General features: G+C 41.5%; 3 protein-coding genes across 14 annotated transcripts; all 3 read left to right on the top strand.

Moving 5' to 3' along the window:
* The first annotated feature begins 7,096 nt into the window (after positions 1-7,096).
* Gprasp1 (G protein-coupled receptor associated sorting protein 1) lies at positions 7,097-11,775 on the top strand. The gene has a single exon (XM_041636743.1). It carries the CDS (start codon positions 7,382-7,384, stop codon positions 11,399-11,401), a length of 4,020 nt encoding a protein of 1,339 aa, XP_041492677.1. The 5' UTR covers positions 7,097-7,381; the 3' UTR covers positions 11,402-11,775.
* Positions 11,776-53,316: 41,541 nt separating this feature from the next.
* Positions 53,317-102,818, top strand: LOC121436696 (G-protein coupled receptor-associated sorting protein 2-like). 12 transcript variants are annotated; one of them, XR_005972731.1, is made up of 10 exons: positions 53,317-53,407; positions 53,921-53,993; positions 54,155-54,226; positions 54,387-54,458; positions 54,619-54,690; positions 55,017-55,094; positions 55,366-55,424; positions 59,689-59,768; positions 60,269-60,354; positions 102,672-102,818. XR_005972731.1 is itself a non-coding variant. In XM_041636697.1 (8 exons), exon 8 carries the CDS (start codon positions 55,687-55,689, stop codon positions 58,189-58,191), a length of 2,505 nt encoding a protein of 834 aa, XP_041492631.1. In that variant the 5' UTR covers positions 53,317-53,407; positions 53,921-53,993; positions 54,155-54,226; positions 54,387-54,458; positions 54,619-54,690; positions 55,017-55,094; positions 55,366-55,424; positions 55,522-55,686; the 3' UTR covers positions 58,192-59,633. The 12 variants fall into 12 exon arrangements, 7 of the variants coding, with proteins under 7 accessions (XP_041492631.1, XP_041492629.1, XP_041492627.1 ...); XR_005972729.1 differs by having other exon boundaries at positions 55,366-55,647; XR_005972732.1 differs by lacking the exon at positions 60,269-60,354.
* Positions 102,819-106,357: 3,539 nt separating this feature from the next.
* LOC121436674 (protein BHLHb9-like) lies at positions 106,358-110,166 on the top strand. The gene is made up of 3 exons (XM_041636675.1): positions 106,358-106,458; positions 107,468-107,546; positions 107,864-110,166. Exon 3 carries the CDS (start codon positions 108,147-108,149, stop codon positions 109,749-109,751), a length of 1,605 nt encoding a protein of 534 aa, XP_041492609.1. The 5' UTR covers positions 106,358-106,458; positions 107,468-107,546; positions 107,864-108,146; the 3' UTR covers positions 109,752-110,166.
* Positions 110,167-144,179: the final 34,013 nt, after the last annotated feature.

The raw sequence follows: 144,179 nt of genomic DNA, 5'->3' as shown, positions 1-144,179 counted from the left end.
GGAGAGAGTATGTGTGGAGGACAAGAAACTAGAAGGGTGAACATGAGAAAAATGAAAGGCTTAGGGAGAACTGAAAAGAGGGAAATATGATATATGTGACATGAAGTTGGGAAGGGTAGTACTAGGAAAGTGGGTGGAAATGGTGTGAGCATTTCCTAAGCAAGGATTTAAGAAAGAGAATTACTTCTATCTTTCTGCCTTTCCCCATTTTTCTGGACTAATGGAGGTCATGATGAGGTCTTGATGAGGTTAGGTAATAAGAAACACCCACCCCTCCCCCCTGGAAAAAAAAAACACAAAAACAAAACAGGAATATGGACTGATTTCTCACACTTTATATTTTGAGACGCAAAGTTTGGCATTCCATTCATTTATATTACTTTCTTTAAATGTGTGCATTTACAATTTCTTGTCCACACAAAGCTGGTTAACTCCCCTCCTCAGCTCCTATAATTGTAAACGTTTCAAGGAGTATTTCCCATGTTCAGAATTTCAGTGATTTTTGCCTTGGTTCTTGCAGCTGCTGCTGCCATTCTTAGCTTTATATTACCAGGCGCTTAAGTGTCTCCATCTGTTCCCTTGCATTTCCCCAAACAACACCCTATACAGAATCTAGATGGTGTCAAAACTAAGTAATAGCCAAAACTTTAAGCCATGTTGGATAATAGGATGTTTTCCTTTGTGTAGGACACACTCTGTCCTTATGTCAGTAACACAGTGATGTGCTTTAGAGTTTATTTGGAAATAATTGCTTCTGAAATCACTTAGAAACATGCCTTTGTTATGACAAATGTATAGTGGAGGACATGTGCTGAACACAGGACAAAGAAAATTCCTAATTACAGTGTTGCCATTAGAGCAGCTGTACTTCCTGAAGATAAACCATGGCCTAAGGACATTGTTCCTAGCTCTGTTTTCCCAATTCACACCATTTTTCTTCTTATTCTCCTTCTCTGTCTTTCTGTTATTTTAAGATAAAAAATCGTACTATGTAACCTTGGCTGGTCAGACTGGTCTTGAACATTGAACTTGTGGTGATTCTACTGACTCTGCCCTCTTCCCCAAGTTCTGGGGTTATAGGTATGTATATAACCTGATTTGATATAACCTGAAAATATTCTTAGATGTGGCCTCTCCCAATTCTGTAAATGTACCATCTCAAGTAGTAGAAACAGTCCAAGATACTGCCCAGAGCATCTCTTTCCCACATTAGAAGTACATATTTTGGGGGTATTTCACCCAATTTTATTTACTTTGCCTTGACTGGAGAGATTCAATTTCCTGCGTACAATAGATTAGCTGTTCATCAGTATAAGAAAGTGCCTATGGTAATCAACTTATAAAGAGAAAAGGGATTTTGGCTCACATTTTTTTTGGGGGGGGGGGTTAGTCCATGATCCAGTGACTGCAGCAAGATCATGGCACACACACACACACACACACACACACACACACACACACACAGCAGAACAAAACTTCTCAGTGCCCACCTATCAAGATAAATGAAAAGGGATACACAGACTTTTGGGGAATATCCATAATTCTAACTGTAGCATGAAGCTTCTGGAGTCCAGGTAAAGAAAAATCCATTTTAACAACACACAGAACTTGGCCCAATCTAATCTGAAAGAAAGTTTGTTAAAGAAGGCTTAACTGAGGGACATGGAGGTCAGTAGAGCAGCAAGTTGACCTCAGTCTTTAGAAGCAGTTCCTTGAGAGGTCCAAGAGGAGATACTGTGAGCCATAATGGCAGTAAATATGCCACTGTGCAAGTTCATGAGCAAATACGAGAGGCAAAGGAGACGAGGAAGAGAAAAGTGAGTGAGGTGCTGGAAGGGAGCACAGCTGCCTCTTTGTCCCAGGGTTAATGCTTGTAACTTGTTTCTGAATTTTATATTTCAGAGACAAGTCCAGGTTGCACAGAAAATAAAGATGCTGGATGGTAGAACAATAGTCATTGTTGGACGTTGGACTTGAATGCATTTTTGAAGGAAGTAAATCATGTCTAGCACTCATAATATAGGTCAGCATCTTAGTTCAAGATGATATTGAATCAATAGATCAATACATAAAAGGCTTTCCATAGGGCCCTTTTAAGATCAATAATTGTTAGCCATTCAATGGCTTTAGTTTGTAAATGAATTGACAGGAGATTATCCAACAGATTTTTCAACTATTGCTAGAACCAATCCTATCAGTAAGTAAAAAGATACTGGTACTTGGGGTTAGGGGCATGGTTGCTCACACATATAATCCCCTCTGACATCTGAAACAGAATTGTAAGTCTGAGGACAGCTTGGGCTGCATGGTAAACCTAAGGTCAGCCTGGGCAACTTGCTGAGACCCATTTCCCAGTACAATGTTTAAGCAGTGCTATGGATAGAACTCACTGGCAGATTGCTTGTCTAGCATGCTCAAGAACTTGAGTTCAATTCTCAGGAGCACCACAGCAACAAGAAAGAACAATAAACCTCCACCTATGTGAGCCAATTTTGTACTGGGGTTATTTTAGTTATATTTGTGAAACAGGATTGGTGTTAATGCCCGTGAAAAGTCAGACACAATGTGAATTCTTCCAGGACATTGATGTGCAGTAAAGGCAGTTAAGGGGAGGGGGGTGTTGGACATTATGAATAAGGATGGCGTATATATTTTGTTCCTGCTATCACAATCACTATAAATTTAGTGGCTTAAAATGAGACAGACAATATTATATAGCCTTGGATGCAGAAAGGGCCTTACTATACTAAATCAAACAGCTCCTTTCTTTCAGGGATGTCTATGGAAGAATATCTTTTATAGCTTCTGCGGACAACCTGCATTCCATGGGTTCTGGCTTCTTTCCCTCTTCAAAGGCAACAATAGTTTTGCTTTGCTTTACCAGTGCTGCTTTCCTGAGACATAAACTCTTAGGCCTTTGCCCGTCATACCTAAGTACCCTTGCAGTTACAATAGCTACAATGATCTAGCATAATTTTTTGCTAAATTCCACTGTTAACAACCTTAGTTCTACCTGAACCTCAATTCTCCTTGGCCAAATAACATGTTTACGTATCCTGGGTATGGACTTCGGGTTGTTGCTCTGTGAAACACTGGGTAGCTGCTTAAATGAATTTCTAAATGGACAAGTCCAACAGCTTCAGTGTGTGCTTAATGCAACTGCGTTTTCCCCACAAAGGTAGAATGGAAAGCACACTTTAACAGGCACATGCGCCACCCCCCCCCCCGCACACCCCACACACACACCACACCCCCCCACACCACCACACACACAAATACACCACACACACACACACACACTGCGACAGAAAGAATTATCTGTTGGTGCAAACCGGTGGTCGATTTAGGAGGCCAGGCATACTGTGGTCTTCCCTTTAGAATGGGGTAGTTGAGGAGGGGGAGATGTAACAGAAGTCCCCACTTCAGATCCCTTAGAGACAGAAGAGCCCCCCTCCTCTTCATGGCTGCATGAACCAGTGAGAAAAAACATGGGAGAACCAACAGGAACAACCTACTGGCTGTCTGTTGCTAGGTCACCTGTCCCCTCTCAGGCTGCAGTACTGAGTCCCCCCCCCCCCCTTCCACTGGCGTCATATGAGTGGGTGGAGGGGGGAAGCAGGGAGGGGAAGGCAATGTCCAGCCTCGTTTTGAAGTGCTGATGTACCTAGGGGCCCACTCAGTATCCCTCCGCTGCCTCCTGCTCCCCAACTCCAGACACCCTCCTTCATGTAGTCCCCTCTCCCCAAAGCCCTCATAGACCCTAGCTCTCAGGCATCCCCCACCCTGGAGTGGCACCAGAAAAGTGGTGGTGGTCTCTGGTTAGGGTGAGCAGGGGGCTGCAGGAGCTCACTGTGCGACCCACCCCCTCCCCAGGGGAGCTGGGCTGCGTGCAGCCCCGCCCTCTCGGAGTCGGAACTACGGTGGGCCCAGGCGGGGGCGTCGAGCCTGTGTGCCGTATCCCTCCGCCCCCTTCCCGACACCCTCGAGGCGAGCTGTGCCTGCCGCATCCTGCGCAACAGCCCCTGCCCGTTTGCTGCAGAGGCGTGGGGGCGGGACGCGTCTCTGCCATTCCACTCGCGCGCAAAGCGCCGAGAGCCCAGAGAGAGAGGAGCTGCGGAGGACGGAGCACAGCCCAGAGCAGAGGAGCAGACGGGGGACGCGGGGAAGCCCGCAGACCTGGGCCGTGCGCCTGGCCAGGCAAGTGGGGGTGTGTCGAGTGCTCGGGGCGGCCGTGCTCTGCGGACCACCGCCCGGCCCTGACAGTGCAGTGGGGGCGAGCGGGTCGCGGGGGCTCCCCGGAGTGGTGCGCGGTTCCCGGAGATCCTAGGCGGGAGGAGGAAGCGGGAATCCCGCTCGGGCTGAGGACCAAGGGGGCAGCTGGAGCGGCTGGCTGTGAGGGTCTGGAGGCTGGCAGGGTAGGCAGCCTAGCATTTGGCTTCCCAGCGCTCGTGCCCCGCCCTCCACGGTGTCTGGACCCTGCAAAGATTAAGGAATAGGCAGGTGCGGGAAAAATAACGGTGCGATATTGGGGTAGGGGATCGCCCCATAGCCCACCGGTTCTGGGGAGGCTGCTGCGGGAGTTGGGGGGGTCGGGAGCCCGCGGGTGTGGGGGCGGGAGCCCGCGGGTGTGGGTGCGGGGCGGGTGTCCATCTCTGGGGCCAGCTCAGCTGGTGGGGGTGGTGAGTTGCCTAGGCTACCAGGGCGCTCATCAGTTTCCGGAGAGGGACCCTTGTACCCTGCGCCCTGGGTGCCATCCCTTCTCACAGGCTCCTGCTTGATGGCAAAGTATCCTGTCTGCGCGGTAGGTCTGGCGTGTTCTGACAGGCCACAGTGAGCATCTGTAGACCAGAGGCTTGAGGAAAGAGGAACAAGAAAATGGCGTGGATTTCTGGAGGTGTGTGGCAATGGGAGTGGGCACCAGACTGTGAGTGGAGATGCGAAAATGGTGGGGGTGACAGATCAGACAGGTGGGATATCCATTAGTGTCTCCTAATCTCATTTCTCACAGCCTTTCAGGTACTTTCCCCAATGCCCTTCCCCTCCCTTTCAAATTTGGGGTGTGAAAAGATGGTTTGGGGATGATGACGGAGTCATAAATCCAAGGACCACTTCAGAACCTGCTTTCTAGAATGTGCTGCGCCCTTCCCCCATTTTTTGCTGCGCAAGAAAAGGAAATGTGGCCACCTAGTGGTGGATCTTGAGAATGGCAGGACTAATGATTATGACATCAGGAAGTGGGTGTTACCCTCAGGAACCCTGCAGCCAGGCAAAATAAAACTAGAATGTTCCAGCAGTAGGACCCTGAATGATGAAAGACACACAGTCTTCTCCTTTGTGGTGTTCTTCTCAAGAAGATCAACTGCTGCCATCATTTCCCGATTGCCTAGCGTTTTCATCTCTTTGTCCACAGGCCTGCTTTAAGTCTGATCAGTTCTGCGAGGAAGCGAGGAGACTGTCTCAAGATCTCTGGAGGTTGGTGAGAATCGTGGGCAGTAGAGGACCCAGGTACTGAGGAGGCAGATGCAGACTGCTGTACCCCAAGAGGATGCATGATGTCTTTCCTGTCCCCTAAATCTGCCCACAGCTTCTCCCATCATCTCCTGATTGTCTTACATTTTCCTCTTTGTCCACAGACCTGCTTAAAGTCTGGTCAGCTCTGTTAGAAAGAGAACAGTCATCGAGGAGTCTGTCTCGGATCTCTGGAGGTTGGTAAGAATCTGGGTAGTGAAAGACCTAGGTACTGAGGAGGCAGGTGCAGACTGCTGTAACCTAAGAGGGAGCATGATGTCTTTCCTGTCCCCCAAATTTGCCCACAGCTGCTACCATCATCTCCTGATTGTCTTACATTTTCCTCTTTGTCCACAGATCTGCTTAAAGTCCGGTCAGCTCTGCAAGAAAGAGAAAAGCATTGAAGAGAGCGTCTCAAGATCTCTGGAGGTTGGTAAGAATCTGGGCAGTGAAAGACCTAGGTACTGAGGAGGCAGATGCAGACTGCTGTACCCCAAGAGGATGCATGATGTCTTTCCTGTCCCCCAAATTTGCCCACAGGTGCTACCATCATCTCCTGATTGTCTTACATTTTCCTCTTTGTCCACAGACCTGCTTAAAGTCTTGTCAGCTCTGTTAGAAAGAGAACAGTCATCAAGGAGACTGTCTCGGATCTCTGGAGGTTGGTGAGAAGGGGGGCAGTAGAGGACCCAGGAACTAATAAGGAGGCAGATGCAGACTGCTGTAACCTAAGAGGGAGCATGATGTCTTTCCTGTCCCCTAAATTTGCCCACAGCTGCTACCATCATCTCCTGATTGTCTTACATTTTCCTCTTTGTCCACAGACCTGCTTAAAGTCTGGTCAGCTCTGTTAGAAAGAAAACAGTCATCGAGGAGACTGTCTCGGATCTCTGGAGGTTGGTGAGAAGGGGGGGCAGTGGAGGACCCAGGAGGCAGATGCAGACTGCTGTAGCCTAAGAGGATGCATGATGTCTTTGCTGGACCCTAAATTTGCTCACTGCCACAGCATCCTTTATTTCCTTTCAGAGCTACTAGGAATGTTGAGGTAGACGTGAATTAGACTATGATCCACAGGACAAGACATAAGAGCTGGGACCAGGGAACAGAAACTTTAGGCAGAAAGCAGGCATGGTTTTGTTGTTGGATTGGGCTCAGAGATGTGTGCCCACGTAGCAGGCACCGAGCCTCCATTTTCTTTTATGCATTTGTAGGACTCCTTGCCGTCAGCTGTTGATCTTAACACCACCTGGACATCGAAGAGAGGAGGGAATTGCACCACATCGGTGAAGGTGGGTATGGGAGAGGGTTCACGTTTAGATGAGGGCAGTAGAGATCGACAAGACTGGCTACTGAGAGATTGGGGCTCCCCTCTGTCTTCATTTCTAGCGTGTGCACTGTCTCCTCAACCCTGCACCTGTGTTCCAGCAGGCAAGAGGAACATAGAGGTTTTCTCCTAGCTGAGCTGTTCCTCTCACCATCATTCACCAGTGTCTCTGTGTAAGTTTCTCCAGGAGGCAAGCGAACTGTATAGGACTGACTTGCTCTTTTTTCTCTTCCTAGATCACCTACAGTGGCTGCTTGGCGATTCTGTGCTTGCTGCTGACCAGTGCAGTCAACAGGTCTGCGCCCACCTAGGACCTGTCCATCTTCCTCCGGCTTGGTTTCGCTTCTTCTGCACTGTATCTGTGTTATTGACTGAGACTGCTTGGGTAGGAGCCTCCTTGAGTGCTGGATTGTTATTCCAGTCTGGTTCTTTCCAATCTCGTAGCCTAAGTTACCAAAGAGTGTTGTGAAGATCAATCCTGTAACAGATCTCTAGTGAAGGGTTACTGTTGTTGATTGGTATACATCAGAGCTTTACCGAACATATACCATGACTAGGGCAGAGATTGAGTCTGGTGCCCAGGCAAAGGCTGAAAGGAAGCCTGGGGATGAGAATGCCAATGCCAACAATAACAGTGTTGCTGGGGTAGAGAATGAAGTCCCGTTGGTTGTCAGACCCAAAGTTAGAACACAGATAATGCCTGGAGCACGGCCTAAAGTGAAGCCTAAGAATACTCCTGGAGCAAGACCTAGGAGTGAAGTCAGTTCACCAGGCGGGGCATACGCTAAATGCAAACCCAAGGCAATCCCTATTTCACGGTCGAAGAATGATGCTCAAGTATGGGCCCCAAGTAAGTTTCGGGCAGAGCCCATGTCAAGGATGGGCAAACAATGTCAGATCAGTAGTGCAGACTCTCCACTGGTCAGTACTGATTCTGGGGCTGTTGCTCAAGCTAAGTGCCTGTCTGTAGATAGAGAACTTGGTAATATGGACACTGAGAGTTTTCCCAAAAAGGCTCATCCTCAAGCAGGATTCCAGCCTTCCTATGGCTCAGAAGAGGGAACCAGTATGGGATCCTGGTACCGTACCAGGCCTATCCCCAAAGGAGAGGCTTATGAGAATTCTGAATTCAGATGGGCAGATAAACCTTCAGGAATTTCCTCCTACTGGAACAGAGATGAAACTAGTGCAAGATTTCGTCCTAGGAAAAACATGAAGGCCAATAATAACAGGTTCAGGCACATGGCCAAACAAGAGGCAAATACTATGCCTAAACAGAAAAGCAAACAAGAGCTCTATAATATTTCTAGCTCTGAATCTGAGGATGAGTCTGCTAAGACTCCCTGGTTCTGGGCCAAAGAAAAGCCTAAAGTCTGGTCTAGGCCCAAAGAAGAGCCCAACAATAGGTCCTGGTTTAGGCCTAAGAAAGAAATTCGTGTTGAATCCACCTCTGGATCTGAATGTGAAAATCATGCAAAATCTTTGCTATGGTCTGGAGAAGAGGCCAAATCTCGATCCAAACCCAGAGCCAGGAAAGGGGTCAATATGAGGGCCAGGCACCAGGCCAAGCGAGAAGCTTGCAGTGATGTCCTGTCTGGATCTGTAGATACAAATAAAAAAGAGTCCTGGTTCATGCCTGAAGAGAAGGCTAGTGACTTTTCAAAGTCTAAGACAAAGAAGGAGCCCAAAACCAGAACAGTGCCAAAGGAAGAAGTGAAAACCAAGGCCAAAGCAAATCCCAAACAAGAAGCCAGACCAGAGGAGGAAGTCCTCATTGGGGCTTGGTTCTGGGATACCCAGGAGTCCAGGAAGGTAGAGAGGGTGAGCACTAAGGCCAGCCTGTATGTGGAGGAGGAGCCCTTTGTTGGAGATTGGTTCTGGAGTGAAGAAGAAGCCAGTGTGGACTCTGAGACCTGTCTTAAATCCAGACCAAGGGATAAGGAGGAACAAGTTAATAGTTTCTCTCTGGGTTCTGAGAAGAAAAGCAGTATGGAAAATGGACCTAAGGGTACCTCTAAGCCTATGCCAGTAGCTAATGAGGAGGATAACATTGTTGGGTCCTGGTTCTGGGCTGATGATGAAGATGTCAACTTACAGGCTGACGATGAGTCCATTTTTGGATCTTGGTTCTGGGGCGTTGGTGAGAACAGCTTGAGATCTGTTGGAGTCAGTTGTGAGAAGATGCCAAAGCCTGAGGAAAAAGAAGGTACCGATTCCTGGTTCTGGGCTGGAGAAGTCAATACAGAGGCTAAGGTTGAAGAACAGGCCAGGCCAGCAGCTACAAAAGGGACAATCTTTGTGCCTTGGTTTTGGTCTGAAAAGCAGGGACATGTGGATTTAGGGACTGAACCTTGTTCTGACATCATGGCAGGAGCTGAGGAGGAGCCCATCATTGGGCCCTGGTTCTGGGCTAAAGTAGACAATAGTGTGGAGGCTGAAGTTAATAGTAAGTCTAGCCTGGAGGATGAGGAAGAGCCCATTGTATCACCTTGGTTTGGGGCCAGAGAACAAGCCAATATGAAGTACGCAGCTGATAGCAGATACAAGCCTGTGGCAGAAGCTAAGGACAGTAATAAAAGGTCTTGCTTCTGGGCAAAAGAGCCCAGTTTGTGTCCTACCAATAGAGAAAGCTTGAAGTCTACTCTGAGAGAACAAGAGGACACTGTTGATTCATGGCTCTGGTCCAATAATTATCCAAAGACGGAGGCCGTTGCAGGGTCCTGGTTATGGGCTGCAGAAGAGGGAAATATAGATGATGAGACTGGAGAACAGATCAAGCTACCAACTGTAGAGGACAACACATTCAATTCTTGGTTCTGGAAGGAAAATGAAGAAACCATTGTAGAGGCTACTACCAGAGAGGAAGCCAAGCCAGAAGCTGAAGAGCAAGACATCATTGGCTCTTGGTTTTGGGCTGGGGATGAGGACAAATTTCAGCCAGCTCCTGAGATTAATGAAGAGAGCAAGGTAGCATCCGAAGAGGAAGAAGAAACAATTGGATCCTGGTTCTGGGGCAAGGAAGAGGCCAGTCTAGATGCAAAGAGGAGGGGTGCTTTTGAGTCCACTCCTGGAATTAAGGAGGAGAAAATTACTGGGTCATGGTTCTGGGCTCAAGCCAAAATAGGGGCTGGGTCGCAGACAGTCGAAACTGGGTCAGAAACTGAAGAGGAGGCAATTTTTGAGTCTCTGATGTGGGCTGCAAAAAATGGCAATACAAGAGCAGGTGTAAACCGTGTCTCCAAGCCAGAGGGTGAGGACAGAATGATTGTTGGGTCCCGTTTCTGGTCTAGTGACAAGGGCACTGGAGAATCTGAAACTGCGATCAGTGGGTCCAATCCAGAAAATGAACAAGGGCCAAAAGATGAGGTGATTAACAAGGTTGACAGTGGAGATAACTGTGGATTTAATACAGAAGCTGAAACCATGGTGGGATCCTGGTTCTGGGAAGGGGATGAAACTAGTTTTGAATCAAATCCTACCCCTGTGTTCAAGGTCATTTGCGAGCCTAAGTCTTCAGCTGAGAAGGAACCTGATCCTTCCCGCAGACCCCAGAGCTGGGACGAGGTCACTGTTCAGTTTAAGCCTGGTCCATGGGGAAAGGCTGGCTTCCCATCCATAAGCCCCTTCAGATTCCCCAAAGAAGCAGCATCTCTGTTTGCTGAAATGTTTGGGGGAAAACCTAAGACAGAAGGAGAGCAGGAATCTCCAGATGAGCCTGTATCTGAGTTCCCATTTCAGTATGATCCCAATTACCGATCAGTCCAGGAGATTCGCGAGCACCTTAAGGTCAAGGAGAGTGTGCAGCCTGAGAGCTGGTCTTGTAGCTGCATACAGTGTGATCTTAGAATTGGCTCTGAGGAGTTTGAGGAACTTCTTTTATTAATGGACAGAAACCGAGACCCTTTTATCCATGAAATCTCTAAGATTGCAATGGGCATGAGAAGCGCTTCTCAGTTTACTCGTGATTTCATTAGAAACTCGGGCGTTATCTCACTGATTGAAGCCTTACTTAACTATCCATCTACCCGTGTCAGGACAAAGTTTTTGGAAAATATGGTTAGCATGGCTCCACCATATCCAGATTTAAACATGATTCAGACATACGTGTGTCATGTTTGTGAGGATACCTTTGATTATGAGTTAAATTCCTCTGACCAGTTGTCTGGGCTGACAATGATTACACACCTCACTGCTACTTCTGACTATCACAAAGTGGTTGCCAATTATTTGTCTGGGTTTTTCTACTTACTGAATTCAGGCGATACCAAAACAAGGCTTCAGGTTCTGAAACTGCTCCTGAATTTGTCTGAAAGCATTCTCATGACAAAACGCTTACTGTCTACTGAGTCCATGTCAGAATTTATGACCCTCTTTAGTAGGGAGGACTCAAGTGAGAACATTCAACTGGTTCTTGCGATATTTGACAATATTAGCAAAAATATAGAAAAAGAAGAACTATTTGATGATGATGATGATGATGATGTGGTGGTGAATCTTGACCCACTTATTTCTTCATTCCAAGAGATTGAAATTTATGCTAGGACCCTGAAGCGCAAACCTGACAATTAAAAATCACCCTGAAGCAGAGCAAGAGAAATTAATATGCTTAACCATTTGCTTATGTTCCTGAGTGTTCCTTGTGTTCCTGAGTCAAATGCTCCCAAAATAATGCTTTTGCTTCAAAGCTGATTCTGTGTTTCAGTGTACCTCTTTAATGGTGGTGATAAATTTACCCAACTCTGTGTAACTGTATCACTTTTCTGATGCCAAATGAATATACAACTGAAAACACACTTGTTGATGATACTTGTTTCTTGATTGTGATGTTCAATATGTGAGTTTAAAGTGGACTGAGCCATTGTAAATAAGAAGCCCTTCTAATTGTTGTTCTTGTGTATATCTATTTGAGTCTTGTGCTTCAATAAAGTTCTATGTTAAAGCTAGCAGAATTTTCGCCTTCACTGTAAGGTACAGATGCACAGATGAACATGCGCATGCACACAGATAATGTTTGAGTAATGTGTTTGTTACAGAAGCTTTTTCTCAGCATTAACTCTCAAAGATTGGAATGGACTGCACCTCGGAGCTTACTTTGGAAAGGACTCACTTTAAGTTATGCTCTAATACAGCTTATGATGAGGAGAAAAGCATGGAGTAGGGAAAAGTTTCTATACACATCCAATTTCCTGGATTAGGTGGGAGGAGTATGAGTTGAAAAAGTATATTGAAAATGAGGTAAATTTTGAAGAGCAAGTAGGCCTTTGCCGTTCAAAATACTATGTTCAGAATTTAATCTCTCATTTCAAAGGATAGCTTAGCCGGACTAGTTTTTATTTTCTGATGAGCCAGTGAGTTTAATTAAGGTTATTTATGGGAGCTTGGGCAACTTTGCCGTAGTTACAACATGGATAAGAATGCTTCTCGTGGCCCCAGTGACTATTAACTGCCTATATAACCCCATACAGAGCTGGGGGCTTGTTCTTCCCCACAAGCAACCGTTAATTTCCTAAATCCTCAAGGAAGGGCAAGGCCTTAACAGGAATACCCCTTTAGAATAAAATGTCGAAGGCCCAATCTTGTGCAAGTGACCACAGCTTCTGAGAGTTCCTGAGTGCTATAGTTCTATCCTGCCCAGAAGATAGCATTTCACAACACCCCCTCCTCCAGCTCTTACATTCTTCTTGTCCCCTTTTATATGGGATTTTCTAAGCTTTGGATGGGGTGTTAGAGATGTCCCATTTAGGGACAGACAGTGACATTCTCAGCACTATAATCAGTTATGAATCTCCGCAGGAACTGCTGCTATTCAAATCAAAGCTGATGTGCTTGCTGTGTCTGCAAGTCTCCGGGGACTTGACTGGAGTGGCGAGGATGTGAAGAAAGGACAAACGTGAGTACAGGAAAAACCTGGAATCGGGCGCATCATGCTTGCTCTGATGGAGTAGCTCCAGCACCCCAGAAGCTTGGTGTGTTTGTTACAGTTGAATAGGAAGGAGGATTACTGACTACAGGTGAATAAGGAGGTGAAATTACTACATAACAAGAGTCGGGATTATTCTATCTAACTGAACAAAGTTTAGCCAGTCTTGGAAGGAGCAGTCTCTGTAAGGGAGACCTTTCTCTGTCATAAAGACTGCATTAAGTTCTGTTAAACGCAAAAGAAGAGGTGAGAACAGAGCACCCAGGTGCTTATAAAGGCAAGAAAAGAATGCCAATAAAGGGTTTTGGGCAATGTATGGTGTTTTTCATGCCATATATACACTCCACAGCATACCATAGTTTCACTAAGAAGAAACGTAATAAAAGGCTCTGCTTTCAGAACAGGGTGGGAACAAAGGAGTAGATAGTATGCTTAATGGAAGCTGCCTAAGGGACTATTTTCTCCTTCACCTGACTTGAAGCTCTCTGACTTTATGAGTAGACAGGCAGGAGACAAAATCCCGTAGCTGCTGAAAACTACCACTGCATCCGAGAGATACAGTACTACAGGTAGACACTAGAGGGAGCCAAAGAACAGAGATGGTCCTGGAACATCTACTCAGGTTGATAGGTAAAGCCTCTTTATTTGCACATAGTTAGGACACAAAGACAGAGCTTTGATTGCTTTTTTAAATTTCAAATGAATGTCCAAATCCAAGTAACATAGCCCAAATCAAAGGGAAAAGACATAAAACGTTTGGGATACATATTCATGGAAAAACCATTTTTCTGTGGTTTTACAGCCACTGGCATAGGCTGGAGCTAACCTGACTGGAGTCACCACCCTAAGGGCTACATTTTCCTTTCTTCTCTCCTGTTGGACTTTCCCTGAACCCCCTCTTGGGCTGCTGCCAAACTAGGTAGCTGCCTTGAAATCCAGTCCAGCTTTTATTGCTGTTCTGTGCAGCAGCAATAAGCCCCCACATTGGACACCAATGTGTAGCACAAGTTCTAATAGGTCTTAATAATAAAAGTTCAGAGTCAGATATAGGGGGAAATGCTGAGAAATCAGAGAGACGAAGGAACCAAACTACGGGCCATCTTACCTCTCCACTTCCCAGCCAAAAAGAGACTGAGTTCCTGTTTGCTCTTGCCTTATCACCTCCTCTCTCTGCCCAGCCATATTACTTCCTGTCTGTCAGTACAGACCTCCAGACCTCTATGGTTAGCTATTGGTTAACTCCACCCTCTGATCTTCAGGAAAGCTTTATTTAAAGAAATAAGATACTAATGGGAGATCACTGACTCCAGACTGACAAATGGGGAACCTGCATAGGACCAAACTAGGCCCCTTGAATACAGGTGACAATGGTGTGGCTTGGGCAGTGTGTAGGGCCACTGGCCGTGGGAGCAGGTTCTAACTCTAATTCATGAAGTGACTTTGTGGAGCCCATTGTCTATGGAGAGACACCTTGTCAGCCTAGGCATGGGGGGAGGGAGGGCCTTGATCCTGCTTCAAGGAGGTAATGGGACAGACTTAGTTGACTTCCCAAGGGAGGCCTTACCCTGTCTAAGGAGCAGATGGGGATGGGGTGGGGAGAATGGTGGATCAGGAAGAGAAGAGAGAAGGGAAACTGAGATTGTTATGGAAAATATAAAAATATAAAAAAACAAAATTTAAAAAACTACAAAAGCAACCATAAAATATCTGATTATCTGGCAAATAAACATGAATACAATGTGAATTTAATCAGGAAAGTGATGAATGGATGAAAAATGTGAATATCAGCAAAGAAATAAAAACTGTAGTAAAGAACTGAGACGAAATTATGGAGCCAATAAATACTATTCATGAACTGAAAGTTCTCAAGAGGAATTCAGTAGGAAACTTAAGCAGGCAGAAGAGAGAAATCTACAAACTTGAAGATAGGTCATTGGAAATCATAATGTCAGAGAGGCGAAAAGAAAGGAAATAGATATAAGCACTATCAATTTCTGACAAAGAAAGGAAATAGATATATGCACTATCAAAGTCTAACAAAGAAAAAGAAGGGAGACTAATCATTTGCTTAATAAAATAATGAAGAAAAAGTTTCTAAATCCTAGGTAAGAAATTGGCATGTAAATTCAATAATCCAAAATTCCAACTATATAAATCAAATGAAAGCAACAGGAAACTTTTGTCTAAACTCAAAGACAAAGAATGGAAAACCACAAAAGACAAATGACTGGTCATACATATACCATAGCGCTTCCATAAGATTATGAATGGGCTTCTCAACAGGAGCTATGTTGGTCAGGAAATAGAAGACATATTCAAGTGGCTGAAAGAAAAATTTAGCAATTTAGAAATTTGCCTATCAAAACAGTCTTTGGGGCCAGGTGTCTGTGGCTCAGATCTTTAATCTCAGCACTGCTTGGAAGGCAGGGGCAGGCAGATCTCTGTGCATTCAAGGTCAACCTCATCTACAGAGTGAGTTCCAGGACAGTCAGAGCTACATAGAGACACCCTGTCTCAAACAAACAAGCACCAGTCTTTGGAAAGATGAAGGAGAGAGTGGATTTTCCCAGACAAATCTACAGCAGTTTATTTCCACTGAATCTTCTCACAAGAAATGAAAGGACCATAGGCAGCAACACCAAGATACCTAAGAATGGAATTTTCTGTAGTGCAAACTTTATAAAAAGTCTCCAGTAAAGTTCATAGACAGATACAGTTATCTGTGTTAGTGTGACTTTGGAACTGTAATTTAAGTAACAGAGAATTTATCTGTTTAGTGACTGTGCAACAGGTAATATAAAAAAACAAAGGGAAGAGAGCTGTGAGGAAGTAGCACTTTTAGATGAAAATGAAGGTAAGTTTTCGTTGCAATGATACATTGTTAATTTCAGTATTAATTAGCAAGGACACATCTGAAAGGAAACAAGAAGGAACACTAAAGCCTGTGAAGAAAATGCAGAGAACAGTAAGAAAAAGGAAACTATCTTTTTCTATTCTTAATAAAGTAGACTAAACTATTCATCAAAGCACATAGATTGGCTAGACAGATTTTTAAATGGAGTCTAATAATGGTTCATATACAAGAAAATTCAATCAAGAAAAACAAAGATTAAAAGTGAAAGGATGGTGATGATATAGAACATAATGTTTGTACTAACATCAGACAAGCATTAACTCATGAGCAATGAAATAAAGAAGGACATTATATATAATAATAGAATTAAATCAAAATTAACAAACATTAAATATGTTCTATTAACAGCTCTTATGTGGTACAATTTTTTTCATTGCATAATAGCACTGGTACACTTCGGCAGCAAACTTTCAACTCATGAATAAAGGTATAAAAATCAGAAAAGTAAAGGAATTGGAGCATGATATAAAACACTAAACATGACAGGCATGCATGTCACATGAACCTCAACAGTAGCACAATATACGTTTTCAGCATATACTAGGAATAAAGTCTACAAATTCAAGAAAATTGAAATCATACAAAGTATCTTTTCTGATTATACTATAATGAAACTGCAAACAGAAACTGAAAATTTCACTAACCTACTAAAATTAACACACTCTAAAAACAACAAAAAACAAAGAAATCTCATAGTTAATTAAAGAATGCCTTACAAGAATCAAAACAATAAAAATACACCAAATGTTATGGGATGGAGCAAAACCATTTTTAACCTGTAAATTCTTATGCCAAAAAAGAAAAATCACTAATCAACAACTTAACTTTATATCTAAAGAAATTAGAAAAACTTAAACCCCATAGAAAAATAATAAATTATATCACAGATAACTGGATTATAGAAAAAAACTAATAGAAGACAAAGGAAAGAAGACTTTTAGAAAACATCAACAAAACTGTCAAATAAAACAAAGATTCAAGTAACTAAAAGAAGAAATTAAGAAAATGTTAATTCCATCATGTAAGAATTAAGAACCATTATCATATTTTTTTAGCCTAATTTAAAGTTAGTTTTAATTAAGTACTGTCCAGGATAATGGGCCCTGGCCAGGTCCATTCCAGGGTTCCCAGAAAATGGCAATGAGATACATTTTGCCAAGGCTTATAAAGGCAAACCCACAAGGATAAGTATTTCCTTCCAGGTCCAATCAGAGGCAAGCATGTGTCTGATGTACTTCATGCCTCCATACCTCCTGTCTACATCCAATCAGGGGCAAGCATATATCCTGATGTACTTCCTGCCTATGTATCTTTCACACACACATGATCAAGCACTTCCTGTGCAGTAGGGTCAAACAAATTTGCTTAGGGGAGCAAAAACATGAGGCTTGTTACCTTACATAAATAACCTTCAACAATTCAGAAAGTATCTGTCCTTGGGCCAGAGGCTTATACAGATATATTTTATTTTATGGTTTTCTCAGGCATGGTAATTAAAAGTTAACATAACTTTTGTTCTCACAAAACATTGCAACCAACAACATAGAGAAAGGGTTTTTTCAACCCTACTATGAAGAGTTATGCTCCAAAAGAGTAGATAGGCTTTGAAGAACTGACAAATTAGAAGAAATACAATCAAAACTGAAAAAGAAATAGAGGGGCTGGACAGATGGTTAGTGGTTTAAGTGAAACATGTCCTCTATAGGCTAAGATATTTATTTGAACACTTGATTCCCAGTTGGTGGCCCTGGTTGGGGAGGTCGTGGACTGTTTGGAACTTGGAGCTTTGCTGGACAAAGGACAGCACTGGCGACAGGCTTTGAGAATTTATACTCTCACACCAATCAGTTCACTATATTTATTGCTTGTAGTTGAAGGTGTGATGTCTTAGCTTTATGCTCTGGCTAGCTGCTGCCATGCCTTCCCCAACATTATGAACTCTCCCTCTGGTACCACTAATCCAATAAGCTCTTTTTTCCATAAGTTGCTTTTGGTCCTGGTATTTTGTAATAGTCACAGAAACTAATCTAGAAGTTGTTGGTACCATAAAGTAGGGTATTGATGTAAATAATTTAATTGTGTTGTTTTTTTGGGAGACTTTGGAACTTCAGACTAGAAAAGCAGTTGAACACTGTAAACAAAGTATAAAGGGCTGTTAAGAAAAACTTGAATGTGGAAGTGATGAATTTGGGATGGTGGAGACCTCAGAATAGTGGAATAGTCAACTGAAGAAAGCTGCATGCCCAGTGGAGAGAGATAGACTATGCATGGTACAGGCACAGTGGAGAGAGATAGACTATGTATGGTACAGGCAGAATAACTACAGCAGTAGGATTAGCCAAGGCTATTGGAGCTCAAATAATGTTACTGATGTCTCCAAATGCTACAAATCAGTCTGTAGGCTGCATGAGGCCTGGTTCAAGAGGCTTCATAGGGGAACAAGGTCTCCATTAGCAACAGGACTTAAACCATTTATGTGAAATTTTGGTAAAGAATCTGGCTGACTTCTGCCCAGGATCTAAAAACTTTCCTGATGTCAGGAAACATATGGAAATGCTAGAGTCACTGGGAGAAGAAGGCCTGCTTTAAGGGGTCAGGAGACAGTGAGATGCTGCTATATGAAACTGAAAAAAGTGAAAAGACTTCCGTAGAAATTGGGATTCTAAGACACGGGGGATGACAGAGCTATGAGGCATCCACTAAGGAGAGCCTCATATAAGGAATGGAAGCAACCCAAAAGAGAGATGTATGCTGCAGGCTGCAAGACCTTTGACACCAGATATGGAGCTATGGGGATCTGGTGTTTTCCGTGTTGGGTTTCTGTCTTAATTTGGTCTAGTATTTCCTCTTTATGTCTCATTTCTCCCCTTTAGAATTAAAATGTATACCCTGTGTCAACACATGCTGGAAATGTGTAAATGGGTTTAGAGGTAGTCAGAGTTAGGTTACTTTTAATCTCAGTAGGACTTTGGATATGTAAACAGTGTTGAGACTATAGGGACTTTAATAGAAATTTGACTAAATGCTTTTGCACTATAATATGGCCATGAGCCTATGGGGACCAGGTACTGGAATGTGGCAGTTTGAATTGAAAATGTTGCATATAGGCTCAAGCAACTGGCCCTTATAAACACTTTAGAAAGTACTTGCTATTTTTAGCCATCAGAGAAACACATATTAAAACCACTTTGAGATTTCACCTTAGACCCATTAAAATAGCAAAGATCAATAAAACAAAAGACAACCCCTGTTGGCAAGGATGTGGGGTAAGGGGAATGCTCATTCTTTGCTGGTGGGAGTACAGTCACTACAGAAAACAGTGTGGAAGTTTCTCAAAAAGCTTAAAATAGATTTACCACAAGATCCAGTTATGTTACTCTTGTGTATATATGCCCAAAGGATTCAGCATTTTACTACCTAGATATTTGCTCATCCATATTCATTGCTGCTCTATTTCACAGAAAGTGGCAACAACCTAGATGTCCATCAACTGATGAATGGATAATGAAAAAGTGGTCCATTTACAGAATGAAATATTATTCAACTGTTAAGAAAAATGAAGTTGTGAAATTTTCAAGTCAATGGATGAAGCTAGAAATAATCATCCTGAGTGAGGTCAAGGTAACCCAGACCCTAAAGACAAACAGTGTATGTTTTCTTTTATGTGTGGGTGTTAGCATTTAAGCTTTAGGTAGGTGTGCTTGATTTAGGATAACCACGTTTGGTAGCAAGCGAATGACCAGGAGGGAGAGGAAGGGAAAATAGAATATATTAATATCCCTATTATGTATCTATCATATGCTACCAAGTATAAGTTCCATTACCAGAAATGGGTTATACATTTTGATTCATTGGCCAAAGAGGCCCCATAGACCCCCACAAAACATTATAGGCAATTGCCAATGCTATTGGTTACCCTCTACAACTTGGTGGTAAGACCTTATTTTGAAGGTACCACACACATACTTATGCCATAGGCATGGAGAAATCTAGCTGATATTCAGCTGGAAGCTTTATCTCTACTGGCTACTGTTTATGGTTACAGAAGGTGCTATTAAAAGAGAAAAGTCATTATCAGTCTCACCCAACTATAAACCCTGCAGTCTACAAAAATGGTCTTTCTGCAAGGTATGCCCACTGGTACAACAGTGGTATGAATTTTGAGGGAGTAACCAACCACTCTTGATTAGATTTAAGCCCTACTTCATGAGATGGAACCCATATCTGCCATCACTGAAGCAGCCAAGAACCTGAGCCTAGATAGGTCATGGATCCTAGCAGAAAAGTTAACACTATTATTCTACTAAATGAATGTAGCAATAAAACAACTCCTAATGACATATTCCTATACCCACAGATCATCAGTACATTGCTTAGCCCTCATCAGAGAAGCTTCTTTTTGCAGTATATGATAATGAATATTATCCAGAGACCCACAACTGGATAGTGTACAGGGAGTAAGAGACTTTGGAGTACTCAGCCCTAATGGCATCACACTCCTGCCAGCCAGGCTCAGAGTTAAATGTGGAAGAGAACACAGAAAGATTGTAACAACAGAGGTGGTACATGGCTTCAAAGAAAACATTTTCCAGACACAACTGGAAATCACAGAAGCCGTGACACCATGGCCAAGACTTGCACAAGGTGGACTCAGGCCAAGTCCCAGCATGGAGGAGGGCCAGTGAACACAAAATTCCACCCCAGTCAAGAAGCTTTTCTCAACTGATAGCTTCTGGGGGAGAGAAAATCCATTTTCTTCAGTTGTGTGTCTCTGCATATATCAACCACTCTCCAGGGCAGGTGCCATGCTCTGCAGTAGTTGACCAATACAAATCCAAGTCCATGTTTTTGCTCGTTTGTCTGATTGGTGTGTGTATTGTGTGTAAGAGAGAGAAAACACAGTTAGGTGGGTAGGGAGGTAGAGGAGGATCTGGATGAAGTTAGAGGAGGGCAAAGAATACAATCAAAATATACTGTATGAAATTGTCACAGAGACTAAAGCAGCAGGCACAGGGCTTGCATGGGTCTACATTGGGTCCTTTGTGGATTTGTTATGGCTTCTAGTTTAGTGTTTTTATGGGATTCATGAGTGCAAACAAGTTAATCTATGTTTCTTTTTTCCTTTATTATTTATTTTTCCATTCAAAAAATTTACACTTCCTCCCCTCCTCCCATTCCTCTCCTACTCCCCCACTCACCCTCCTCCTTCCCCCTCCCTCCTTAAGAGAGGGCAGGGAGCCCTGCCCTATGGGAAGTCCACCCCCCCTCCACATCCAGTCCTAGGAAGCTTTGCATCCAAATAGACAAATAGACTAGGGTCCCAAAAAGCCAGGACATGCAGTAGAAACAAGTCCCAGTGCCTTTATCAATGGTTTCTCAGTCAGCCCCCATTTACAGGGACTCCGGTTTGATTGCATGCTCATTCAGTCCTGGTCCAGCTGGATTTGGTGAGCTCCCATTAGGGAGGATGGAGTTGGAGGAAGGACAGATATAGGAGCAGGGAAGAAGATATCTACATTAAGGGAGCCATTTTAGGATTGGCAAGAGACTTGGCTCTAGAGGGGATCCCAGGTGTCCATGGGTATGTCCCCAGCTAGGTCCTTGGGCAGGAGAGAGTGCCTGAACTGGCCTTGCTCCACTATCACACTGATGATTATCTCGAATATCACCATAGAGTCTTCGTCCAGCGACTGATGGAGATAGAGACAGAGACCCTCATCAGAGCAACGGGCTGAGCTCCCAAGGTCCAGTTGAAGAGCAGAAGGAGGGAGAAGATGAGCAAGGAAGTCAGGACCACGAGGGGTTGGTCCACCCACTGAGACAGTGTGCCTGATCTAATGGGAGCTCATCAAATCCAGGTGAATCTATGTTTCTTGGGCCTTCTCTTGAGTTCTGGTTTGCCATGTCCAACTTTGATATGATGGTTTTTGTTTTATCTTATTATATTTTATTTTGATGTGTTTTGTTGTTATCTCTTAGAAGTCTGTTTTTTTTTTCTAATGAGAGACAGACAGAGAGTGGAACCAGATAGGAGAGGAGGTGGGTGTAAACTGGGAGGAATAGAGGGAGGGGAAGCTGTAATCAGGATATATTGAATGAGAGAAGAATCTATTTTCAATAAAAAGGGAAAATGTCACAATTTACCTAAAGTGATATTCTTAATTCAATATGAGTGATACTAAATATACAAAAATAACAAAAAAATGTTGCAAGATAAACTTTTTGTTTTAAAAAAATTCAGGATAATTAAAATTTATCATTATGGTATAAACGCATTGCTGTTCTTATTTGCTAATTTTCACTGGCTGTTATATCACTAAACACAAAGTTCATAAGAATAATTATTTAGTAATATTTTATTTCTGTTGATTTATACCTTAGTTATCAAACAATAGACAGAAACAAGAGTTGCCGATAAAAATACACCCATCTAAGATATAAAGCAAAGCATTACTTTCCATATTTCATTTTCATATTTTTTGTTTTAAGTTATACCAGACATATCAAAATGATTTGGGAAATGTTATCCACACCATTGCCAAAAGGAATAAAAATTAGTTTAATTTCTTAGAAAATCTGGTCAGAAAAGGATGTTTTTAAGTATTTTGTTTATAGCTTTAAGTAATTATGTAGTTAATATTACCAGAGATGGAGTAAGCAGAAATTTTACAATATAATGATATGCCCATTATAATTTCAAGAATGTATCGAGCATACAATTTGTAGAAGACAATTCAACACAGATATTGAAGTCATTTGCTCTACTCAGTTCAATATATTGATTGCAAATAGCCAGTGCATCATTTTGCTCTGTAAAGATCAACAAAGGTGGACATTGGATGTGTAATAAAAGTAAATTAAACTAATGCAACTCTGATTTTATGTATAAAAAATTACTTGTTGGAGCTAAAGGTCTTAGGTGCCTTATGTTCTTTATCTTCACAGAAATGTATATCTATGATTTGAATTACTGGGGCATATGGTGAGGATTTTATAAGAGCCCTGGTGTAGATCAGTTGCCCCTTATATATGCCCTCTTATCGTTACAGAAGTGTATATATGAGAACTGCTTTATTACAGAAGTGTATATATGAAAATTACTGTACAACTAGAATCAAGGACACAAGGACATGGTACCAACAGTAACCTCATGCTACAGCAGCAACCTCATGCTACAATAGTAACCTCATGCTATAGGCAGAATAGAACAAGAAAATCAAATCCAATATTTGGAACTAGTGTTTCCATGTCTCAGTTGGTTATTTTTCTTTCTTTCCTTCCCAATGTCTTCCAACAGTTATAGAAAAGCTTGACTTCACTATTTCTAAGTCCAGTGAACAGACAAGATTGATTTAAGAATATCAGAAAAGTAGGGGGGGGGGTTCACAAAAGGATGAGTGAGGTCAGGATTTCACTTTTCAAGTTCAAGACATGAAGAACTGGCTGAAGAGCTACTTACATAAGAAAGAATATCCTCCTGCAGGTTTTTATATTGTTATATGGCTTTCTGTTGTTTTGTATTTATGTTATTAGTTAAATGTGTTAGACAATTTGTATTTCTATTCATATTAAAATTAGTTCTTTATAAATTAACTTACATTTCCAAGAATATTTTACTTTTAAGTTATAATGGTGGTAGTTTGTATTAAAACATTCTCATGAAAAACTCTACGTAATACTGTATACAAATGTTCATTATGTGAACTTCATGTCCTCTTGCTGCATTAGAGACATCCAAAGATTATATTCTGAACTTGAAGCATTTTTCTAATGTTACAAAGAAAGAAATAAGGCAATTCTAAGTAGTATTAAAATATTATTATGATAATAAAGGGACTGAATATCTTTTGATTTTTATTAGCCTATTATGAAGCAATGCATATTATATTTGTATATTTACCTATTACAAATTCCAATATCATTATATTGTAAATTAGGAAGAAAATATAAAATTAAGTGAAAACTATTGTAAGCAAATCTTCATAAATACAACACATTAGAAACTATGTAGATCAGATACCATGGACCATGACTCTTCGTGCATTTAACCTTGCTGTACTATGTACCAGGGGTACCCTTCTTCAGGTTGATTTCACTCCATTGGCCAATCAAAAGATGTAACCATGAAAGCAATATCATAATTAATTTTCTTGGCCAGTTCTATCTCATCGTGTTTCTTAAAAGGCACTCTAAATTATATCATCATTGAGCTGTACATCCAATACACCTGTCTTATCTAAATGTGAAATCTATGAATCACAGCTTATTATTGGTGGATCCATATGGACCCCCAGAAGCATGCACACTCTTTTCTAAAAGTGATCACAAATATTCACTTTAATAAGGTGACACACTTCCATACTAGTTCACTTTTCCTGTTTCTAGAATCTCAGGTCTTTCTTCCTTTTGCTTACACATTTCACACCTGCACTGGAGAGATGATTCCAAGGATAAAGGATAAAGGCACTTGCCCTAAGCTGAGGACCTGTGTTGGATTCCTGGAACCCTCATGGTAGAAAGAGATAACAAACTTATGTAAGTCCTACTCTGTTCTTCACACATCATGTCATGTGTACACACACACACACACACACAGAGAGAGAGAGAGAGAGAGAGAGAGAGAGAGAGAGAGAGAGAGAGAGAGAGAGAGAGAGAGGGAGAGGGAGAGGGAGAGGGAGAGGGAGAGAGAGAGAGAGAGAGAGAAGGGGTGCTTTTAAAGTTCACATTATCAACTTTTTTCTTTTTTCCAAATAATCTGCAACATTGTAGAATTACTTTGTGCTCTTAAATGGTTTGTTTAATGATCTCTTGACTTCAACATTCATTTTTTTTCTTAAAGAGACAGAGCTTTTTAAAAAAAAAATTGTAGGATTTTTCTGAGAGAATAGATAAAACCAAACAGGAGTTCAGGGTTTCCGTGGTTTTTTTTTTCTGTTTTTTTTTCCTCTTTAGCCCACATTTCTTTAACCCCATCTTTGATTATTGAATTATTGAATTACTGTCCTTCCATGGGTGTTCAACTGTAAACAGGAATTCTATCTATGACAATCAATTTATTTATAAATAATATAAGCACAAGTTTGCACCCATTTAAGTTATAGATTTTGATAATTCTTGTGAGTTGCATTAGTCATAACCCTCACCCTTTCCAGAATTCTTGATCAAAAGCTTTTCAGCATTATTTCTCTATTCCATTGTTGTAGGAGCACATTTCGCTCTTTCAGCCAATAGCCTTTAAGATACCAGCCCATTTGGGAATGGTCTCTTATACTATTTATGCCAACGTAAAGCATGCCTCTGTCCTCTTCCGGCTCCAGGATTTGGTTCCTGTTCCCCATTCCAGCAAAGCATTGTGATTTGTGAGTCTACCCCTAAATAAATAACCTATTATTCTCAGTTCTGAGCTAGTGTGGGACTTCTTTTAAGTGTCCATCTTCATTCCATATAAAACTTTATAAAATAAAGACAAAGGACCAGACTATCTCTTCACTAAGCAAGTCTAACATTTGCTGGGTTTAGTATTTTAAGTGTCAAAAACCTTTTTACAAATTCTCAGTACAGTCTTTTGGCCAAACTTGTGTGTGTAGGCCTTGCATCACTTCATTTTTTTGTTTGTAGGTTTGGTGTAAATTGCATTAAGTATAAAACCAGGCTCTCTCAGAATGGGAAAATTGGTAGTTCTTGGTATGTACATGTCTTTTCCAGCTTCAATTTTGGAATTTCACTTTTGGAGTTGCTCTTAACATTTATAAATGCAACAAGTAATATAAATATGATTCCTATAGCTTCATTTTGAATTTCATATTTGTCTTGAAGTAATAGATGGCCTCATCCAGAATACCTATACTTTTTGTCTTTCAAGTGGTAGATCATTTGAAATTACTTCTTTTTTCTTTTTTTATTGATTTTATAGAGCTCTACATTTTTCTCTCCTCCCCTCCCTGCCTCTCCTCCCCCCTTCATCCTCTCCTAATGTCCCCATGCTCCCAATTTACTCAGGAGATCTTGTCTTTTACTACTTCCCATGTAGATTAGATCCATGTATGTCCCTCTTATGGTCCTCATTGTTTTCTAGGTTCTCTGGGATTGTGAATTGTAGGCTGGTTTTTCTTGCTTTATGTTTAAAAACCACATATGAGTTAGGACATGTGATAACTGTCTTTCTGGGTCTGGGTAACCTCACTCAAAATGATGTTTTCTAGCTCCATCCATTTGCCTGTAAATTTCAAGATGTCGTTATTTTTTTCTGCTGTGTAGTAATCCGTTGTGTAAATGTACCACATTTTCCTCATCCATTCTTTGGTTGAGGGACATTTAGGTTGTTTCCAAGTTCTGGCTATGACAAACAATGCTGCTTTGAACATAGTTGACAACATGTCCTTGTGGTATGATTGAGCATCTTTTGGGTAGTATATACCCCAAAATGGAATTGTTGGGTATTGCGGAAGGTTGTTTCCTAATTTGCTGAGATATTGCCATACTGATATCCAAAGGAGCTATACCAGCTTGCACTCCCACCAGCAATGCAGGAGTGTTCCCTTTACACAAAATCCTCTCCAGCATAAGCTGTCATCAGTGTTTTTGATCTTGGCCATTCTTACAGGTATAAGACAGAATCTCAGAGTTCTTTTGAGTTGCATTTCTCTGATGGATAAGGTTGTTTAACAGTTCTTTTAACAGTCAAAAAATAGGTTTTTGTGTGTCTCAGAGTGTTTATGCCTGTATTATCTATTCTATTTCAATGGTCTTGATGTCTGTTTTCATGTAAGTTCAATGAACTTTTTTTATTCTTTGACAAATCCATACAAATATATAATTTGAATTTTTACCCCCTATTGCCTTCTTTTGTCACCCCTCACTTGTGCTATACATTTTCTTTTCAGCAAGTTCTCAATTCTACTTTCAAGTATTTTATTATTGTTATTTGGGGGTTTGTTGTTTCTTTGTTTGTGACCTAGTAAATATAATTAATATTGCTTGCATGAGCATAGTTGGGAGACTATGAACCATACTATGGACAAGTTAGCAATGGCTATAATATAAAAAATAATGGCTCCTCATCCCCCAGAAACTAGTCACCACCATGAATTTCTCAGATGCCTTGGCACTACATATTCCTCTAACTACTCATCATGAAATGTTTATTGGTCTCATCTTGTGCCATTTTTTCTTCAGTTTGAAAATACAGCTACCGTGGATTCATAGGTGGAACAGCCTTATCACTTCCAGAAGATAGAGAGCGTTTTCCATATTTATCCTACACCCAGCTTCTATTTTCTACTGTGGGTCCATAGGTAGAACAGCCGTATCACTTCCAGAAGATAGACAGCGTTTCACAGCATGTATCCTACACCCAGACTTTATTTTCTTTCTACCCCAGGTTTTGCAATGATCCCTGAACCTTGGAATGGAACTGGAGATGTTCCATTTGGAGACGAGCAATCAACAGACAGTTATTCTCAGTTCATTGACCAGTTAAAAATCTACACATCTTTTCATTGTCATCCACTGCAAACAGAAGCTTTCTTCTGTTCTTTATTTATTTATCTATCTATTTATCTGTTTGTTTGCTTGTTTATTAGAGACAGGGTCTCTCTCTGTGTATCTCTGGCTGACTTGGAACTCGCTCTGTAGACCAGGTTGGCCTTGAACTCTCAGAGATCTGCCTGTCTCTGCCTCCTGAGTACTTGGACTAAAGGTGTGCACCACCACTGCCCGGCTGAACAGAAGGATGAGAGGAGCACTATTGTATGGATAGAAATGGAAATATTTAGGGCAGATGTGGTTGGTTTATGCCTTTAATTCCAGCAGTCTGGAGGCAGAGGCGGGCACAGGTCTTTGAGTTTGCTGCCAGGCCTAGTCTACATATCAAGTTCCAGGCTAAATCAAACCAAACCAATTACAATCCATATATATTTATAAATCAGCTTGATCATGTTTATTCAGCAAGACAGCAGCAGAAATTTCCACCTTGCACACATGACTTTCCTAACCACGGAGTATTGGCCAGTATTATACTACCAGCCATGGATTCCTTCCTGTGAAACAGGCTTCAAATACAACCAAGGTAGTTCTTGCCCCCCAAGTAACTGTCATTATGCTATTGCAACATCAGGTGAATATTTCCTTACATGCCAATAATGTAGATTACAGGGCTCACAGCTGCATAAAACCATCGATAACTTTTCTTTCTCCAGTAGAATGAATCACTCCCTTTGGCATTAGGACAGGTGGCTAGCATTTAGGAAGCTTTCAGCTCACTGCCAGCTTGATTCCTTGAGGTCTGGGACCAAATATCAAAGTATTGAATGTCTTTAGCAGTAGTACCTTAATTTCTAATTCTGGTGCATAATTGAGAACAATAGCAATTGGGTGTATTTTTCGGAAAATCAATGGGGCTTCTTAGATCAACAATTCATAGTGAGGTACCTGATATCTGGCACTAAGGTGTGTGTGAGTGTGGTGTGTGTGTGTGTACAAACGAGTGCAGATACCTGTTGAGGACAGAGGCATCAGATTCCTCTGGAGCTGGAGTTGCAGGCATTTGCGAGCTTCCTAAGGCAGCTGCTGGGAAGTGAACTGAGGTCTTCTACAAGAGATGTCTTATCCATTTTCCAGCTCCTGGAGCTTTTGTTTAATAGCTCATGACTTCAAGAAATAGCATTATTTGTATATATGCAGAATATCTCTGTTCAAATACTTTCAAAAACTTGATTTTTAATTAGCTTATAAAATAGTAGTTTTCAATGTGGCTTTTTTTTGAGAAAAGAAAAAAAAACAAGTTTCTGCCTCCTCCCAGACTCCCATTTCCCTCCCCCTCCTCCCACCCTTCTCCCCCTCCCCCTACTCCTCTCCCCCTCCCTCTCCAGTCCAAAGAGCAGTCAGGGTTCCCTGACCTGTGGAAAGTCCAAGGTCCTACCCCCTCTGTCCATATCTAGGAAGGTGAACATCCAAACTGGCTAGGCTCCCACAAAGCCAGCACATTGCATAGGATCAAAACCCCGTGCCATTGTCCTTGGCTTCTCATCATCCCTCATTGTTCGCCATGTTCAGAGAGTCCGGTTTTTTTTGTTTTGTTTTGTTTTGTTTTGTTTTTTTTTGGTTTTTCGAGACAGGGTTTCTCTGTGGTTTTGGAGCCATCCCATGCTTTTTCAGTCATAGTCCAGCTGGCCTTGGTGAGCTCCCAATAGATTAGCTCCACTGTCTCAGTGGGTGGGTGCACCCCTCGTGGTCCCAACTTCTTTGCTCATGTTCTCCCTCCCTCTGCTCCTCATTGGGACCTTGGGAGCTCAGTCCAGTGCTCCAGTGTGGGTCTCTGTCTCTATCTCCATCCCATCACCAGATGAAGGTTCTATGGTGATATGCAAGATATTCGTCAGTATTGCTATAGGATAGGGTCATTTCAGGTTCCCTATCCTCAGCTGCCCAAGGAACTAACTGGGGACATCGCCCTGGGCTCCTGGGAGCCACTCTAGGTTCAAGTCTCTTGCCAACCCTAAAGTGGCTCCCTTAACTAAGAATTGTGCTTCCGTGCTCCCCTATCCAACCTTCGTTTATCCCAATCATCCTTTTCCCCCAAGTTCCCCCCATCTTCCCCTTCTCCATTTTCTCTCCCCATTTCCTCTTACCCCCATCCCACCCCACCCCCAAGATCCCAATTTTCTCCCCAGCAATTTTGTCTACTTCCCATAGCCAAGAGGAAAACTATATGTTTTTCCTTGGGTTCACCTTCTTAGCTTCTTTAGGTTCACCACTTGTAGGCTCCGTGACCCTTATTTATGGCTAGAAACCAATTATGAGTGAGTACATCCCATGTTCATCTTTTTGGGTTTGGGTTACCTCACTCAGAATAGTGTTTTCTATTTCCATCCATTTGCATGCAAAATTCGAGAAGTCATTGTTTTTTACTGCAGCATAGTACTCTAATGTGTAGATATTCCATACTTTCTTCATCCATTCTTCCATTGAAGGGCATCTAGGTTGTTTCCAGGTTCTAGCTACTACAAATAATACTGCTATGAACATAGTTGAACAAATGCTCTTGTCATATGATAGGGCATCTCTTGGGTATATTCCCAGGAGTGGTATTGCTGGGTCCAGAGGTAGGTTGATCCCGAATTTCCTGAGAAACCGAAACACTGACTTCCACAGTGGTTGCACAAGATTGCATTCCCACCAGCAATGGATGAGGGTACCCCTTCCTCCACAGCCTCTCCAGCAAAGGCTATCATTGGAGTTATTGATTTTAGCCATTCTGACAGGTGTATGATGATATCTCAAAGTTGTTTTGATTTGCATTTCCCTGGTCGCTAAGACCTTAAGCATGTCCTTAAGTGATTTTTAGCCATTTGAACTTCTTCTGTTGAAAATTCTCTGCTCAGTTCAGTGCCCCATTTTTTAATTGGGTTAATTAGCATTTTAAAGTCTAGTTTCCTGAGTTCTCTATATATTTTGGAGATCAGTCCTTTGTCTGTTGCGGGGTTGGTGAAGATCTTCTCCCAGTCAGTTGGTTGCCTTTTTGTCTTAGTGACAGTGTCCTTTGCTTTACAAAAGCTTCTCAGTTTTAGTAGGTCCCATTTATTCAATGTAGCCCTTAATGTCTGTGCTGCTGGGGTTATACATAGGAAGCGATCTCCTGTGCCCATCTGTTGTAGGGTACGTCCCACTTTCTCTTCTATCAGGTTCAATGTGTTCTGACTGGTATTGAGGTCTTTAACCAATTTGGACTTGAATTTTGTGCACGGTGATAGATATGGGTCTATTTTCATTCTTCTACAGGTTGACATCCAGTTATGCCAGCACAATTTGTTGAAGATGCTTTCTTTCTTTCATTGTATACTTTTAGCTCCTTTATCGAAAATGAGATGTTCATAGGTTTGTGGGTTAAAATTCGGGTCTTCTATACGATTCCATTGGTCGACTTCTCTGTTTTTATGCCAGTACCACACTGTTTTCATCACTGTAGCTTTGTAATAGAGTTTGAAGTCAGGGATGGTAATGCCTCCAGAAGATCCTTTATTGTATAGGATTGTTTTGGCTATCCTGGGATTTTTGTTTTTCCATATAAAGTTGATTATTGTCCTCTCAAGATCTATGAAGAATTTTGATGGGACCTTGATGGGGATTGCATTGAATCTATAAATTGCCTTTGGTAGAATTGCCATTTTTATTATGTTGATCCTCCCAATCCAAGAGCAAGGGAGGTCCTTCCATTTTCTGGTATCCTCCTCAATTTCTTTCTTCAGTACCTTAAAGTTCTTGTCAAATAGATCTTTCACTTCCTTGGTTAGAGTTACCCCTAGATATTTTATGCTGTTTGTGGCTATCGTGAAAGGTGAAGCTTCTCTGATTTCCCTCTCTGCTTCCATATCCTTTGTGTATAAGAGGGCGACTGATTTTTTTGGAGTTGATCTTGTATCCTGCCACATTACTAAAGCTGTTTATCAGCTGTAAAAGTTCTTTGTTGGAGTTTTGGGGGTCGCTTATGTACACTATCATATCATCTGCAAATAACGAAAGTTTAACTTCTTCCTTTCCAATTCGAATCCCCTTGATCCCATTATGTTGTCTTATTGCTATTGCTAGAACTTCAAGCACTATATTGAAGAGATATGGCGAGAGTGGACAGCCTTGTCGTGTTCCTGATTTTAGTGGGATGGCTTTGAGTTTCTCTCCGTTTAATTTGATGTTAGCTGTCGGCTTGCTGTATATAGCTTTTATTATATTTTGGAATGACCCTTGTATCCCTAATCTCTCCAATACTTTTATCATAAAGGGATGTTGAATTTTGTCAAATGCTTTTTCATCATCTAATGAAATGATCATATGGTTTTTTTCTTTCAGTTTATTTATATGCTGGATTACATTGATAGATTTTTGTATGTTGAACCAGCCCTGCATCTCTGTGATGAAGCCTACTTGATCATAATGGATAATTTTTCTAATGTGTTCTTGGAATCGGTTTGCCAGTATTTTGTTGAGGATTTTTGCGTCGATGTTCATGAGTGAGATTGGCCTATAATTCTCTTTCTTGGTTGAGTCTTTGTTCGGTTTTGGTATTTGAGTAACTGTAGCTTCATAAAAGGAATTTGGCAATGCCTCTTCTGTTTCTATATTGTGAAATACATTAAGGAGTATAGGTATTCGGTCTTCTTGGAAGTTCTGGTAGAATTCCACATTGAAACCATCTGGTCCTGGGCTTTTTTTGGTAGGGAGGTTTTTGATAACCGCTTCTAATTCTTCGTGACTAACAGGTCTTTTTAGATTGTTCACCTGGTCCTGGTTTAACTTTGGTATATGGTATTTATCTAAAAACGTGTGTATTGACGTAAATAAATGCAATGCAGATACTAAGGAATATTCACACTTTAATGATAAACTTACAGAACCAAAGTTCCCGCGTGGCACAGGAGGTAGGAAGGAAAAAGGGCCGTGCCGCCTCTCCGCACGCCCATTTATTGGCAGGCATTCGCCCGAGGCAAACCCCGCCCCCTACAGGGGCTGTCTTAACCCTAGATCTCCCCCTTTTGTCTAAATAAGACAGAACTAAACCAAATATAACCATAAACAATAATAACAAATGATAAATATAACAAACAATATTGAGAACAAAAGTTTTGCTAGAGAGTAACTACAATTAAATAATCTTCAACTCCATCAACGATCTGAGAAGGGAGTAAATATTACTTAACAAATGAGAGATATCCAAAATGTACAACAAATGACAGAGACAACTAACTACCTGGGCAATCACCCAAAATCTCGATTGCAATGTTGAGTCAACCAACTTTGGCTAAGGCCTAACATAACTGACATACCATTATCAAATGTAAGGAACTTTCTTAGAATTATCCTACCCTGTCTTGGCAAGATAAGACAATTCTGTTTCATATTTTAGTCAGTAGTTGAAGTATGGGCTTTTCTTAACCCAAAGGCCAGTTCTGCCAAGAAGACAAGCTCCCAGTGGAGTGACTTTGGTGCTCAACGTTCTCTTGGGAGTAGAGTGGTTTTGCCAGGAGTAATTGTGTCTCGTTGGCACAGAATTCTAGGTTACATTAAAGGCCATTTTCTACAGCTCTTCAAAGAGGCTGAAGATTATACTATCTATACTAAAAAGAATCTCTATGTATTTAAAAGACCTGATAAACCTAAAAATAATATGACAAACATATAATTCTCAATACCTATCTAATTTGAAAACTAAGAGAATAAACAACTGTGCAATATATGAAGACAATGATCTTCACCTGTAAACAATGTCATTACTTATCAAATGTAAACAATGTTATTACATAAATAGTACCAGAGGTAGAAATGTACATTGTAATATGATAGATGTATCCATACAATATAAGCATACTCTTGTACAAAAATAGAGGTAGGAACACTCACATTCAATGTTCAATATATCAATATACAAGGAACAGTACCAATATAATTTTCTAAAAACAGTAAGTCACAAATACCAATCATCCCATCAAATCAGTTAATCCCCCTCTTTTTTTGAATATACCCCTAATTCCATACAATATCTCCCCATCCCCTCAACCCTAAACCAACCACTAAAAGATGTCCCGAACCCTGTGGGCAAACTCTGTTGGGAGAGGGGACGTCGTCCTCTTAGATTGCTTCTAGCTGACATGGGGGCGACGTTCTTCTTAGGGGCCCCTGTGAAAGCAAATGATGGTAAAATTCCCAAATTAACCTTTGAGTTAAGAAAATTATAACTAGTCTCTGAGTGTTTTGAGAAGGTCCGGCCAGAGTGTTGTCAAAAATGTGCATCATTTGAAATTGTCTCTTGCAGTTGGTACCAAAAAACAGGTCTAATATTAGCGCTTAAAAAAAAAATTCATGACGTCATAAAAACCAGATTGAGTTGATGTTGTGGGGCCCCATCTTCATACTGGAAACTTCAAAGATTACTGTAGGAATATATGTTGCGTGTTATGGGAAATTTAAACATTAACAACAAGGACATATACTGACATATAAAGAAAGACACAGATATGAGGAAAGGCAAAGAAAGCTTATCAAGTATCAAATTATTCTTATTCTGTCCCATTTCATGGCTCCTGACCTGAGACAGAAACTCTGAAATATCCCTTATTAACAGGCTTGGAATTGAAGAGGGACTGAGCCATAGTCCAACTCCAAAACCAGCTCTACACATTTATAAGGAAGTGTTCAATAAAACATATAAATATATATAAAAAATCAATACTTACAGTATGTATAGATACTTAGTGGGTCGTAACTATTTTCCATCCATCAGTAATTAAATATTCAGGGTCTCTTAAATTCATTGAAGATGAGTATTTTCCTGTGGAGATAAGAAAAGAACCCTGCCCCCATCCTATCAGTAATCCTTACCATCTGAATGCTGGTCATCCTTGTGAATGAATTGTTATTTATCTTTTCCAAGTGACTTCTCTTCCTCAAACCGAACCTTTATTAATTTTGACGGTATCCATAATTTTTCCTCACCTGTGGAGATAAGAGCAAAACCCCTTCCCCAACGCAGTACATCTCCTGGCTTCCATTGTGAGGTCAGCACATCTTTGAAATAAACTGGTTGATTTAGTTCAGCAGACTTTTCCATTATCCAATGTCTTTCTGCAGCCATCATTCCCTCCTCATTAGCGTTGAGAAAATTCAAGGTTAACAAAGCATTATGTAACCTATTTCTGGGGGTGTTTTCCACCCCTTTCTGTTTGTTCAACATATCCTTTATTGTTCGATTTGATCTTTCTATGACTGCTTGCCCTGTAGGATTGTATGGTATACCTGTAACATGCTTGATATTGTAATAATCAAAAAACCGTTTCATTTTCCTAGAGACATAAGCAGGACCATTATCTGTCTTTATTTGTGTAGATATACCCATGATAGCCATGACTTCTAATAAATGAGTGATTACTGAATCAGCTTTTTCTGAACTTAAAGCAGTTGCCCACTGAAAGCCTGAATAAGTGTCGATGGTGTGATGAACATACTTCAATTTGCCAAATTCTGCAAAGTGGAACACATCCATCTGCCAGATTTCATTTCTATGGGTGCCCTTTGGATTAGCCCCTGCTGGCAGTGGCGTTTGGTTATAGAAAGAGCAGGTAGGGCATTTCTTCACAATCTCCTTAGCTTGTTGCCATGTAATAGAAAATTCTTTCTTCAAACCTTTGCTATTAACATGATGTTTTTTATGAAATTCAGAGGCTTGTAGCACACTACCAGTCAATAATTGATCAATTTCTGCATTACCTTGTGCTAGAGGACCTGGCGGACCCGTATGGGATCGGATGTGTGTTATGTACATAGGGCAAAGCCTGTTCCTGATCAAATCTTGAACTTGGAGGAACAATGAGGTTAGTTCAGTATCATCAGGTATAAATTCAGCAGTTTCAATATGTAAAATAACTTTTTCTGCGTATTGTGAATCTGTAACTATATTAATAGGTTCTTTAAAATCCCTTAGCACCATAAGAATGGCATATAATTCCGCCTTCTGGACAGAATTATACGGACTTTGTTCCACCTTACCCAAGTCTTCTGATTTGTAACCTGCCTTCCCTGATTTATTGGCATCAGTATAGAATGTACGGGCTCCAGTTATTGGAGCATCACGGACGATTCGAGGAAGAATCCAAGAAGTTCTCTTTATGAAGTTAAGCCTCTTGCTTTTTGGATAGTTGTTATTAATGTCTCCCAAAAAATTAGCACAAGCTCTTTGCCATAGTTCATTATCTTCCCATAATTTCTTTAGTTCATCAGCAGTGAAAGGCACTATAATTTCTGCTGGGTCTATGCCTGCTAGTTGACGAAGTCTCAGCTTGCCTTTTATAATTAACTCAGAGACTTTCTCCACATAAGTTTTCAGTTTCTTACTTGGTTTATGTGGTAAAAAGATCCATTCCAAAATAATATCATCTCTCTGCATTAAAATTCCTGTAGCAGAAATTTTTGATGGTAATATGACGAGAATACAATCGAGCTCTGGATTCACTCTGTCCACATGTGCCTGTTGCAATTTCTCCTCAATCATTGTCAGTTCCTTTTCTGCTTCAGCTGTTAATTCTCTGGGACTGTTTAAATCTTTATCACCATCCTAGGTCTTGTTCAAATGAATTATTAGATCAGGTGTTATCGCAATAGCTGGTCGTAGACTGGAAATGTCTCCTCAGAGTCTTTGAAAGTCATTAAGAGTCCGTAGGCGATCTCTCCGAATTTGTGCCTTCTGTGTCTTAATTTTTTGCAAACCTATTCTATAACCTAAATAATTAACAGAATCTCCCTTCTGAATCTTTTCAGGAGCAATTTGCAATTCCCATTTAGGTAACAGTATCTGTATTTCTTCAAAGAGTCTGTTCAAGGTATCTATGTTTGAATCAGATAACAATATGTCGTCCATGTAATGGTATACTATAGATTTGGGAAATTTCTTGCGTATTATTTTCAATGGTTGGTTCACAAAATATTGGCACAGGGAGGGGCTATTTAACATACCCTGGGGGAGGATTGTCCAGTGGTACCTCCTCGAAGGTTGAGAATTGTTATAAGTAGGCACTGTGAAGGCAAACTTTTCTCTATCTTCTTTTTGCAAAGGTATAGTGAAAAAACAATCCTTTAAATCAATAACTATGAGAGGCCATCCTTTTGGTAATAAAGAGGGCAAAGGAATTCCAGATTGCAGAGGGCCCATAGGTTGAATAACCTTGTTGATGGCCCTGAGATCTGTCACCATTCTCCATTTACCTGATTTTTTCTTAACCACAAATACAGGAGAATTCCAAGGGCTGGTAGATTCTTCTATATGTCCAGCATCTAGTTGTTCTTGTACCAGCTGTTCTAAAGCCTGTAGCTTTTCCTCAGCTAACGGCCATTGCTTTGTCCATATTGGTTTCTCAGTCAACCATTTTAGAGGCAAGGCTGTTGGTATTTCTGAAGGGACATCAATTTCTTGTTGTTGCACAGCCCTAATGGCCGGTTTTCTCCTTTTGTAATAACTTTTAATATTATTTTCAGAAATATGGGCTCTAGAAGTAGCAGGAATGTTAATTTGGGTATTCCATTGTTGTAACAGGTCACGACCCCATAAATTCATTGCAATATTGGCTACATATGGCCTTAATTTTCCTATTTGTCCCTCAGGGCCTATACATTCAACCCATCTCGTGCTCTGCCTTATTCGAGATAGGGTTCCAATTCCCAGGAGCTGAACATTTACATTCTGAAGAGGCCAATATGGATGCCAAGATTCTGGGGTAATGATACTTACATCAGCACCTGTGTCCAGCAGGCCAGTAATAAAAATGCCATTTACACACACTCTCAGCTTAGGTCTTTGATCATTTATAGAAGTTTGCCAAAACACACGTAACTCATCTTTCTGATTACTATTGCTTGTAACAGTAGGCATGTGGCTTTCTAATTGTCCTGACGAGGCATGTTCTCTGCAGAAACTGGAAATGACTGAACCATGTTTGCCATGGGGGCCTGAGAGGCCCCCCTCTCACGTTTCCCGTCTGTATCAGATTGCCTTGTCTATCCCTTGTAGACCTGCATTCATTCGTCCAATGTCTGCCTTTTCCGCATCTTCTACATAAACCTGAAGGCTGAGTCCTTCTATTCCTGTTATTTCTAGAAGATGCATTATTATTATTTCTGAAAACCCGTTGTTTACAATTCCTTTTCATATGACCCAGTTTGCCACAATTAAAACATTTGGTATTCTGGTGTCTCCTTTTACCATTGGAAATTGCTTCTTCTACCCATGCTTCAGTGCCATAGTCAAATGTGTCAACATTTAGTGTATGCAAGACCCATTCTTCCAAGGACGCTGATCTGAACTTTAAAGGCCCCAAGATCTTTTTGCATTCCACATTTGCATTTTCGTAAGCCAAAGACTCAATTATTATACGTCTTGCTTCTGGGTCAGATATCCCTATTTGTACAGCCTTAGTTAATCTTTGTAAAAAGTCACTAAAGGGTTCTCTCTGACCCGGTTTAACTGTGACAAATGATTCCATTCTCTGTCCTGGGGCTTGTACTCTGTCCCAAGCCCTTAAGGCTGCTGTAGTACACATGGAGAGTATGTTTTCATCCAAATTAGCTTGTTCCTGAGGGTCGGAAAAGAGCCCTTCACCTAGAATTTTATCTAGGGAAATGTCAATTCCCTTCGCCTTTTCCTGCTGTTCTAAAAGTCTAGCCTCTTGCCTGAATAATCATTTCCATTTTAATTGTGGTCCACTCTCAAGGACCGCGGAGCTCAGCTGGAGCAAGTCCGAGGGGGTTGCTCTGCTTGTTGTGGCCCAAGATTTTAGCATCTCTTTAACAAAAGAGGCGTGCATCCCAAAAGTCATGACGGCCTGTTCAATTTCTTTGAGATCATTCATACGGACAGGCTCCCATGTATCTTCCTTGATGACCCTAGGGTTTCTGGAACCAATCACCTTTTCTGTTGTTATTACTGGAAAGGCATGTAGAGCTGTAGGTAGAGCTTTATGGAAATTGTTCCGGAGGGATTTATCCACAGATGTAGTTAAAATTTGCCTTTCTTCCCTTTGCTCTTCTTCATCAGAATTTAGAAATTCCTCAATCTTTTCAATTCTATTCACCATTGCTTTTTGTAATGTCTGAATCTCCTGCCCAGAATTATGTTCCAAAGCCTTCATTGAGGATTCTAAAGTATGAAATTTGTCCATTAGAGATAACTTGTCATCTTTGGACATAATTTTCATGGCATAAACCGTGCCTTCTTGTATTGATAATCTTTCCGCCAATCTGTCATAAGCTTTAGACAAAATTCGATTGTCACATTCAGCAGTTTTGATTCTCTCAGTTAATGTTTCAGTGCCTACAGAAAGGGACTGCTGGAACTTACGATCTAATTTAGCTGTTCCTTCTTCCATAGTAATGAATTTCTCCTTAACATCAGCCTGTACCTTTTCTAGATTTTGCTCAGTTAACCGAGTCATGTTAAACAAAGATCTGTTTTCTTCCTGGAGAACTTCAAACTGATTCTTGAGAAGATTGTTGTCATTCTCAATAGTTTTTAAACGTTCAACCTCTGCCTTAAGAGATTTGATCATTTTCCTATTATCAAACCAAATAGTCCTAAGGAAAATTAAGAATCTCAGGAATATCCATAGATGTGGGGTGATAGACACCTCTTGTAAGATCTCCCAAATGGTGCACTCAAAAAAGCTGTTGAAATCTGAAATTGTCACGTTCTCAGACATTATTTATAAAAGAAAAAACTTTTACCTGTAATGACTGGTTCCTGCCAGTGGTGGCAAAAGAGTCCAGTTGAGTCCACGTGGCCTAAATCTGAAATAAAATGACTCAAAAACAAAATTGAAACAGACACCAGGCTGATAAGTAGCAATTGGGCCAGAAAGGGAATAAAGAAAAGCCAGCAAAGTAAACAAATCAAAGGGATGCTGGCGTTTTTGTGCAGGGGCTGGCAGGCCGCTGTCACGTGACCTGAGCGCTGGTGGAGGTGGGAGGGGAGGTGGGAGGGGAACAGAGAGTGATCACGCTGTTACAGAGGCTTGCCAATTTCAAACCCGGGAAGTGCTAGCTCTCCCGTCCCGCTTGACTTTTTAGCAGTCACCTGGAAAGATCGAGTCGCTCAGAATCTCAGCTGTGTCCCCAGCCCTAGTCGGACAGGCTGAAAGGGTCCAGTATGCGTGCCCAGGGATACCACCACTGGGAGCTGGGACCAGTGGCCCCAAGAGTCTCCGTATTGGGGCGGGTCTCTGCAAAGCCCCATGGAGCGGGCGCCAAATGTATCGGCGTAAATAAATGCAATGCAGATACTAAGGAATATTCACACTTTAATGATAAATTTACAGAACCGAAGTTCCCCCGTGGCACAGGAGGTAGAAAGGAAAAAGGGGCCCTTGCCACCTCTCCGCACGTCCATTTATTGGCAGGCATTCGCCCGAGGCAAACCCCGCCCCCTACAGGGGCTGTCTTAATCCTACAAACGTGTCCATTTCTTTTACATTTTCTAGTTTTGTGGCATGCAGGCTTTTGTAGTAAGATCTAATGATTCTCTGAATTTCCTCTGTGTCTGTGGTTATGTCCCCCTTTTCATTTCTGATCTTACTAATTTGCAAATTCTCTCTCTGCCGTTTGATTAGTTTGGATAGGGGTTTGTTGATCCTGTTGATTTTCTCCAGGAACCAGCTTTTTGTTTCATTGATTCTTTGGATCGTTTTCTGTGTTTCTATTTTGTTGATTTCAGCCCTCAGTTTGATTATTTCCAGTCTTCTACTCCTCCTAGGTGAGTCTGCTTCTTTTTTTTCTAGAGCTTTCAGGTGTGCTGTTAAGTCTCCAATGTGTGCTTTCTCTGTTTTCATTAAGTGGGCACTTAGTGCTATGAACTTTGCTCTTAGTACTGCTTTCATAGTGTCCCATAAATTAGTAACCACCTGTGTCTTATCAGATCACCATGGATGAAAGTTAGAATTCAACAACAATGCTACCCCCAGAAAGCCTACAAATTCATGGAAACTGAACAGTCAACTACTGAACCATACCTGGATTAAGGAAGAAATAAAGAAAGAAATTAAAGTCTTCCTGGAATTCAATGAAAATAAAGAAACAACATACTCTATGTGGCTTTTTAAAACACAATTTTATGTATTTACTTATTTTACATTCTGGACACAGTTTTTCCTCCCTCCTCTCCTCCAAGTCCCCCCAGTCCACCCTCTGTTTCCACCCCCAATCCCCTCCTTTTTCCTTTCTGTTTAGGAAAGGGCAGGTCTCTGCAGTGTAATAACAAAACATGGCATATAGTGTTACAGTAAGACTAAGCACCTCCCTTGTATTAAGGCTGGGGGGCAAGGCTACACAGTATGAAGAGTAGGGTTCCAGGAACCTATAAAAGAGTCAGAGACAGTCCCTGCTTCCACTGTTAGAAGTCCCACAAGAGGACCAAGCTATACAACTGTCACATACATGCAGAGTGTCTAGGTCAGCCGCATGCAGGCTCCCTGGTTTTCAGTTCAGTCCCTCTGAGACCCTTGAGTCCAGGTTTGTTGATTCTGTGAGTTTTCTTAAGGTGTCCTTGACCCTTCTGGCTCTTACAATTTCTCCTCCTCTTCAGTAGCATTCCTCGAATCTGCCTAATATTTGGCTGTGAGTCTGTGTCTGTTTCCTTTAGTTGCTGGATGCAGCCTCACTGATGACACCTAGTCCAGGCACCAGTCTAGTCACATGAGATGGCCAGTTCAGGCTACATATCTACTTTTGCTAGGAGTTTAAGCTGGGGTCTTCCTTGTAGATTCCAGGGAGATTCTCTTGTGGCAGGTTATTGTTATTACTAGACTGTGAAATGCCCCCCTCTTTTCTAGTAGTCTCTCAGTACTTTTCTCCCTCTGCTCTCTCCAAACCTAATCATGACTGAGAGTGGTTGGGGATGGGAACAAGAGCAATTTGCATGGTTTTCTTTTTTTGTTTGTTTGGTCTTGGTTTTTGAGACAGGGTTTCTTTGTGATGGGATTAAAGGTGTGTGCCACCACTGCTCGGCTCTACATGGCTTTTTAATGCAACTTTAGTATTGACTAGCCATCCCTGACCCTCTCTTCCCTAACCCCTTCTAAGCCTCACTTTAATTGATGGATCCTCAGTGTTCTCCCACATACTTCATTTAAGGCCTCTTCTCTCCCCGCCCATAATGGCCTTTCTCCAGCATCCTGGCCTTTAGAGACACTCGAATTTAAATGATCTAATTCAAAACTAAGATCTACCAATGAGAGAGGGCATATAGTTTTTCTCTTTCAAGGCCTGGGTTATCTTAGTATATTTTTCAGTTACATCCATGGTCCTGCAAATTTTATACTTACATACATTACAAGTGAATAAAATCTCTCTATCTCCACCTCCGCCCCATATATATCCCAGTTTGATTATTCAGCTAACTATTGATGAACATCTAATCTAGTCTGATTCCTTTTAACTTTTCTGACTATAGCCACAGTAAACATGGATGTGCAAGTTCAGCAGAAAGCCCCAAAAGTGAATGGGTCACCCTGGGTACCCTACCAGCATAAGCAAAAAGGGGAACTCACTGAGATGAAGTCGATCCAATCTGGCAGAGAGATTGTACAGCAAGGGTGTTTTCCAGCACGTTGCCCTGGGCCCTGTGCTGCCGGAAAAACAGATCCTTTTGGTAGGAAACCTCCATCTGTTAGGAAAAACCTTAAAACGATCCTGTCTACCCACACAAAATAACTCGAATTAGACCAGATTACAGCAAATCAAAGAGCCCACGTTTAATGACTGCAATGCTCCTGGGTTGTACAGAACATGGCAGGGGAGGGGGGAGGGACTGGGGCGACAGAGAGACCATGTGAAACCTGAGACCATATGTTAATTAGCCTGTGAGAGTGGTCCTGACCCTTCCTGGACAGGGCCAGCACTTGGCAGGCTTCCCTGAGGTGGAGTCTGAACCATGGCAACTCCCAGTGGAAAGGGGCTTAGGATGGATGCCAGGGACTGGGATGCTGCTTCCAATCTTCCCAGACTCATTGGATATAGGGGTGTTAGAGGGCTGGGGTCTCACTTTTGACCAAATATCCCACAACAGCCATCTGTAATTTGTTGATCAATGAGGAAGTTTACAAATAAAGAGAATGCCTGTTCCTGATCACTGCTTAACTGGGTACTGATTAACACTTAACTATCAGGTATAGGCGAGAGGCCATCAGCAATTGTCATGAATCTCTAGAAACACATAGTTTTACAAAATAAAAAAAAACTCCTAAAACCAAGATTGTTTGGCAATCTTGATGTTTATTCTTCAAAAGTGGTCCTTATTTTATCTTTTTATCCAATTCTTTTTCTTTTTTCTTTTTTTATTTTTCCATTCAAAAATTTACATTTCCTCCCCTCCTTCCAGTCCCCTTCCCACTCCCCCACTCCCCTTTGTCCCTCCCCCTCCCTCCTTAAGAGAGAGCAGGGCTAGGAAGGTGAGCATCCAAACAGACTAGGATCCCACAAAGTCATTACATGCAGTAGGATCAAAACCCAGTGCCATTGTCCTTGGCTTCTCAGTCAGCCATGTTCAGGGAGTTTGATCACATGCTCCATCATCCAGCTGGCCTTGGTGAGCTCCCATTAGATCAGCCCCACTGTCTCAGTGGGTGAGCGCACCCCTTGCCATTCTAACTTCCTTGCTCAGGTTCTCCCTCCTTCTGAATGCTCACCTTTCTAGTCCTGGATGGAGGGGGGAGGACCTGGGACTTCTCACAGGGCAGAGAAACCCTGACTGCTCTTTGGACTGGAGAGGGAGGGGAAGGGGGATGGGGGAGCGGGAGGGAAATGGGAGGAGGGGAGGAGGTGGAAATTTTTAATTAAATAATAAAAATAAATAAATAAATAGATAGATAGATAAATAAGAGAGGGCAGGTACCCTCCCTGTGGGAAGTCCAAAGCCCTTCCCTTCCCATCCAGGTTTAGGAAGGTGTGCATCCAAACAGACTAGGGTCCCAAAAAGACAGTACATGCAGTAGAAACAGGTCCCAGTGCCATTATCGATGGCTTCTCAGTCTGCCCCTATTGGCAGCCACATTCAGAGCATCCGGTTTGATTCCATGCTCCATCAGTCTCCGTCCAGCTGGAAATGGTGACCTCCCATTAGATCAGCCCCACTGTCTCAGTGGGTGGACCAACCCCTCGCGGTCCTGACTTCCTTGTTCATATTCTCCCTTCTTCTGCTCTTCAACTGGACCTTGGGAGCTCAGTCCATTGCTCTGGTGAGGGTCTCTGTCTCTATCTCCATCCTTCGCCAGACAAAGATTTTATGGTGATATTCGTGATAATCATCAGTGTGATAGTGGGGCAAGGCCAGTTCAGGCACCCTCTACTCTGCAAAGTCAGAAAATAAACTCCCTCACTTTCACTAATGCAAGATTCCAGTGCTTTTGTTATGAACTGCTGGTTTTTAGTTCTCAAATGGCATCCACAGGCTCTACATGGTACTCTCCGTTGATGCGTGCATGAGCACACATACACAGTACATGATAAACATAATGTAAAAATACAAAGAGGAGTGAAAAATGAAAACTTGGCTTAAGAAAAATAACAAAATCATTGCTAAATTATGGCAGAGAAGGAGAAAATAGGTAAACACGGGGACCAAAAAGATTACACAAAAATCTAAAGGATATAATTAAGTTAGTAAAACATGAAAGGGAATAAAAAGTAACTGCTTAATTTACAAATTTGAAATATTGGACTGGAGGGGTGGATCAGCATTTGAGAGCACTTTCTGCTTTTGCAAAGAACTCAGGTTCTTTTCTCAGAAACCATATGATGGCTCACAATCACCCATAACTCCAGTATCAAGGGATCAAAACCCTCTTCCTGTGTCCTCTCAGATCAGGTACACACCCACTGCACATATAAACATACAGGCAAAACATAAAATAACAAAGAAACCTTTAAAAAATTAAATTCAATATGTTTTTACTTATGGTTTAAAAATTCAATACAAGTATACAACGTGTTTTGATCAAGGCCATCCCACACTCCCTCCCCTTCAATACTTTTCATACTTCCCCACCACTTTCTCTCTCTCTGAAACACATGTACTCAATTCTTTTTTTTTAAATTTTTTTTCCTTTTTTTTTATTGCTTTTAAATCTTTTTTTTATTGAGAAAAAGAGAAAAAAAAAACAAGTTTCCACCTCCTCCCAGCCTCCCATTTCCCTCCCCCTACGCCCCCCCTACGCCCCCTCCTCCCACCCTTCTCCCCCTCCCCCCACTCCTTTTCCCCTCCCTCTCCAGTCCAAAGAGCAGTCAGGGTTTTCTGCCCTGTGGTAAGACCTAGGACCTCCCACCTCCGTCCATATCTAGGAAGGTGAACATCCAAACTGGCTGGGCTCCCACATGTACTCAATTCTATTAAGCTGAAGATTTTTATTGAAATTTTTATCTTTATTTTTTGAAAATATTATACATGTACATAATGCATTATGGCCATATCTACTCCCACTTCCTCTTAAACACTGCTTAGGGCCTCTTAACATCTCTCTCTCCCAACTTAATGTCCTCTATTTTATTCTATTATTGTATGTTTATGGACATTTTATTTGTATGTATATCTGTGTACCACATACGTGCCTGGTGCCTGTGAAGGCCAGAAAAGGGCATTCAGTACCCTGGAACTGGAGCTAATGATGGTTGTTTGTTGCCTCGTGGGTGCTGGGAATTGAACCTGGGTCCTCTGGAAGAACAGTCAGTGCTCTTAACTGCTAGCCATCATCTCTCCTTCTTCATGTCCTTTTATTTTTATTTGTTCTATTTTTCTTTCATTATTATTGTTACTAATACATATATAAATACAATCCGCTTGGTTAATTTAGTGTTGCTCACATATATATGTTTTGGGGGCTGACCACTTACTATTAGATAATCAATTCGGGAGCTCATCCCTGGGAAGGAATGATTTTTTTCTCTCAGCAGTCATTAGTTGCCTGTAGGTCTTCACTTAGGGTGGGACTTTGTGAGATTTCACCCATCCACATTGGCATGTCAGCTGGCATCGCCATTGATCAGGCTACCATATTTTGTTGAGCGTATGTAGGTGAAACTTTCTTGTCCTGTTTAGAAGATATAATCTCACGACAGATTTCTTGATCTTCTGACTCTTACAGTCTTTCCAGACCTTTTCCAGTCATGTTCCCTGAATGTACACCCGTAGATGTGGTGATTAGCTTGTAGAGGTACCAGTGTGGGGTGAGCACCCCACAGCTACTTGTTCTTTGTATTTTGACCAACTGACGCTTCTGTGATGGTGCCTCTCTGTTTTGATGCTGCTGCAAAAAGGTTTCTTTGAAGATAAGTGAGAGTTATACTTATCTCTGTGTTACTAGAATGCATTTAGAAATTTTACTGGCTTTAAAATGTGGTGGTTGTATGCTCTCCTCTAGGGTTCATGGCATCACCAGCCAAGGGTAGTTGATTACATTTATAGTACCAGACAGGAATTCCCTTCTGTTGAGCAGGTCTTAAGTCCAGTTAGACATCTGTTTGTTACCCACAAGGTACAAGTGTTACTATTACACCTTTGGGGATATCTTCCTTTGCTGGTCATTGGTACTTTTAGGTGTCATAGCTGGATAAGACTTGAATTTGTCTTTCCTTTGGCAGATTACATATCTCCTTCTTGTTCTGTGAGAGCTAAGCCTCAGTAAAAAAGGCTTCCATGCCATTTCCAGCTTGATTCCTCCAAGTTCTGTATCCAAAGTGTGTGGTGTCTTCAGCGATTGAGAGTTACCTATTGGGGATTGTGGATCCCCAGACCCTGAATTTCCTGTGATGCCCTGCCTGCCCTGCCTGCCAAAGTCAACAACTTGTTTTCCTATGCTTGCAGCTGTTCTGAGTAAACAACTTGTTTTGCAGCTACTCTGAGCAAGAGACCCTCAGGAGTTCCTGATGGCAGGGGAGTGATTTCTGGTGGGCTTGCAGCTGAGAGTTAGGGCATGGCCATTAGTCAAGTCTCTCTCTCTCTCTCTCTCTCTCTCTCTCTCTCTCTCTCTCTCTCTCTCTCTGTGTGTGTGTGTGTGTGTGTGTGTGTGTGTGTGTGTGTTTCAATCTCCAGCCCCTTGCCCGACTTGCGAAATGTACCATAGTGCATGGCGCATAGAGCAGGTGTTGCGCTATAGTTACTTTCAAATTCTGGAAGGCAACCAAATGGAATGGCAATAGCCTGGAGTGTTTGGGGCAAATCTTGTGGATTCCCCTGACTAACAACTTTAAAGGAGGTTTCTCATTGTTGGTCTTGGGTGTTTTGTTAGATAAACTATGAATCATGTGAGTATGTGTTGGGAATATTATTTTGAGGTGTGTGACTTTTGTTTATGTTGCATTTGTTTAACTCTGTGAAGCTGTGATTCTTTGCCTGTCTTGAACACCTGATGATGTAATACAGAGCTGAATGGCCAATAGCCAGGCAGGAGCAATGATAGGCGGGGCTGGCAGGCAGAGAAAATATATAGGAGAAAACTGGGAAAAGGGATTCAGAGTAGTAGCCAAGAAGAAGGAGGATATCAGGGCCAGCCACCCAACTACACAGCAATCCACAGAGTAAGAGGAAGATTTTAAAAAGGAAGAGAATGGGAAAAAAACAGAGGCCAAAGAAGCTGGGTGATGGTGGCACATGTCTTTAACCCCAGCATCCAGGAGGCAGAGGCAGGTGGATCTCCGTGAGTTCGAGACCAGCCTGGTCTACAACAGCTAGTTCCAGAACAGGCTCCATAGCTATAGAGAAACCTTTTCTTGAAAAATCAGAAGTTTATAAGGATAAGACTCCATGTGTGATTCATTGGGGAGCTGGATGGTGGGTCCACCAAAAGAGTCTGAAGGGCATAACATCATACTATTATGGTATGTGTGTTTATGTATGCATATACACTTATATATGTTATGTGTGACCTTAGGTAAGCATGAACCTATATGCGTCTCTATGGATTTTTCAAGCATCTTTAGTGTTATTCATGCCTTTGTTTTGCTGAAGAGGGAACAAGGCTAAGTTTCAAAGTAAGGGAAACAGGTTGAAAGGGGAGGAAGGGCAAGCAGCTGCGGGACTCGGATAACCAGAAGGGAAAAGGAGGGGAGGCAAAGCACTGGCATGCACAGAAAGAGCGTAGAATAAAGCTGTTCTCAGGTCCAGAATTGCTCATCACATATAGCCCATGTCACTAAATAAGCTCACAACGCATTTTCCCACAGGTTTTTCAGTCTGGCAGCAAAACTTGTCAGCTTTTGGTAGAAGCATTCCTCTGTAGGTAAATATCACAACAATATGCCGGTGCTCCTCCACACCCCGGAATTAGAAGAGGAATTGGTGCTGCCATCATTTTCAAACACCTTTGAACTTACAGGATTGGGGATTGAAATGAAAAGTACCAGTGGCTTTAGGTCACCTGTGGCATTAAGGAGAACAGTTCAGTAAATACAAATTCTCTCTCTCTCAGGACTTTGATCCTCATTTCTCAAGTGTTACTCACCAATGAGATTATACTGTGGAGAAAAAGAAAAGTGCACAACGGAAGACCATTATCATTTTAAAGATTCATTTTGTTTATGTGAACATGTCCCTGGAGGCCTGAAGAGGGAGTCAGATTCCCTGGAGCTGGAGCTACAGGTGGCTCACAGAGGTTGGTGCTGGGAACTGATCAATGGGTCTTCTGGAAATGTAATGTGTTTTTAACCACTGAGTCATCTCTCCAGCCCCAGATAAAGATATTTAAACAGCAGAATTAAAGTGGTCGTTCTCTAATAGACAGTATCCATATATCTCCAAATATATTATTAAAATCAGTCTCAGGAACTCCTTCCATCCATCCCTCCCTCCATCCCTCTTTCTTTCCATCCTTCCTCTTTAATTGAAAATAGATTAAAAAGATAGGATATATTCTGATTATGTTTCCCTCCCCTAACTCCTCCAAGATCCTCCCAATTCCCCAAACCATCCGAATTCACAACTTTTCTTGTTCTCACTCATTAGGATACAAATGGGCATCTAAAAATGTAGATACAAGCCCACAAACCAGAATAGGACAAACCAAACAGAGAAGAAGAAGCAAAGAAAAAGCACAGGAAACATATATAGATGCAGAGACACACACAGAAAACCCATAAAACATAAAACCAGTAACTATTTTACACACACACACACAAAGTCTCTCACTTTGCACTATCACTGTGGGTCACAGCGTTTATTATCATCTGCTTCAGGAAAAAAAAGCTTCTCTGATTATGTATATGTATATATGCACACATATATACACACATTTATTCATGTGTGTGTGTGTGCGTGCAAAGGACATGCATGGAAAAAAACACCTGACAAAGCTTTATAAAACTAAAAACCTCCAAAAATGCTATTGAGTTAGTTTTTGTTGGCCATCTCTTCTTGGGCATGGGGCCTAGCCTTATATGTACGCTCAGAGAGACTATATTGTGTTGGAGATGTGGGCTGGTGTCCACGTTCCCTCTCAGTACTGGGACCCTCTCAGTCTCAGCCCCTTTCAGGCCCTAGGCAAGTTGCCACAGTCTCTGTGAATTCCTATGTGCATTGGCTCTGCTGTGTCTAGAGGTCCTTGTTTCCTTGGTGTGCTCCATCCCCTCTTGCTCTTAAACTTTCTGACTCCTCTCCTGAGCCTTGAGAGGAGTGATTTGATGGTGAGGTCCCATTTAAGACTTGAGTGTTCCCTGGGCTGAGAGATCCTGGAGTTCGCTTGAAGAGAGGGAGGATGGATCACATGAACAAAGCAGGGTGGTCAAGAGCATGATGGCGAAAACCACAGAGCCAGCCGACATCCGACCCAAGCTAGTGGGAGCTCATGGACTATGGACTGACAGCTGGGGAACCTGCATGAGACCAAACCAGACCCTTTTAATGTGGGTGACAGTTGTGTGGCCTGGTCTGTTGAGGGAGCCCTGGCAGTCTCTCCAAGAGTTATCCCAGGTGCATGAACTGGCTTTTTGAAGCCCATTCCCTATGGAGGGATATCTTGCTCAGCTTTGATATTGGGGGGGAGGCTTGGTCCTGCCTCAAGTTGGTATCCCAGACCTTGTTAACTTCCCAAGGAAGGCCTTACCCTCTCTGAGGAACAGATGGGGATGGGAAGGAGGAGGCGGGGTAGGAGAAGGGGAGGGAGAGGGAACTGGGGTCGGAATTTACAATGAAAAGTAATTTTTTTAAAAAATAAAAACGTGGAAAAAAAGACTTGAGTGTTCTAAAGTCTTTCACTATGTGCTGTCCAGCTGTGGGCCACTGTATTTGTTACTGTCTGCTTCAGGAAAAAGCTTCCCTGCTATTGGTTGAGCAAGACACTGATCTATGAGTACAGCAGAATGTCATTAGCCGTCATTTTACTCAAACCTTCCCTTAGCAGAATAGTAATAGTATTTGGTTTTACACTAGGTCCCTGGCCGATCTAGTCTCAGACTCTTGACAACCAAGCAGTTTCGGGTATGAATTCCATCTCCTGGAGTAGGCCTTACATCCAATCAGATACTGACTGGTTACTCCCGCAAGGCTTGCGTCGCTGTCTCCCTTAGTGCATCTTATAAACAGGGCAGCTTTGCAGAATGAAGAGCTCGTATACCTTTCTCCTTTAGGAGCATACAGAGGACCTTCAGTAGCACGAACACTAGTCCGGATGGGTGAAGGCTCTATGTAGGCGCCAGCTCAACTTCTCCAATAGTTAATGAGCTGTGGAGATATTGTCTTCAGCAGCAGGGCCTTCCCATCAGTTTGTGAAGAGCAACAACTAGCCCTGGCAACAGCCTGGGTTGTTTGGGGGTTGCTTTTTTCTTAACATATAAACAATGTAAGTCAAATATCTGTTCACAAAAAAATACTGTTATGGAAATACAGAAAACTTCACAATGAAAGCAGGTTTCTCCTTCATATTAGTAATTGTTTTCAAAAAGAAAAAAAAGGTAGCAGTCTCCAAGTTGAACTTCAAGGACCATCACAAAAATATTTCTTCCTTAGAGAAAAGAGAAGAGGTAGGGGTAGCAGCAGTGTTGAGAAGTGCAAACCAGATTTTCCTAGAGACGGAAACATAGCAAACGGTAGTGAGTGTAGTGAGTCAGGATGGGAAAGGAGTTTCTTAATATTGACATAATGAATTACAGAACTCCCTCAGTATCCATGGCAGAGGGGTCCCAGAACCCCCTCAGATCAAAGTCTATGGGAACTCAAGTCACTTGCACAAAACACCAAGGAATTTCCATATAATGCATGTGCTTGCCCCAATATAACTTCATCTGCTTTGGGTTGCTTAAAATACTGAATACAAGGGGTTCGAGATTTCTCAGCTGTTAAGAGCACTTACTATCCTTGAAGAAGACCTGAGTTTTATTTTCAGCACCCAGATATTGGCACACAAACATCTGTAACTCGAGTTACAAGGGACCCCATGTTCCTGACGTCCGCAGGTACTAAGCAAGCATGTGTTTCAGACACACACACAAAACAGCTATGCACATAAAATGAGAAATTGTTCGTTAAAAAAGGCTTAAAATGCTGAATACTATGTACAGACTATATGTACTATGTACATATGTACAGGCAGTGGGGGAATGTTGGCAAGAAAACGTTTGCTATGCACAGAAACATATTTTAGAAAAATTTTCCCAACCAGGATGCCTTGAACACAGAGGTGGAACAGGGACTAGACAGATGCACCTGTGTTATGAATGTAGTAGCTTAAGATAAGGCACATTTATTATTTTACAGTTATGGAGGTTATAAATTATATTTAAAAGGTGAGAGTAATGCAAAGATGTTCTGAGGGTTCCTCTCCTGTTACCATCACTATGGGAGGAGAATCTTCTCTGGTTTTCTGCCCAGCTTCTGCTGACAGATTACATTCTATGGCTACCGTACTCCCATCTTCAAAGCCAACAATGGACTTTCCAGCTTTTCTTCACCCATGCTGCTTGCTTCGAACACAGAAGCTTATGCCACATCTAAGTACACTTGCAGTTATATTGGAGAGAATAATCCAGGATAATTGTGTGTTAAATTCCACGATTAAGAACCATAGGTACACCTGCAACTTCAGTTCTCCTTGGCCAAATAACACATATTCACAGGAATGGACTGGGTATGGTTTGTTATTTTGCTAAACACTGGGTAGGTGCTTAAATGTATTTCTAAGTGGGCAAGCCCAACGGCTTCAGTGTGTGCTTAATGCGACTGCTGTTTTTCCTACAAACAAGCACAGACAAAAGAGGATGAAGAGCAGAGGGAATTCTGTGGATAGAGCAAAATGAAAGATTCAAAAGGAGTCAGATGTGGGTATTAAGAGAAAAGATGCGTGAAGGGTCCTTTCCCTGAGATATACCGTGAACCTAGGCAGTTAGACATGGCTGACATCGGAGCTGGTTAATTCCTCCTGCGTTTGCATACGGGCAAATATGAGAGCTTGGACATGTTTGGCAAGAGAAGATTTCAGAGCACCATTGGCAAGGAAACTGAACAGGCCCAAACTGTGTCCCAACACTTGGCTGTGGAACAGCTCAGAGGCAGGACTCTAAGACACCCTGAAATACTGACAGGGAAAGGGCAATAGTCAATAAACAACCCCAAGGTATTTCTCTCTCTCTCTCTCTCTCTCTCTCTCTCTCTCTCTCTCTCTCTCTCTCTCTCTCTCTCTCTCTCTCCCTCCTTCCCTCCCTCCCTCTCTCTTTCCATCCCCCCTCTCTCCCCCTCTCCCTCTCTCTTCCTCTCTCTCCCTCTCTCCCTCCATCTTTCCCTCTTTGCCTCTGTTTCCCTTTTGGAGTAGGGGTAGTTGAGGGGGGAGATGTAACAGAAGCCCCCACTTCAGATCCCTTAGAGACAGAAGAGCCCCCCTTCTCTTCATGGCTGCATGAACCAGTGAGAAAAAACATGGGAGAACCAACAGGAACAACCTACTGGCTGTCTGTTGCTAGGTCACCTGTCCCCTCTCAGGCTGCAGTACTGAGTCCCCCCCCCCCCTTCCACTGGCGTCATATGAGTGGGTGGAGGGGGGAAGCAGGGAGGGGAAGGCAATGTCCAGCCTCGTTTTGAAGTGCTGATGTACCTAGGGGCCCACTCAGTATCCCTCCGCTGCCTCCTGCTCCCCAACTCCAGACACCCTCCTTCATGTAGTCCCCCCACTCCAAAGCCCTCATAGACCCTAGCTCTCAGGCATCCCCCACCCTGGAGTGGCACCAGAAAAGTGGTGGTGGTCTCTGGTTAGGGTGAGCAGGGGGCTGCAGGAGCTCACTGTGCGACCCACCCCCTCCCCAGGGGAGCTGGGCTGCGTGCAGCCCCGCCCTCTCGGAGTCGGAACTACGGTGGGCCCAGGCGGGGGCGTCGAGCCTGTGCGCCATATCCCTCCGCCCCCTTCCCGACACCCTCGAGGCGAGCTGTGCCTGCCGCATCCTGCGCAACAGCCCCTGCCCGTTTGCTGCAGAGGCGTGGGGGCGGGACGCGTCTCTGCCATTCCACTCGCGCAAAGCGCCAAGAGACCAGAGAGAGAAGAGCTGCGGAGGACGGAGCACAGCCCAGAGCAGACAAGCAGACGGGGGACGCGGGGAAGCCCGCAGACCTGGGCCGTGCGCCTGGCCAGGCAAGTGGGGGTGTGTCGAGGGCTCGGGGCGGCCGTGCTCTGCGGACCACCGCCCGGCCCTGACAGTGCAGTGGGGGCGAGCGGGTCGCGGGGGCTCCCCGGAGTGGTGCGCGGTTCACGGAGATCCTAGGCTAGGCGGGAGGAGGAAGCGGGAACCCCGCTCGGGCTGCGGGCCTAGGGGGCGGCTGGAGCAGCTGGCTGTGATGGTCTGGAGGCAGGAGGGGTAGGACAGCCAGGCAGTCTCCCTTCAGGTGTCAGAATAGGCCCTGAAAATGTTGTGCGGTAGGCAACGGCGGGAAAAATGGCGGTGCGGGAGTTGTGTGTGTATGGGGGGGGGGGGGCGCTGGGAGCCCTAGGGTGCGGGGCGGGTGTCCATCTCTGGGGCAAGCTCAGCTGGTGGGGGTGGTGAGTCGCCTAAGCTACTAGGACGCTGATCTGTTTCCGGAGAGGGACCCTTGTACCCTGCGCCCTGGGTGCCATCCCTTCCCACAGGCTCCTGCTTGATGGCAAAGTCTCCTGTCTGCGCGGTAGGTCTGGCGTGTTCTGACAGGCCACAGTGAGCATCTATAGACCAGAGGCTTAAGGAAGGAGGAACAGAAAAATGACCTGGATTTCTGGAGGTGTGTGGCAATGGGAGTGGGCACCAGACTGTGAGTGGAGATGCGAAAATGGTGGGGGTGACAGATCAGACAGGTGGGATATCCATTAGTGTCTCCTAATCTCATTTCTCACAGCCTTTCAGGTACTTTCCCCAATGCCCTTCCCCTCCCTTTCAAATTTGGGGTGTGAAAAGATGGTTTGGGGATGATGACGGAGTCATAAATCCAAGGACCACTTCAGAACCTGCTTTCTAGAATGTGCTGCGCCCTTCCCCCATTTTTTGCTGCGCAAGAAAAGGAAATGTGGCCACCTAGTGGTGGATCTTGAGAATGGCAGGACTAATGATTATGACATCAGGAAGTGGGTGTTACCCTCAGGAACCCTGCAGCCAGGCAAAATAAAACTAGAATGTTCCAGCAGTAGGACCCTGAATGATGAAAGACACACAGTCTTCTCCTTTGTGGTGTTCTCAAGAAGATCAACTGCTGCCATCATTTCCCGATTGCCTAGCGTTTTCATCTCTTTGTCCACAGGCCTGCTTTAAGTCTGATCAGTTCTGCGAGGAAGAAAATAGGGATCGAGGAGACTGTCTCAAGATCTCTGGAGGTTGGTGAGAATCGTGGGCAGTAGAGGACCCATGTACTGAGGAGGCAGATGCAGACTGCTGTACCCCAAGAGGATGCATGATGTCTTTCCTGTCCCCTAAATCTGCCCACAGCTTCTCCCATCATCTCCTGATTGTCTTACATTTTCCTCTTTGTCCACAGACCTGCTTAAAGTCTGGTCAGCTCTGTTAGAAAGAGAACAGTCATCGAGGAGACTGTCTCGGATCTCTGGAGGTTGGTAAGAATCTGGGTAGTGAAAGACCTAGGTACTGAGGAGGCAGATGCAGACTGCTGTAACCTAAGAGGGAGCATGATGTCTTTCCTGTCCCCCAAATTTGCCCACAGCTGCTACCATCATCTCCTGATTGTCTTACATTTTCCTCTTTGTCCACAGATCTGCTTAAAGTCTGGTCAGCTCTGCAAGAAAGAGAAAAGCATTGAAGAGAGCGTCTCAAGATCTCTGGAGGTTGGTAAGAATCTGGGCAGTGAAAGACCTAGGTACTGAGGAGGCAGATGCAGACTGCTGTAACCTAAGAGGATGCATGATGTCTTTCCTGTCCCCTAAATTTGCCCACAGGTGCTACCATCATCTCCTGATTGTCTTACATTTTCCTCTTTGTCCACAGATCTGCTTAAAGTCTGGTCAGCTCTGTTAGAAAGAGAACAGTCATCAAGGAGACTGTCTCGGATCTCTGGAGGTTGGTGAGAAGGGGGGGCAGTGGAGGACCCAGGAACTAATAAGGAGGCAGATGCAGACTGCTGTAGCCTAAGAGGATGCATGATGTCTTTGCTGGACCCTAAATTTGCTCACTGCCACAGCATCCTTTATTTCCTTTCAGAGCTACTAGGAATGTTGAGGTAGATGTGAATTAGGCTATGATCCACAGGACAAGACATAAGAGCTGGGACCAGGGAACAGAAACTTTAGGCAGAAAGCAGGCATGGTTTTGTTGTTGGATTGGGCTCAGAGATGTGTGCCCACGTAGCAGGCACCGAGCCTCCATTTTCTTTTATGCATTTGTAGGACTCCTTGCCGTCAGCTGTTGATCTTAACACCACCTGGACATAGAAGAGAGGAGGGAATTGCACCACATCGGTGAAGGTGGGTATGGGAGAGGGTTCACGTTTAGATGAGGGCAGTAGAGATCGACAAGACTGGCTACTGAGAGATTGGGGCTCCCCTCTGTCTTCATTTCTAGCGTGTGCACTGTCTCCTCAACCCTGCACCTGTGTTCCAGCAGGCAAGAGGAACATAGAGGTTTTCTCCTAGCTGAGCTGTTCCTCTCACCATCATTCACCAGTGTCTCTGTGTAAGTTTCTCCAGGAGGCAAGCGAACTGTATAGGACTGACTTGCTCTTTTTTCTCTTCCTAGATCACCTACAGTGGCTGCTTGGCGATTCTGTGCTTGCTGCTGACCAGTGCATTCAACAGGTCTGCGCCCACCTTAGGACCTGTCCATCTTCCTCCGGCTTGGTTTCGCCTCTTCTGCACTGTATCTGTGTTATTGACTGAGATTGTTCTTGGGTAGGAATCTTATTGGTGCCAGATTGGTGGTTTACCTCTGCTACTCACTATATCTCTTGGATCATCAAAAGATCAGAGTGCGAAGAAGATACAATATTGTGACAAATCTCTTGTTGAGACTGAAGCTTTGGTAGGCATCCTTAGTTGAGCCTTCACTCTAATTTGTACCATGACTGGGGCAGAAGTTGAAACTGGTTCTCAGGCCAAACCTGATAAGAAGCCTCAGGAAGAGGTTATGGGTGGGGCCAGTGGAGAAAGTGAAGTCCCTATGGTGGTCAGACCCAAAGTCAGGCCCCAGGCTCCAGCCACAAGTGGGGCAAAGCGTAAAACTGGGAGTAAATCTTCATCTCGGGGAAGGCCTAAATCTGAAACCCAGTCAGTGTCTGGAACAAGGCCTAAAAATAATGGCCAGGCAATGGCTAGAGCAAGGCCTAGATCTGAGGCCCAGGTAATGCCTGGTGCCAGGCCCAAAACCGATGCCAGGGCAGTAGGTGGTGCTCGCCCTAAGACTGAGGCCAAGCCAATCCCCAGAGCACGGCCTAAGGATGATGCCCAGGCGTGGGCCCAGAGTGACTTTGGGGCTGAGGCAATGTCACAGGCTGAGAGATCACCCTTACCTAATGCTGTCACGTGGCCCCTGGTCAGTGCTGCGTCTACATCAGTTCCTAAATCCAAGAGTCTATCTATGGATAGAGAACTGGTCAGTATGAATGAGGAAACCTTTCCTGGGGCCCAGGGTCAGGCTGGACTCCAGCCCTGGTTTAGACCTGGAGAGGAGACTAATACAGGTTTTTGGTGTTATCCCAGGCCTAGAGTGAGGGAGGAGACCTCTAATGAGTCTGGGTTTTGGTCAGCAGATGAAAATTCTACAATGTCTTCTATCTGGACTGGAGAGGAGACCAGTATCAGATCATGGCCAAGGGAGGAGGCAAATACTAGGTCCAGGCACAGGGCTAAACATCAGACTAATGACACTTCCGGGCCCCGATCCAAACAAGATTCTTGCTCTGGGTCTGAGGATGAGGCAGGCAACTCATTCTGCCTTTGGACTGGAGAAAATACCAATGACTTGTTTAGGCCCAGAGCCAGCGAAGAGGCAAATGTGCGACCTAAGGTCAGGGCAAAGAGAGAGAACTGTTTTGAATCGGAATCTGAAGATGAGTTTTACAAAGAGTCGTGGTTTTTGCCTGGGGAAGAAGCTAGTAGGTTCAGGCGCAGAGACAAGGCAGAGTCTAATAACATCTTGAAAAACAGTAACCAAAATGATGTTAAAACCAGTGACAGGGTCAAACAAGAATCCAGCTTTGAGGAGGAAGTCATTATTGGATCCTGGTTCTGGGCAGAACAAGAGACTAGTTTAGAGGCTGGAGCTTCAGCAATCTGTGAATCTGAACCAGGGGCTGAAGAGGGAGCCATTGGTGGAGCTTTGTTTTGGAATGAAGAAAAGCCCAATTTGGGGGCTGTGGCCAGAGATGAGGTCAGGCCTGAGTCTGAAGAAGAGGCCATATTTGGGTCCTGGTTCTGGGATAGAGATGAGGCCTGCTTTGACCTAAATCCTAACCCTGTGTACAGGGATAAGAGCAGGTTCAGAGATGCAACTGAAGACATTGATGAATCGTCCAGGCCCAAAACCTGGGATGAGGTTACTTTTGAATTCAAACCTGTTCTTTACTGTGGGCTTGGCTTTCCTTTTGAATTCCCCTTTAGAATATTTGAAGGGGATTCTGAAGATACTGAGGCAAAAGCCAAGGATGAGGAACCTGGTGCAGAAGGGGAAGAGCAGGAATCTGGCCTTCCGCCTGATCTGCCTGAACCTGAGTTCCCATTTCAGTATGATCCCAATTACCGATCAGTCCAGGAGATTCGAGAGCACCTTAAGGCCAAGGAAAGTGCAGACCCTGAGAATTGGTCTTGCAGCTGCATACAGTGCGAGCTTAAAATTGGCTCTGCAGAGTTCGAGGAGCTCCTTTTGCTAATGGATAAAATTCGTGATCCTTTTATCCATGAAATCTCTAAAATTGCAATGGGTATGAGAACTGCTTCTCAGTTTACCCGCGATTTCATTCGAGATTCTGGTGTTGTCTCACTGATTGAAACCCTGATGAATTATCCTTCCTCCCGAGATAGGACTAATTTTTTGGAAAATATGATCCACACGGCTCCACCTTATCCAAATCTAAACATGATTGAGACCTTTATATGCCAAGTGTGTGAGGAAACCCTTGCATATGATTTGGATTCCCCTGAGCAGCTCACTGGAATGAGGATGCTTAGACACCTCACTATAACTACTGATTATCACACACTGATTGCCAATTACATGTCTGGGTTTCTCAACTTATTAAGCACAGGCAATGAAAGAACAAAGTTTCATGTTCTACAAATGCTGTTGAACTTGTCTAACAATCCTATGGTGGCAAAAAAACTATTCAGTGCCAATGCTCTGTCCATATTTGTGGGTCTCTTTAACGTAGAGGAAACGAATGATAACATTCAGATTATTATCAAAATGTTTCAGAATATCAGTAGTATTGTAAAAAGTGGAGCAATGTCTTTAATTGATGAAGATTTCTGTCTTGAACCACTTGTTTCTGCATTCCACGAGTTTGAAGAGCTAGCTAAACGGCTGCAAATCCAAATAGACGATGAGGATGACCCCGAGGAGGGACAGTAAATTCATTGTGTTTAACCACCTGCCACTGCTCAGCCTTATGTTCCCAAAGAGCCCCAAATAGTGCTTTGGTGTTCACAGTCTGGTTCTGTGCTGTAACTTAGATTTTTAATGCTATTGTGAACTTGTCAAACTCTTGTGAGCTGGATCATTTATGGATGCCAAAATATATCAGAACCGAAAACATATTTGTTGATATTTGTCTTACTGTTCAGATTGTGATATTTTTTAGAGTTGAGCTCCCAGTGAACCAAGTCATATGAGTAAGCTATCCTGCTCTTTGTTGTTTAAACATGTGGTTCTCTACTTGAGTCTGTGCTTTCAATAAAGTTCGATGTTGAAATTGGCATAAATGACCCTTCTTCACTTTAAAAAGCAGGTGCAGATCTATTATACGCATTCAAAATATAGATGATTAGTATTAGAACAAGCACATGCTTACTAGAAAATCCTATTTTAGGAAGGGAGATTACTGTGAACTTTGGTACTCAAAAAATGCTTCCAAGAAGTGGGACCTAGATAGTCCCTGAACAGTAAGCATCTTGGAAATGAGCCATAGTGATGTGAAGCAAAGTGTGTGTTGGGAAAATATGTTCCAATAACATGAGTGAAATAATTGAGAGGAGCGTAGAAAGTACATACAGGTGGGAAATTAGGCAAGGTAAGTGTTGAGGAACTGCATAAACCAAACTGAAATTAACAATTCGAAGTTTAGATTTTGCTTCAATAGTACCTAAAGGGTGAATGAAAAAGACTCAAATTCAGTGGTTCTCAATCTGTGGGTTGCGACTCCTTCGACAAACCTCTGTAGCCAAAACATACTTAGAATTCATAACAATAGCAAAATTATAGTTGTGAAGTAGTAACTGTGGTTAGAGATCACCAGAACATGAGGAAGTGTATTAAAGGGTCACAGCATTAGGAAGGTTGAGAACCACTGTGTCTAATTAAATGGGCTCAGAAGTAATATTTCTTGTATGATGATAGTTCAAGGAAAGTACTAACTATTGAAATAACTATGTATGGATTGATTTATTGACATGAAACAACATTAGTAATTCTATATATAGCAAACTAGAGAAGAATTTGGCATTGTATTTGAAAAACTGTGTTTAAAATGTATGTATAAATAAAACGGCTGAGCTCATTGTGACTAAAGCAGCTTCATATAGCCCTTATCTGGATTAAAATATGCAAAGCTAAATTCTTAGAGACAGGCATTTAAGAAACACAAAATTTAGCAAAACATACGAAAGTTAATATGTTCCCATCCAGTGAATCTAGTTGTAGATGGGCATGCTGGGAAAAGGGTATCTTTGTATAAATGATTAACCTAAAATGTTAAGAAAAAGTTTAGCGATAAAGTGATTTAGAAAAGCTGTAAATGAATGAGACTTCAGAACCAAGATTACTAAGTTTGTATTGGGCTGTTGATGCTACAATAAATGAAATTTCTCGTGTAATTATGACACTCAAACAATCATGACATTTCCTTTTTAGGTGGCAGCAAAGTTCTGCAGCTAGACAGTGGTGGTGGTCGCTTATGTCACTGACTTGTACACTTTACATTGATTACAATGGTAAGTTTATGTTCTGGGGATTTCGCCATGACACAAAAGCCACAGACCGCAGCAAGCCTTCATCCACGAGTATTTCACAAGTCACGAGTAAACTTGGTTTGGATATAGATTCCAAATTGTGGGAAATAGAAAATATTTTGTTATTGTTAGACAGAAAAAAATATATTTCTTTGTTCAGAAAATGCCATATATTTTCAAAGAGATAAAATTGCAACTCGTGTTAATAAAATGGGAGCCTGGTGCACAAATTTTACCGAGACGGTGGACAGCTGCTAAGATCAAAAACAGTCAAAGGGGATAGATATAAATAGTACATATCAAACTTCATATGCACAGGAAATCAAATGATAGGCCAATATTATAGAATTATAGAAAAGGTGATTACCATCTTATATGCAATACTTTGGAACATTTAATGTTATCCATATTATTGGACATTATATAAATTACTGCTAAAGAATCGTCTCATGATCCAACTCCTCAGGGATCCTTTTTTTTAGACTACGCACTCTTAGAGAGCAAGACCCCTGGCTTCAGACTGGAAGCTTTGACCACTAATCCAGCTAGCCTTCCAGCTGTCTTCAAGGTAAGGAGGTTCAGGTTCTTTTGGTAATAAGCTCAGCTCCAGAGACAGGATATTTTTCTGTTCCCCATGCTACAGATGCTCTGTAGTCTGGCTGCTCTGATGGGAAGTTGTATGATGAGTCTTTTGCTTGGACACAGATATATTTGCTTTCATAGAGAAGGAAAGGCATATACCTGGCAATTGGAATAGGTCAAACAAGGGGCAGGAGGTTAAGGTGGTTGAGCTGGTGTCCAAGGTGTTAGCTTAATAACTTTTTTTTAATGTGTCCAGAATGAAAGTATTGATTGGATGGAATAATCCCTCAGTCAATCAAAGGTGTGTTTGTCAGGTCGGGAGCTCAAGAAGCTGGTACTAGTCATCCTGTAGGATGGATTCCTGCACAGAAACAGCAGTTGCTGCCGAAATATGTAGGAGCTGAAAAATGGCATCCCTTGGGTGGTAGTGGTTCAGACTAGATGATAGTGCTTGAAATGCCACAGACTCTCTCACTCCTTCCTGTCTCCTGAATGCCATCTCATTCCCTCTTTAGGCTCCTGTTCCATGCTGTATCGGTATCTCCCCATTTCCCTCTCCCAGTTCCTTCCCTCCTCCCCACTGTGTGTGTGTGTGTGTGTGTGTGTGTGTGTGTGTGTGTGTGTGTGTGTGTGTGTGTGTGTGTGTGTGTGTGTGTGTGTTGGGGAGTTTGTGACCTTACAGGTAGAATTGGCTTTAGTAACCCCGGGAAGGGAAATGGTGCAGTAACTGTGTTTATTATACTGCTACTCAGCTTCCAATGATGTGACCTCTGCTCTTATCCTGTGTGTTCTGTCTGATTTCCTTAATGGCAGTATCCAGCCACTGAAGATGTCCCAGGGCAGCTGAAAAAAATCGTGGAGAGGAAAAGAACAAACACGATAATTGCCTTTTCCTCAAGGGTTCCAACAGGCCAAGGATAGACTAGAGAAATTGCCACCCAGCAATATCTAGGCATGAAGATAGGAGACATAGAGTGAGAGGGAGAAAATCTGGGTGCTTTTTTCATAGAATTTCTCTTTGGGATTTGCTAATCTTTTTTTTTTGGGGGGGGGGAGTACAAGAACAACAGCTAGTTTAGTATTTTATCAAAGTCTCATGTCTGCTTCATTTTTTTTTAATTTTTTATATTATTATTACAAATTTTCGCCTCCTCTCCTCCTCCCATTCCCCTTCCTCCTCCCTCCCCAGTCCAAAGAGCAGTCAGGGTTCCCTGCCCTGTGGGAAGTCCAAGGTCCTCCCCCCTCCATCAGGTCTAGGAAGGTGAGCATCCAAACTGCCTAGGCTCCCACAAAGCCAGTACATGCAGTAGGATCAAAACCCAGTGCCATTGTCCTTGGCTTCTCATCAGCTCTCATTGTCCACCATGTTCAGAGAGTCCGGTTTTATCCCATGCTTTTTCAGACCCAGTCTAGCTGGCCTTGGTGAGCTCCCAATAGATCAGCCCCACTGTCTCAGTGGGTGGATGTACCCCTCACGGTCCTGACTTCCTTGCTCATTTTCTCCCTCCTTCTCCTCCTCATTTGGACCTTGGGAGCTCAGTCCGGTGCTCCAGTGTGGGTCTCTGTCTCTATCTCCATCCATTGCCAGATGAAGGTTCTATGGTGATATGTAAGATATTCATCAGTGTGGCTATAGGATAGGGCCAGTTCAGGCGCCCTCTCCTCAGCTGCTCAAGTAACAAGCTGGGGACATCTCTCCGGACGCCTGGGAACCCCTCTAGAGTCCAGTCTCTTGCCAACCCTAAAATGGCTCCCTTAATTAAGATATATACTTCCCTGCTCCCATATCCACTCTTCCTCCATCCCAACCGTCCCATTCTCCCAAGCTCTCCCCATCCTTCCCTTATCACTTCTCTCTCCCCATCTCTCCTTACCCCCAGCTCAACCCTATCCCCAAGCTCTCAATTTTTGCCTGGAAATCTTGTATACTTCCAATATCCAGGAGGATAACTACATGTTTTTCTTTGGTTTCACCTTCCTATTTAGCTTCTCTAGGATCATGAATTATAGGATCAATGTCCTTTATTTATGTCTAGAATCCACTTATGAGTGAGTACATACCATATTCATCTTTTTGGGTCTGGGTTACCTCACTGAGGATAGTGTTTTCTATTTCCATCCATTTGCATGCAAAATTCAAGATGTCATTGTTTTTTACCTCTGAGTAGTACGCTAATGCGTATATACTCCACACTTTCTTTATCCATTCTTCTATTGAGGGGCATCTAGGTTGTTTCCAGGTTCTGGCTACTACAAATAATGCTGCTATGAACATACTTGAACAAATACTTTTGTAGTATGATAGGGCATCTCTTGGGTATATTCCCAGGAGTGGTATTGCTGGATCCTGGGGTAGGTTGATCCCAAATTTCCTGAGAAAGTGCCACACTGATTTCCAAAGTGGTTGCACAAGTTTGCATTCCCACCAGCAATGGATGAGTGTGCCCCTTACTCCACATCCTCTCCAGCAAAGGCTATCATTGGTGTTTTTGATTTTAGCCATTCTGACAGGTATAAGATGGTATCTCAAAGTAATTTTGATTTGCATTTACCTGATCGCTAAGGAGGTTGAGCATGACCTTAAGTGTCTTTTGGCCATTTGAACTTCTTCTGTTGAGAATTCTCTGTTCAGTTCAGTACCCCATTTTTTAATTGGGTTAATTAGCAAAAGGTTAAGTCCTGCTCTCAGTCCCAGACAGCAGCTCCTTCCTATTTGGAAGTACATACTGCTGACTTTAGTGAGACTCCCTTTTTTGCTGTCTTGCATCTGAGAAACTTGTTTTTGGGGGTCCTATAGGAATCATGTCATAGCTGGGCAGTAGTGGTGCACGCCTTTAAGCCCAGCACTTGGGAGGCAGAGGCAGGAAGATCTCCGTGAGTTCAAGGCCAGCCTGGTCTACAAGAGCTAGTTCTAGGACAGGTTCCAAAGCTACAGAGAAACCTTGACTCGAAAACCACCTGTCTTTTCTGAGTAGTCCCCCATATCCTCTGAGTACCAAGTAAATGAAAAGAGTTCCTCATTTCACATCACAATAAATGTGTGCATACTTTAAAAAAAAGTTTTTTTCAGTTCTCTGAAAACACCATGTACATGGCCTACCATTTATTTCCAATACCGTGCTAAGCAAAGCTAGTAAAGGTTCCATAGTTTAAGGACTGAGTGTCACAAGATTGTCTGCAGTGTAAGATGACAATCACACATGGGGGTATCTTCGGGTTACCAACCCTTCTCTCTGACTCGGCTTCTAATCTCTGCTTTCTACAACCATTTCATGTTCAGGAATTTGTTACAAATACTCAAAAGAAGCCATGGAAACCCTTTAATGTTACTAAATTAAATGTTATAATAATAAAATTTTCTAAAGTCTGTGAGTGACAGAGTAGATGAGGCGATACTCAGGACAGTGTCTATAAGGGTACAAGATACGGGAGGTGCTGTCCACAATGAGTTGCAGTGCCCTACCATTTGAGTGCATTCACCAATCAGAAAATTTTCCAGTTTCTGCTAATTAAAATCATTAAATAAGTTCAGTTATATAGACTGTTTTTTTTTTTTTTTTTTTTTTTTTTTTTTTTTTTTTTTTTGGTTTTTCGAGACAGAGTTTCTCTGTGGCTTTGGAGCCTGTCCTGGAACTAGCTCTGTAGACCACGCTGGTCTCGAACTCACAGAGATCCGCCTGCCTCTGCCTCCCGAGTGCTGGGATTAAAGGCGTTCGCCACCATCGCCCGGCAGTTATATAGACTGTTAATTAAATAACTGACCATTGGTGATTAACTTAATCTCCAATTCCCATTGTGTCCCTGAAAGTTATGAGATGTGGCTCTCTATGCTTGTCCTATATGGTTTCTTTGTTTTTGTTTTTGTTTGCTGAGGACCAGCCATATCTTAATGCTACCTGGAAAGCTTAGTCACCGTCATCTCATGAGCATGCATGTTTGAATACTTGAGAGATTCCAAGACTCTTTTACTCTGAGAATCTCATGTTTTATGGAGCAAGGAACTGAGGCCAAATGTTAAGGCATGCCCATATTGTATTTGTTACTGAGGAAACTCTAAGAATTTATGAGTTCTGTGCTAGGAGCCGAGAATGAAAATTCCTGCCTCCTCTCTTATTTTTGGCAGATAATAGTTGTTCATATTTATAGGATACACTGTGATAATTCAATACATGTATATAATGTGTCATGATGAAATCAGCATAGTTAACATTCCCATCTCCTGAAGCATTTCATGTTATTCTCTGCCTTACTTTCAACAGAATTCTTGTAATATTAGTATTGGTTCAGTGTTGAGGTTTTCCTCTCAACAGCTGTTTTCTCCTGTGTTCCTTTTAGAGAAGATTGCAGCATGGGGTGGCATAGTAAAGACTATCCGATCTCCATCCCTGGTTCTCGACACAGAGCTTTAAAAGCCTTGAAATTTCCTGACATATAAGAGTAATAAGGTGTCTTTGTTGTGCTGTAGGATGTGAACAATCACAGAAGGAAATATCCTTTTTTATTTTTTTTTAAATTTCTGCCTCCTCCCCACCTCCCTTTTCCCTCCCCCATACCCCCACTCCCCACTCCTCTCCCCCTCCCTCTCCTGTCAGAAGAGAAGTCAGGGTTCCCTGCCCTGTGGGAAGTCCAAGGTCCTCCCCGCTCCAAGCAGGTCTAGGAAGGTGAGCATCCAAACTGCCTAGGCTCCCACATAGCCAGTATGTGCAGTAGGATTAAAAACCCATTGCCATGTTCTTGAGATCCCAGTAGTCCTCATTGTCCGCTATGTTCAGAGAGTCCGTTTTTATCCCATGCTTTTTCAGACCCGGGCCAGCTGGCCTTGGTGAGTTCCCAGTAGAACATTCCCATTGTCTCAGTGTGTGGGTGCACCCCTCGCGGTCCTGAGTTCCTTGCTCGTGCTCTCTCTCCATCTGCTCCTGATTTGGACCTTGAGATTTCAGTCCGGTGCGCCAATGTGGGTCTCTGTCTCTGTCTCCTTTCACCGCCTGATGAAGGTTAATATTCAGGAGGATGCCTATATGTTATTCTTTGGGTTCACCTTCTTATTTAGCTTCTTTAGGATCGCAAATTATACGCTCAATGTCCTTTATTTATGGCTGAAAACCAATTATGAGTGAGTACATACCATGTTCATCTTTTTGGGTCTGGGTTACCTCACTCAGGATAGTGTTTTCTATTTCCATCCATTTGCATGCAAAAATTAAAGTTGTCATTGTTTTTTACTGCTGAGTAGTACTCTAATATGTATATATTCCATACTTTCTTCATCCATTCTTCCACTGAAGGGCATCTAGGTGTTTCCAGGTTCTGGCTATTACAAACAATGCTGCTATGAACATAGTAGAGCATATACTTTTGTTGTATGATAAGGTCTCTCTTGGGTATATTCCCAAGAGTGGTATTGCTGGGTCCAGGGGTGGGTTGATCCCAAATTTCCTGAGAAACCGCCACACTGCTTTCCAAAGTGGTTGCACAAGATTGCATTCCCACCAGCAATGGATGAGTGTACCCCTTTCTCCACAACCTCTCCAGCAAAGGCTATTCTTGATGTTTTTGATTTTAGCCATTCTGACAGGTGTAAGATGATATCTCAAAGTTGTTTTGATTTGCATTTCCCTGATCGCTAAGGAAGTTGAGCATGACCTTAAGTGTCTTTTGGCCATTTGAACTTCTGTTGAGAGTTCTCTGTTCAGCTCAGTGCCCCATTTTATAATTGGGTTGATTAGCCTTTTATGGTCTAGTTTCTTGAGTTCTTTATATATTTTGGAGATCAGACCTTTGGCTGTTGCGGGGTTGGTGAAGATCTCCCAGTCAGTAGGTTGCCTTTTTGTCTTAGTGACAGTGTCCTTTGCTTTACAGAAGATTCTCAGTTTCAGGAGGTCCCATTTATTCAATGTTTCCCTTCATGTCTGTGCTCCTATATGTAGGAAGTGGTCTCCTGTGTCCATATGTTGTAGAGTACTTCCCACTTTCTCTTCTATCAGGTTCAGTGTGTTCAGACTGATATTGAGGTCTTTAATCCATTTGGACTTGAGTTTTGTGCATGGTGATAGATATGGATCTATTTTCATTCTTCTACACATTGACATCCAGTTTTGCCAGCACAATTTGTTGAAGATGCTCTCTTTTTTTCCATTATTTTTTTTTAATTTAATTAATTAATTTATTTATTTATTTATTTTGGTTTTTTGAGACACGGTTTCTCTGTGGTTTTGGAGCCTGTCCTGGAACTAGCTCTTGTAGACCAGGCTGGTCTCGAACTCACAGAGATCCGCCTGCCTCTGCCTCCCAAGTGCTGGGATTAAAGGCGTGCGCCACCACTGCCTGGCTCTTTTTTTCCATTATATACTTTTGCCTCCTTTATTGAAAATCAGGTGTTCATAGGTTTGTAGGTTAAAATCTGGGTGTTCTATTTGAATCCCTTGGTCGACTTCTCTGTTTTTATGCCAATACCAAGCTGTTTTCAATAATGTAGCTCTGTAATAGAGTTTGAACTCAGGGATGGTAATGCCTCCAGACGATCCTTTATTGTATAAGATTGTTTTGGCTATCCTGGGTTTTTTGTTTTTCCATATAAAGTTGATTATTGTCCTCTCAAGGTCTGTGAAGAATTTTGATGGGATTTTGATGGGGATTCCATTGAATCTATAGATTGCTTTTGGTAGAATTGCCATTTTTTCTTGATTGATCCCCCCAATCCAAGAGCAAGGGAGATCCTTCCATTTTCTGGTGTCTTCTTCAAAAATTTCTTTCTTCAAAGACTTAAAGTTTTTGTCAAATAGATCTTTCACTTCCTTGGTAAGAGTTACCCCAAGATATTTTATGCTATTTGTGGCTATCGTGAAAGGTAATGCTTCTCTGATTTCCCTCTCTGCATCCTTATCCTTAGTGTATAGGAGGGCAACTGATTTTTTGGAGTTGATCTTGTATCCTGCCACATTACTAAAGCTGTTTATCAGCTGTAGGAGTTCTTTGGTAGAGTTTTTGGGGTTGCTTATGTATAGTATCATATCTGCAAATAACGAAAGTTTCACTTCTTCCTTTCCAATTCAAATCCCCTTGATTCCCCTTATGTTGTCTTATTGCTATTGCTAGAAATTCAAGCACTCTATTGAAGAGGTATGGAGAGAGTGGACAGCCTTGTCGTGTTCCTGATTTTAGTGGGATGGCTTTGAGTTTCTCTCCGTTTAATTTGATGTTAGCTGTTGGCTTGCTGTAAATAGCTTTTATTATATTTAGGTATGACCCTTGTATCCCTAATCTCTCCAAGACCTTTATCTTAAAGGGGTGTTGAATTTTGTCAAATGCTTTTTCAGCATCTAATGAAATGATCATATTTTTTTCTTTCAGTTTATTTATATATTACATTGATAGATTTTCATATGTTGAATCAGCCCTGCATCTCTGGGATGAAGCCTACTTGATCATAATGGATAATTTTTCTTTTTTTTTAACTTTTTTTTTATTGAGAAAAGGAGAAAAAAAAACAAGTTTCCACCTCCTCCCACCCTTCTCCCCCCCTCCCTCTCCAGTCCAAAGAGCAGTCAGGGTTCCCTGCCCTGTGGTAAGTCCTAGGTCCTCCCCCCTCCGTCCATTTCTAGGAAGGTGAACATCCAAACTGGCTAGGCTCCCACAAAGCCAGCACATTACGTATAATTATGGATAATTTTTCTAATGTGTTCTTGGATTCGGTTTGCCAGTATTTTACTGAGAATTTTTGCATCCACGTTCATGAGTGAGATAGGCCTGTAATTCTCTTTCTTGGTTGGGTCTTTGTGTGGTTTTTGTATCAGGGTAACTGTAGCTTCATAAAAGGAATTTGGCAATGACTCTTCTGTTTCTATATTGTGAAATACATTAAGGAGTATAGGTATTAGATCTTCTTGGAAGTTCTGGTAGAATTCTGCATTGAAACCGTCTGGTCCTGGGCTTTTTTTGGAAAGGAGGTTTTTGATAACAGTTTCTAATTCTTCACAACTAACAGGTCTATTTAGATCATTCAGCTGGTCTTGGTTTAACTTTGGTATATGGTAGTTATCTAAAAAATGTCCATTTCTTTTGCATTTTCCAGTTTTGTGGCATGCAGGCTTTTGTAGTAAGATTTAATAATTCTCTGAATTTCCTCTGTGTCTATGGTTATGTCCCCCTTTTCATTTCTGATCTTATTAATTTGCGTGTTCTCTCTCTGTCGTTTGATTAGTTTGGATAGGGGTTTGTCGATCTTGTTGATTTTCTCCAAGAACCAACTTTTTGTTTCATTGATTCTTTGGATTGTTTTCTGTGTTTCTATTTTGTTGATTTCAGCCCTCAGTTTGATTATTTCCAGTCTTCTACTCTTCCTAGGTGAGTCTGCTTTTTTTTTTTTCTAGAGCTTTCAGGTGGGCTGTTAAGTCTCCAATGTGTGCTTTCTCTGTTTTCTTTAGGTAGGCACTTAGTGCTATGAACTTTCCTCTCAGGACTGCTTTCATAGTGTCCCATAGGTTTCAGTATGTTGTCTCTTTGTTTTCATTAAATTCAAGGAAGACTTTAATTTCTTTCTTTATTTCTTCCTTGACCCAGGTGTGGTTTAGTAGTTGACTGTTCAGTTTCCATGAGTTTGTTGGCTTCTGGGGGTAGCATTGTTGTTGAATTGTAACTTTAATCCGTAGTGATCCAATAAGACACAGGTGGTCACTAAAATTTTTTTGTATCTGTGGAGGTTTCCTTTGTTACTGAGTATGTGGTCAATTTTCAGGAAGGTTCCATGAGCTGCAGAGAAGAAGGTATATTCTTTCCTATTTGGGTGGAATGTTCTATAGATGTCTGTTAAGTCTATTTGCTTCATTATTTCTCTTATTTCTCTATTAGGTTTCTGTCTGATTGACCTGCCTATTGGTAAGAGAGGTGTGTTGAAGTCTCCTACTATTAGTGTGTGTGGTTTGATGTCTGCCTTGAGTTCTAGTAATGTTTCTTTTACATAAGTGGGTGCTTTTATATTAGGGGCATAGATATTCAGGATTGAGACTTCATCCTGATGAATTGTTCCTGTTATGAGTATAAAGTGTCCATCTCGATCTCTTCTGATTGATTTTAGTTTGAAGTCAACTTTGTTAGAAATTAGTATGGCCACACCCACTCGTTTCTTAGGTCCATTTGCATGAAAAACCTTTTCCCAACCCTTTACTCTGAGTAGATGTCTGTCTTTGTGGTTGAGGTGTGTTTCTTGTAAACAGCAGAATGTTGGATCCTGTTTTCATATCCAATCTGTTAGCCTGTGCCTTTTTATAGGTGAATTGAGTCCATTGATATTAAGTGATATTAATCACCAGTGGTTGTTAATTCCGGTTATTATTATTTTTTCTGGTAGTAGAGTTTGTGTGTTTCCCTTCTTTGAGTTGTTCTGGTGAAGGGTCACTAGATGTCTGAGTTATTATAGGCACTGTTGGCAATGTTGGATTCCTTGGGTGTGATTTTCCTTCTTTTACTTTCTGTAAGGCTAGATTTGTGGCTACGTGTTATTTAAATTTGTTTTTATCCTGGAAAATTTTGTTTTCTCCATTTATAGTGAACGAAAGCTTGGCTGGGTATAGTAGTCTGGGCTTGCATCCATGGTCTCTCAGTTTCTGCAGTACATCTATCCAGGACCTTCTGGCTTTCATGGTTTCCATAGAGAAGTCAGGTGTAAGTCTGATAGGTTTACCTTTATTAGTAACTTGACCTTTTTCCTTTGCAACTCTTAATATTCATTCTTTAATCTGTATGTTTTGTGTTTTGATTATTATATGGCGAGGGGATGGTTTTTTTATTCCAGTCTATTTAGTGTTCTTTATGCTTCTTGACTATTCATAGGAACATCTTTCTTTATGTTGGGAAAGTTTTCTTCTTAATTTTGTTAAATATATTTTCTGGGCCTTTGAGCTGTGACTCTTCTCCTTCTTCTATTCCTCTTATTCTTAGGTTTGGTTTTTTTATTGTGTCCCATATTTCCTGAATGTTTTGTAATGAGAATTTGTTGGATTTGCTGGTTTCTTTGATCAGTGCGTTTATTTTCTCTATGGTGTCTTCAGAGTCTGAGATTCTTTCTTCTATCTCTTGTATTCTATTGGTTATGCTTGTTTCTGTAGTCCCTGTTCGTTGATCTAGATTTTCCATATCCAGCTGGCCCTCTGTTTGTGTTTTCTTCCTTGCCTCCATTTCAGTTTTCAATTCTTGAACTGTTTCCATTACCTGTTAGATTCCCAGGGTATCATTTACGTATTTATTCATTTCTTCAAACTTTTTGTTATACTTCTCATCCATTTATATAAGGGCGTTTTTCATGCTGTTTAAGGGACTCTATCTCTTTCATAATGTCAATTTTTCCCCCTTCTTCTGGATTAGGGTGTTCAAGACCTTCTGTTGTAAGATCACTGGGTTCTGGTGTTTCCATGTTGTTTTTCAGATTGGTGGAGGAATTCTTGCCTTGGCGCCTGCCCGTCTCTTCCTTCAAATGCTATCCGATGAATCTTCTGCTACCGGATCAGGTTCCCTTTCTGGCCAGGGACCTCACTGACAAAAGGCCTACCTTGTTGCAGGCAGGCTATTGAAGCAAAGGAACTCCCGCCCACCCTGATGCCCTGAGCACCCCGTCCCAGCGCCCAAACAGGCTGAGCTGGCAGATCCTGTGGCCCCGTGGAAGGGAGGAAGAAGGGAGAAGGTTCTTGGGTGCAAACTGGGATGAGTTCAGGAGAGAGAGGTTTCAGCAGATGGGAACAGCCCCTGCCAAATGACTGGGGAGTGAAGGGGGTCGGGGAATGTCCGTGCTCCTTTTCCAGGCTCCTGCCGCGGGTCAAGAACATACTCACCCCTCTCTCCAGATTGCTTTTGGTCAAGTCATTTATCACAGGCAGCAAAAAGCAAAACTGCACAAGACAGTCGTTTTTCAGTGAATCATCTCAGTAGCTGGGACCCACATAAAACGCTTGTTGACCTGAACTCCAAAGTTCCAGCAAAGTACTTAATCCGTCAGGAAAGGAGCCTAGTCACTGGAGCAGGAGCAGGAACCAAGCGCTGGAACCAAGAGGAGAAGGAAATATCCTATTAGTAGAAATTTGGAATTTGGGGCTAGCTCAAGGTCCAAGGAGGAAAGTGGGACTAAGTACTCAGTTCAACAACAGTGGCACTTAATAATGCTAAAATAAATGAATCCCTCCCAAAATACTTAACTTCAGAGTGTTAGGGAATTTGTTTACTTTCTATAAAAGTATGAGAATTTGAGCTGATATTGTAGCTTCCGTGTAGAAAGCAAGGTATAGATAGATGGTGGCACACACTTGTAAACCCAGGGCTGAGAGGCTGAAAACAGGAGGCCAACACAGAAGGAACCCCAAAGCCTTCTCTCCAGTCAGTTTAGCCAATTGCTAAGTCTCACGTTTAGTGAGATATCATGTCTTCAGAAATAAGGTGGAGAGCAGTAGAAGATTCTCTGTGTTGGCCTCTTGCCAAACATGCTTGCACATGATACATGTATACATGTTTACCATAACCCCCACATATGCACACAAAAAGTAAATTAAAAATTCTTATTTTCAAGGCTGTAACCTTACTAGGAAAGGGAAATACACCCTGTCTCCATATGGAATGGGCAGAAAAGTTGTGGTTAAGATTCTTCCACACCTTATCTTATGTGAATTATTCCAGTGAATTATGAAACCCCATTCTGGAACCATGACATTTATAACTTGTCAGTAGGAAGTATGCATGACTGATAATCAAGACCAGTGTTGATCTCACTGACTAATGGTGATCATCTTGGTGACAGTGTTCCTCAATATCTGGAGTCCTACTCCAGCTCTAGGTGATTGATTTTGAAGACTTGATATAAGAACAATTGTGCCACTATCTACAGTTTTAGAAGGCACCTCCAAATTAATATCTGTAAAGTCAACATCTGATCCTCCACATCTTAGATTGTTACAGTGGAGGAAGTGCCTGCCTGTGTAGTATACATAACAATATGGTACAGGACTTTGTGTCATTCACTTGTAATTTAGGTAGTTTCTAAAATTACCAATTTTACATTTTATCAACACCCATTCAGCCTGGAAATCTTGTCAGTATTGTATTAGTGTTGGTGGAACTTAAATTTTTAACCTGGCAGGTTATGTCTAGGTTCCATAGCTACTGCCAAGCAAATATTTAACCCATTCATGACCACCAAATTTTTTATTACAGCTACATAACAGCTGTGTTGATGCACATATATGCATGTGCTAATAGGGAAAGATAAGTCATGATTTGATTACTCCTTGGGTATTTGGAGATTTGGAGCGGCCAGAATAAGCTCTCAGATTTTTTTTCCAGTTATGAATACTTTTAAACTTCCTTACCTCTAGTCTCTCTTTAACTTGGAAGGCAGTGTTACAATTTGGAAATAGAAAGGTTGAGCTTTAAGAAATGCCAGTGAACCTTGAAAACCTTGATAGAAAATCAGTTGATATTTTCTTTTTTTTTTTTTTTTTTTTTTTTTGAGACAGGGTTTCTCTGTAGCTTTTTTATTCCTGTCCTGGAACTAGCTCTTCTAGATCAGGCTGGCCTCGAACTCACAGAGATTCGCCTGCCTCTGCCTCCCAAGTGCTGGGATTAAAGACGTGCACCACCACCGCCCGGCTCAGTTGATATTTTATAGATGAGATCTGACTGAAGGTTGTTCTTTTGAAATTGATGCAGGATCAAGGACTGTAGTAGCATTTCAACTGTGCTGTAAGAAAACACACTTACTTCCTTGATAACTGGAAAGATGACAAATCTCCTTTGATGATAACATATTAGGGCAGGTAATATTTGAACTGGACCTGATGTTACATAAAATAGTCTATAATATTTCTCCAAAAGGATGAGAGAGACTATGAATGATGAGATTTTTATTCTAATCTAAGGGGAGGGATCTGATGGAGACATCCCACTGAGGGCCTAGTGTTCAAAGGTCTCTCACTCTCTGCATAATGTCAGACTGTGGGTCTCTGCATTTGTTCCCAGCTGCTGCAGGAGGATGTTTTTCTGATGATGGCTGAGCAAGGCACTGGTTTATGAGTATAGCAGAATATCATTATGAGTCATTTTATCACTATATATTTTTTCTTGTTTTAGACTTGTATTATTTGGTTTTGTTCTATGTCCCTGTGCTATCAAGTCTCTGGTACTTGATCATCCAAGTAGTGTTAGATAAGGGTTCTATCTTGTGGAGTAGGCCTTAGGTCAAATCACTTACTGGTTGGTTACTCCCACAGGCTTTGTGACACCATTGCCCTAGCATGTCTTACAAACAGGATCACATTGTAGATTAAAGGGTTTGTGACTGGTTGATGTTTATGTTTCTCTTTTGATAGTATATAGAGTAGCATACTTAACCAAAGACCAACTTGACATCTTCAGGTTCATTAAGTTGTGTAGGTGTTGTCTTTAGCAATAGGGCCTTTCTCTAGTTTGTGGAGAGCAACCTATAGTCTTGGCAACAGCCTGGGTTTATGGATATCAATGGGGATTATTGGACAACTCAATTAGATGTAACCTAATCCCAGTACCAGAAGCTTCATTTGGTCACAAAAGATGGCCCATTGGGTCTCTGTCCTCCCCATTATTGGCAATTTCATTTAGATCACCTTCATATATGTATATGTATGAGCATGTGTATATTTCTAGAAAGTTTGCTATATTAGGTTTCTATACTACCCCATGTCCCTTAATTCCGTGTCTCCTTCTCTCTCTCTCTCTCTCTCTCTCTCTCTCTCTCTCTCTCTCTCTCTCTCTCCATTCCCTCCCACAAACTCCCTCTATCCTCCCTGTCCCAACTCGACCCTCCCATTCCTGACCCCACTTCCATTCATATCTATCTATTCGCTTTCTCTTTCCTAAAGAGATATATCTGTTCCTAATTTATTATTCTATACCTGCCCTCTACAATTCTATGGATAAAGATTCGCATATATATCTCACTAAATCAACTAAGCACGGCTCATAAGGGCTCACAGAGACTGAAACAGCAAGCATGGGGCCTACATGGGTCTACACCAGGTCCTCTGTGCATATACTATGGTTGTGTGGCTTAGTTTTCTTGTGGGACTTCTAAAAGTAGGATCAGATGTGTCTCTGAGTCTTCTTCTTGCTTTTGAGACTCTATTGGTTTGTATTATCCAGCTTTTCTTGTGTCCTATTGTATCTTGTTTTTTCCTGTTTGATTATTATCTCTTGGAGGCTTGCTCTTTTCTGAAGTGGATCTTGCTGAGAGCAGAGGTGGTAGGGAGCTGGGAAGAGTGGAGGAAGGGGAAACTGTAGTTGGGATGAAAGAAGAGTCTATTGCCAGTGATAAAAAAAGATTCTGCATATGAATGAGATCATACAGTATTTCTCTGCCTTATTTATTTCTCTTAACATAGTAGATACCAGGTTCCTTTAAGGTATTATGACGGAGTTTCATTTTTTAAACACTGAAAAGTATTTCATTCTGTATATATGCTATTTTCTTTATCTGTTTATCCATTGATGGACAGTTACTTTGATTTTTTTGCATTAACTCTTGCAAATAGTACTTACAGACTTAGATGAATAGCAGCAGTAGGATTGTTGGGTCACATGGCATTTTCTTAAGACACTCTTTTCACATATTAACCCTCACTGTCTTTTGCCATTTTGATAATAGCCATTCTGACTGGAATCATGATGTGCTAGTTGATTTTTGTCAACCTGAGACAAACCTTGACATATTTGGGGAGAGGAACCTCAATTGAGAAAATACCATCATTAGATTGCCTGTAGGCAAGCTTGTGGGTCATTTTCTTGGTTAGTGACTGAAATAGTCTTTAATATATTTTAAGTTGATTTTGTTTTGTATATGGCAAGAAATGAGGTTCTAGTTTCATCTTTTTTCTGCATTTTCCCAGCACCCAAATTGAAAAGATTATCATTTCTCTTTTTAAAGAAATTTTAATTAAATTTTTTATTGTGTGGGGGGAGGGCTTGTGTTTGTGTATTTTTGAGGGAGGTTCACATGGAGGTCAGAGGACAACTTTCAGGAGTCGGTTTTTCTTTCCATCATGTGTATCTTGGGGATTGTCTGTTGCAGAATATTTGTGTACATTGTAAAGATGTGTCTCTTCCTAAAGCAGCTTCTGATTGGGTTAATAAAGAGCTGAATGGCCAACAGGTAGGCAGGAAAATTATAAACAGGTCTTCTGGGCAGAGAGTGAACTATGGGAAGAAGAAAGGCGGATTCTCTAGTGAGACGCCAGGGAGACAGTGAAGAGGTTGGACATCCAGTACAGAGTAGAGGTAATTAAGCCACATGGCAGAATGGAGATTTGTTCAGGGAGCTGCGGGTTGCATTCCTCCACCCAGCTCCCGCCACCGGCTAGCTTTACCCGAAATAACAACACACAAATTGTATTCTTTTAAACACTGCCTGGCCCATTAGTTTCAACCTCTTAACCCATTTCTAATAATCTATGTAGCACCACGAGGTGCTCTTACCAGGAAGTTTCTAGCCTACGTCCATCCTGGGTTGGAGTTCATTGCATCTGCCTCAGAGAGCAGAGCTATCGCGTCTGCCTGGGAGAGGGGAGCATGGCGTCTCTGAGCTCACTTCCTCTTCCTCCCAGCATTCTGTTCTGTTTACTCCACCCACCTATGTTCTAACCAATAAAATGGGCCAAGGCAGTTTCTTTATTTTTTAACCAATGACCTTCCTCCACCAGAGATTAATAAAAGCTGGGTAATCTAAGTTATAAGAGCTAGTGGGACAAGCCTAAAGTAAGACCAAGCTTTCATAATTAATAATAAGTCTCCATGCCATTATTTGCTGGCTGGCGGTTCACAGAAAATCTAATAAGAATGCTGGCTACAATTGGCAGGTTTGGCAATAAGTGCCTTTGCCTGCTGAGCTGTCTTGCCAGCCCCTGTGTTCTTTCCCTGTTGTTTATTCTTAGTACCTTTGTAAAAATTTCAGTTAGCTATAAACGCACAAATTTCATGCTCAGCTTTTTAATCCTTTCCAGGTGTCTGTTTTGGTGCCAATATCATACAATTGGTAACTGTAGGTTTATAGTCTGTTTTAGCTTGGGTACTAGCTTTGTTCTTTTTATGCTATTTGGCTTCAGCTAACAAGTTCTTTTGTTGTTTTATTATAAACTTATTTTTATATATTTTAATTAAAATAAAATTTTATTACTTTGTCCCTTCTCTTTGTTCCCTTCAGTCCTCCACAAATTCCCTCTCTCCAGCTCCTTCCAAATACCCACACTCTCAAATTGATAGCCTCTTCCTCACTGATTATTATTGCTGTGTGTGTGTGTGTATGCTTGCACATGTACAAATATACAAATACTTCTCCTTGGGTATGTTTTTATTTATTGTGTGTATATGATTGCAGGGCTGACCACTTTTTATTGGACAGCCCATTAGTTGGCTCATCCATGGGACAGGTCGGTTCTTTCTCTCTCAGAAGTCATCATCACGCCTGTAGTTCCTTGCCCCACCATGTGATCCTGGGAGATGTTCCCCCATCTGCCTTAGCATGTCTATTGATATTGCCATTTTACAGATCTTGTTCATGCATCCATTTCTTTGAGAGACTTCCTGGTACTTTGGTTTTAAAAATCTTTACCTCTTCCATGATGTTTCCTGAATCATAGATGAAGGAACTGTGGTGTGTGTGTGTGTGTGTCTGTGTGTGTGTCTGTGTGTCTGTGTGTGTATGTGTATATTATACACATACACACATATATGTATATATAGGAATGATGCTCCCCAGGATTCTTGATCTCTGCATGTGTCCAGTTGTGGCTTTCTGTGATGGTGTCCATTTACTGACTAGAGAAGCTCCTTTGATGAGGGGTGGTAGCTACACTTACTTAGCTTCTGCAGTTACTCCATGTTATGTACTCATTCATGAAGATTTGGAGCTAGAAATTGCAGATGAGAGAGAATATGTAACATTTGCATTTCTGGGTCTGAGTTACTTCACTCAATACAAACTTTTATATCTATCCATTTTAGGTCTATCCATTTACCCACAAATTTCATTTTTCTTTATAGCTGCATTGTATGCACATCTTCATTATCCATTAATCTACTGGAGTATATTTAGGTTGTTTCCATGTCCTAGTTATTGCAATTAGGGTGGCAATGAACATGGCTGAACAATTATCTGTGGAGTGAGATTTTGACTCCTTTGGACATATGCCGAGGAATGATATAGCTGGGTCGTGGTAGATTTATTTTTAGTTGTTTGAGAATTCTCCATATTGGTTTCCAGACTGGCGGCACCAATATGCATTCCCACCAACAATGAATGAGGGCTCCCCTTTTCTCACAAGCATGCCAACGTTTGTTGTCATTTCTTTTCCTTATCTTAACTGTTCTGGCTGGGGAAAATTAAACACCAGAGTTGTTTTCATTTGCACTTCCCTAATTTCTAAGCATGAGGAACAATTTTGAGGTATTTCTTAGCCATTATTTTATTTCTTCTATTGAAACATCTCTGTTTAGATTCCTAGCCCATTTTTAATCAAGTCATTTATTTTCTTGACTTCTTTGAGTTCTTTGTATACTCTGGATAATAATTCTTAGTCAGATGTATAGCTGGAAAAGATTATCTTACATTCTGTGTGTTTCTTCTTCACTCTATTGATCATTTCCGTTCAGAAACGTTTTAGCCTTATGAGTTTTCCACTTCTCAATTGTTGACCTTAAACCCTTGGCAACTGGAGTCCTATTCAGAAAGTCCTTTCTTAACTTAAGTTTTGTGGCTTACTGCCTGCATTTTCTTCCAGCGCTTTTAGCATTTCAGCTTTCAGATTGCAGTCTTTCGTTCACTTGGAGGTAATTTTTGTGCAGGGCGATAGATGTAAGTCTTATTTCATTTTTTCTGCCTGTGGACATCCAGTTTTCCCTGCACCATTTCTTGAAGATGATATACTTTCTTTAGTGTACATTTTATTGCCTCTTTGTCAAATATCATGTATAGTGCTCATGTTTGAGTCTGCTGTTTTCTTTCATTACTTTACAAGTCCTTTTTTGCCCATATCATATTGCATTTATTACTACAGCTCTTTAATAGATCTTGAAGTCTGGAATGGCGATCTCTCCAATACTGTTCTTTTTCTTCAGTATTGTTTTGGCTATCCAGGGTCTTTGGGGCTCAGTGTAGCATGAACAATAAAAACTGAGATACAGAAATTGGGGTTAAACTTGAAAACCAGAAAAGCAAAGCAGCCAAGCCACTAGAAATGTCTTACCTCTACCAAGGCGAGGCTAAACTGACTAAGCCCCCGCCTCCCATTTTATATTCCCTTTAGTGCTGGGATTAAAGATGTGTGACTCCTCAGTACTGGAATTAAAGGTGTGAGCTACCACTACCTGGATCTGTTTCTGCATTGATCTTGTGTATCCCAGGGTAGCCTGGAACTCACAGAGATCCATCTACCTCTCCTGAATCCTGGGACTAAATGTGTGTCATCTGACCTCTAATGGTTTTAGCTTTGCCTCTGATCTTCAGGCAATATTTATTTATTAAAATACAAATAATATACCACCACAGTTCAATAAAAATTTTAACATATTTTTTTCTATTTCTATGAAAAATGAGATGGAGATTATTACTGACATTGCATTGAGTTTCAAATGCCTTTCATTAGAATGGTCATTCTCACATTCTTCCCTCTCCCTGTTCTACCATCTTGCTAGTTTTCTTTCTTTTCTCAGGCTCATTTCGACTTTCACATCATATATATAAAATGGCTTTATCCAGCACTTTGGATAGCCTGACTCTATTACAGGCTGTTTTATGTAGAGAGCAAGCCTGTACTTTCGCCTAGGCTCCAGTTCGCCATTTGAGGTTATGGAATACACCCTGTACTTCAGCCCAGCTGTGGCACCACCATTTGATAATAGGGGCTGTGCCCATATTCAGGTCCCAGCTCCCCATTGCCATTTGATGTTTGATAGGCCCAATTTGAGGTATGATTGCCTCCAACCCATGTCATCTTATGAGGTCACAGGGACATTCAAGAATCTGACTCCAGAACTAGTCTCTACCCAGTGGTTCCTTATTTATCTAATACCCAAGGGTCCTTTGCCGTCTATGCCTCCTCCTTCCATATCCTATTATATTTAGAGAATACAAGCTATCCTAGTTTACAGTCTTTAGGACTCAGCCTCCCAAGGGATAAGATGGCTTTACATTATGTGAGTGCAAATCTTTGTTTCTTTCTTTCCAGTATACCTTTAAACAAAGCTCTATAAATAAACAATATTCCTCCTATGTGTTTTTAATTTGTTTCTTAGTTCCTAAGTGTGTTTCCTTCCTTTATATCCTGTCAAGCAGCAATCTAATGCTGGTCACTAACCCAGCTATCATTTCTTTCTTCTTTCCCGGCATTTTCTCTACTCACATCCGCAATAACTAGCATACTACCACATACTATGAGTGTCCCTTTATTTTCCAAATTAATAAAGAACTGTTTTTGTAATCAACTGATTCTCATTGTTCATTGTGCATTTACTACTGGCCAGTGAATATAGTTACAAACAGTACTCAAGCCACAGTGGACTCTAAGGATACAACCTGGTTCCCTGAGTAGCAGCAGTCTAAAAGAGAAAAACACGACCTCAACACTACTACAGTCTAGTCTCTCATGAACACTTCAGACACTTTCACTAAAAATAAAAAGTGACCTGAATTAAGCAACAATAACAAGATGCTCTAATGCTAACCAATGCTGTAATCCCACATGGGCAGGGTCCAGTGTAAAAACTCACGACAACTGGTCTCCTCCAAAAATAATTAATCCTATAGTAATGGCTCTAGTGAAAATAATTAAATAAAATTCAAGACACACAGTTTTAAACGGCCATAAAAATATTTTCAAACAACTCAAAGAGGAAACTAAATATATTCCAAGAGAACATAAACAATTAGTTGGATGGGAAGAGGGAATCAATTAAGATATAGATATAAAATTCAACAAAGAGGTAGGAATGCTGTGAAAAAATTAAACTGGATTGATATTGGAAAGGATAAATATAGTAGGCCAAATGTGAGGATGTGGAGGAGGTAGAACTGAGAAACATGTGGTGGTGATGAATATGATATAAATACACTGTATTCATGTATGAAATTATTAAATAAAAAATAAAATTTGTTTCAGTGGAAAACCTAATGAATAGAATGGGTCATAAGAAGGATAGAAATGTGCGGGTGAAGACACAATAGTGAGATTGGAATTAGACTCAGTCAAAGTCCATGGTATATGACTAGAACACTCAAGATATTTAGGACACCATGAAAAGACAAAATTTATTAATTATAAGCATAGAAGAAGGCATTTCATGTCAAATAAGAAATATTCTCAATAAAATCATAGAAGATAATCCCCCAAATCTAGAGAAGGATGCACATCCAGATACAAAAGGCTCATTGGACACCAACTAGATAGGACCAGAAAGAAAATCCCCATGCCATATCTAAATCCCTATGCCATAGCTAAAATAGACAGAACACAGCAAGTGTATTGAAAGCTGCAAAAGAGAAGACCCAAGTCACATATAAAGATAGGCCATAGGAATAAATGCTGATTTTTCTGTGGGAACCTTATAAAAGTAAGAAGGTCTTGAAAGAATATATTTTAATTTCTGAAAAATCAGAATTGCCAATCTAATCTTATATGTCTGGCAAAACTATATACTGTAATTAAGGGAGCAATAAAATGTTCTGTGAAAATGCAGTCTAAAGGATTTTGTAGCCACCATGCCAGCCCTATAGAGGATACTCAAAAGAATATTTCGAAATAAAGAGGAAAATAAACACACCTAAAAGGCTACCGAGAAACTAGTAAACAGATTAAGATAATGGTTAGACAAAAGATGTCTGAACTGAGATGGCTCAGCAGTGAAGAGCATGTACTGCTCTTGCAAGGGACTGGGATTCAGTTCCAGCATCCATATCATGTGGTTCACAACTACCTCTATCTCCTGACTCGGGATCCTATGCGCCTTTCAACATTTGAGGATACTGTACTCAGTATGCACAAGATCACATAGAGATACACATAGACCCATACTAAAATTATTTTTTAAAAAAGACTATGAAACACCCAAAACTACAAAATTAACAAAATGACAGGAATCAATACACACCTTTCAATAATAACAATATTGATAGTCCAATTCTCTCCATCAAAAGACACAAGCTAGCAAATTGTATTACAAAACAAGATCTCTCTTTTTTCTGTCTTGTTTCTCTGGCTCTTAATAGTTTTCTACTTCCTCTTCTGAGATGTTGCCTGAGCCTTCTGTGTAGAGCTTATATTGTAGATTAACAACTGAGGCTTAACCACCCGATGGTCATTTGTTCTCAGCACAAATGTGCCGAGATCTAATTGCGGATTTAGTAGTTCCATTGGCAGTTCAAAACGTTTCTGTAAGGAGGATAAAAAGCTACACTTGTGTGTGGGCATAAGGATAAGGATTTAGAATGCAGTTAGAAATTATACTGGCTTAGCAATTATCCCAAAGGAAGGAGTGTTTGTCGATTGATTAAAGACTTTGGTGTTTCCTTATTTTTAAGCAGGTGTAATGATGCTTCCCTCCTGCTCCTATAGAATGTGGGCATAGTTTGGTCTAGCTCTATGCAGTACTGCTGTTTTTAAAATGTGTTGATTTCTTTCAAGAGACCATGAGCTCTTTTTTAAAATCGTTTTTTATTGAACTATATATTTTTCTACTCCTCCCTTTCCTCTCCCCTCCCCTCTTACCCTCTCCCATGGTCCCCATGCTCCCAATTTACTCAAGAGATCTTGTCTCTTTCTGCTTCCCATGTCAATTACATCTATGTATGTTTATCTTAGGGTCCTCATTGTTGTCTAGGTTCTCTGAGATTGTGAATTGTAAGCTAGTTTTCTTTGTTTTATGTCTAAAAGCCACTTATGAGTGAGTACACATGATATTTGCCTTTCTTGGTCTGGGTTACCTCACTCAGTATGATGTTTTCTAGCTCCATCCATTTGCCCGCAAATTTCAAGATGTTTTTTTTTCTGCTGCGTAGTACTCCATTGTGTAAATGTACCACATTTTCCTTATCCATTCTTTGGTTGTGGGGCATTTAGGTTGTTTCCAGGTTCTGGCTATGACAAACAAAGCTGTTAAGAACATAGTTGAACACATGTCCTTGTGGTACAATTGAGCATCCTTTGGATATATACCCCAAAGTGGTATTACTGGATCTTGAGGAAGGTTGTTTCCTACTTTTCAGAAATTGCCATACTGATATCCAAAGAGGCTATACTACTTTGCAATCCCACCATCAATGGAGAAGTATTTCCTTTACCCCACATCCTCTCCAGCATAAGTTGTCATCAGTGTTTTTGATCTTCGCTATTCTTACAGGTATAACATGGAATCAGAGTTGCTTTGATTTGCATTTCTCTGATGGCCAAGGATGTTGAGCATTTACTTAAATGTCTTTTAGCCATTTTAGATTCCTCTGTTGAGAGTTCTCTGTTTAGGTCTATACCCCATTTATTATTGTATTATTTGTTCTTTTGATGGATTGCTTCTTGAGTTTTTTGTATATTCTGGAGATCTGTCCTTTATCCTATGTGAGGTTGGTGAAGATCTTTTTTTATTCTGTAGACTGCCGTTGTGTCTTATTGACCGTGTCCTTTGCTTTACAGAAGCTTTTCAGTTTCAGGAGGTCCCATTGTAGTGTAAAAGGGACAACTGGAGCAGGAAACCAACCAATCACTGAGCACCCTGACTCTGAACTCAAGAGTCAGAGAAAGAAACATACCCTGTATTTGAGACCTGGGCCATGGAGAGAAACATCTTTATCCCTGAACCTAGGTCTAAAGACATGTGCCCTGGCTCTGAAACTAGTGTCAAAGAAACACACTTTATCCCTAGAATTAGAGCCAGTGAAGGAAATACGCCCTGGTCCTAAGATTAGAGTGAAAAAGCTAAAAAGAACCAATGAAAGAAACACAGTTTGGCCATGAAGTCAGAGCTATATCTGCCCCTGACCAGCTAAATTTACCAATACTTGAGCAGGAAAAACTAACCAATCCCCCTTTTCCCTGGGAAAACTCGGCCTTTAAGAAGCCCTATATAAGCCTCTCCACCCCTTCAGTTAAGAGCTGTCATTAATCCCTTCCCTGACAGAGGCAGCCACTTTCCTGTACTCCTCCTTCCCAAATAAATCTTTCTCAAAAGAGTCATGGTGCAGAGCAGAAGAACCTGGCTGAGACCTCCCTTAGGGGACAGAGCTGAAAAATCTTGCTGAGATGCTCCCTAGGGGGCCTCAGCAAGGAGGCAGAGAAGAACAGAAGAACCTGGCTAGTACACTCCTTAAGGGGGCTGAGCAAGGCCAGCAGAGGAAAACTAACTTTTCACCAGAGCCTGAGGAAGAGATTCCTACATTTCTACGGGGGCTTCCCCTTGCAGAGTGTGAGCAGAAGAAACATCTTGGGTGGAAGAAGAAGCAGATAGCTCTGCTAAGACGCTCCCATAAGGGAACAGAGCCAAGCTCAGCTGGGGCGGCTCTCCAAGAGAAGAGAAGGATCTCTGTATCCTGCAGGGAGACCATCCCCCACCGCACCCCAGCTTCAGGTAACCTGGCAGTCCAATAGTCAGGACATCTTTCGTCCAGGGCTGAGCTGTCCCATTGCAGCTCCAGTCTCCAGAGCTGTCCTATTGCAGCTCTAGGTAGCCTGGCTTCCCGATAGTCAGGACACCTTTCCTCCAGAGTTGAGTGTCCTATTGCAGCCCCAATCTCTAGAGCTGTCCTATTGTGGCTCTACTCCCCCCTCCCAGAGCTGCCCTATTGTGGCTCTACTCCCCACCCCACCTCCACCAGAGCTGTCCTATTATGGCTTTAAGTACATCCTGGCTTCCCAATAAGTCAGGATATCTCTACAACGCTACAGTACCACATTCCCCTACACCCACTTATTAATTGTTTCTCTCAGTGTCTGTACTACTGGGGTTATATTTAGGAAGTGGTCTCCAGTGCCAATGCGTTCAAGTGTACTTCCCACTTTCTCTTCTATAAGGTTCAGTGTGGCTGGCTTTATGTTGAGGTCTTTGATCCATTTAGACTTGAGTTTTGTTCATGGTGATAGATATTGATCTATTTTCATTCTTCTACATGTTGCTATCCAGTTATGCCAGCACCACTTGTTAAATATGCTTTCTTTTTTCCATTTGATATTTTTTCCTTCTTTGTCAAAAATCAGATGTTCAAAGTGTGTGGATTAATATCCTAGTCTTCAATTCAATTCCATGGTCCTCCTGTCTGTTCTTATGCCAGTACCAGGCTGTTTTCAGTACTGTAGCTCTGTAGTAGAGTTTGAAGTCAGGGATTGTGATGCTTCCAGAGGTTCTTCTATTGTACAGGATTGTTTTGGCTATCTTGGGTTTTTTGCTTTTCCATATGAAGTTGAGTACCGTTCTTTCGAGGTCTGTGAAGAATTTTGCTGGGATTTTGATGGGCATTGCATTGAATATGTAGATTGCTTTTGGTAAGATTGCCATTTTTTGCTATGTTAATTCCACCTACTGAAGAGCATGGGAGATCTTTCCACTTTCTGGTGTCTTCTTCAAATTATTTCTTCAAAGATTTAAAGTTCATGTCATACAGGTTGTCCACATGTTTGGTTAGAGTTACTCTGAGATATTTTATGTTATTTGTGGCTATTGTGAAGGGCAATGTTTCTCTGACTTCTTTCTCAGCCCATTTATCATCTGTGTACAGGAGGGCTACTGATATTTTTGAGTTAATCTTGTATCCTGCTACATTCCTGAAGGTGTTTATGAGATATAGAAGTTCCTTGGCAGAATTTTTGGGGTCCTTTATGTAAACTATCTTATCATCAGCAAATAGTGAGAGTTTGACTTCTTTTCTTATTTGTATCCCCTTGATCTCCTTTTGTTGTCTTATTGCTGTAACTAGAGTTTCAAGTACTATATTGAATAGATATGGAAAGAGTGGACAGCTTTGTCTTGTTCCTGATTTCAGTGGGATCGCTGTGAGTTTCTCTCCATTTAGTTTGATGTTGGCTGTTGGCTTGTTGTATATTGCCTTTATTATGTTTAGGTTTGTTCCTTATATCCCTGCTCTCTCCAAGACCTTTATCATGAAGGGATGTTGTATTTTGTAGAAAGCTTTTTCAGCATCTAATGAGATTGGTCATGTAAATTTTTTTTCAGTTTGTTTATATGGTGGATTATGTTGACAGATTTTCGTATGTTGAACCATCCCTGCATCTCTGGGATGAACCCAACTTGATCATGGTGGATGATTTTTCTGATGTGTTCTTGGATTCGGTTTGCCAGTATTTAATTTAGTATTTTTGCATGAGTGTTCATGAGGGAGATTGGTCTGTAATTCTCTTTCTTAGTAATGTCTTTGTGTGGCTTGGGTATCAGGGTAATTGTAGCCTCATAAAAAGAGTTTGGCACAGTTCCTTCTGTTTCTATTGTGTGGAACAATTTGAGAATTATTGCTATTAGTTCTTCTTTGAAAATCTTGTAGAATTCTGAGCTGAAACCGTCTGGCCCTGGGGTTTTTTTGTTTGTTTGTTTTTGTTTTCTGATGACTGTTTCTATTTCTTTAGCAGTTATAGGTCTATTTAATTTGCTTATCTGGTCTTGATTTAATTTTGGTAAGTGATATTTGTCCAGACAATTGTCCATTTCCTTTAAGTTTTCCAATTTTGTGGAGTACAGGTTCTTGAAATATGACCTAATGATTCACTGGATTTTCTTCATGTCTGTTGTTATGTCCCCTTTTTATTTCTGATTTTGTTAATTTGGATATTCTCTCTCTGCCTTTTGGTTAGTTTGGATAAAGGTTTGTCTATATTGTTGATTTTTTTCAAGGAACCAACTCTTTTTCTCATTGATTCCTTGTATTGTTTTCTTTGTTACTATTTGTTGATTTCCGTTCTCAATTTGATGGTTTTTTGCTGTCTAGTTCTCTTGGGTGAGTTTGCTTCTTTTTGTTCTAAAGTTTTCAGATGTTCTGTAAATTCACTAGTGTGGGATTTTTCCAGCTTCTTTATGTATGTGTTTAGTGCTATGAACTTTCCCCTTAACGCTGCTTTCATTGTGTCCCATAAATTTGGTTATGTTGTGTGGTCATTTTCATTGAAGTTTAGGAAGTCTTTAATTTCTCCCTTTATTTCTTTCTCGACCCATTGATGATTCAGGTGAGCATTGTTTAATTTCCATGTGTTTGTGGGTTTTCTAGAATTAGTATTACTGTTGACTTCTAGTTTTATACCATGGTGATCTGATAAGGTACATTGGGTTATTCCAATTTTTTGTATTTGTTGAGGTTTGTTTTGTTACTGAGTGTGTGGTCAATTTTTGAGAAGGTTCCATGAAGTGCTGAGAAGAAGGTAGATTCTTTTATGTTTGGATAGAGTGTTCTATAGATGTCTGTTAAGTCCATTTAAACCATAACATCTGTTAGTTCCCTTATTTCTCTGTTAATTTTCTGCCTGATAAACCTGTCTAGTAGTGAGAGTGGGTTGCTGAAGTCTCCCAGTATTAGTGTGTGGGTTTAATGTGTGATTTAACCTTTAGAAGTGTTTCTTTTACATATGAGGTTGCCTTTGTATTTAGGGCATAGATGTTCAGTATTGAGATTTCCTTTTGATGAATTTTTCCTGTGACTAATATGAAATGTCCTTTTTTTATCTCTTTTGATTGATTTAAGTTTGAAGTATATTTTGTTAGATATTAGGATAGCTACACCAACTTGTTTCTTAGGTCCATTTGATTGGGAAAATTTAACCCAACCCTTTATTCTGAGGTGATGTCTGCCCTTGAGGTTGAGGTGTGTTTCTTTTTTTTTCTTTTTTTTATTGAGAAAAGGAAAAAAAAGTTTCCCCCTCCTCCCAGCCTCCAATTTTCCTCCCCCTCCTCCCACCTGTCTCCCCCTCCCCCCACTCCTCTCCCCCTCCCTCTCCAGTCCAAAGAGCAGTCAGGGTTCCCTGCCCTGTGGAAAATCCAAGGTCCTACCCCCTCCGTCCATGTATAGGAAGGTGAACATCCAAACTGGCTAGGCTCCCACAAAGCCAGAAATGAAGTAGGATCAAGACCCCATGCCATTGTCCTTGGCTTCTCATCAGCCCTCATTGTTTGCCATGTTCAGAGAGTCCGGTTTTATCCCATGCTTTTTCAGTCATAGTCCAGCTGGCCTTGGTGAGCTCCCAATAGATCAGCCCCACTGTCTCAGTGGGTGGGTGCACCCCTCGTGGTCCTGACTTCCTTGCTCATCTTCTCCCTCCTTCCGCTCCTCATTGGGAACTTCGGAGCTCAGTCCAGTGCTCCAGTGTGGGTCTCTGTCTCTATCTCCATCCATCACCAGATGAAGGTTCTACGGTGATATGCAAGATATTCGTCAGTATTGCTATAGGATAGGGTCATTTCAGGTTCCCTATCCTAATCTGCCCAAGGAACTAACTGGAGACATCGCCTTGGGCTCCTGGGAGCCACTCTAGGTTCAAGTCTCTTGCCAGCCCTAAGGTGACTCCCTTAACTAAGAATTGTGCTTCCGTGCTCCCCTATCCAGCCTTCCTTTATCCCAATCATCCTGTTTCCCCAAGTTCCCCCCATCCTCCCCTTCTCCCTTTTCTCTCCCCATCTCCCCTTACACCCAACCCACCCCACCCCCAAGATCCCACTTTTGTCCCCGGCAATTTTGTCTGCTTCCCATAGCCAAGAGGATAACTATATGTTTTTCCTTGGGTTCACCTTCTTATTTAGCTTCTTTAGGTTCAACAATTGTAGACTCCGTGACCCTTATTTATGGCTAGAAACCAATTATGAGTGAGTACATCCCATGTTCATCTTTTTGGGTCTGGGTTACCTCACTCAGGATAGTGTTTTCTATTTCCATCCATTTGCATGCAAAATTCGAGAAGTCATTGTTTTTTACCGCAGCGTAGTACTCTACTGTGTATATATTCCACACTTTCTTCATCCATTCTTCCATTGAAGGACATCTAGGTTGTTTCCAGGATCTGGCTATTACAAATAATACTGCTATGAACATAGTTGAACAAATGCTTTTGTCATATGATCGGGCATCTCTTGGGTATATTCCCAAGAGTGGTATTGCTGGGTCCAGGGGTAGGTTGATCCCGAATTTCCTGAGAAACCGAAACACTGATTTCCAAAGTGGTTGCACAAGATTGCATTCCCACCAGCAATGGATGAGGGTACCCCTTCCTCCACAGCCTCTCCAGCAAAGGCTATCATTGGTGTTTTTTATTTTAGCCATTCTGACAGGTGTAAGATGATATCTCAAAGTTGTTTTGATTTGCATTTCCCTGATCGCTAAGGAGGTTGAGCATGACCTTAAGTGTCTTTTAGCCATTTGAACTTCTTCTGTTGAGAATTCTCTGTTCTGTTCAGTGCCCCATTTTAATTGGGTTAATTAGCATTTTAAAGTCTAGTTTCTTGAGTTCTCTATATATTTTGGAGATCAGTCCTTTGTCTGTTGCGGGGTTGGTGAAGATCTTCTCCCAGTCAGTAGGTTGCCTTTTTGTCTTAGTGACAGCGTCCTTTGCTTTACAGAAGCTTCTCAGTTTTAGTAGGTCCCATTTATTCAATGTTGCCCTTAATGTCTGTGCTGCTGGGGTTATACATAGGAAGCGATCTCCTGTGCCCATGTGTTGTAGAGTACTTCCCACTTTCTCTTCTATCAGGTTCAGTGTGTTCAGACTGATATTGAGGTCTTTAATCCATTTGGACTTGAGTTTTGTGCATGGTGATAGATATGGGTCTATTTTCATTCTTCTACAGGTTGACATCCAGTTTTGCCAGCACCATTTGTTGAAGATGCTTTCTTTCTTCCATTGTATATTTTTAGCTCCTTTATCGAAAATGAGGTGTTCATAGGTTTGTGGGTTAAAATTTGGGTTTTCTATACGATTCCATTGGTCGACTTCTCTGTTTTTATGCCAGTACCACACTGTTTTCATTACTGTAGCTCTGTAATAGAGTTTGAAGTCAGGGATGGTAATGCCTCCAGAATATCCTTTGTTGTATAGGATTGTTTTGGCTATCCTGGGATTTTTGTTTTTCCATATAAAGTTGATTATTGTCCTCTCAAGATCAGTGAAGAATTTTGATGGGACCTTGATGGTGATTGCATTGAATCTATAAATTGCCTTTGGTAGAATTGCCATTTTTACTATGTTGATCCTCCCAATCCAAGAGCAAGGGAGGTCCTTCCATTTTCTGGTATCCTCCTCAATTTCTTTCTTCAGTACCTTAAAGTTCTTGTCAAATAGATCTTTCACTTCCTTGGTTAGAGTTACCCCAAGATATTTTATGCTGTTTGTGGCTATCGTGAAAGGTGAAGCTTCTCTGCTTCCATATCCTTTGTGTATAAGAGGGCGACTGATTTTTTGGAGTTGATCTTGTATCCTGCCACATTACTAAAGCTGTTTATCAGCTGTAAAAGTTCTTTGGTGGAGTTTTTGGGGTCGCTTATGTACACTATCATATCATCTGCAAATAACGAAAGTTTCACTTCTTCCTTTCCAATTCGAATCCCCTTGATTCCCCTTATGTTGTCTTATTGCTATTGCTAGAACTTCAAGCACTATATTGAAGAGATATGGCGAGAGTGGACAGCCTTGTCGTGTTCCTGAGTTTATTGGGATGGCTTTGAGTTTCTCTCCGTTTAATTTGATGTTAGCTGTCGGCTTGCTGTATATAGCTTTTATTATATTTAGGTATGACCCTTGTATCCCTAATCTCTCCAATACTTTTATCATAAAGGGATGTTGGATTTTGTCAAATGCTTTTTCAGCATCTAATGAAATGATCATATGTTTTTTTTCTTTCAGTTTATTTATATGATGGATTACATTGATAGATTTTCGTATGTTGAACCAGCCCTGCAACTCTGGGATGAAGCCTACTTGATCATAATGGATAATTTCCCTAGTGTGTTCTTGGATACGGTTTGCCAGTATTTTGTAGAAGATTTTTGCGTCGATATTCATGAGTGAGATTGGCCTATAATTCTCTTTCTTGGTTGAGTCTTCGTTCGGTTTTGGTATTAGAGTGACTGTAGCTTCATAAAAGGAATTTCGCAATGACTCTTCTGTTTCTATATTGTGAAATACATTAAGGAGTATAGGTATTAGGTCTTCTTGGAAGTTCTGGTAGAATTCCACATTGAAACCATCTGGTCCTGGGCTTTTTTTCGTAGGGAGGTTTTTGATAACAGCTTCTAATTCTTCACGACTAACAGGTCTATTTAGATTGTTCACCTGGTCCTGGTTTATCTTTGGTATATGGTATTTATCTAAAAAAGTGTCCATTTCTTTTACATTTTCCAGTTTTGTGGCATACAGGCTTTTGTAGTAAGATCTAATGATTCTCTGAATTTCCTCTGTGTCTGTGGTTATGTCCCCCTTTTTTTCTGATCTTATTAATTTGCATATTCTCTCTCTGCTGTTTGATTAGTTTGGATAGGGGTTTATCAATCTTGTTGATTTTCTCCAGGAACCAGCTTTTTGTTTCATTGATTCTTTGGATTGTTTTCTGTGTTTCTATTTTGTTGATTTCAGCCCTCAGTTTGATTATTTCCAGTCTTCTACTCCTCCTAGGTGAGTCTGCTTCTTTTTTTTCTAGAGCTTTCAGGTGGGCTGTTAAGTCTCCAATGTGTGCTTTCTCTGTTTTCTTTAGGTGGGCACTTAGTGCTATGAACTTTCCTCTCAGGACTGCTTTCATAGTGTCCCATAAATTCGAGTATGTTGTTTCTTTATTTTCATTGAATTCAAGGAAGACTTTAATTTCTTTCTTTATTTCTTCCTTGATCCAAGTGTGGTTCAGTAGTTGACTGTTCAGTTTCCATGAGTTTGTAGGCTTCTGGGGGTAGCATTGTTGTTGAATTCTAACTTTAATCCATGGTGATCTGATAAGACACAGGAGGTTATGAATATTTTTTTGTAACTGTGGAAGTTTGCTTTGTTACCAAGTATGTGGTCAATTTTTGAGAAGGTTCCATGAGCTGCAGAGAAGAAGATATATTCTTTCCTATTTGGGTGGAATGATCTATAGATGTCTGTTAAGTCCATTTGATCATTACCTCCATTTTTTCTCTTATCTCTCTGTTAGGTTTCTGTCTGATTGACCTGTCCATTGTTGAGAGAGGAGTGTTGAAGTCTCCTACTATTAGTGTGTGCGGTTTGATGGCAGCCTTGAGTTTTAGTAATGTTTCTTTTACGTACGTGGGTGCTTTTATATTAGGGGCATAGATATTCAGGATTGAGACTTCATCCTGATGAATTGTTCCTGTTATGAGTATAAAATGTCCCTTTCTATCTCTTCTGATTGATTTAAGTTTGAAGTCAACTTTGTTAGAAATTAGTATGGCCACACCTGCTTGTTTCTTAGGTCCATTTGCTTGATAAACCTTTTCCCATCCCTTTACTCTGAGTAGGTGCCTGTCTTTGTGGTTGAGGTGTGTTTCTTGTAAACAGCAGAATGTTGGATCCTGTTTTCGTATCCAATCTCTTAGCCTGTGCCTTTTTATAGGTGTGTTGAGCCCATTGACATTAAGTGATATTAATGACCAGTGGTTTTTAATTCCGGTCACTTTTTTAGTAGTAGCGTTTGTGTGTTTCGTTTCTTTGAGTTGTGCTGGTGAAGGGTCTCTAGATGTCTGAGTTATTGTGGTCATTGTTGGACTCCTTGGTTTGTGATTTTCCTTCTATTACTTTCTGTAAGGCTGGAATTGTGGCTATGTATTGTTTAATTTTTTTTTTATCTTGGAAAATTTTGTTTTCTCCATTTATAGTGAACAAAAGCTTGGCTGGGTATAGTAGTCTGGGCTTGCATCCATGGTCTCTTAGTTTCTGCAGTACATCTATCCAGGACCTTCTGGCTTTCATTGTTTCCATAGAGAAGTTCAGGTGTAAGTCTGATAGGTTTACCTTTATAAGTAATTTGGCCTTTTTCCTTTGCAGCTCTTAATATTCTTTCTTTATTCTGTATGTTTTGTGTTTATATTATTATATGGCGAGGAGATGTTTTTCCTTCAATGGAATATCCTTCTTTAGGTTGGGAAAGTTTTCTTCTATAATTTTATTAAATATATTTTCTGGTCCGTTGAGCTGTACTTCTTCTCCTTCTTCTATCCCTATTATTCTTAGGTTTGGTCTTTTTATTGTGTCCCAGATTTCCTGAATGTTTTGTAATGAGAATTTGTTGGTTTTGCTGTTTTCTTTGATGAGCGTGTTTATTTTCTCTATGGTATCTTCAGTGTCTGAAATTCTTTCTTCTATCTCTTGTAATCTGTTGTTAGTACTTGTCTCTGTAGTTCCTGTTTGTTTACCCAGATTTTCCATCTCCATCCTTCCCTCGGTTTGTGTTTTCTTCATTACTTTCATTTCATTCTTCATGTCTTGAACCACTTCCCTTACCTGTTTGATTGTTTTTTCTTGTTTCTCTTGGTTTTCTTGGGTATCTTTGAGCGCTTTATTCATTTCCTCTACCTTTTTGTTTGTAATCTCTAATTGTTTATGGCAGTTTTTCACCTCCTGTTTAAGGTCTTCTATTATTTTCATGTAATTCACTTTTGCGTCGATTTCTTCTAATTCTTCTGGAGTAGGGTGTACAATTCTTCTTATTTCGGGATCCCTGGATTCTAGTGATGTCATGTTGCCTTTCAGGTTGTTGGAGGAATTCCTGCCTTGGCGCCTTCCCATCTCTTCCTTCAAATGGAGCCAGGAGAGGCCTGGTGTCTTGGTCCAGTCTTTGCTGTGACTGACTCTCTGGTTTTAACTCTTCAGTGTAGAAGCAGGAACCATCCGGTCCAGATGGAACTCCTCAGCATCAAAACATAGACGTCTGGTAGTCCAATGACCTGCGGACAAAAGGGGGAACTTGGGGGGCAGGGCGGGGATGAGTAGAACACAGGACCCCCTGCTGCAAAAGCTGAAGGTGCGCGTGCTCCCTTTGGGGGGGGGGGGTCCTTCAGGCCTGCCTGAAAGGCAGGCACTCACCTCTCTGGGTGGGTAGTCTTAGTGTAGGAGCAGAAAACTGTTCCTGAGCAAAGGACCAGTCCAGATGGAACTCCTCAGTACCTAAACATGGCCGCCTGGTAGTCCAATGATCCAGGGACAAAAGAAAAAACAGGGCAGGCGGGGCGAGATCCAGGAGAGCACAGGCACCCCTGGAGCACAAGCTGAAGTTGCCCGGGCTCCCTTATAGGGGAGCTTGAGGCCTGCCCGGTAGGCAGGCAGGTAGGCAGGCACTCACTGCTCTGGGTGGGTCGCCCGTCCAGATGGAACTCCTCAGTACCTAAACAGGGCCGCCTGGTAGCCCGATGATCCGGGGACAAAAGCGAGGTGTGTTTCTTTATATATATATATATATATATATATATATATATATATATATATCTTTTTTTATTGAGAAAATGAGAAAAAAAAACAAGTTTCCACCTCCTCCCAGCCTCCCATTTCCCTCCCCCTCCTCCCACCCTTCTCCCCCTCCCCCCACTCCTTTCCCCCTCCCTCTCCAGTCCAAAGAGCAGTCAGAGTTCCCTGCCCTGTGGTAAGTCCTAGGTCCTCCCCCCTCTGTCCATATCTAGGAAGGTGAACATCCAAACTGGCTAGGCTCCCGCAAAGCCAGCACATTACGTAGGATCAAAACCCCTTGCCATTGTCCTTGGTGTCTAATGAGGAGCAGAAGAAGGGAGAACATGAGCAAAGAAGTTGGGACCACGAGGGGTGCACTCACCCACTGAGACAGTGGAGCTGATCTATTGGGAGCTCACCAAGGCCAGCTGGACTGTGACTGAAAAAGCATGGGATAAAACTGGACTCTCTGAACGTGGCGAACAATGAGAGCTGATGAGGTGTGTTTCTTGTATGCAGCAGAAAGATGGATTCTGTTTTCGTAGCCAATCTGTTAGTCTGTGTTTTTTTTTTATAGGTGAGTCGAGTCCATTTATATTAAGGGATATTAATGACCAGTAATCACTGGTTCCTGTTATTTTAGTTTTCATTGTTGGTGATGTTATTTTGTGTGTTTTTCTTTTCTTTGGGATTTGCTGCTGTGAGATCATCTATTGCCTGTGTTTTTGTGATTGTAGCTAACTTCCCTGGGTTGGAGTTTTCCTTCTAGTACTTTGTGTAAGACTGGGTGTGTGGCTAGGTATTGGTTAAATCTGGTTCTGTCTTGGAATATCTTGTTTTGTCTATCTATGGTGATTAAAAGTTTTGCTGGTATAGTAGTCTGGGCTGGCATTCGTGGTCTCTTAATGTCTGCATAATGCTTGACCAGGACCTTTTGGCTTTTATTGTTTCCATTGAGAAGTCATGTGTAATTCTGATAGGCCTGCCTTTATATGTTACTTCGCATTTTCCCTTTGCAGCTCTTAATATTCTTTCCTTATTTCGTATTTTTAATGTTTTGATTATTATGTGGCAAGGGGACTTTTTTGATGCAGTCTATTTAGTGTTCTATAAGCTTCTTGTATCTTCATATATATATCTTTCGGTTGGGAAAGTTTTCTATGATTTTGTGGAATATATTTTCTGTGCTTTTGAGTTGGCCTTCTCCTTCTTCCATCCCTATTATTCTTAGGTTTTGTCTTTTCATGGTTTCTCATATTTCGTGGATATTTTGTTAAGCTTTTGTTAGATTTATTTTTTTCTTTGACCAATGAGTCTATTTCCTCTATTGTATCTTCAACACTTGAGACCCTCTCTTCCATCTCTTGTGTTCTGCTGTTTATGGTTGCATTTGTGGTTCCTGGTTGTTTTCTCATAATATCGGTTTCTATAATTCCCTCAGTTTGTGTTTTCTTTATTGTCTCTATTTCAGTTTTTCAAGTCTTGAATTGTTTCTCCTTTTTGGTTGATTTTCTTAGTTTTTTTTAAAGGATTTGTTGACTTCTTAAAATTTTTTGTTTGTCTTTTTTCTCAATTTCTTTGAGGGAATTTTTCCTTTCCTCTTTAAGGCCTCATACATTTTCCTAAAGTTATTTTTTAGGTCATTTTCTTCTGCTTCATCTGTATTTGGTTGTTCAAGTCTTGCTGTTGTAGGGCCACTAGTTTTTGTTGGTGTTGAGTATGTTCTTAAGTATGTTCTTACCTTGTCTACCCATCTTTTCATCTGATAGTTGGGACTGTGTCTCTGGTGATTAATCTTCCAGGTGCCAGTGGATCCAAAGCTCAGACGTTTACTCCTTGTGGTACAGTCAGGGCCACAGTTCCAGTTATCCTAGAAGTCACTTGATGTTCCCAAAGGTCGCTCAGTGCTTCTGGGAGTTCACTCTGCAATTTCTGGGGTTCTTCGGACCTGCTCCCACAGAGGTTGTTTGCTTGGGTCTGCTCCCACAGAGGTTGCTGCCTTTGGCCTGCTCCAGCAGAGGTTGCTGGCTCAGGCCTGCTCCAGCAGAGATCTCTGATTTGCTCCCAGTCCTGCAGAGGTCTCTGGCTTGGGCCTGCTCCTTCAGCAGTGGCTCCCTTGTACCTGCTCCTGTGGAGGTCGTTGCCTTGGGTCTACTCTGGCAGAGCTCACTGGCTTAGGCCTGCTCTCATGGGGCTCACTGCCTTGGGCCTACTTTGGCTAAGGTTGTTGTCTCAGGCCTGCTCCAGAGGAGGTCACTGGCTCAGACCTGTTCCCACAGAAATACCTTGTTTGAGCCCAGTCCCCCAGAGTTCTCTAGCTCAGGCCTACTCCCTCAGAGGTCTCTGACTTGGGCCTGCTACCTCGATGGCTGCTCCTTTGTACCTGCTCCTGTGGAGGTCCCTGCCTTGGTCCTGCTCCAGTGGATGTTACTGGCTCAAGTCTGCTCCTGTGGAGGTCATTTCCTCGAGCCTGCTCTGGCTGAGGTCACTGACTCAGGCCTGCTCCAGCAAAGGTCCCTGGTTCAGGTCTTTTTTCCACAGATATCCCTGGCTTGGGTGGATATTTTTGATATATTCTTCTATTCAGTTTGAAAGTATTTTATTTAGGATTTTTGTATCTATGTTCATCAAAGATAATTAAGTATTGTTGTTGTGTTTTTACCTGGATTTTATATTAGACTAATACTGGTTTTATAGAGGGAACGTTGAAAAATACCTTCTTTTCCTAATTTTTAAAAATAATTTAAGAAGTATTGTTTTTAGATTTTCTTTGAAAGCCTTGTAGAATTCTGCTGTGAGTCCATTTGGCCTATATTTTGTTTTGTTTGTTTATTTATCTGTTTTGTTTATGTTTGTTGAAAAGCATTTAAATTACCATTTCAATTTTCTCATTCCTTCTGTGTGGTTTCTTTTTTTGACTATTTTATCAATTCTTTGTGAATTTCACATAATACATCTTGATCTCATTCATCTCCCCATTCCTTTGTATCTGCCCTCTGCCCTTGAAACCTCCCCATCCAAATAAAATAAAATTTAAAAGAACTAACTAACTAAGCAAACTAACTAACATACAAAAAGAAAAGGGAAAAAATTCTCAGCATGTAGTGTGACATGGTGAGTCACACAGTATACCCTTTAGTCCATACATCTTTACCTCTAAGTGTTTTTGCAGTGAGTCATTGGTCTGCTTCAATGTATCTGGCTTCTGCTACAGCTTTGATATTGGGCCCTCACTGAGACTCCTCTTTGATACCCTGCTGTTGTCCTGTGTCATAGAGATCCTGAAGCTATGGGACTGCAGGTCCAGACCCCTTCCTATGCTCCAGCAGTTTATAGATGAGGTGGATGCTGGGGTGGGCCAACTCTTAGGCCTGGTTCCGGGCCTGGGTGGTAGCTGGTTTGATCAGCCTGCCAGCTTTCCCTCATTGACACCACCAGGGTGATCTCTTCAGCACTCCCCCTGTTAGCTCAGCCAGTGTAGCAGACAGAAGGGATCAGGGCCAGTTCTCCTGCTTTCATGGTCTGGGGCTTATTCACCCACCACATCAGGGCCAGCTCTACTGTTTCACCAAGGCAGGTGCAGGGCTTCCACAGTTGGTGAGGCATAGAGCCAACTCTCTAGCTCTTGTGTCCCGAAGGCCAGCTCTTCATCCTGCCACAGGTGGCAAGGGGTGAGGGGTGGGGAACATCTTTCCTATACCCATGCCACCACATGGCAGGTGAGGGGGGAGCAGAGTCAGCTCTCCTGCTCTCACATCCTCAGGGCCAACTCACCTGCACCCCCACCAATAGGGTCAGCTCTACTGTGTTGCCCAGGTGAGGTGTAGGGCCCAATCTCCCAAGGGCTGCAGCCAGTGAGAGGCAGGGCCAGCTCTCCCACCCACCCCAGATGGTGGGGGAGGGCATCTCTTCCTTGCCCTCTCCACTATATGGCAGATGAGGGATGGGGTGAGATCTCTCATGCACTTAGGTTTAGTAATAGGAGTGGCAGGGCTGCGTCCCCGGCACCCGGCCGCCCCCACCAGCTAGCTTGTGCCCGAAATAACAACACACAAACTGTATTCTTTTAAACACTGCTTGGCCCATTTCTATCTAGCCTCTTCTAGGCTAATTCTCGCACCTGGACTAGCCCATATCTAATATCGTTTGTAGCACCCCAAGGTGCGCTTACCGGGAAGATTCTAGCCTACGTCCCTCCTGGGTCAGAGCTTCATCGCAAGTGTCTGCCCAGGAGCCAGGAGCATGGCGTCTCTCTGAGGCGTCTGTTCCCGAGAGGAGAGCTGTCTTCTCTGAGCTCACTTCCTCTTCCTCCCAGCATTCTGTTCTGCTTACTCCACCCACCTATGTTCTAACCTATGAGGGCCAGCCAAGCAGTTTCTTTATTTTTTTAACCAATGACCTTCCTCCATCACTTAGGACCAGATCACCTGTGCCCTGGAGTGAGATCTCTCAAGCATGTAGGGCCAGATCACCTGTGCCCATGCCAGCCGGGTCAGCTCTATTGTGTTTTAATTAATACAATTTTCGTGTGATTATTTTGGGTATAAGCTAGCAGGGAGGCAGGACTCGGCCTGCTCTTTCTCCTACATTTCTTGTAGATGATAAAAAGCTTGAGTTTCTTTTAGACAATAGATTTTGTTTCTTAATTCATTTAAGTAACCTGTGTACTTTGGCAAATTGAGGCCACTAATATTTTTAAAGTTCATATTGAAAAGTATGTGTAGGTTGCAGTCATTTTAAAATTTTTTTTAGTTGTTTCTTGTTGCTTGTGTCTCAGTATTTAGAACTAACTTTACTTTCTATAGTTTCTTGGCTCTGTTTATTTCTGTCTTTAGTCTGAAGCATTGTTAGGGCTAGTTTGGGAGACATATTTTTTAGTGTATTTGGAAAGATGGTTTTGTCCTTCAATACTGCAGAAAGTTTTGCTGGATAAAGTAGTCTAAGTTGACATCAGTGGCCTCTTAAAACTAGGAGTACATTGCTCCAAGATCTTCTGGCTATAAAATTTTCCATTGAGAAATAAGGTGTATTTTGGATGGATTTTCCATTCTATGTGACTTACGGCTTTTCTTGTGAAGCTCTCATATTCTCTATTTATAGATTCTATATTAGTGTTTTAACTATTACATGCCACTAGAATTTATCACCTGGTCCTGTCTAGTGTGTGTGCGTGCTTCTTGTATCTGTATGGGTATGTCCTTAATTTGTGGAATTTTCTTCCATGAGCCTATTGAAAAGCTGGTCTGTGCTTTTGACCCAGGATTCTTACCCTTCTTCTATGCTCATGATTCAGAAATCTTGTCTTCTCAAGGTTTCCTACAGTTTCTGGGTGTTCCCCCCTTTGATTTGTTTGTTTCATTTTATTTGATTGGCTCAATTCCCCTACTTTCTCTTCATGACTTGATATTCTTTTTGTGTATCATCTAGTTTAATTTTTGTAACAATATTTAGGTGAGCCTATTCCCCCACATACCAAAAAATATAAAAATAAAGATGCAGAATTTCAGGCACTGTGTGTGAATGGCAAAGCTAAATTTGTCAATGGCAGTCTCATTAAGAGTAAAAAATATATTGTATGAGCCATGATTGTCTATTTTTAATTTATTCTTCTCTTATATATTACATTCTGACTGCAGTTTCCCCTTCCTCCTCTCTTCCAAACTCCGCCCACCTCCCCTCTCTCCCAATCCACTCCCCCTCCTTTCCCTTCAAAAAAGGGCAGGCCTCCCCAGAAATATCAACCAAATATGGCATATCAAGCTATAATAAAAGTGGGTACATGCCCTATTATCAAAGCTGGATGAGGCTGCCCAGTGGGAGGAAAAGAGATCCAAGAGCAGGCAAAAGAGTCAGAGACAGTCTCCGCTCCTACTGTTAGGAGTCCTGCAAGAACACCAAGCTGCACAACCATAACATATATGCAGACTGCCTAGGTCAAATCCATATGGCAGTTCAGTCTCTAATGTGGGAATGATTTCTTTCTAATCTGTTGCTTTTATTGGTTAATTAATAAAGAAACTGCCTTGGCCCATTTGATAGGCCAACCCTTAGGTGGGTGGAGTAAACAGAACAGAATGCTGGGAGAAGGAAAGCCAAGTCAGGGAGTCGCCATGATTCTCCCACTCCAGACAGCCGCAGGTTAAGATCTTCCCTGGTAAGCCACCTCGTGGGCTACACAGATTATTAAAAATGGGTTAGATCAATATGTAAGACCTAGCCAATAAGAGGTTATAACTAATGGGCCAGGCAGTGTTTAAAAGAATACAGTTTCTGTGTAATTATTTCGGGCATATGCTAGCCATGCAGGAGCTGGGGTGGCCGAAACACAGCCCTGCCACTCTTATTACAACACAGTCTCTGTGAGTCCCTATAAGCCCTGATTAGTTGATTCTGTGGACTGTTTTTGTTGTGGTATCCTTGACTCCTCTGGCTCCTACAACCCTTCCCCATCCTCTTCCTCGGGTTTCCCCAAGCCCCACCTAATGTTTGGCTGTGGGTCTCTACATCAGCTCCTATCCATTGCTGGATGAAGCCTCTCTGATGATGATTATACTAGGCTGTGGTCTATGAGGATAGCAGAGTATCATTAAGAATCATTTCATTGATTTATTTTCTGTTCGTGTTTGGATCTGTCCTATGTCTTTGGACTATCTGGACTCTGGTTCCTAGCCCTCCAGGCAGTGTCTAGCATGGCATAGGTCTCAATTTGGGCCAGTCATTGGTTGACCACTCCCAGAAGTTCTGTGCCACCTTTACCCTAGCATAGGTAGGGTAGGCAGGACTAATTGTAAGCCGAAAGTTTTGTGGCTGGGTTGATGTCCTAAACCTACACTTGAAGACTTGCCTTGTTACAGAAGATGACCAGTTCAGGTTCTATATCCCCCAATACTTGGAGTCTTCTCTAGGGTCACCCTCATAGCTTCCTAGGAGTTTTCTTTGCTCTAGGTTTTTACCTCATCTCTGAAATGCCCCCCAATTCCAGTAATCTCTTCCAGTACTTTTTTATCTACTTTCCCACACACACTTAATCCATCCTGTTCCCATCCCCACCTGCTCCCAGTCTACTAAAAAATCTGTTCTGTTTCGCCTTCCCATGGAGATCCAAGTGTACCCCCTTGAGCATACCTCTCTAAGTCTGTGGATTATAGCATAGTTATCCTTTATTTTACAGCTGATATCCATTTATAAGTGAGAACATACCATGGTTGTCTTTCTGCATGATGTTTTTCTAGTTCCATCCATTTGCCTGAAATTTCATGTCATTTTTAACAACTGAGTAATACTTCATTGTGTAACTACATTCTCCCCTTCCACAATTTATTTATCCATTCTTCAGTTGAAGGACATGTAGGTTGCTTCTAGTTTCTGGCTATCATGAATAAAGTTGCTGTGGACATAGTTGAGCATGTGTCCTTGTTGTAGGATGGGATGTCCTTTGGTGGGTATATGCTCAGGAGTGGTATAGCTGAGTCTTGAGGTAGTTTGACTCTCAATTTTCTGAAGAAACTTGATATTGATTCCCGTAGTGGCTGTACAAATTGGCTTTCCTGTCAGCACTGGAGGAGTGTTCCCCTTGCTCCACATCCTTGTCAGCATGAGCTGTCACTTGTGGCTTTGATCTTAGTCATTTTGACAGGTATAAGTTGGACTCTCAGAGTCATTTTGATATTCTATCTTCTACTTGATCAATCATGTTTGTAAGGTTTTCCCCCTGTGTTTTGTAATTCGGTTATTGAGTTTTTCAAGTCAATCTTAATTTCAGCTTCTATTTCTTTAATGAATTCAGTTTTTAAATCCTGGAGTTTCTTCATCAGTTCATTCAGCTGTATGTTTATATTTTTAGACATAATTTAAGCATTTATTCCTGTACTCTATATATTCATTGGGGCTTTTGTTCATGTCTTCTTTAAATTCCTTGAATTCTTGATGACATTTATGATTGTTCTTTTAAATTATGTGTCCTGGTGTCTCTTGGGGGTGATTCTCAGTGGAGTACATTTACATTTCTATAAGACTAGTAGCTTACAGAGGGGAAGGAGAGGAGCAATATAGTCTTGGCCTTTCATATGGTTCATGTTTTTGCGATGTTCCTGGGTATGTAGATTTGTTTCATTGGTTGTGTGCATGTCTGGTATCAGGTTTTAGCTTACCTGAGACTGCACTGGTGAAGGAGCTGCATACCTGTAGCTAGGCCTGAGATGATGGGGCGACACTGGCAGCTGAGGTACTGAGGAGGTCACCAAGCAAGGCAGGTGCAGGAACTCCATATCTCGGGCTGCAGCCAGGCTCAGGAAAGCAGATAGCTCAGGAAGGGGTTCATTCTTGGAGAACTCAACAGGAAATACTAGTGCAAAAGTTGCCGAGTTGGAGCTAAGCCTGAGAGTGTGGGAATGGCGCTGGAGGAAGAGGTTCTGGAAAGCTCATCAGGCAGAGTAGGTGTGTGACCTGTGCATCAAGGATTAGGCCTGAGTGTGTGGGGTGGTGTGGGCAGTCTTGGTTTTCTACTGAATGTCTTGGTCATGTACAGCTATTGTGCAGAAACCAGAGGTGCTGTGTCCTTGAGTCCATGTCACATCCAGAAGACTGACAGCATTTCACAGTATTCCTTCCCTCCCTCCACCTCATACATTGTTTTTGGCCCCTCTTCTGCAATGCACCCTTAGCCTTCTGTTGGGGGAGGATTGATATAGCTACCCATTTAGGGTTGAACACTTAATGAATCTCTCTGCATTAACCACTGCTCGTTTCCAAATGAAGCTTCTCTGAACCAAGATTATGAACAGCATGAATCTATGGGTGCAAACATAAATATGTAGAGGGCAGTTTGACTCCATAACCATTTATTAACATAACAATATCAGGTTCTATCCTAGAATCTGTGACTTCCTTGACATAGATTTTCATTAAGTTCACAGTACCGAGCAAGAAATCCCTCCTGTGGAGCACTGGACTGAGCTCCCAAGGTCCCAAGGAGGAGCAGAAGGAGGGAGAACATGAGCAAAGAATTCGGGACCACGAGGCGTGCATCCACCCACTGAGACAGAGGAGCTGATCTACGGGGAGCTCACCAAGGCCAGCTGGACTGTGACCGAAAAAGCATGGGATAAAACCGGACTCTCTGAACATGGCGAACAATGAGGGCTGATGAGACACCAAGGACAATGGCAGGGGGTTTTGATCCTACTTAATGTGCTGGCTTTGTGGGAGCCTAGCCAGTTTGGATGTTCACCTTCCTAGATATGGACGGAGAGGACCTAGGACTTAACACAGGGCAGGGAACCCGGACTGCTCTGTGGACTGGAGAGGGAGGGGGAGAGGAGTGGGGGGAGGGGGAGAAGGGTGGGAGGAGGGGGAGAAGGGTGGGAGGAGGGGAAGGGAAATGGGAGGCTGGGAGGAGGTGGAAACTTGTTTTTTGTTTATGTTTTTTTTTCTTCTTTTCGCAATAAAAAAAAAAAAGAAATCCCTCCTGTGGAGTAAACCATGAATGCAATCAGAAATCAATCAGTTAGCCCTATAACTAACTGTCCTGCCACTATTGCACCTTGCCTGGTAGTATTGCCTGCAGTATTGTAGCATGTAGGGTTCAGCACTGGATATGACCATTGATGTCTTTTTCCCCCAGCAGCCTGCATAGCACCTTTTAACACTCTGAAATCCATCCCAGAGAGTGTCCTGGTCAGTTCAAGATCGATTTATCTGATTAGGTCAGTGTGACAAATGTATCAGGGACTAGTCATGTCTAATTCCTATTACAGTCATTGCTAATGGAATATAAAGAAAGCCCAACTTTCACAATCACTGCCTTAAAGAAAAACATCACATGTTGGATTTTTTTGAAATACAAAAATAAAACGTTTTTTCGAGGCAGGGTTTCTCTGTATAACAGTCCTGGCTGTCCTGGAACTCACTCTGTAGACCAGACTGGCCTCAAACTCAGATCCCCCTGCCTCTCCCTCGAGTGCTGGGATTAGAGGCGTGTGCCACCACTGTCTGGCTTAGGAATAGAGTTTTAATAGCTAGTTACGGTATGCAGTGAAGAACACAGCAATTGCTTCTGTTGTTTTACATGGCTCTGGGGCAGTGGTTCTCAACCTTCCTAATGCTGTGGCCCTTTAATACAGTTCCTCACGCTGTGGTGACTTCCAACCATAAAATTATTTCATTGCTACTTAATAACTGTAATTTTGCTATTGTTATGAAGTATAATGTAAATATCTAATATTCAGGGTATCAGATATATAACGCCTGTGAAAGAGTCGTTTGACCCACAGGTTGAGAAACGCTGCTCTGGGGTCTCTTTGATCAATAACACATAGTGTTTGGCACTGGGAATTTCATTTAATAACTCATTCTTCTGAGAACAGAAGCAGTGTCCACCCATACAGGGCACCTCTGTTCAAACTCCTTTGTTTTTAAATTATATTTTAAAATTTGCTTGCACACTGGTAGTTTTCCTTAAGGCTTCTTTATACCTCCTTAGTTTAGATTGACCTGTCACCTAATCACTCCCACCAATCCCCAGATTTTTTTATGTCTTATGTTGACCAAATAAGTTTTTATTTATTCCAAGTAAGAATAAAAGTAAAATGACTTTTGGCTCAGACACCTGGTTGGTTTTGCAGGGACAGAAGTATGCTTTAGCTTGGGGCAGTGGCTAGTCCTGTAAAAGGTGCTCATCTCAGTTCCCCACCCCCCAGGAACTCCATAAAGCATTAAGAGAAAAACAAGGAAGAGGCACCAAGAGCCCTCTCTTCAGTCTGTTGCTAGGCTACCTGACCCTCTCCAGCTGCTGTACTATAAGTCCTTTCCAGTGGCTTCTGAAAAGGGGGGGAACTGAAGCACAGCCTAAGTGGAGTGCTGGGAGGGACAGGAACTGTCCAGCTCCCTGTTGGAGTGCAGGAGCACTCAGTATCCCTCCGCTGCTCCCTCTTGCTCCCCAACTCCAGACATCTTTCCTATAGCCCCCCACTCCAAAGCCCTCATAGACCCTAGCTCTCAGGCATCCCCCACCTTGGAGTGGCACCAGAAAAGTGGTGGTGGTCTCTGGTTAGGGTGAGCTGGGGGCTGCAGGAGCTCACTGTGCGACCCACCCCCTCCCCAGGGGAGCTGGGCTGCGTGCGGCCCCGCCCTCTCGGAGTCGGAACTACGGTGGGCCTGGGCGGGGGCGTCGAGCCTGTGCGCCATATCCCTCCGCCCCCTTCCCGACACCCTCGAGGCGAGCTGTGCCTGCCGCATCCTGCGCTACAGCCCCTGCCCGTTTGCTGCAGAGGCGTGGGGGCGGGACGCGTCTCTGCCATTCCACTCGCGCGCAAAGCGCCAAGAGACCAGAGAGAGAGGAGCTGCGGAGGACGGAGCACAGCCGAGAGCAGAGGAGCAGACGGGGGACGCGGGGAAGCCCGCAGACCTGGGCCGTGCGCCTGGCCAGGCAAGTGGGGGTGTGTCGAGTGCTCGGGGCGGCCGTGCTCTGCGGACCACCGCCCGGCCCTGACAGTGCAGTGGGGGCGAGCGGGTCGCGGGGGCTCCCCGGAGTGGTGCGCGGTTCCCGGAGATCCTAGGCTAGGCGGGAGGAGGAAGCGGGAATCCCGCTCGGGCTGCGGGTCTAGGGGGCGGCTGGAGCTGCTGGCTGTGAGAGGGTCTGTTGGCCTGTGGAGCAGATGGCCAGGCAGCAGGCTTTTCCCCACCCTTTTTGGTGTCTGGGCCCTGGGAGGGTTGTGGGGGAGGCGCCTGTGGGAGAAATGGCGGCGGGCTCGGGAGCTGGGAAGTGTGGTGCCCCAAGGAGGTCACTGTCCTTGGGTTGGGGGCAGGTGTCCAACTCTGGGGATAGCTTAGCTCTGGGTGGTGAATTGCCTTGCTACTTGGGCCTTATCCCAGAAAGAGGCCCTTGTGTCCTACATCGTGGGTGCTGTCACTTCCCACAGGCTCCTGCTTGGTGACAAAGTCTCCAGTCTGAGTGGTAGGAGTGGTGCATTCTGGGGAAGGGGAAATATAATTAGAGTGGCAATAATGAAGGCAGCAGAACATAAGAATGAAATGTTCGTCTGCCTTCAATACAGGAGTGATTGTTTCATTCCCTTCTATATGTAGAATCTTGGGCTTAATTTATTGTAAGCAAGTATTCATAATAAAGAATTGGTCACATTGCAGAACTCCTGGCTATATAAATATTATGATATTTATCCTATCTTACATTCAGGATCCATTTTCTCGACATTCTATTTTACTTTGACCATTTTTGGTATGTTTGAATGGGAGTTAAAGTAAAGGAAAAGTTTTTGTGCAGATGGGTGTTCAATTTAAAATATTTGAAATCACAACAGTATTTATGTATCTCTTTATGGGGCCCCGTATATCATCTTCAGCTACTTTTTCTAGTCCCTCATATTTTTTGTATAGAAGCCGTATCCAAGAAAATGTGCTATTTCTGAAGGTGGGGCCTCTGGTCACACATGGGAGTTGATAGAGTTCATTCACTGGGCTTCTGACTCTCTAAAAGAGGGTGTTTGAACTTGGCTTCTGGAATTCTGCCCCAAATCATTTCATACCATGGTCATTATACTTTTTTGTATATTTTTCTCATTATCTTTTGGTTTCTATAGGCTGACTCTTCTCCAGCTAGAGAACTCTTTTTTGGTGGGAAGGATAACTTCTCCCGAGGATCCTGCTTTGTGATGAGTCTGGCATCTGTAGCACATGAGGTAGGATCTAGTCATATGTGGGGAGGCTGGTATTTCAAATATGGTCCTGAAATTATTGGACTCGTTAGCCTCCCTGCCTTCTTCCCAAATACGACTGCATATATTCCACTCTCTCTTTCTATACCATGTATTTTCCTTCAAGAAAGAAATTCGGTCCCTGAATGCGAAAATTCCTGATGTCAGGGTTAGGAAGATGTATATTCAGAAAGTTCACAAGTCTTGAGCACACCTGGGGAATAATTGGGGAAGGGCTGACATGTAGGAGACATTAGCAACCTTGAGCATACAAAAGCATGTGCTATAAACCTTGTCAGGGGTGTTCTGTCTTTTCAATCTCATTAGCAATATTTGGTTGTTTCTGATGTTGCCTTTTTATCTATAAGCCTCTTTCTTCCTAGGTTTCTGTAGAGCAATGTTTCTGAAACTGGGTTGCGATCCCTTTGGGGGTTGAATGACCCTTTCCACAGGGGTCACATATCAAATATTCTGCAGATCAAAGACTTACATTAGGATTCATAACAGTAGCAAAATTATGGCTATGAAGAAGCAAAGAAATAATTTTATGGTAGGGGGTCACCACAACATGAACTGTATTAAAGGGTCGCAGCATTAGGAAGGTTGAGAATCACTGCTGTAGAGACTTGTGGGTAGCTGTTCACTTAGAAGTTAAAAGAGAGAACAAAGCCTCCTTAGGTTTTGAGGTGAGTATGATTGTGAGCATGAAACACACTTGTCAGTCGGTGGTAGAGGTGGCTGTTGGCAAGATCTTACCTTGGACCCATTGGGTTCTAACTTTCCAAATGCCGCTGCCCTCATTCATTACTTAGTGGCAGGACAGTGAGCCAACCTTGGGTCAATAGGTATTTAGTAGATACTGGGTCAGAAACTGGGGAGAGAATCCATAAGAGAGAACAGGGTATGGGGGAGTGTTACAATACCTGGAGATACAATTTTAGGTCAGTCTGTCGGATACTCAGAATTCTGATCGCACATGTATTTTTCTCTATAGATCTGCCTGTGAAGTCAGTTGGACAGCTTTGCAACTGTGGAAGTGAGGAAGAAGGGAACATCACATCACATCAGGGCAGGTTGGTATGAGGCCTTTCTGACGACGTAGAAATTCCTGATGGTATGCACCAGTATGGGACCACAGGGGTCTGTGCTCTCTAGCCTCTCCTACTCTAAGCAGTCTTACATACTCTCACTGCTGTGTTTGATGGAGACAAAAGAATGGTAGTACTTGGGCTGGACGCAAATATGAAAGAAATACAATGAGATAGAGTTTTCTACTAATCCACATCTCCTGCCACACAGTTTAAATCTCCATTCATGTCCTCTGTGCAGCAATCTGTATAAAGAACCAAAGTTGAGAACACTCAAAGTCTATTTCTTTTTCCCACCTTAGGTGTCTCTCCAGTGGTAGCCTTGGATTGGAGGAAGATTGCTTTCAACGGGTCTGCCTTTGGAAATCATCATCTTCCCCCTAACCTGAGTGTCTTTACTCTGTCCCTGTTATTGATAGAGGCTGTATGTCAAAAAAGGGAATTTTGTAACTACTGAACAGACAGTTGTCTTTGACTCTGCTAAGTTCCTCTCTGACCAAGTTAAAAAGGATAAAGATACTAGCCTGGACTAAGCAGAGGACTTAAGGTGAAAATTGGACAGGTGTCTATAGCTGTGTTTCAATCATGACTGGCTCAAAGAATAAGGCTAGAGCACAGGCTAAACTAGAAAAAAAAGCAAGTGCACAAGCCAAAGCTATGGCAGAGAGGGAGGCTAGTCATGCAGGCAGAGCTTCAGGCAAAAACCGGGACAAAGGAAAAGCTAAGGGAGGAGCAAGAGCAGATGCAGTGGCCGAGATGAAGGCGGGGTCTAAGAGCAAGACTGAGATGAGAGAAGGGGCTAAGGGCCTAGGAAAAGGCTCATCCGATTTCAGCCATAAGTCTGAGAACAAGACTGCTAGATCTACACGGAAAGAGAAGGCTAGTAGTGATACCTGGTTCTGGGCTGGGGAAGATTCTGGTCTCAATTCCTTGTTCTGGAAGGGAGAAGAGCTTAGTACTAATTCAGTTGCTAGGTGTGAAAATAAAACTTCTACTGTTCCTCAGAGCCATCCAGAGGAGTCAGAGCCTGCACCTAGGACCAGCCACAGGTCTAAGTCAGGGACAGAGGAGGAGGAAGAGAATGTTATTGGGAACTGGTTTTGGGAAGGAGATGACACTGGTTTTGATCCTGATCCTAAACCTGTGTTCAGAATAGTTAAACCTCAACCAGTGGATGAAATTAATGAAAAGAATAGGCCGAAGGACTGGTCTGAGGTTACCATTTGGCCTAAAGCTCCTGCTGTAATTCCAGCAGTATTAGGTTTTCTATCTAAGGATTCTTCTGAGGCAAGGCCCTCATCATATATTGTTCTGGCCTCAAATGAAGAAGAAACTTCAACAACAGCCTGCACTAAGAATGCTCGATCAAGTCTACAGCCTATACCTGAGTATCCATTTGGTTCTGATCCTTGCATCCAGACCTTAGATGAAATTAAACAGCAAATCAAAATCAGAGAAACTAATGGCATCAAGCCCTTTGCTTGCGCTTGCAAACTGGAGTGCTATTTAGATTCTCCAGAATTTGAAAAGCTTGTTAACATACTCAAGTCAACTACTGATCCCCTCATTCATAAAATAGCACAGATAGCAATGGGCATACATAAAGTTCATCCGTTTGCCCGGGAATTCATTAATGAAGTGGGTGTGGTGACACTTATTGAAAGCTTGCTCAGTTTTTCTTCCCCTGAGAGTAGAAATAAAACTGTTATTACTCTGAATTCTTCTGGGAATGACAGACAACACAAAGTGGAATTTCATGTTAGGCATATGTGTAAAGAAACTGTGTCTTTCCCCTTGAACTCACCTGGTCAGCAGTCTGGATTAAAGATAATAGGGCAGCTGACTACCGAGTCTGTCCATCACTACATTGTCGTGAGTTACTTTTCAGAACTTTTCCATTTGCTGTCCCAGGGAAATCGTAAGACTAGAAATCTTGTTTTGAAAGTATTTTTGAATATGTCTGAAAATCCAAAGGCAGCCAGAGATATGATCAATATGAAGGCATTAGCAGCATTAAAACTCATCTTTAACCAAAAAGAGGCGAAAGCAAATCTTGTTAGTGCTGTGGCCATCTTTATTAACATAAAGGAGCATATTAGAAAGGGCTCAATTGTAGTAGCTGATCACATGAGTTACAATACTCTTACTGCCATATTCCGTGAAGTTAAATGCATTATTGAAAGAATGTAAAATGACCCAGAAACCAAAGAGAACACTGAACAGTGTCCAAATTTTGATTGGCTAAACATTCCCAAAGAGTTTTGCAAACTATTTTGGTAATAACTGCTTACACATTTTGTCTTAACATCTTTTTTCAAATTATTACCTGTGGCAGGTTCTAGCTGAAATCTAAAACATTTTTGGCATATCAAATGAATATTAATATTGAGATAAGCAGGTTTGTTGATTTCTATCTTACCTAGATTAGCAAATTTTTAACATTTTCTGACAGCTGAAATTGTGATCCAGCTGTCAGAAATACAGTGTCTCGATGATTGATATCTGCTTAGATCTATTTGTGGCTCTAGATAGCAAAAAAGAAACTACTGGTCTTGTAATCTAGTTATAGAAATAAGGTGTATGAAAATAAAGATACTTGATGGTACCTACGTTGTGTGCTTGTATACATGATATATACATATATATATATATATAAATACCTATTTCCAAATGTGTCCTCCTGTTACGAAAAAAAAGCAGGTTAATATAGGCTATTAAATATAAGAGGGATTTCTATTACCCCTTATTCCAACTATGGCAGACACTCATTACAGAACACAGTGAGGCTCAGAATTACACAAAATCTAGAGTATATTTAAATTTCTAATTCTTAGCCTGTTTCATCTATGTCAGTCATCTCAAAGCAAAAGGAGAAAGGCATGAAAAGGAAGTTGCCTAATCTTGTCAGATGCTTAGATTGACATAATATTTTACAAGTTTATTCCCTTTATGGCGATACTGTCAGTTAACTCACACTTTTGTTAATCTCATCCTAAACACTCCCTGGTCAGAATTGTAACCAATAAATCCTTTTTTTCGAGCTCCTCCCAGCTAGCAGGTGGCACAGGTGATTTTCTCACCCATCTCACTACATATACTACCTTAACACTCATTCCCCTTCTTAAGTGAGCACCTTCACAGCACAGAGACAAGCTTGGGTTTGGAAGTAGTTTGATTTTTGTGATGAATAATGTTCCCTACCAGGTTAACAGGTTTTAGCTTCCTCCAAGTGCACGTCCACTAGGCATTTGACCATCCTTGGCTAGATGTCAGGAGGAAAACCTGAGGTGGATATATGTACTTTACCAGGCAGTATGTGGGGAATTGATATCTAAAACTTTGTTGTGTAAATAAGAGGTAGCTGTAGGGGTTGTAAAGAAAGTGAAGCTTGATCCTGTCTTTCTGGGTGGACTTTTTTCAAAGAGCCAGACTCATTCTATACACCAGTACTTTGCAATCTTCCTAATGCTGTGACCCTTTAAAACAGTTTCTCATGTTGTGGTGACCCCAACCATAAAATTATTTGGTTGCCACTTCACAACTTATTTTGCTACTGTTAGAAATCACACTGTAAATATCTGATATGCAGGATATCTGCTATGCAACCCCTGTGAAAGGGCTATTCAGTCCCCAGGAGGGTCATGATCCACAGGTTCACAACCACTGACATACACTGTTTCATAGCATGCATTAAGAAAGCAAATTACTTATATTTTTCTTGCAAAGTCATGGCCATAATTTTAAATGAGTTGTGATTTATTCATGTATTACACAAAAGGTTAGAAATTTCTGATAGGCATGCCCAGTTTCTGTATTTCAGTTTCCTAAAATTGAAGAATTTAGAGAGATTTATACCCAAAACTGCAGCTTTAGCAATATAGGGGAGGAAAACAAGGAGAGAGGTTGCTGTTTCATCTTCGAGGTAGTATTTTCTAGAAGTCTATTTTCCAGAAAGCTTCTCAGCACTTTGAGACTCAGGCTTGGTTTCTCCAACACTCACAGTAGGAATTGCAAACCCTTGTCTGAGACAATAGAGGAAAGGTCTTATGTGTGGGATCAAGTTACCTGCTTGGAAATTTTCAGGCAAGAAATAAATCATACTTTAAGTACTATTTGTAACTTCTTGCCATAAAACCATACTATGAACATTTTTCCATGTTAATATCCTACACAATAATTAAATCATTTTGTTTTTCTTTTCAAATTAAAGTGTGTTCTTCCATTCATATTTTTACATAGTGTACAAATTTATTCATTTCAAAAATTGGAGTGTAGTATTCAATTTGCCTTTTCCACTAATCAGTTTTACAAATTAGTATATAAATCTACCACATGCTTTTATGATAACTTTATTAAAATGTAATTCACATACATTAAACTGAATATTTAAAGTACACAATTTTCATGACCCAGCCTTGAATCCTTTCCCTACATGATACTATAAAAGTTTTGTCACACAGAGAAATGCAAGCCATGTATAACTCACCCTTTTTCTCAAGCCATCTAAATCTTTGCTCAAAAGCAAATAAACTTTCACATAAACCAATAGTTCCCTGTACCTGTAGGAAATCTTGGTTCAGACTTCACATACCGTCATAAAGTGTACCATTTGATACATTTTCACATCTATTGAACCATAACCATCACCAAAATGCCTCATTGTAATGCCTTATTTTTATCCTGAGGGAACTACTGACTTGCTTTTTAGCAACACAGTCTTAATTCTCTATAAAAGAAATCACGGAACATTTCCTCATGGGGGGGGGGGGTATTGGCTTATTGTCACTCAACATAATTTAATTATTTCAATTTCATCCATGTTGTGTGTCTTAGTAGTTCATCAGATTTTAACGTCAAGTAATAGTCCACTGTGTCTACCATAGTTGGTTTATTCAGCCAGCTGTCAATTGGCATTGGGTTCTGAGTTGAGTTACAGAAAATAAAGCTGCTATCAGATTGATGTGCAAGTGTTTCTTTGGATATATACTTTTATTGGATCTGGATTTAAGACATGGGAATGGGTACTGGGTTATACAGTGTGTTCTAACTTTTCCTTTCCCCAGAGTGGTACCAATTTATACTGCAAAAACAGTATGTCAAGGTTATTCCTCTCCACCCTTGCCGATACTTCTTATGGGCAGTCATTTTATTTTCCCATACCTCATAGTAGTTGTAAGTTGCATTTGCCTAATAATTAAAGATGCTGGGTATTTCTCATGTATATTTGCCATCCGTATTTCTTCAGTTAAGTATTTGTAAATCTTGTGTCTTTTTAAAACCATTGTTTAAAAACGTGTTAATGTTAAAAGGTACTAGAGTCTAGACTAACTTCGAACTTGTAGCAACCCTCCTGCTTCAGCTCCCAAGTGGCCTTACAAGCATGGGCCACTACACCCAGTTTTGGAAGAGGTTCTAAGTTTGTTTTTGTAAAATATAATGAATACCAGAATGTTGCTAGAGAAATGTGTTGGAAATATTTTCACATAGCCTGTGCTAAGTCTATTCTCTTACAAAAGTTTTGATAAGCAGTATTTCTTTGTTATTTGACACTTTCTTGCATTTTTTTACTAAGTTGTAGTCATTTTCTGACCCCACTCTGTTCTCTCATGCTCCTCCCTTTCCCACTGGAGCACTGTTTCTCAACAAGTCTCTTTCCTACCTGCATGGATTTTTTTTAGGTTTTATTAATAATAATTATTTTAATAGTAAAATAAATATTTTATTAGTAATGATTTTACGACTGGGATTTGCTGTGTATATAATAAATTTTTGTCTAGCCAAATCAAAAAAAGTTTCATTTTATTTATATATTTAGATTTTTCCAGACAGGATTTCTCTGTAGCTTTGAAGCCTGTCCTGGAACTAGTTCTTGTAGACCAGGCTGGCCTGGAACTCACAGAAATCTGCCTGTCTCTGTCTGCTGATTGCTGGGATTAAAGGTGTGCGCTGTCACCACCCAGCTTATATTTCTATCTCTAAAAGTTTTATGGTTTTAGGTTTAACAACTGATGTAATTTGAATGTTTATAGTACAGTGCAAGTTACATGTGCAAGTAGTTTTTTTTTTGGTCGGGACAGCATCCAGAAGTTCCATTACTATGTGTTGACAAGGTTCTTCTTTATTATGTGTTGACAAGGTTGTTCTTCCTCCACGTGGCTGCCTTTATGTATTTGTCAAAAATCAGTTGTCCTCATATTTTATTCAAGAATCTCCTTTTTTTAAGCACTAAAAAATTAAAAGGGATAACTTTTGAATACTAATACCCACATTATGGTTACTGTATAAATTTAATATGTAACCGAAAGAGCAGTTGTCCATATATATATGGGGGTGTCTATTTCTGGACCCTATCTATATATATATGGGTCTATTTCTACCATCTCCCATTGATCCACTTGTATATCTTAATCTCAGTGTTACAATGTCTTATAATTACTGTAGCTTTTTGTTCTTTATATTATTTTCTCCATTGTTGTATTGTGGGCATGTAAGATTGTATATGTATGTTTGTTTATGTGCGGGCATGGGGGCAGTGTGCATGTACAATGGGGTGCATGCACGAGCGAGCCCAAGGTAGGTGTTGAGATTCATCCTCAATTGCTCTTCCACATTATTCACTGAGTCATGGTCTCTTCAGCATGACAGAATTTGCTGGTAAGGCTATTCTTGGTAGCAAGCTTGCCCTGGGGATCCCAACCTCCACCTTCCAAGACTGAAATTACAGGGGGGGGGGCGCTATGCCTTGCTGGCATGTAAGTGGGTTCTGAGGCTCCGAACCCTTATCCTCATACTTGAGCAGTGAGTCCTGTAACCACTGATTCATTTCCCCAGCCCACAGTTACTGTAGCTTGACAATGTCATGAGATCAAGCAAGGCAATTCTTCTAGTGCTTTTTTCCTAAGTTGTTTCAGTCTTACTCTTGCCTTCGCATATGGATTTTATTCTCATGTCATCAATTTAGGCGGAAGTTTCGATTGATGTGTATGATTCATTTGGTACAGTTTTAATCAGTAAATTTGACAGGAATTGACATCTAAGAACAGTAAATGCGTTGGCTCATGAACAGAATGTTGCTATCTGATTCCTTAGGTTTATTTTCTTTCATCAGTATTTTGCAGTTTTTATGCAAAATGCTTTTTAGCAGCTACGGATACTTTTTCATATAGTTTGTATCAGTCACTTGGTGATAAACATTTATGGGATTTTTCTGTGACAGCATCCTTGTTCACATCTTTCCATTTCAAAGTATTCGTGCAAGACAAATTCTTTATAAAGTAGAACTGTTTTGCTAAAGCTCACAAGGGCAATTCTTCGGGGCTGCAGAGCCCCAGGAGCACGCCTGTGTCTGAACAAGCGTGCAGGAATAGCATGCATCATGGAGACTTAATATGATGCTTTTTAAAGGGACCCGTTTTTAGGTTTGGGGATATATGAAGTGGCTTAGAGAAGGTTTTAAGGAAATGAGGTTTTGTGGTAGACCAAATGGTGTGAGGAAGCCTGAGTAATTCTTCGACTTAGTATCTAAATCAATTTTGTTTTAGAAGCAGGAAAGACTGAACTAAGACTAAAGTTGATAAGCAAGCATTACTGCTATTAGTTAGAATGGAAAACTTCGTCAGATTTGTGATTGGAACAATGTTTTGCATGTTCATAAATGATTACAGAGTAGCCTTGTTTTTAATCTTGATATATCACAGACAGAGCAACCTTCTCTGATGTTAATGTTTTGTAAACAGATATTAATCAAAAGAATGCCAAGAAGGACTGGATGTGAGTGCCAGATCAGTTCTTTGATCTCTGAAGCTGTCTTCAGTCTTCACTTGAAATTAGTTTACAGAGTAGTACATTTCCATATGTGTTTTTCATAAAACTTTAATTAGCTTAACCCTCCCAAATGCTTCCCCTATTCCTTTACCCACATCCCGGCTTAAGCATTTCCACCCTCGGTGTTCCCTCTCACTACCATGTATGTCACGTATGTTCTGCTATCCCTCTCCCTTAAGGTCTCTCTAGCCTCAGTAGTCCCTTTCTTTTTTTTCTTAATTTTTTTCATTTTACATATGAACCCTAGTTCCACCTCTCCCCTTCTCCCGCCCCTGTACCTTTCACCATCCCACCCCCCATCTACTCCTCAGAGGGGGTAAGGCCTCCCTTGGGGAATCAACAAAATCTGACATACCAAGTTGAGGCAGTACCACGACCCTCCCCCCTGTATCAAAGCTGAGCATGTATCCCACCATAGGGAATGGGCTCCAAAAAGCCAGTTCATGCAACCAGGATAAGTCCTTGCCCCACTACCAGGGGCCCTCCCAACAGATCAAGCCACATAACTGTCACCCGCATTCAGAGGCCTTAGGTCCCATGTAGGATCCCCAGATGTCTCGTTCAGAGTCCCTGAGCTCCCACTAGGTAGGGTAATCTCTGTGGTTTTCCTCATCATGATCTTGTCCCTAGCCCCCTTGCTCATATGGTCCCTCCTCCCTCTCTTCAACTAAGCTCCCACAGCTCAGCCCAGTGCTTAGCTGTGGATCACTGCATGCAGTAGTCCCCTTACAACAAGAAAGTATCTGGCCTTTACAGATACTCCACGTTAAACACACGATTCTAAAGATTTGAAGCTCGGATCCACAAATGAGAAAGAATGGGCATCTTTTATCTTCCAAGATGATGAAGGTTAGTTGCTCTTGGCTACCCACCAGAACAAGCTGGTAAGTTCCTATTGCTAAAGACACCGTATCTTGAATGCAAGACACAGAAGAACAAAGCTGGAACTGGGATAGAGCTTCCACCCTAGTTTTCATAGTACTAGGGCTATGCAGTCTTTGAAAAAGTAAAAGAACCAGTCGTCTTAGCCACTGATGAACTCTCTGAGTTACAATGCCGACCTTCCAGGTAAGAGGTGGCTCACTGGTACGATAGAGTCATGATTATTAGAGAGTAATCAAACTGCTCCCCGATTAGATGTGAGGCCTGCTTTACAAGAGGAAATCCATGCCTGGTACTATTCATCTAGTCCAAAATTTGTCACCAGGGAGGTCTTAGGCTCTGCGGGACTTCTTAATACTGCTCAGATAAAATTAAAAGCATCAATCTTCTTTCTAAATAGGTATTTTCATTTCCATGGGCAAAGGACACTCACATCCCAGATCAAAGAAACCCCTTTTCAGTGAACAATCACCACTGTTCCCAAAACCCATTGCTATGCAAGATGCTGAAGATGAATGATGGGAAGAGGCCCAAGAAATGCCTCCTTCTACGTGTGACACAGACATGGCAATCATGAGCTGTCAGCAGTTGTGTCTATTGGCACTAGAGCCTCACAAGTCCGACCCACCTACATGGATAAGGTGAGTGCGCATGGGGCCCCACAGATGCTGGGAGAGGAAGAGGAACAATATACAGTTGTGTACCCACTGGTGAGCCTACTAGACTCTACTGGATGATTCTAAATCCATGATCACGCAGATGGTTTCAGTAAAATCTGTGGGGCATCAAAGAAAAGTTATGAATGTGGGAACGATATTTATAAAGAAGAAAAGGGCTCACATGGATGGGAGAAATACAAGTGGTGGTAGGGAGGGAAAAACTAAAAATTGTCAAAGAATACAATTCATTAATTGAATAAAAGAGAAAAGTGTATCTTGTTAACCAATAAGTTGAACTAGGGCCAGGTGTATGACCATGGGCTCAAGGGGTCCCAAAACAAAACCAAAGGACATGAATGTGGAAAAAGGATGGAGGAAGGGGAATGTTGCCAGGGCTGAGAGGGAGATAAGAGAGAGTTGGCATTATATGGGAATTGTCTGACAGCCAATTGTATTAGGCAGCTTGGCCCAACAGCATGATCTTCTCTGGGGATATGTGACACAAGAAGAACCAGTGGCAAGGGATCGTGCACTCTCTTGAATGATGAATGAGCTGGCAGCAAGCCAAGGTTGGAGCTGCCCCATTGTCTTTTGGGATCAAGGTTGCAGAGCAGCAGTGGAGATCTGGTTCCCCAGCAGGAACAGCAGAGCAGCTGGTGACGCAGTCCGGATTTCTCATTCTGTCTTGTAATCATTGTGCATGGATTTTTATACTAATAAAAGGTAATATAATCCCCAGACTTTCGTCATTAGGGTTAAGAGATAAGAATGCATTGTACATGTATATGAGATTGTCAAAGAACAAATTTAATAAATAAAAAAAGCAAAAAAAAAAAAGAAAGAAAAGAGGTGGTGCCAGTGTGGAAGACACCCAGTACCTGCCTGCCCATCGCCTCGCAGCACAGGCGAGCATGTGGTGGTGGGAAGGGAGAGACAGAGAAGTGGAGTAGTGTAAGCGAAGCAGAGAGCGGCAGAACCAGAGACTCGATAGCAGTGAGGACAAGGCTGCTGTGAATGGCCTACACTGCCATCTGAGTCTGAGCCCACGGTGAGGTGATATCCAGATACGTGCTCCTGCTCAAGGGCCGTTTCTGGGGCTGAGGTCCTGCTGCACCGGGGTCTGTGTCGATGTTCATGGCTCACATTGCCACCTGAAGCCATGTTAATGTCTATAGGTTGTGCTGTCCCCAGGAGTCGTATTGATGTGGATGGCCTGCACTGCCACCTGGGGCTATGTTGGTGTCCGTGGTCTGGGCTGTCCCTGAGGGCCTTAGCTGAGTCAGTGGTTGTACTGTAGTCAGGGAACCATGTTCATGCTCTGCGCTGTCACCAGAAAACGTTAACCCACAATCTGTGCTCCCGCTGACTGTAAAGAGCAAGGGCGCCACTTTTGCAGTGATATTGATGATTCCAGGTGCATAGTTGAGAAAGAGGCACATGGCAGGCTTCTGTGACAATGCCTAATCCCCCTAATCCTCCCCCAAAGGAAAAGTAATGGCCTAGACAAGAAGCCATTGAGAAGAATTCTTTAAAAGTGTGATAAGGTTGCTGAAGTTAGCTCTCTCAATGGATAGCTTCTGGAGGTGGCTCGGGAGGGGAAGAATTCAGTTCTATATTTAATGAGCAGGCCATTGAGAATTTGACCATGCTCTAGTGGGTATATAGATAACACAAAATGAACATTAAAATAAAACTTTTCAATTCATCTTTTTGGTGGAGAAGGTTCCAAGGGCCGGGGGTGGATATGGAAGGCCTGGGAAATGAGAGTGGCCAGGGTGCATGGTGTGTAACTCCCAAAGACTCGAGAAAAAAAAAACAAAATTTCCAATTGTATTTTAGAAAACAAAAAGGTGATATCCTACGTGGCTACATGGTTCCTAAACTCCAAGCTTATTAAACAAAACTCCCGGTACAGGGTGTGGGATACTTGCTTCTGAGCTGCTGCTGAGGAAGGCTCCACAGGCTCTCAAAACAATTTCGGCTTTCTATGTTTTCTCTTGGTTGCCAAACAGAACAAGCTGATAACACCCTATAGCTGAAGACATTGTACACCTCTGTGGCAAGACAGAGAAATCCAGCTGGAACCGCCTGGAAATGTCCTCCCTACTGGTTAGCTTTCACAGTGACAGAAGGCTCTGTTCAGGCCACTGGGAGCAAAGGCACCAATGGTATTAATCTGCTGTGAGCCACAGAAATGTCAGTGCCAACCTGCAGGGAAGGATGTGCCCATGAACACAATAGTGACACAACCACAAAGACATTAACCAACTGGTCTCTGATTGAATTTGAGACCTGCTCCACGGGAGAGAATTCATTCCTGGTACTATAAACACAACAAAATTCCGTAGTTGAGGAGGGCTTAGGCTTGGATGGGGGGACCTCATTATTGTTGTAAAGCTAAATTGTCATGCCTCAAATTACCTTCTAAGTAGCTATGTTTATACCCAGAGACAAATGCTATTGTCAGCCTTAATCAGAACGGCAGTGACTACAGTCTCACGACTGCTCAACGTGATGAGAGTAAGTAATAGGTGAAGGCTCAGCCTGAAATGAGATACTCGCTCGCATCACCTCCTCTAATGCTCAGAGAACAGTATGGAAGAGGGAACAAAAATGTAATATCTGGAAGACAGGAAAGGGGGGTAGGAAATGGTATCTTCTGGGCATGACGCAACCATAAAAATGAGTCCCATTTAAGTCAGTAATCAGTTCTGCTTAAACCCAGTCAGTGACAAAAATGAATGACATTAATGGGAATGACACTTATGGGGAAGAGAGGGGAATTGATGAGGGTAGGAGAGAGATAGGATGTGAGGGAAGAGGAACTGGAATTTATTATAGAAATTATCAAAGAAAAGAATTAATAAATATAATTTAAAAAGTACTTTTTTAAGTTGGCTAGATGACTGAACGCATGAAAACAGTTTTCATGAAAGCCTGGTGACCGAAGTTGAATCTCTGGAACCTACTGGGAAAGGACATAACTGACCCCTAAAAGTTTCCCTGTGGCCTGTACTCCCATACCTGGCACACGTGTCCCCAGTTACACACACATCTTATCACATCACACAAACACCCACCAATAATAATATCATTAAGAAAAAGAATCTGCCTTTACTCAGTAAAGGAAAATGTAACTTTCATTATTATAAGCATTTAAAAGTATTTGTTTCAAAAAATAAAGAACTGAGCCTCAAAGAGAATAGGTGATATGGTCAAAGCCATAAAGAACCATTTTTCTAAATAAAAACAAACATTTTAGTCTCCTTAAGCTTTATATTCGGCCTCATCGTCTATTGGTTTTAATGATTCTGCCTTTGTAGCTTGCCTTAGGACAAAACAAATCCAACTGCCTCTTCATCATGCTGCTTCTGACAGTTTGTGATGGAAGTTACTATGTTTCTGACTGAAGTTTCTGATTGTTATCATTCATGATGGGGGTGACCCAAGGCTGGTCCCACGAGGGGCTGCAGGTGACCCAAGGCTGTGTGGGTCTTCTGGCAGGTGGGAGACAGACAGATATGCCATGCAGAGAGAGCTTGGGTATAGCATTTATTTAGTGGATATTGGGAATGGCATAAGAGTAAGGGTTATGGAAGGGGAGAAGGGAGAGAAAAGGGGGAAACCAAAGACAAGAAAGAAGAAGAAAGGGAAGAGAGAGAGGCAGAAGCTGCCTCTTCAGAAGAGGGATGGACAGAGGGAGAGTGAGAGATAGAGAGGAGGTGGGAGAACTGTTTCCCTAGCAGGAAGGAGGAGCTTGGGAGTGGGCAGGGCTTGTCTCTTAAAGGGACAGGGTACCCTGGTGACAGGCCACGCCAGCAGATTTACTTTTACAATGCTGATAACTGTTACTATATGTCATACAGTTAAACGGTCATCAATAATTCTATTTGTTCTTGACATTAAACCTAAGGTCATGAATATTTAGGCAAACATTCTGCTACCAAGGTACATTTAAGGGAGCTTCAAAAGTTCTAACCTTTAAGACTCCCTTTCAGGGTTGAATTAAAGATGCCACAAATAGCTAAAAGAGTTTTCACATACACACACAGATCCATGGGGGTGGCTATCAAATGTCCAGTGAACTTCTTAATGGGAAAAGTTAGTTAAGAAAGGAGTTACGTCATCAGGGAATTATAGAGGGGAAGGTTAGTGCACTATGCTACATTTTTAGGTGTCAGTAAAGAACTAAAGAGCTTATTTTTAGTAAGATTATGAATAGGGCATAGAATGTTTAAATCAGCACGCCACTCCTTTTCTCCCAGGGTGCATAGAGGCTATGAGGTAAACAGGCAACCTAGGGGAAGCTGATGGCTCTTGATCAGATAGCACATACACTGGACACTAATTTTTATGGACATAGGTCTGGAGTTAGACTTACTGCTCTAAGAGAAGAAGAGATCAGGCTTTTAAATTATCAGTTCTGGCCTATGCTGTTATCAGCCATTCTGATTGTGGGTGTTGTGGAGTAAAACCAGAGCAGCAGCTTGGGCAGATAGTAATTCTATGTCCTTGCAGGTCTGCGAATATCTTAGATGGGATGCTCTTTGCCTTGACCCTAAACTCTGACCAAATGCCTGCTGATAAAGATAACTGCAGGAAGGCAGATCTCTTCACTCACCTAGGGGAGAGGAACAAGGCCTGGCAGTGGGAAAGTGTTCTGAACTAGGAAGTTAATCCCTAAATATGTAACAGAAAGGGAGTTCAACTACAGCGAAAAGTCTACAGCAAAGGACAGCCACTTTATTCACAAAGCAATAATGCTAAAAAAGCCTTGCCTTTTGGTTTAGCCTTTTCCAGATTCCTTGGTTCTGATAAGTCACTCGTGAAAAGTTGGCAGAGCATTTACTGTATAATGTTGTGGTTTGTAGCAGTACATATCTAGCCCTTTACTTTCTTCTTTAGTTGTGTGATGGTTTAAATAAAACAGTGTTGTTCCCTGAGTGGCAGCAGCAGGCCATGAGAACATGGCAGGCCACAAAGGCAGCTGGTCCCAGACAGGGAGCCCATGCAGCGAATGAGAGACAGAGACAGATAGACACACCATGCAGAAAAACTGGGTATTTATTTAGTGGGTTATGGGGGGGGGGGGGAGAGGGAAGGGGAGAAGGGGGAAGAGCAGAGTAGAGAGAGAAAAAAAGAGACAGAGAAACAGAGAGGGGGAAGAGGAGAGGAGCCACAGCAGCAGCCACTTCTTCCAAAGAGAGAAGGAAAGGAAGGAGCTCAGGCTAGAAGCAGAAGGAAATTCCACTTGCCTTAGTGATCAGGGCAGGGGTGTGTGTGGACGGGGCTTGTATCTTAAAGGGACAGGAGAGACCATTGCAAGTAGAATCTTACTCTCTGTAACTTGAAGAAAGAAAGGTAGACAGACAGACAGATAATTGTGATTTTTCTATCCATTTCTATAATTATATCATTTAAAACATTCTGCAAAACAAAGATGATATTGAAGATCATATATAATTTATGAGATTTTTCTCTTCTTGACTCTAAAAACTATTAAGTTTTTTGGTCCATGAATAAAGCTGTGTGAGATTTCTAAGAGCTTGTGAGAAAACAAGTAAAGAAGACAAGAGTCTTGTAACCTCTGTTCCACCATACCATGGGTTGTGCTGGAAAGTGCTTTAATGCCCCTTCCAGATGTCATAAATGGAAGTGGGCTTACTTCAGATCACTCATCAGCTGTTAGGCCCAGATCCACGGAGTCCCCCCAGAACTAACTAGGAGACCGAGTCCTGTATGTAAAAACAAAGAACCTTTGTTCTTATTCAAGTTTGAACTTGGATTCTCTGTATGCCCAGCATATTGGCTCGATCAGAGAGCCTCAAGTATAGTTGGGGTGGGTTTTTATAATAGCAGAGATTGGGGTGAGGGATTTCTAAGGTTCAGGACCCCTGATTGGCTGACATTTGTCTAGGGGTGTGTGTTGTGCTAAGGGACATCAGTGATCCTATCTACAAAAGTTGAAACATTTGGAATTTCCTTTGGATGGTCTGTTCCTGGGTGGTTCCTGGATGGTCTCAGTTTGTGGTCTTTCTTGGAACCAGGTATTGCCTCAGGTTAAACTACTGATATTCAGGCCTACTTTCCGGTTGGTTTCTATAGAGCCTGTCTTAGCAGGTGTATACCAAGCTACCCTGGGTCCTAAATTACCTACTATTAGTATTCGGACTATGTCTCTAAGCACAGGTTGTCCTCATGACTCTGTACAGCCTAAACACATGTGACCTTTGCTCATACCTTGTTTAACCCTCAGAATACCCTCAGAATATAAATTGTCTGATGCCCTGAATAAAACTGGCTATTGCATGAGACTCTAATTTCCCTTGTTTTTTAGGTTCCACCCTCCCAGGTTCATGCTACCAACTAGAGTGGTAACCGTATGGGACTAAGAGATGGATCAACAGTTAATAGTGTGTGCTTGCTTACACTGCCTTTACAGAGAAGAGGAATTCATTTCTCAACACCCAGGTCATGTGGCTCACAACCACCTGTAACTCCAGCTCTAGAGCATCCAATACCCTCTTCCTGTGGGTACCTGCACTCAAGTGTATAACCCCCATATGGACACACGCACATACAGCTCATCAAAAAATAAGAACAAGTTATTTAAAATGTCTGCTGTAAATCTTATTGTATACTTGATAGATTGAGAGAGGACTGAATAAATTCCATAGGTTTATACAATATTAGTAGACAGTGATAACACTAGGATTTTCATATAGCATTGTTCCATTTCACCAATGATTGTGTTCTCAACATATAAGAAAAGAATTTTTATCTGTATTACCTAAAGAAAACTATTTCTAAAATAAAGGCATTTGTCCAAGATCAAACAGCTGCAATTGGTAGCCTAACTTTTACATCTTAATTTTTGTGACTCGGAAACACTTTATTTTCTTTCTATGTTTCAGTGCCTTTTTATTTACTGGTTAATTTCAGCACAGAGATGGGAATAGTCATTTGTTGAGTTCAAACAATTTGATAGAAATTGGATGATCCCTTTACAAGTCAAAAAAAAATCCGTCTGGTAGTTCTGTTGAAATTGGACATAACAGCCCAAATGGAAGAAATTTTTAAAAACAAAAGTTTATATTTTATTTTTAACTTTAGTACACAAAGCAGTGGGCTTCACTGTGGCATTTTCATGCATAAATATCATTATACTTTGTTCTTCTTCATTGTTTCACCCAGTACCCTTCCCATTTTTCTTGCCTGCCTCTTTTCAGTCTGCTTCTCCCACCAAAATAGTCTTTCCCTTTGTTTTATTTTCATACTCTATATGCCATATCAGCATATCTTTTCTTCCCCCAACTTCTTTTTAGTTTTGTGGCTTATAAACAAACATACACACACTCAAATCTAGAGTCTCCATATGAGAGAATACAAAGTATTTGCTTTTATGAGTCTGTAATATTTTATTTAGCATAAAAGTCTCGAGTTATATCCATTTCCCTGCAAATGCCTCTGTTTCATTTTTGTTTAAAACTAAATCAAATGCCATCATGTGTGAAGCACATTTTATTTATCTGTTCACCTATTGGTGGGCATCTTGGCTAGATACCCAAATAAAAGGATCTTTGCCACCATATCCTTATTAACTTTTCCTTATAATTGCAAAGAACTTTAAATTTTTAATTATTAAAGTTTTGTGTGTGTGTCTGTGTCTGTGTGTCTCTCTCTGTGTGTGTGCCTGGCACAACACACATGTGGAAGTCAGTAGACAGACTGAGAGAATCAGTTCTCTCTTTCTACTATGTGGTTTTGAAGGATCAGGCTGGAATGCAGATCCTTGAATTTGGTGTTAGACACCTTTAACCATTAAACTGTCTATTGATCCTCAAACTTCTTGATGGGACGTGATTGAAAATAACCTGAGGTAAAGAAAAAATTTAATCAACTCGGTTATCTTTAAGTGATGAAATGGTCAGATTCCAATTTCCTTCTTGCAATCTGGGAGACCATCTGAAGGATGACGCTCAGGGGAAACAAGTATCAGGTATAGGATACTTGTGATGTTCATCAGTTTCCTGGAAGAAAATGTACTGTCATTTTGTTTCTATGCATCAATTGATTTAAATAAATAATACATTAGATATTGATGTGTCTTGCATTCAACAGAACTCTTTCTTTCTATCAACAAATTCAAGTAAGTATTTAGCTGCAATTTACATCTTAATCTTAAGCTAGAATCTCTGTTTTTAGCCCTGGCTAACTATGAACCCATAGTCCTCCATTTTCTTTCTCAGTGTTAGGACTGTAGGTATGTGCCAATGAGCCCAGGTAAAACTGTCTATTCATACTAAAAGTAACTTTGGGGGACAGGTGATGCTTTAGCAGTTAAGGGAACTGACTGCTCTTCCAAAAGACCTGGGTTTGGTCCCCAGCATCCCAAGCACTTTGAAGGCAGCTCACAACTGCTTTCAATTCCAATTCCAGGGATAAGATACCCTTTTTCTTTTCTTTTCTTTTCTTTTCTTTTCTTTTCTTTTCTTTTCTTTTCTTTTCTTTTCCTTTCCTTTCCTTTCTTTCTTTCTTTTTTTTTTTTTTGATTTTTTGAGACAAGGTTTCTCTGTAGCTTTGGTGCCTGTCCTGGAACTAGCTCTTGTAGACCAGGTTGGTCTCGAACTCACAGAGATCTGCCTGCATCTGCCTCCCAAGTGCTGGGATTAAAGGCGTGAGCCACCACCGCACAGCTCAGATACCCTTTTCTGCATGCACACACTATGTGTTTTATGTAGATATGCATGCAAAACACTCGTGCCCATACAATTCATAAATAAATATCTGAAACACAACAGTTTTGGCTTTATGCAAACTCCTTCCTTTCCTACCTAGAACCCATCTGTGCACAGGTGTGTCTCATGGATCTCCATAACATTCTGGGAAGGCTAGGAAAACTCTCTTCTTTCACTCTGGGAAGAAGTCCAGGCCTTTGAAAGGGAGTTGATTCACTCAATGCCCTATTATTGGTATTTTCTTCCTGACTTGCATGCTTTGTGGATATCGTGGTTGGAAATCGACCACTTGAGAAAACAGCTGCTAATCTCAGTCTTTGCAAACTTGTTTTTATGCTGGTAAAGGCTTTTCACTAATTATAGCAGACCATATCTTAAAGCTTGCACTCAGCATGGAGTGGCGTCCTAAAGTCTTCTCGCTTCCATTTGACTGGGTTTGTGGGTATTTCTTTTTCAGTCTTTATAAGCCTTAGTTTCCTTTCATTAATATGTATAATTTTTATGTGCCGGTTAAAATGAAATATTTTCAAATGATTTAATTTTCCAAAGAGGTCTCTTCACAGCTTTTTCTAAGGGCTTTAGGTGTTTCATTTAGTTCTCTACCTATAATCGTTTACCCCAAATGTCTGTGTGCTTGTAATCTGACTGTAGATTTCTTGAGCATTATTCATGTGAATTTTGAACTGTGAATTTTGAACTTTTATTGGTGGATAAAGGATCTGTGATTGTTAATATCATTTCTTCCTTGACTTTCATAATGTTTCTCACAAATGAGTCGCTGTCAATGCTTTGCTTGAATCCCTATAGGGATCTTTCTGCATGCCCCTAGTGTTTCCCTCTGGTATCACTCTCCTGTTTCTTGTAAACTCCATATACATTTATCCCATTAAGATCTTATCTCTTCCTCCTCAACTCAGGAAACCTGATTGACTCTGTGTGAAATCCAATTCCCTGCAGGTGTGTCATGCTTAAATAGTAAAGGTATGCAGCTAAGTTTTTTTTAAAAAAAATAGTATTTATGGATATATACAAAACTTTCGATTGGGATGTCACTGAGATGAATATAATAAGGATATAAGGTTTGCCATGACTCAAGTGGATATTGGATCTTACTGGAAGTCAAGCTGAAAGAGGAATCACTGTCTAGTTTGCCATCCACATCCATGACCCACCACATACATTCTAACTGGAAAAGAACTTAGCCCAACATCCAGCTTAACCTATAGGGTATATATGACCCTATCTATCTATCTATCTATCTATCTATCTATCTATCTATCTATCTATCTATCTATCTATCTATCATCTATCTATCTATCTTCATAAATAATTTTTCATTTAAGTTTATAATTTATTGTTGACAGAGGTTTCTAGTCCCGCAGCCGTTTAGTTCCAAAGAAACACACAGAGATCTACATTAATTGTAAACTGCTTGGCCTAGTAGCTTAGACTTCTTATTAACTGGTATCTTAAATTAGCCTGTAATTCTTCCACTTGACTTGGTACCTTTATCAGTGAGGCATTCTCATCTTGCTTTCTCTTCATCTGGATAACGATGGCAGATTGAACCTTCCCTCTTCCCACAATTCTCCTGTTCTGGTTGCCCTGCCTATACTTCCTGCCTGGCTATTGGTCAATCAGCATTTTATTAAGCCAGTACAACTGACAAAACTTTACGGGGTATAAGACCATTGTCGCACAGCAGTTGATAATTTTCTGTTTTATTACATACAATTTTTTTTAGAAAATATGACAGTATTCCATTGTGCGGATGTTGTGTGGTCTGTTTATCAAGTTTCCAGGTGTTCTGTATTTGTTTTGCATTATTATCAATGAAATTTATGCTCAATTAACATCTGATAACTCATATTTTAAAGACATATAAGAGTATTTCTATGTGAAAAATTTGTCAAGTGTAATTGTTTTCAGATAGGTTGATTACTAGACGTTAATAATTGTTGCTCATTTGAATATCAAAATGATTGTAGTTGTTTTTAGATCTATTAACAGTGTACTAAAGTGTCTGGACTTGGGCCATGAAGCAGGTAGGTTAACCACAGATCTTTGCCTCTCCCTCCCCTCCTCCAAATATAATCTCCCAATCTTACTCCCAACTCTGAAGCAGATTACCTGCTGCAGCCACCCCCTCCTCTCTTTCCCCATGTCCAGCAGATCATGCACATCTCCTCCAACATTCCTCCTCTCCACTCATCCTGTTATCTCAGCCCCCATCTCCAGCAAGCCTACCCTGGAACCTACCAGCCAAGCCTGCCAGAGAAGCAAGTAGTTCACTGAAGCAAGTAGGTGAACTTCAAATATTCATTTTCTCTCCTCTCCTCCAAATTCAGTCCCCCAGTCTCATCATCAACTCTGTAGCAGACTACCTGTCGTGGCCTCTCTTCACTCTCTGACCCAATTTCTAGGGGACTAAGCAGATCCTGGCGGCACACCCTACTTTTCTCTCTCAGGTAGACCCCCCTCAGTCTCCTCCCCCACAGCCCATCTCCATCCCTAAGTGTCAGTTCCTAATACCTAGAAACACATTCTATCCATAAACCCTAGTGGTCACATCTGGCAGGGCATGAGAAACATTCCTTAATAGGCAACACACAGCTACCACACACTTCCAAGAACCAAAGAGGAGAACAGAAACCAAGGAACAAAACACCCACCCAACAAACACAAGACCAGAGATCAGCACCTAGAATTAAAATCATCCCAAACCTAGGTGCCTAGATGCCAGCATAAAGACATAAGCAATAACACCCAAGACAATGTGTCTCCACTAGAGTCCAGCAACACTACCATACAGTAGGCCCTGGGAAGTGCAACATAGCTGAAGCATAAGATAAGGACCTTAAAATAGCCTTTAGAAGGTGATAGAGGTCCTTAAAGAGGAAATGAGTAAATCCTTTAAAGAAATCTATGAAAACACATGTAAACATTGGAAGGAAGTGGACTAAAATAGCTCAAGACTTCAAAGTGGGAATAAAATCTATAAAGAAAAACCAAACTGAGGGAAACCTGGAAGTGAAAACTTAGGAAATTAAATAGGAACCTCAGAGGCAAGCCTCACCAACAGAATACAAGAAATGGAAGAGAATCTGAGACATTGAAGAGATTATAGAAGAAATAGATACGTTGATCTATTAAAATGTTAAATCTAAAAAATGATACTGGCACAAAACATCCAGGAAATCTGAGACACTATGAAAAGTCCAAATCTAAAAATAATAGGAATAGAGGAGGAAGAAGAAACCCAGGCCAAAGACACAGAAAATATTTTCAACAAAATCATAGAAGAAAAATTTCCTAATCTATAGAAGAAGACGCCTATTAAAGTACAAGAAACATACAGAACATCAAAAACACTGGCAGAAAAGAAATTTCCCTTGGCACATAATAATCAAAATACTACTTATATAGAACAAATAATCGATATTAAATTCTGCAAGGGGAAAAGACCTAGTAACATATAAAGGCAGACCTATTAGAATAACACTTAACTTCCCAAACTACTATACTCAACAAAACCTTCAATCCAAATAGATGGAGAAAATAAGACATTCCATGATAAAACCAAATTCAAGCACTATCCAGCTACAAATATTATCCCTAAGAAGGTGCTAGAAGGAAAACTTCAACCTAAAGAGGATAATCACACTCAAGAAAACACAAGAAATAAATAATACCAAACCAAATCAGAAGAGGGGAAACCCCCACCCACCACCACCACAACAACAAAATAACAAGAAACACTACTGCTCATTGATAAGTTTCAACATCAAGATCCAGCTACACATACATACATCCTGCCACAGAGACACTTCCTCAGCCGTGTTTATTGCTACTCTATTCATAATAGTAAAAAAATGGACACAACCTATATGTCCTTTAAGAGATGAATGGATAAAGAAAATATAGTACATTTATATAATGGAATATTTTTCAACCATTAAAAATAAAATCATTAATTTACAGGTAAATGGATAATAGTAGAAAAAAGTCATCCTGAGTGGGGTACCTCAGACGCAGAAAGACAAATATGGAATTTATTCACTTATATGTGGATACTAGCTTCTAAGTCAATGATAATAGAGCCATCAACTCTATGCATTAGCATCTTTGGTACTCTGTATTCTGCCAAGGGAGAAACACCAGCCCAGCTATGAACACTGCAATCTGTAATACTGTCCTGCCTGCAAGATATACCAGTGTAATGTTGGCACAAAGTTTGTGGGAGTAACCAAGCTATATCTGATTTGACTTAAGGCCTATTCCACCAGATGTAACCCATATCCGGGTGCTGCTTAAGTGACCTAAGAACCTAAGGATAGATAACATAGTGACCTAGGGTAAAACCAAATACTATTGTTCTTTTAAAAATGTAGCTATAAAATGACTCCTAATGACATTCTGCTATACTCATAAATGAATGCCTTGCTTAGCCATCATCAAAGAAGCTTCCTCCTGCAGCAGATGGAAACAAAACAGAGATCCATACCCAGACAATATGCAGAGTGAAACCTTGGAACAATCAACTGTAAGTGCAACATCTTCATCAAATCCCTCCCTCAGGACTCAGGGCACCCTGCAGAAGAGGAAGTGGAAGTAGTTGAAGATCCAGAGGGGATGGAGGACACCAAGAAAACAAGGCCATCTAAGTCAAAGGGATGGAGGAACTATGAACTCACAGAGACTGGGGTGCCATGCACAGGGCCTGTATGGGTGTGCATCACATGCTCTGCATATAGATTATGGCTTCCAGTTTATGCTAATAAACTAAAAAGTAAATATTAAGTTTTTATGCTAAGTCAGGCACACAGGGTCACATATTATGATTCTATTTATCTTAATTATTCAGAATAGTCAAATTCATAAAGACAGAGTATAGAAATGATTGCTGGCTACTTAACTGAAATGGAATTTTTCTTTAGTGTCATGACTAGCTCTGGAACTGTGACAGTGTAACAAAGACTCTTAAAACTTAACTCGAGAAAAAAAATTGACCCCAAAGAGTTAAAATTTCTGGAAGGAATTCCATGCTAATGGTGTGTGATAATTAGTTTTATTGTCAACTTGATTGTATTTAGAATCATCTAGGGGGTAACACTTCTGGATATGTCTTCCAGAATGTTTCCATAGAGGAGAGAAGTCCCACTCAGAATGGGGGTGATATCATGTCACGGGCTAGGGGTTTATGCTGAATAAAAGTGGGGAAGAAAGTGGTTTGATCTTCTTATGTAGGACACTTGTGTACTGCTCATATATGTATGGTTATATGGGCATCTCATTCTTTCGCTGAGGAACACTTTTTATAGTGTGAATTATTTTTCTCTTGGAACTGGCTAGCTATGTAAAATGGCATGGGTCATTAAGTGTCAAACTCCATACGGTCTGAGCCTATTCACTAAAATTTGGAATTCTCTACACAAGTGTTCTGGCAAACTGTAGCAAAGGCATGCTATGATTAACTCTTCCAGGCCCTGCTTAGAAGCAATAACGATCTTGCTTTGAGTTCATAATGTGTCCCTTCCAGAATAGCATCCCACCGCCTATGCACCCACACAAATTAGCAAGTTAGACTCACTGACAAAAGATGAAAATTTCTTTTCTTTTACAGTTGCTTCAGAGCTGCTTAGTGGCCTGGCCAGAGTTTGGGGAGGATGGCTGTTTAGAGTTGCTGATGGGTCATGAGATCACAGAATTTCAGTACATAAAAGGTTCACAGTGCATTTGGTGGCAGGGAGGGAGCAGCTTTCACAGGGGATCAGAGATCAGGTGGTAACATCGTATCAAAAAAATGTCCGTGATAGGGAACAGCCATTAATGTCAACAGTAATGGTTAATATGCCCAAGACAATACCTAATCTGGCACATAAAGGTCTGTAATTGGGATGAACAGAATGGAAAACAAGAAAGGGGCAATGGGATCTAGAAGTGGTGAAACCAGCTAATAAAACTACCTAGGGCTTGTTGTAGCCATGAAGCCTACTTAGTTAAGAATCTCAAATATTTTGGTGTTTTATTTTATTTTATTTTTGTTTCAAACATGTATTTGTTTTTAGGAAAGAACCACACACATGTAGAAGTCAAAGAGCAACCTGCAGGAATTGATTCTTGCTTTATATCATGTGGGTCAGAGATCAACAGTTTGGGCAGCAGGCACCTTCATACATTGAGCCATCTTGATGGCCTGAGATTGCCTTTTAAAGAAAAGATCTAAGAGTCTTAGATTCAGGAAAGTACTGGAAGACTGGAAATCTGAAACACTGATAACCTGATGATGGCAGACAGCCACCACTGTGCGGCCCCACCATTTAATGGTGCCAGGTATGACTGGTTTTGTATAGAGAACAGTAGCCTGTATCCTTATGGCTTATGTCAATGGTTGAACCCACATTGAAACGTATCAATGGCTCGTAGGTAGGCTGTTGTAGTGTGTCAGGATAAAGGGATCCCAGAGTCCCAAAGTGATCAATTTTTTAGACTGATGCAAGGGAGTCAGTTATCTGGTTATCTATACACAGAACTGATCACTAATAGAATTATTTGAAGGGCCTAGCAAGGACAGATTCCAACAGTCAAAGCAAAAAGGGAAAAGTGAGGTCCCACTTGGCTGCAGATGGAATTGGAGTTAGTTATGGTTATCAGAATGCCAGTGTTCTTCTTGTTACATGTTTGCCTTTGATGTTCTTTAAAGAGAAAAATGAATCATTAAGGAGTTCTGTATATTGTTAACACTTTCCCCATTCTAAACGAACAGAAACCATATAGAAAGTATATTTATCTTGCTTGTCATGGCTTCTGTCTTCCTACAAGAAGAAAATTTGATCACATAAAATGGTGTCTAGGTCATGTAACAAGGGACCATTCTTTTTTATATAATGGTAATGGGGTAGCCCTTTGTGAACTCTACTTTCTCTTTCTTCGGGAATTGGCCATGGTCTTTGGAGGCTGAGGGCCTCCTCCTATCCCATTTGTTTCTTAACTGTGGAGTGTAGCATGAATAATAAAATCCAGAGACAGAAATTGGGGTTCAACCCCCAAAAACTGGAAAATCAAAGAAGTCAAGCCACTAGAGAAGTCTTACTTCTACCAAGGCTGGGCAACTACAAACTAAGTAGACTAAGCCTCTCTCTCCTCTCCTTTTATATTCCCCCTAGTGCTGGGATTAAAGGTGAATGCCATCACCACCTGGATCTGTTCCTGCACTGATCTTCTGTAGCCCAGGGTATCCTTTACTCAAAGAGATCCATCTTCCTCTGTCTCTTTTATACTGGGATTAAATTTGTGTCACCATTGCCTGACCTCCAGTGGCTTTAGCTTTGCCTCTTTTCTTCAGGCAAGATTTATTTAACAGAATACAAATAATATATCACTAGAGTGAAAAAGGTGATATAAGAGAATCTGGAGAAGCTTGGGATGTGATTAAATGGGTAAGAACGCTTGCTGTGCAAGCATGAGGACCTGAGTTCAAATCACTATTACTCAACACTGAAAAAGCTGGACATAGACACATGCGACTATAGTCCCACCAGTGTATATTTGTTTTTGAGTGAGTGGAGACAGAAGGATCACTGAGGATTGCTGGTTGCCCCAGACTGTTTCAGTGACAGAATATTTCAAGTGATTATGTGAGTAGTGATAGCACAACATACTTGACATCTTTCTCTAGCTTCTGTGTAAACACACACACACACACACACACACACACACACACACACACACACCCCTTACAAAAGGGAGAACCCTGTATCTGCTGGAGGCATTATACCCAGGGGTCAGACTTGGAGAATTACCTTGTCAAGCATTATCGAGTCACTTTGTGGACACATGTAACAGTTGTTCAGATCAAAGCTTTTTGTCCTCTCTTCATGACTTTTTTCAAAAGGTTATTCTTTGGCTTTTTTTGACTAATCTATTGTATCTCCAATATAAGTTTTTGCCTTGTGGTTATTATGACATAAATATCCCTTTGGTTGGAGCTTGAGAAATGGCTCAGTGATTAAGAGCAAAGGCCCAGGTGCCTCCCCAGAACCGACATGGTGAACCACAACTACATATAACTCCAGTATCAAGGAATAAGACACCCTCTTCTGGTCTCCCTAGGCACCACACAAGCCCATGGTACAAAAATAACATACATGTAGGCAAGATACCCATACACATAAGTTAAAACAATGAAATTAAAACAAAAATTCTATGTTTTTATTTTAACCACCACACAATTTACATTTTGATGTAAAAATTGACTTTTAATATTGTGTGCCTCCTAACAAATTATTTCAGATATCATTATTTTTTATAATTTTGTCTTTTATATATTATTAAAGATATAAATGATTTATCTAACACCTCCATAACAGTGTTGCAAAGTTCTGATTAAGTACGTATCATTAATGTTGCCAATGATTTTTATCCTTTCATTTTATAGATTAATAGTCTTTTTCAAGTTGAGTGAACTTCAGTATTTCTTACAAATTAGGTCAAATGCTAATTAACTTCATAAACTTTTGTATGCCCAGGAATCTATCTCTTCTTTATGACTGAATTTGATCTTTACTAGGTTAAAAAAATGACTCAGTTATCTCCTTTCAGAAATTTGAGTATATTATCATTTATTCCACATCTATCATTTTCTGACGTCCGCTAATAGTTTTATTTTAACTTCCTCATATATGATATACTTCTTTTCTTTTGATCTCTTAATGTTTCTCACTCTAAGTTTTTGATTAACTTTCCTGTACCTGAATTATTATTTTCATGGGTATTATTTCCCTTACTAGACTGTAGATTCTTTTCATCTATCTCCTGTTTTAGCTTCTTTAGCTTAAGTATTAGTAGTATCATAACTTTAATAGGCTATCCTTATTTCTTTTCACTCTTTTATTGCCCACTGTGTATTTTCTTATAATTTGCTTTCAAGCTCATCTATTCTTTCTTCTGCTTGATGAATTCCAGTGCTGGTGTTCACCACAGAAATTTGTAGTTCACTAACTGTATTCCTTAGCTCCAGGATTTGTTTGTTTCATAACTTCAGTCTTTGTTAAGTTCCTTGTCGAGTAATTTATAGTTGTTTATTTATTTGAGGTTATCTACTGAGGAATTATTGGTTTGATAATATTCACCTTTGGCTTTTCATGTTTCTTATCGTATGTCAATGTGAATTTCTTAGGGCAGTTATACCTTCCAATATATTTATAAGCTGGTTTTGATTGAAAAATACCTTACTTTCCCCATGGAGGGTGCAGCTGTGCTGGCTAGGTGGTATACAGAGGTTTGGATACTGTACAGGCACAGGAGTAAAGGCTCCATGTAGTTGGTGAGCTGAGATTGGTGTTGACAAATGCTATAGAGCTACTCAATAACAAACACTAAAGACATCCATAGTAGTGGTAGGAGCCATTGAAGCTTTAAGGTTCTGGTTTTGTGTATTTTTATTCTAATGTACAAGTGGTAGCTGATGTGATCTTGGCTTGTGAACACACTAAGGGGAAAGGGGGCACTGATGTCTGATAAGTGATATCCATGAAGTAGATACAGACCTGGGAATTAAAGACTAGCCTAATACGACTTTGAGAGATGAAAAAGTGATAACACAAGTCTCTGGAACACAGACAGACAACTGAGCTGACAACTGTATGTGAGCTTCAAGATGTTTCTAAAGCAGTAAAGCTGTTGAGGATATGAGCACTGGAATGTACACAGCTATAATGCCTCTAGGCTTGTGGCAGGCTCTCTCTCTCAAGATTGCACAGAGAGATCTGGGCTGTGGGGCCCAGCATGGAAGCAAGTTAATTCTGGTTTTAGATTTCATGTGGTGCATGCACTATATAGCCTTACAGTCAATCTTGAATGCGTGCTGGCTCTCAGTGGCAGCTGATATAATGGGAGCTGAGCATACATTAAGTCCTTGCCTCCAGGAACATGGCTAGCTGTGTCAGAAGCTGTGATGTTGAGCCAAGTAAAACTGTCTTGGCTGGGGCTGGAGAGATGGCTCAGCGGTTACTTCCAGAGGTCCTGAGTTCAATTTCCAGCATCCACGTGGTGGCTTACAATCCATTTATAATGGCCTGCAGACATACATGCAGATAGAACATTGTATACATAACAAATAAATAAATCTTTTTAAAAAAAGAGCTGTCTTGGAGCCATGGTCCAGAGTATTGATGATTCTCTGGGGTACCTCGAGTAAAGGCACACACACAGACCTGAGTTTCAGAACTCAAGGTGCAAATATGTTCACTGTGGTGGTGGCTGTAATGAATACCATGTGAAAGAACACAGTGTAGTCTCAGAGCTGGATGCTACGGTGTGGGCCCTCATAAAGAAGCTCGTCTGGGAGGTCAAGAGGACATGTGATGTTGGAAATGACAACAGCTGTCATTCTAATGCAGCATAACAGTATTGGCTTTTTGAGAGGGACTGAGTTGCAGCTACATTTCCTTTGAGTTTCCCTGATATGAATGGCTAGTGCTTACCAAAAGATGCCTTGTATTCTGCAGAGCAGACTCCTAGGGAATACGCTAACTCTCATTCCCTGGATGATATTGATAGCTTGTGCTTTTCCTTTGTTCTTAACCATTTCCTGGTGTCTCGTGCATGACAATCTTATCAGCTATTTTTTTTTCTGTTTTTGTTTTTCTCTACTGTGTTGATGCAGGTCCTCAAATGGGCCTTTGAGTCTTCCAGAGTTACTTTGATCTTCAGATAGCTGTCCGTTGTGGAATATTAGTTTAATTATGGAAAGATATGTTGCATTTGTTTATGTTGTGGAATATTAGCTTACCTGTGTAAAGGTATATTGCATTTGTTTGTGTTGCGTTTGTTTCATTATGGAAAGATGTGTTGCTGTTTTACCTTGCCTGCCTAAGGCACCTGATTAGTCCAATAAAAAGCTTAATGGTCAATAACTAGGCAGTAGAGGGGTAGGTGGGGCTTGCAAGCAGAGGAAAATGGGAAGTTAGCCAGCTAGCCTAGAGCCAGCCAGGGCAGCCAGACATGGGGGAAGCAGGAAAGTAGGATGGACAGTGCTTAGATGAGGTAAATTAGAGTGCAGAAGCACATAGATTAAACTAAATAAAAGCAAGCCTAAGCTAAGACTAATCATTCATAATTAATAATAAGTCTCTGTGTCATGATTTGGGGGTTGGCAGTCCAAGAAAGCCTATTACAATTGTCTCTATGTTTCTTCTTGGTATGATAAAGGCTGATATGTCCTCTATAACCATGACCTGTCAGTAAACAGTTTTCCATACTTTAATTATACTTAATTATGTCCATTAAAATACTCACATAGACTTGAATTCCATCATTATTACTTTCCAGGGTGTAACATCCTCCATTCTGTTTTATCGGTCTAGCCATTTCTACCATTGTTCTCAAATAAAAAGAAAGGGATAAAGGTGGGAAGAGAGTATAAGGAAGGAAATAAGGAAGGAAGGAAAAGAGAAAGAAAGAAAAAAGAAAGAACGAAGGAAGGAAGAAAAAAGAGAGATAAAAGTAAGAAAAAGAATATTTCTTCTAATACACTTCCTCTCTTCATGTTCACATGAACTAATTTATCTAAGATGAAAAGGCAGGTACTAGTTCCAAAATGTCAAATCCAGGTGTACTTTCAAGAAAAGAAAAAGAGCATGGTATATTAAAACAGAAAGTTCCCATGCTGTCGTGGGACATGTGGCCCAAAGTCACACAAAAATCTCCAAACGTCATTCAAACTCCTTGAGTCCTGCTGTGTCCATCTAATCCCACTCCCCTTGTATCTGTTATTTTGTTATCTCTGTGACTGTAATAAACAGCTGAAGGGAGGACTTACTCAGGCTCATGGATCAAAGGGTTCATCCCACAGTCACTTGGCCCCATTTACTTGGGAAGAATATCATGGTGGTAGAAAAATACCATCGAAAATTCTTTCCCTTGTTGTAGACAGAAGTTTCTGTCCTGCCTGGTCTCACAGTCATTCAGTCCCAAAGAAACACACACAGGCTTATATTAATTATAAACTGTTTGACCTATTATCTTAGGCTTATTATTACCTAGCTGTTACAACTTAAATTAACCCATAATTCTTGTCTATCTTTAGCCATGTGGCTTGGTAACTTTTCTCAGTAAGACATTTTCATCTTGCATCCTCTGAGTCTGGGTGGCAATTGCATCTCTGCCTTTCCTTTTCCCAGAATTCTCTTAGTTTGTTACCTCACCTATACTCCTGCCTGGCTAGTGGCCTATCGGTATTTTATTAAACCAACACAAGGGACAAATCTTTACAGTGTACAAAAGCATTATCCCACAGCACCTTGTGACACAAAAATAAGTCAGCAAAGTGTCAGGGTTCCTATACCTCAAAATTTCAATGCCTAGATTTTCTCCCAGTCAAGTCTGTGCATTTTATCAACAAAGTTTTTGCAATATCTGACATTTTAGAGTTTGGAGAATTCCAATTTATTAATTTTATTTTTTTAGTTTTATATGCACAGGTGTTTTGCCTGCATATATTTTTGGACCACTCTCTATGCAGGCCAGTGGTGAGTATTGAATCCACTGAGACATCTCTCCACCACCCCATTTTATTAATTTACTTATTTATAAGCTTATTAATGGGTTCAATTATGAATAGTGATTTTGGTATCTCATCTATAAATTGCCACCTACTTGAAAATCATGGGCATTTTCTCCTATGTTTTATGCTAGAAGATTTACAGACTTAGGTTTTATTTTTACATCTATAATCCATTTTAAGTTGACTCTCGCATATGGTATAGTAGATGGATTACAGTTTCTATTTGTGTGCAGAAATATCAAGTCCTGGAATAATGTATGGAGATAATTATCCTTTATCGCTGAGCTTCGTTTACTCCTTTGTCAAAAAACTGTTATTTTTCTGTTTTGAGCCCACTTCTAAATTGTTTGTTCTGTACTTGGAGCTACTGTTCAGATTATTGTAGATTGTAAAGAGGCTTGAAGTCAGATATTCTTTGCCATCAATTTAGCTCTTTTTCAAAGTTAGCTTTATAGTTTAGGCCCTTTGTATTTTCACATGAATTTTACAATAAACATGTCAATTTCTGTTTTAGAAATAAGCATGGGATAAAACCGGACTCGCTGAACATAGCGGACAATGAGGACTGCTGAGAAGTCAAGAACAATGACACTGGGTTTTGATCCTATTGCATGTACTGGCTTTGTGGGAGCCTAGGCTGTTTGGATGTTCACCTTACTAGACCTGGAAGGAGGGGGGAGGTCCTTGGACTTCCCACAGGGCAGGGAACCCTGATTGCTCTTAGGGGTGATGAGAGAGGGGGAGTTGATTGGGGGAGGGAAATGGGAGGCGGTGGCGGGGAAGAGACAGAAATCCTTAATAAATAAATAAATAATAATAAAAAAATAACAAACACAAAATATCTAAATGGCTGCAGTTGCATCGATAAAGTGAAGACAGCTTGCCCATTTTTAACCCAATGTCTTTTATGTTTGATATACTTTCTTAATTAAAAAGTGAGCTATGATCAGAAAAATAAATAAATAATTATTGGAACTAGGCCCTTTGTATTTTCACATGAATTTTACAATAAACATGTCAATTTCTGTTTAAAAAAACACTAAATAATTATTGGGATTGAACTGAATAGATCAATCAGTCTGAAGAGACCACATCATGATGATACTGAGTTTTTTAAACCATGAAAATACTTCGCACACTTATTTACTCGAGTCTTCTTTAAATTCTACTAGCAAAGTTTTATATTGTTTAATGTAGAGAAGTTGTTCATATGAGGAAGGATTATTTCTAAATATTTCATGCTTTCTGGAGATTTATAATGCCAGTATTTTGGAATAACATTACTGCATTTTCACTGAGCTCTTAACAAACAAATGTTTAACAACGATTGCTGACTGATCCTTTCAGGCCGAGAACTTACTCTAAGATGGAAAAGGTATGTGGTAGCTGACTTTTTGTGTCAGTTTTTTTAATTAATTAATTAATTTATTTATTTATTAAAGGTTTCTGTCTCTTCCCTGCCACCGCCTCCCATTTCCCTCCCCCTGAGGTGATTTAATGTATTCTTATTTGTGTGTGTTTGTGTGAGGGGGAGAGAGAGTGAGAAAGAGAGAGAGCATGTATGTTGTCTTAGAGTTACTATTGCTTCAATAAAAAAACAGTGACCCAAGACAGCTTGGGGAGGAACAAATTTATTTGGCTGACATTCCCATGCTGTAATTTATCATTAAAGGAAGTCAGGACAAAAACTCAAACAGGACAGGATCCCTGAGGCAGGAGCTGATGCAGAGACCACGTTTGGGGGAGGGTGCTGCTGCTTACTGGTTTGCTTCTAATGGCTTATTCAGCCTGCTTTCTTATAGAACTTAGGAGCGCCAGCCCACGGATGGCACCACCCACAATGGGCTGGGCTTTCCCTATCAATCAGTAATTAAGCAAATTCCCTACAGTCAGATATTATAGAGGTATTTTCTCAATTGGGATTCTCTCCTTTGAAATGACTCTAGTTTGTATCAAGTTGATAAAACTAGCCAGCATGTATGTGGTATATAACACCTGCTTGGAGGACAGAAGATTCCTCTGAGGATTCCATGGACTCTAGGAATCATACTTAAGTCACTATACTTGTGCAGCAAGCATTTTTTATTGATTTTTTTTATTGAGCTCTACATTTTTCTCTGCACCTCTCCCTGCTTCTTCCCTCCCCTTCAGCCTTCTCCCAAAGTCCCCATGCTCTCAATTTACTCAGGAGATCTTGTCTTTTTCTACTTCTCATGTAGATTATATCCATGTATGTCTCTCTTAGGGTCCTCATCCTTGTCTAAGTTCTCTGGGATTGTGATTTGTGGGCTAGTTTTCTTTGCTTTATGTTTAAAAACCAATTATGAGTGAGTACATGTAATAATTGTCTTTCTGGGTCTGGGTTACCTCACTCAAAATGATATTTTTTCACCTGTTGAGCCGTCTCATTTGTCTACTTTTTCAGTTTTATGGAAGTTATTGGCATATATACCAGAAAAGGGGGAAGTATACTAGAGACAAATCTACAGATCATCCCCAGGGAAAAGAAATCAGTAAAACAGTTGAGTAGTTTTAAATTTAAATGTTCCCCTTTTTATTTGTATTGTTTGGTTTGTTTATATTTAGTTTCTTGATATTTTATATCTTTTTAATAATAGCCCTCCGTCAAATGTGGGATTAGTGAAAATCCTTTCCCATTCTGTAGGCTGTTGTTTTGTCCTTTTGACTGTGTCCTTTGCCTTATAGAAGCTTTTCAGTTTCAGGGAGGGTCCCATTTATTAATTATAATGTTGATCTGAGTGTCCATGCTACTATTGTTTTGTTCAGGAAGTTGTCTCCTGTGCTAATACATTCAACATTATTTCCCATTTTATCTTCAGTGTGTCTGGTTTTATGTTGAGGTCTTTGATGCACTTGGACGTGAGTTTCATGCAGGGTGATAGGTATGGATCTATTTTCATTCTACATATCGACATCCAGTTAGACCAGCACCATTTGCTGAAGATGCTTTCTTTTTCTCATTGTATATTTCTTGCTTCTTTATAAAAAAAAATCATAGGGGTGTTAATTTAAGTCAGGGTCTTCAATTAGATTCCATTGATCCACTTGTCTGTTTTTATGTCAATCCCATGCTGATTTTATTACTATAGCTCTGCAGCGCTTTTATAGTTGAGGATATTATTTTTATTATTACAAATTTTCACTTCCTCCCCTCTTCCCATTTCTCTCCCCCTCCACTCATTCCCCCTCTCCCTCCTTCTCCAGTCCAAAGAGCAGTCAGGGTTCCCTGCCCTGTGGTAAGTCCAAGGACCTCCCCCCTCCACCCAGGTCTAGGAAGGTGAGCATCCAAACAGACTAGGTTCCCACAAAGCCAGTACATGGAATAGAATCAAAACCCACTGCCATTGTCCCTGGCCTCTCAGTCAGCACTCATTGTCAGCCACGTTCAGAGAGTCCGGTTTGATCACATACTCCATCAGTCCCAGTCCAGCTGGCCTTGGTGAGTTCCCATTAGATCAGCTCCACTGTCACAGTGGGTGGGCACACCCCTCGTGGTCCTGACTTCCTTGCTCATGTTCTCTCTCCTTCTGTTCCTCATTTGGACCTTGGGAACTCAGTCCAGTGCTCCAATGTGGGTCTCTGTCTCTATCTCTGTCAATCGTCAGATGAAGGTTCTATTAACTATCCTGTGTTTTCGTTTTTCCATATGAAATTGAGTATTTTCCCTTAAAGATCTGTAAAGAATTGTGTTGGGATTTTGATGTGGACTGGATGGAATTTGTAGATTGCTTTTGGTAGGATAGCCATTTTTACTACATTCATTTTACTGATCCATGAGTGTGGGAGATCTCTCCATCTTCTACAGATCTAAACAGAGAATGCTCAATTCAGGAATCTCAAATGGCTGAGAAACACTTAAAGAAATGTTCAACAGGCTGGGCGGTGGTGGCGCACGCCTTTAATCCCAGCACTTGGGAGTCAGAGGCAGGTGGATCTCTATGAGTTCGAGGCCAACCTGGTCTACAAGAGCTAGTTCCAAGACAGGAACCAAAAAGCTACGGAGAAACCCTGTCTCGAAAATCAAAAAAAAAAAAAAAAAAAGTTCAACATCCTTAGCCATCAGGGAAACACAAATCAAAACTACTTTGAGATCTTATCTTGCACTTATCAGAATGGTTAAGATCAATAACACAAGTTACAACTCCTGTTGGAGAGGATGTAGAGCAAGGAGAACACTCCTCCATTGCTAGTTGAAGTGCTAACCCATACAGCCACTATGGAAATCAATATGGTGGTTCTTCAGAAAATTGGGAATCGATCTACCTCAATATCTGGCTATATCACTCTTGAGCATATACCCAAAAGATGTCCCACCCAACCACAAAGACACTGCTCAACTATGCTCAGAGCAGCTTTATTCATAATAGCCAGAAACTGGAAACAACCTAGATGTCTCTCAAAGAATGGATAAAGAAAATGTGGTACCTTTACACAATGGATTATTACTCATTGTTAGAAAAACATGACACCATAAAATTTGCAGGCAAATGAATGGAACTAGAAAATATCATCCTGGGTGAGGCAACCCAGATCCAGAAAGATAAATATAATATGAACTCACTTATACATGGATATTAGCTGTTAGTTAAAGGATAATCATGCTACAAACCACAGACCCAGAGAGATTGGATAAAAAGGAGAGGTATAGGGAGGGCACATGGATCTCCCTTGGAAATGGTAATAGAATGAATTTTATAGATGAACTGGTGAAGTGGAAGATCAGGTAGGGGAGAAAGGGATGAAGGGAGAGAGTATGGGGAGAAGTGACTGAAATAGGTGGACATTTAGTAAATGATATCGAAGCGTAATGCAGTGGAAATTTCCTAGAACCTACGAGGGCAGCTCTAGCAAGGACTTCTAGCAATGGAAGATATGGAGCCTAAACCGGCCATCTTCTATAACCAGGCTAGGTTCATACCGGTGGGATTGGGACACCAACTCAGCCACAAAACCTGTGACCCACAACCTGTCCTGCCTGCAAGATGAGCTGGGGTAATGATGGCTAAGAGCTTGTGGGAGTGGCCAACCAATGACCGATCTAAGGGAGCCCATGCCTGAAACTGCCTGGATGACCAGGATCTGGAAGCTGGATGTCTCAGAGGACTAAGGTAGAGCCAAGCACAACTGACAAAAACAAAACAAAAGAGCAGAAGAAAACCAAATAAATAAATAAATAGTCAATGAAATGATTCCTAATGATATTTTGCTATACTCATAAATTGGATCCTAGCCCAATCATCACCAGAGAGGCTTCCTTCAGCAACTAATGGGAACAAAGACACCCACAACCAAACATTAGACAGAGATCTGGAACCCTACAGAAGAGGGGCTCAGGATTATAAGACCCAGAGGGGTCGAGGGCACTGGGAGAACATGGCCCATAGAGTCAACTAAGCAGGGCTCATAAGGGCCCACAGAGACTGAACTGGCAACCACGGAGCTCTCGTGGATCTGTGCTAGGGTCTCTGAATACATGCTATGATTATTTAGCTTGAGGTTTTTGTGGGATTCATAAAAGTGGTGTGGGGGGGTATCTATGACTTTTTCCTGCTATTATGACCCTTTTCCTTCTACTGGGTTGCCTTTTCCAGTCTTGATATGAGGGTTTGTGCCTAGTCTTATTGTATCTTATTATGATGTGTTCTGTTGATATCACTGGGAGGCCTGTTCTTTTCTGAAGGGAAATGGAGGAGCAGTGGATCTGGAGGAGAGGGCAGTGGGGGCTGTGAGGATTAGAGGCAGGGAAGGCTGCCATTGGGATAAATTGTATGAGAGAAAGATAAAGATAAAGGGAAAAAATGTAACCACAATTGAATCTGTTGAATTATGTATTTTTTTCTTTATCAACACACTTTCAACAGTTGAATTCAATGAATTCCTAGGATCTTAGGTAAGAGAGAAGGGAAAATTACATGATATCACTATGTCT

This window comes from Microtus oregoni, unplaced genomic scaffold, assembly GCF_018167655.1.
Source record: "Microtus oregoni isolate MIOR12 unplaced genomic scaffold, Mior012 000050F_002, whole genome shotgun sequence".
NCBI lineage: Eukaryota > Metazoa > Chordata > Mammalia > Rodentia > Cricetidae > Microtus > Microtus oregoni.
The sequence above is the reverse complement of the archived record's forward strand: the minus strand, read 5'-3'. Positions and strand labels throughout refer to the sequence as shown.

What these genes read in the sequence shown, in the direction of transcription:
- Gprasp1 (XM_041636743.1), top strand. Translation starts at nt 7,382, where the DNA reads ATGACTAGGGCAGAGATTGAGTCTGGTGCCCAGGCAAAGGCTGAAAGG.
- LOC121436696 (XM_041636699.1), top strand. Translation starts at nt 55,687, where the DNA reads ATGACTGGGGCAGAAGTTGAAACTGGTTCTCAGGCCAAACCTGATAAG.
- LOC121436674 (XM_041636675.1), top strand. Translation starts at nt 108,147, where the DNA reads ATGACTGGCTCAAAGAATAAGGCTAGAGCACAGGCTAAACTAGAAAAA.